Source organism: Pollachius pollachius, assembly GCF_949987615.1.
Source record: "Pollachius pollachius genome assembly, chromosome: 17".
NCBI classification, from domain to species: Eukaryota; Metazoa; Chordata; class Actinopteri; order Gadiformes; family Gadidae; genus Pollachius; species Pollachius pollachius.
This window is the reverse complement of record NC_136950.1, coordinates 2592775-2722774: the sequence shown is the minus strand read 5'-3', so window position 1 is coordinate 2722774 and position 130000 is coordinate 2592775. Positions and strand designations below refer to the sequence as shown.

The 130000-nt window shown below is 47.5% G+C and overlaps 6 protein-coding genes and 1 long non-coding RNA gene across 7 annotated transcripts in view; 4 read left to right on the top strand and 3 right to left on the bottom strand.

The window, feature by feature from the left end:
• The window catches only part of wasf3b (WASP family member 3b), a 17082-nt gene extending 11429 nt beyond the window's left edge, over window positions 1-5653 (bottom strand). The window contains exons 1-2 of the mRNA XM_079754821.1: window positions 5575-5653; window positions 187-384 (exon numbers count right to left, since the gene is read on the bottom strand). Coding sequence (XP_079610947.1) covers window positions 187-319 — 133 coding nt within the window. The 5' untranslated portion in view covers window positions 320-384; window positions 5575-5653. The remainder of the gene's footprint in view (window positions 1-186; window positions 385-5574) is intronic.
• A 1019-nt stretch (window positions 5654-6672) lies between these two features.
• cdk8 (cyclin dependent kinase 8) lies at window positions 6673-15598 on the bottom strand. Its single transcript, XM_079754329.1, has 13 exons — window positions 15220-15598; window positions 13566-13641; window positions 13158-13268; window positions 12217-12357; window positions 11730-11787; window positions 11501-11632; window positions 11054-11197; window positions 10515-10584; window positions 10276-10348; window positions 9524-9621; window positions 9236-9323; window positions 8607-8765; window positions 6673-7817 (listed from the first exon to the last, which is right to left on the bottom strand). The coding sequence occupies exons 1-13, from the start codon at window positions 15345-15347 to the stop codon at window positions 7692-7694; spliced, it is 1404 nt and encodes a 467-aa protein (XP_079610455.1). The 5' UTR covers window positions 15348-15598; the 3' UTR covers window positions 6673-7691.
• Window positions 15599-16287: 689 nt separating this feature from the next.
• Window positions 16288-21762, top strand: rnf6 (ring finger protein (C3H2C3 type) 6). The gene is made up of 4 exons (XM_079755230.1): window positions 16288-16348; window positions 17615-17769; window positions 17944-18069; window positions 18413-21762. Exons 2-4 carry the CDS (start codon window positions 17622-17624, stop codon window positions 20275-20277), a joined length of 2139 nt encoding a protein of 712 aa, XP_079611356.1. The 5' UTR covers window positions 16288-16348; window positions 17615-17621; the 3' UTR covers window positions 20278-21762.
• A 25531-nt stretch (window positions 21763-47293) lies between these two features.
• On the top strand, window positions 47294-82131 carry atp8a2 (ATPase phospholipid transporting 8A2; the record flags this gene model as incomplete). The annotated part of the gene is made up of 25 exons (XM_079754578.1): window positions 47294-47388; window positions 47658-47727; window positions 47937-48064; window positions 49114-49225; window positions 50266-50434; window positions 50802-50929; window positions 51059-51136; window positions 51627-51715; window positions 52434-52506; window positions 52675-52863; window positions 53249-53298; window positions 57392-57461; window positions 57540-57624; window positions 58182-58321; window positions 60402-60540; window positions 61374-61438; window positions 71553-71725; window positions 75704-75887; window positions 76791-76901; window positions 78132-78206; window positions 78453-78575; window positions 79531-79609; window positions 79702-79763; window positions 80588-80644; window positions 81976-82131. 25 exons carry the CDS (start codon window positions 47294-47296, stop codon window positions 82129-82131), a joined length of 2700 nt encoding a protein of 899 aa, XP_079610704.1.
• A 2641-nt stretch (window positions 82132-84772) lies between these two features.
• LOC307088583 lies at window positions 84773-89082 on the top strand. The gene is made up of 3 exons (XR_013812575.1): window positions 84773-84872; window positions 87652-87743; window positions 88110-89082. It is a non-coding gene; the product is annotated as an uncharacterized lncRNA (long non-coding RNA).
• A 2100-nt stretch (window positions 89083-91182) lies between these two features.
• shisa2b (shisa family member 2b) lies at window positions 91183-98353 on the bottom strand. The gene is made up of 2 exons (XM_079754375.1): window positions 97449-98353; window positions 91183-93473 (listed from the first exon to the last, which is right to left on the bottom strand). The coding sequence occupies exons 1-2, from the start codon at window positions 97747-97749 to the stop codon at window positions 92908-92910; spliced, it is 867 nt and encodes a 288-aa protein (XP_079610501.1). The 5' UTR covers window positions 97750-98353; the 3' UTR covers window positions 91183-92907.
• Window positions 98354-98760: 407 nt separating this feature from the next.
• On the top strand, window positions 98761-112419 carry spice1 (spindle and centriole associated protein 1). Its single transcript, XM_079754343.1, has 18 exons — window positions 98761-98903; window positions 99044-99132; window positions 99228-99275; window positions 99385-99525; window positions 99944-100046; window positions 102459-102577; window positions 103071-103153; window positions 104812-104957; window positions 105138-105242; window positions 105544-105845; window positions 106279-106410; window positions 107097-107229; window positions 108841-108960; window positions 109055-109557; window positions 110207-110390; window positions 110592-110664; window positions 111813-111849; window positions 112308-112419. Exons 2-18 carry the CDS (start codon window positions 99052-99054, stop codon window positions 112353-112355), a joined length of 2358 nt encoding a protein of 785 aa, XP_079610469.1. The 5' UTR covers window positions 98761-98903; window positions 99044-99051; the 3' UTR covers window positions 112356-112419.
• Window positions 112420-130000: the final 17581 nt, after the last annotated feature.

The following is a 130000-nucleotide window of genomic DNA, read 5'->3' as shown; positions in this document are numbered from 1 at the left end:
TGTGTTTGTGTGTGTGTGCTCACCTGGGTGTGTAAGTGTACCAAGGTGTGTGCGTGTGTGTGTGTGTGTGTGTGTTCGTGTACAAGGGTGTGTGTGTGTGTGTATGTTCGTTTACCAGTGTGTGTGTGTATGTGTATGTTCGTTTACCAGTGTGTGTGTGTGTGTGTGTGTGTGTGTGTGTCTTACTGAGGCTGCTGAGCTGGCGGATGATGGCGGACAGCGTGTTGTTCATCACACACTCCAGCTCGCTGCCGATGCCATCGGGCAGCTCCCCGCGGCAGAGGTGCCGCGGCTCGATGTTCCTCTTCACCAGCGGCATGCTGCCGACCCACACACGCCTGCACACGCCTACACACACAGGACCACACACACGCCTGGCTCCGTCTGCAGCGGGAAACACAGGAGCAGAGAGGGCTTAGTCATCCTGTTACAGGGGGATCGATGGAACCGCCCCGGCCCTGCCAGCCCCCTGGGCCGGGGGGGGGGGGAGGTCAGAGAGAAGGGTCCTCGCTCCCCCCTTGGGTTCAGTACCCCCAGGCCGCCGGGGGGACTCCAGCCAGGCACTAAAAAGTGTGCCTTTGTACATACGCTGTAAAGAGCCGTCTGGTGCATCCTGAGGCCCGTGGCAGGAAACACTCCTTACACACACACACACACACACACACACACTGCACTCCTCAGCAGTCTGTCCACACAGGAGGGGCTCTCTCTGAAGTCACACACTTTACAATGCTGGGGCCAACCTTTGACTCTCGGCAGACCACTAGATTGCCATCAAGACCTTCCACGGACCACCTCATATGCAAACGGTTAAAAAGAGATAAATACACACGCAGTGGGTGAGCAGAGAGGGCCCGAGCCCTTTCACACACAAGTACTGCTGCAGGAAGGCCGGTGGGAACAGTTGGGAGGGGGGGGGGGCGGTAAGCAACACTGCTTATATGCTCCCAGTGTGTTCATCTAGCAAACACAAACTATACCCAATATCAATGGAAAACATCACAATGGAATACACATGATGGAATTCAACAATCTGTTTTTAAAGGAATAACAACGGATACGACTTTTTTTACTGAACAATGTTGATAATGTAACTATTTTCTAAGATCTATATTATGAGTTGTATTGTCCTTGGGGGGGAGCAGGGTTAGGGCGGGGCCAGAACATGTGACTGAAGCCTTTGAGGCTGTTACCATGACTCTATACAGGGGGGCCCAGTAACCCAGGTGGTAGGATGGGTTTTCTAGGTTACTTCTCCGGCTCCTCCTAGCTGAGTGTTGGGGCACTTCAGCCCAACCGCTCCCAACGAGCTGGCTGTTGCCTGGCATAGTTGACCTCAATGCTGATGTTCGGATGAATACTTTGGGACGGCAAAACCTGAAAGGTGCAACATAAATCTACTCCATTTACCATTTACACTAAAGGACCTGACTCTATGTGTGCTTGAGGTCCGGGGTACAGGAGTCAAGGGGTCCGGCTGGCAGCAGACTGCAGAAACGTGGGAGATTATGAAGCTATTAGGACATGGCCTGCCAGCTAAGCCTAGGCCTGGTGGCTTTCACTTGACCAGCTGGCTCCAGAGACTCCCAGACTCCCAGATGTGGGTGAGAGCAGGGTGAGGGGAGACCAGCCTTCACTCAGTGGATGGGGTTCTGCTTGGAAAAGCCAACAGAATCAAGGAGAACATGCACAGATGAGATGCACGCATATACTGTTATATATTACAGGAATTGGGCTAGGTGGAGTTCGAAAGGGGAGTTTTCCACTTTCACTCTTTACCTATGTTTTACAAAGGGTCTCTGCCCAGTGAAGAAAGGGTTTTTGTCTGGTGAAAATTCAATGAATTTGAATCTAGGAACCTCCACATCACACCCACCTAAAGTGTTGTCTTTCTAAAACGAGACATCCTGTTTGGTACCAGGGGTCCCCGTCCAGTAAAACATTGAGTAAACATCGTGTGGAAGACAATACGTCTGGATGATCTGGACCACTGAACCCCTTTCACTTCCTAACTAATGAGAAAACCTGATTTCCTCAGAGAAGAATCCTCATCTTATCGGAGCCTCTTCCTACTTCCTGTTATGTGGTCCCCACCCCCCCGCTTCCTGCTCCTCCAGAGTCACAGCTCTGCTTCCTCTGCACACACGGGTCACAACAATTCACACAACACACACAATACACACACCCTATCCCTAACACCGCCAAGGAGCTGCCGCATGGACACCATTCAGAACCATACACACATACACACACACACACAGGAAAAGACACAACACACACACACACAAGCACAGGAGACACAACACACACACACACACACACACACACACACACACACACACACACACACACACACACACACACACAAAGAAATGCATCAGCGTTCATCAGTGTGGACCCTGTGTGGACCGTCAGTGTTCTCCCGGCCTACTAATGGCTGTAGGTTAAGCCTTACACAAGCCTGCTCCACTAGGGGCCCTTCTGAGGGGCCACCAGGGGCCCTTCTCAGGAGCCACAAGGGCGCTCCGGCTACAGTCCTTATGGGACCCCTCACAGACACACACACAGGCACCAACATATGCCCAAACACACATGTATGTGCACATGCAAACACATGCACATGCGTACACACTTACACATACACACAGACACGCACAGACACACCAACCAACACACATGAATGAACACACCAGTAAACACATCGCACACATACACGCTCTCTATCTCATATGGACACACACACACCTACATGCCGCCAATGCAAATAAGGACCCAGAAAAGGGGGTGACATCATGAGTGTCTGGTTTAAAGGTCTATCCAGACCCTAACAGAATGACCAGGCAGGATGTGTGGACGTGTCTGCTACCGCAGGATGGAACTAGGTGACGGATTCTGTTCTGCTCTCTCCCTGACTAGCATGACAATGACATCAGTGATGCACGATAATGAGCGGCCGGGGGCATGGGGGGCTGTTTGTGAGAAACAGGAGGGGCAGGGGCCAGAGAGAGACGAGGGGCAGGGGCCAGAGAGAGAGAGAGAGAGAGAGAGAGAGAGAGAGAGAGAGAGAGAAAGTGATTGAGGGAGGTGTGTGTGTGTGTGTGTGTGTGTGTGTGTGTGTGTGTGTGTGTGTGTGTGTGTGGGGGTGGGGATGAGGGGGCCGCCGTGGGTAGTCATTGAACGGTTCCCGGGACAAAGGAGCCCCGTTTGCACGGCAACAGAGCGAGTGCTCCAATGCATGCACCCACACACACACAGACACACACACACAGACACTCAGAGAGACACACACACACACACACACACACACACACACAAACACCCTGACCTCCCCGTACTCTTTCCAGGATCAGGGAACACTCCGCCATGAGAGACAGAGACAGAGATAGAGATAGTGACCTAGTCATTCTATGACTTAGTCCAGGCAGTTTGTTTGATGAACTCAACCCTTTCCCAACCACTACACATGACCTCATTTAAGGCTTCCTTGACGATGACTTTATACAAAACCCTATTTTGTGCCGTTCTTCTTTGTCATGTTGTATCTCACATTGGGACCTAGAGACAGGTAAGGATTTTGCTGTGCTTCGTCTTATAGACATTGTAACTGAGCTGGCTCTTCCCCACAACATTCAACATTCAGAGGGCTTCTGAGCAATGGAAAACGGACATAAGCATTGCCCCAGCAACCTGCCTCCCTCTCTTCTCCATCCTCTCCTCTGTCACACCCATGTGTTTCCACACATACAGGGCTACACTAACCCTCTCACTCAAACACACACACCATGCCATCTCAATCACTCACACACCTTCTAACACACACAAACACACACAAAAAAACACACATATGCGTGCACACACACACACACACACACCTGGTGGCTTCTCTCCCATTAGCAGCTTATAATCAGTCATAGCAGCAGGTCAGATGTCCTTTGAACTTCAGTGAGAAGACATCCTGGCAACAACTACACACACACACATACATACACACACACGCTCACACATACTCACACACACACGCTCACACACGCGCACACGCGCACACACACACGCTCACACACTCACCCTGGTACACACACACTCACACACACACACACACCCCCCCACACACACACACACACACACACACACACACACCCACATACATACACACACGCTCAGACACACAAACATACATACACACACGCTCAGACACACATACATACACACGCTCACACACACAAGATGTCTTTTTAGTAAGGATGTGGGAACTCCATTAAGGTCTGACAGGGGAGCCATGATTAATTGATGTGCCCAGGCCACACCCACATGCGTTTGTGTTCTGCTTTGCTGTGGCGCTATTGTAAATAATGCAACGCCAGATTACGTCAGGTTACACTGTCCTAAATATGACGCAAAGAAATACTCTGAATGTGACAATGCATCAAGGCGTCTCAGTGGTACTATGCAGAAGTAGGCCTAGCGTCTCTGGGTGGTGACCGGAACACCGGAGACGTCCTTAGAAAGGTATTGGTTCCGTTATTCAAGAATTGGCCATTGAGTAGGCAAGAATTATGGAATTATTATATTATCCCCAAAAAATATTTACCTGCATAAAGGTCATTTAAGTGTCTCATAATCGAGTTTACATACAATATTGTCAAATGTTCACTATTTTGTAATAAAATATTATGTTTTTCTCGATGTTCAGTTGACGTGATAGTCCGTCTGTCAGCAATTTCAATTGAATAATTTCTAGAATAAATGAAAACCCTTCGCTCAATTTCTACAAACCAAACTAGGAGCAGGCGGAGACGCAGGCACACACCCAATACACATGCACTGCCTAACACACGCACACAGAGTACACAAACTAAACACACACACAGAACACAAACCAAACACACACACACACACAAGTACACAAACCAAACACAAACACGCCGAACACACACCACACACACAGACTCCCACACAGATTACACAAAGCAAAGACACACACACACACACACACACACAGAACAAAAACCAAACACACACCCCACACACACACACACACACACACACACACACACACAACACAAACCCAACACGCAGACAGCCGTGAACCGATGGAGCGATCCATCAACCTTCCGCACCGTCGCTTCTACTCACTGATGCTGTGACCCACATTTGTTTATCAATCTCTGTTCCCACATCTCTTCTAAATCACGATCATCCCACTGACTAGGATCAGACACATGACCCGTTCATCCACACACCGTCTGCACAGTCCACATGTATGCTGCTATATTGCCAACCATATAGTGCTGAAGGGCAAAAGTTTCACATTATAGCTCAGAGTGGTCAGTACGTTGTGGGCTACCGGCTACTGATCCACCTCCATGTACTATCCTCGGCCGGGGGGTCTGACACGGGGTAGTCGGACCCTGGTGCGGGGACCACTCGGTAGCTAGCTTGTGCTTTACGGTCGACCCACAGTGTGGTGATTTCAATAAATAAAACAAAAAAGATAATAATACAAATTTGAAACAATGAATGAAATTAAACATGCGCGTTATTTTGTTAAGGTAAAAAGTATTGTTTTCCCCTCACCGGCACTTCAGATATCAGGAGAATCCAGCTGGTCCGCATGTCCCGTTAGTCCATCCTGTCGACCCCCGCAGACTGGCCACTCACTACGACCCAGGGGGGGCGGGACCCGTCCCCCACATCCACCAATCACGTCTCCGCACAAGGGATTTAACAAGTGATGGTCGCGCTCACCGACCAATGACTGTGCAGGTATTGCCTGAGTGGCGGCCACAGGAGGGGGGTTCTCCTCATCCCTCCACCGCGGTGTTAAGAATGGGCAGGGCGGGGTGATTCTGGGTGTGCTGCTGAAGAAGAGCTTATGGGGTTTACGCAACCGAGCGCTGCCCATTCACGACTTGCATTTGGAGCTTAAAAGTAAAACGCTGTGAGGAGGATGGAGGATTTGGCAAACGTTTTGCCTGCCTCAATTGGCACGAAGGGGTATCTGATATGTAAAGACGAAATTGAAATCGCCGTCTCCATACTCAACTAGAAGTCAGCCAATAGGCTTCAGTGAGAAGCAGAACGCCATCCTTCATCATTGAGCAATCGTTGCATCGCACGCATCGAGGGATGCAACGATTGCTTCTTGATGAAGGATGTCGTTCTGTTCTTGCAATAAGAGAACAGTAATCTCACATGATAGGGATACTATAGGACTGCTGACAAAGAGCTGGGTATCCGTGGCTATAAATGGAAAATATGCTGATATTCAGTCTGCAGAGAGCGCATGTAGGTTACGGTTTGGACAATATAGTCTTTTCCTATATTTATTTCCTCCTTTGATCGTTTAATATGAATTGCTGATAGACTGACCCTATAAAAACTAATTTGCCGAAAGCAGATCCTTAGATTATATTCTAATTATAATAAATAAGCGTTTTTGCAATACATATATGCGCCCATCAGTATTCCTAAACAGACACACACACACCTACAACTGGTACCTATATTCTGGCAATAACAACATTAAAAATACATTTGTATTAGAATTGCTGGTGTTTTAGTAAGCTCGGAAATGACAGAAAAAACACTGATTCGAGCATAAATATTCCATCAATCTTCCAAGTTACTACTTTTCTGTCAACACAGACCCTCAATTATCAACACCACGCATGTTTCCATATTTAATCAACATAACTGCATTGTGTATGCTCAGTACAATACACTAGAATGCGTCTGTCATCCCCGGCGTGATGTGTCGATTTCATTCCATGAAAACAAAACCATGGAAAAATATTAAATTATAAACTACTAAAATAATTGTTGAATTTTTCCATCCTTGACAGCCTCTTGTGGTGCTCCGCAGCCTCCCAGCTCAGCCTCCAGCTCAGGCTCTGTGCTCAGCCTCAAGCCTCCCAGCACGGCCTCCAAGCTCAGCCTCCCAGCATAGCTCAGTACTGGCCCTCTGATAAGGCCTTAAGGTGGCCACACACACACACCCACCCCCTGGTACACGGGGGGACACACACACACAAACACACACACACAGACAGACAGAGAGAAAGATGGTAGGACAGACCTACTTATAAACAGAAAGTAAGACTGTACTACAGATAGACTGTGCTATATAAACTGAAAGCAGGACTGACCTTTACAGGAGGCATGTCCTACTGATAGACTGACCTACATATCAACTAAAAGGTCAGACCTACAGAAAACAGGAGGACTGAGCTACGGACAGACGGACGGAGAGGGTCATCACTGGCTGCCACTAACAGCATTCAGTGTCTTCCCACTTTCATCCAGAGTCCGGGACGTCCCTCTTTATTTATTTATTTATTTATTACGTTTGTCAGGTTTGTCAAGTTTTCAGGCGAACCAAATCGACTGTAGTCCGCTAAAACACACCAGGCAGTACACTCTGGTGTCGCGCATGTGGCAATGATCCACTGGTCAGCAGACAAGGGGAGACGGGAGGAAGGCATCGTTTATGTTCTTCTCTTCGGTCACTCCTTGCTCCTCCTGCCAGGAGCTCTCCTGAGACGGGGTGGGGGGTGCGTGGTGTCGGGGAGGGTCTGGTTCGTTACCCCGGGGGGGGGGGGGGGGGACACCTCCACCTCACCATACATTCTCCTTGAGAGGGTTTAGGTGGGTGTGTGTCAGGTGGGTTGGGGGAAGAGGGGAGGATGGGGCTGTCAGTAGCGGTGGGTCTGGTGGGAGTACTGCGGCGGCTGCTGGGAGGTAGAGGAATATCCCATGCTGCTCTGGGGCAGTGATGTGCTTGGTCCTGGGTTCTGGTAGGCAGCGTGTGGATTTGAGCGCTGGGAGGAAGAAAACAAGTCAGAAAGAATAGATTGTACATACTGTTGATGTGTGTGTCGTTTCTGAACCGTGACTTATGCATAATAAGAAACTGTCCCTCCAGAAAAATGCAGCGTTTTTTTGGGATTGTTGCGGCCAAAAATCCTTGATTATGCGGCACGTTTTCTTAAACACTGCGATGAAATATGCGGCATATTTATGCATTTTTATGCACTGAAATTGCGGGAACTTGCGAAAATTGCGGGAACTTGCGGAAAAATGCGGGAACTTGCGAAAAATGCAGCTTTTCGATGACGTTCTAATTATGTCACTTCATAACGTTCCCATGGCAACAGGGAAATGGCTGCTTTTGTGTGAAGTAAACGCAACATTTTTCAACTTTCTGCTAAGATATATGTGACTTTTTTGCAACGAAAATGCGGGGATTATGAAATCATGCAAGCCCTGCATATTTTGCGCGAAAACCTGCAATTTATGCGGTGAAAGTGCGGCATATTTGAAAAAATGCAGCCCCCGCATGAATGTGCAGACTTTGGCTGATTACGCGATCGCATAATCGCGTTGTTCTGGAGGGACTGAAGAAAGCATACATAAATAAAAACGATTAACCTTGTGTTCTGATTCCTATACTGTTGAGCTTTTGTGAAACTAGGTCGTCAACTTCCTTGTATGCTTTGATGGTTCTCAGCCTAACTTTTGATGTGTGTGTGTGTGTGTGTGTGTGTGTGTGTGTGTGTGTGTGTGTGTGTGTGTGTGTGTGTGTGTGTGTGTGTGTGTGTGTGTGTTACCTGGTAGTCTGAGGTCATGATGAGACCACCTGAGGTCGTGGTGGGCGGCACCACTCGCACCTTCTTCAGAGGCGGGCCCTGGGTGTGGCTGTTGTCAGGGTTACCCGTATGCCCCGCCCCATTGGTGTGGTTGTTGCCCTGCTGCTGCTGCTGGTTTTTCTGTGCATGTATACGAGACCAGACACCACCTTCATCAACCATACACAGACCGTATATCCCTCTAGATCTATATACGGACACAACCTTCATCAACCATCTATATACGGACCCAACCTTCATCAACCAGACACAGACCATCTATATACACCCAACCTTCATCAACCAGACACAGACCATCTATACTTATAAACAGACAACCCTCATCAACCACACAGACCATCTATATCTATATACAGACAACTTCATCAGCCAACTATCTATCTATCTATCTATCTATCTATGATTTCACGGCAGGAGTTGAACGCCGTTTGGGTTATCTTATATTGTCTCACGGACAAGTTGTATAAATGTGGGTAACGGCGGAACAATCGCTCTTCAAAGCATGCCTGTTCACTGTTATCTCTAGCATGTGGAGTGCTAGCTGTGTACAGTCCCCTCACTAATGTCTGTAGAGGAGAGAAGGAACGCACATTTCTGACTTTGTCTGCCTTGTCCTCCGGCTCCTCCTCCGTCAGGAACTCCCTCTTGGGGTAGGGGATCTGGCAGCCTGCGAATACACTGAGGACCTGCCACAGTTAACAAGCTAGGCTGACTGTTTACATGGAAGGTGTTCAACTAGAATAACAAACAGGGTAATGGAAGGGATGTGAACCCAATCAGCTCTGTGTGGAGACCCGGAGGTTCTCTGGGTAGGGACATATTTGAATATGGGCTTAAAATAAATAATCAGGAAATTATGTGATGTGTGCGTGTCTCACTCGGAGGTGGGCAGGGGCTCCTCCAGGAAGTAGGGGTCCTGCATGGCCTGCTCAGAAGTGATCCTACGGATTGGGTCCATGGTCAGCAATTTCTGAAGCTTGAGGGCCAATATAAAAAAGGCAAGAAAAACATGATTCAGAAACAAGATGGGGGACAATGTCAAGCTACGACAAACATAAAACATACGGGGACAATGTCAAGCTACGACAAACATATTCATACGCCAAAGGGGCTCCTGGCATTAATAGTTAATTTCTAAATTCCGGCAACAAGCAGTCATAGAACACATAAAAAGTGTGACAAGGGATTATCAGAACTGGTCAAATATGCCATAATTAATTTAAACAAATTTTTCTTCATATTTGTTAAATCAATAAATCTAAATGATCGGTGAGAAAAATTAAATAAAATCTGGTGTCGGTTGCAGTACTTCGGCCCAAAGAAATAAACAATCGGATGGCTAAGTGGTGTGCCTACCTTCCTACCTGAGCACACTCTGCCCGTGTACTCCGGGCACGTGACTAGGGTCTTCCACATGGCTAGGTCGACCAATAGCTAGTGCTAGCAATCTAGCTATGTGTTTTGGGGAGTGGGTTTGGAGGGGGCCTGAAGGTGGGATGGTATTCATTTAAATACTTCTGATCGGATACTGTCAAAATCTAGCAGTCATGATGGCTTCTCCAAATGTGAACACCCCAGCTTTGATGGAATCTCCAGCACAGAACCCTAAAGAAGCAGAGCTGTCGCTTACCAAATGGAATGCTTTGCTGTCTGGTTTGACTTTGTGTTTCTCCATGTATTTTATAAGGCTACAATTTGTGTATCTGGGGAAAAAAAAAGAATCACAATAGATTTGTTTTCTGTTGTTCTTGGAGTTTAGCAACACAGACAAACATGGTAATGCTTGCTGAACTAACATGACATTTCTTCTTAATAAAAAGGACAAAACAACATATTCTTCTATTTGAAGAAGCAAGGGTCAGGACTCACGTGTTTCTCCTAAAGTCCTTCATCAGAGTAGAGTGCTCTGGCATTTTCTTGATGTCTTCCCAGTCCTTTTCTGTCCAACGACCAGAGAACAGGATTACACAGAGGCTCCTTACCACACAGTTCACGCCAATTAAAGATTAGAACTATATTTACAGTCTCAAGACAAATCTTTTTTTGGGACTTGGTCAAAGTCTTTATTTTAATAGGATTTTATTAACGTCACTTTTTTATTTATTCTGGAAGTGATGCATAAAAGAGAAGGAAATGCACTGGATAATACTTTATTTTTGAGTTAAACCCCCTCATACTCTGTAAGGCAGAGTTACAACTTCATACAGTAATCCCCAAAAGTCTGTTTAATCTTCAATCAGAAAAGGGGAAACACTCTAATCTCCCAATGGACACACTTGTGTAATTTCTACATGTAACTTGTGATGTAAATGCTTGTGAGGGTCCCAAGCCCCCTGACAGACCAAGCAGAGGGTACACACTCGGTTCCCTCGTCAGTACATATGCCCCCCTGCTTTGCGGGGTCTCACCGGCGGGGAAGCCCATGACGTTGAAGATGCGGTCCAACTGGTCGTGGTGGTACGGGTTGCTGGTCTTGATGTCCTCCTGCCGGCAGTGGAAGATAGGCTCGGACGTCAGGAGCTCAGCGAAGATGCAGCCGATGGCCCAGATGTCTGAGACAGACACACAAGCCGACAGGCAGGCAGGCAGGCAGGCAGGCAGACACAGACACACACAGACATACACACACACACACACAGAGTACAGATGACGTCTACTATTTAGCTAGATAGAGTGTCGGACTCCCAAGCGAAAAGTTCTTGGTTCGAAACCTGGCCGCAGCCTGCCTTTGGGCTTTAGACTGCCTTGCTCAATAATTACATGCATCTCAAAATAGTTCACTGTTGCAATTTTATATATAACTCTAGATAGAGATGTTGTGGAAAATAAAACACAAGTACATAGTAAATCCTCACCAATGGCTTTTGTGTAGTGCCGGGCCCCCAGCAGTAGTTCTGGAGCTCTGTACCAGAACGTGACCACCACAGGGTCCAGGTCAGCTAAAGGCTTTAGTGGTGAATTGAAAAGACGTGCAAAGCCCATGTCGGCTGTACACATGAACCAGAGAGACAAGGAGAAACATTAGTAAAGAACCAGCTTACGCAGAGGAAGCCCAAGAAGGTGATGAAGGCCAGCTGTACGCACCGATCTTCACCCGGCCCCGCTCTGGCCCCTCCCCCATCACCAAGATGTTGGCCGGTTTCTAGAGCACAGAAAGAGGACATTTATTTTTTTAACTCAATATCAGTGAGAGCATTAGCTAAACAATTTGTTTGGTACCGTTGGTGAAATACCAGACAACTCTGCGAGGGTTTAACCAAATATTCTGCTGCCCTCTATTGGACAAAATACGATTAAGCCATACCACGTCCACATTGAGCATCTAAACAAATATTGATCTGCATTAATCAAAACCCAATTTATTGTTGATTAAGAACTTGAAATGGGAACCATGTTTACAAAAGTAGAAGCAACTCATCAAAGGCCAACAATTCACTTTTCAAAGGAAATTCTATTCAATCACACCCAACATCCATGTTCCTGCACATGGATGGCAGGCCCAACCAAGAAACCATCAATTCCCATCTCGTGCCTCCCAGCACCTCCCTGTTCTCCTCCTCTTCCTGCCTACCAGATCTCTGTGGAGCACCCAGTTGGCGTGGAGGTAATGGATGCCGTCCAAGATCTGGTAGAGCAGGGACTTCACCATCCCCCTCGGTAACTGCAGGGGCTTCTTGTTGGCCTTCGACGCTCTGTGGAACTTGATTATGTGCTGTGGAAAGACAGGGAATACACCATTTAGCCCTTTAGTGTGTGATATGATCATGGTGGTTCCCCATGAATGAGGCTGAAACTGTTTTACAACAGCTTGTCAACGACTTGACCGCCTGCCGCTGTTGTTCTTTCTTTGCTTTGTGCGGGGAAACGGGTTAACCACATTCTGGAAGAATTTGAATTCGGTAGGTCTTCCATCATGTTAGTAATGAAATCCATTATCTGTCAGGCATTTTCAGTGGAGCTATTCCAGTGCTCCAATACAGAATGCACTCAGAGTCCTCAGCCCACAGAACGAGGCCTGGGGGCGCTCGGTATTTAGAGAAGACCGGACTTGTTGTAGCACCAGTTTGAATCTCCATCAACTGATCAGGGCACGATTGGCCTTCTCAGGATCAGGGGATGCCACAATCTTCTGGGACATTTGCCTTGAATAAAAACTATTACCGGGCAGCCAAGGGAGCATTATCCCTCTCCCCGTCTCCTCCTTCTCAGCCACATGTGTACTTGATGTTGTCTGGGGCGCTCCGTGTGTGGTGCGTTACGGCAGCGGCGACGTCCGGGCGCTCCTTGTGTGGTGCTTTACGGCGGTGGTGGCGTGCACTCCGTGTGTGGTGCGTTACGGCGGCGGCGTCCGGGCGCTCCGTGTGTGGTGCGTTACGGCGGCGTCTGGGCACTCCGTGTGTGGTGTGGTGTGTTGCGGCGGTGGTGTCCGGGAGCTCCGTGTGTGGTGTGTTACGACGGCGTCCGGGCGCTCCGTGTGTGGTGCGTTACGGCGGTGGCGGTGTCCGTGCTCACCCACAGGTCGTGCTCCGCGTAGTCGAACAGGAGCCACACCTTGCGGTCAGCGTGCGACAGGAACACCTTCTGCAGGGAGATGACGTTGGGATGCTTCAGCTCCCGAAGAAGCTGCCACCAACAAAACAAGAAGAACACTCAGACGTACTTCCCGTAAACAACAACATCCACAGCCGTGGCGGCCGAGCGGTGACGGCTGATGAAGATGTGAACTATTGAATGACTTCTGAAAATGGATTTCAGCATTTATTGTTGGAATCCCCATGTATTGCTACTGGTCATGACGCAAGCATTCTTCTCTCTAAAACATACATAACATTACGATAATTCAAACGTCAAAATATGTGAAGGGATTGAATTCAGTCGATCAGGATGGGAAATAAATGAAGAAAGGAGAAGCAGACTCACTGCTATCTCTCTGCAGGCCGACATCGAGATGCCAGTGCCTTCAATCTGCTTCAGGGCGTAATCCTTATCATCCTTCCTACAGAGAAAAGACAGACATAATGAACCAGAGAGAGGGAGAGAGAGTGGCAATAGAGGGAATAAGTGAAAGAAACAAAGAGACATTCAGGGTCATGTCATCTGGGGCCAGACCCCAGGGTCCGGCGAGGGCCTTCTGTTCAGGAAAATTCAAGGGGGGGGGGGGGGAAACGACAGAGTGTGGCCAGAGCTGCGTTAACACCGGATCTGGGAAACCAAGCTCACCTCCGAGGCTTCAAAACAACAGAGGGAGAGGAAGCAGGCCTGGTATGGCAGCTAGCCAGGGACAAACCTAACACATGGAGAGGCCGACCGTTGTACCAGTGCAGCATTTTCTCTCCATATCCCTCACCTGGATCCACTCCTGAACCCCTGGCCAAGGCCCTTCCTTGCCTCTTTTGCAACACACATTAGAACACAGAGCCTAATGACCAGCTGTTCCACACAGCAAACACAAACATCTCTGATATAAGTACAGCACTATTTAGTCTGGTTCTGGTTGGTGGAACGTCATGTTAATGATCCTTGTTGTGACTGGGTCAGTTAAGATATTCTGGTACCGCTTCCATGTGTGCAACAACTCAATAAGGTCTGGAGGAGGACTGGGATGGAGAAGAGGCTGTTGCTTGAATGCAATCAATGTTGTTTTAAACAGAAGAAAATATCAAAGTATGACAAAATATTCAGATTGAAAGACAAAACAAATATTTGCATATTCTTTAAATGTCTGAATAGTGCTTACAGGGAAGACTGTACAGACAGTAATACTGTACAGACAGTTAAATATTGTTGTTTCTCCTGCTGACAAATGTAAGTCACTTTGGAAAGAACTGTCTGCCAAATGCTCTACATGTAAATGTAAATAATGGCATGGTTTGGTTGGGATTACTCGCTTTTTCACACTTTCCTAACATTTTTCACATTAATTCTTAACCCTGTGCCTAGCTTATTATTTTTTTTGCCTATTCCCAACCTTTATTTGACTTTTTTTTTTTAAGTATTTAGCGAAGAAAATCAACGGCCGAATGACATCATGGGAAATATAATTTCGGACTAGAACGATCGGCCCGTAAACTCTTTTATAAATACATTGTGTTGTTTTCTGTCTTTTTGTGTAATCAGTTATTATACTATCAAATGTTTTGTGCATTGTAGGCTCATATTATAAGATCATATCATTATTATTATATTATTTATACCCATCAGTGTTGGAGTTTAGATGCAAACATTGTCTCTCAGAACCAATTTATGGTAACCACTATGTTGCATTACAATAGCCAACGATTGTACGATTGATCACTGAACCTCGAAATCCTAAACCCATGGTTGATGTTAAGTGTATTTCTGATACTTTCGTTAGTGGATAACAATAATGCACTGGACACACTCCTAAGCCTGTTCTCAATCAACAAGACAACGAAAACAACCATGAAACACGACAGATATATAAAAATGCAATCCAAATGAACTATGCATTGGATGTTTTCGAACATGGACCAAGGAGATGGTAAACCATGCCACAAGGCTATGGGAGCTCACGTAGGGTTAACCAGCACATAAGGCCTTGTCAATAACTCACCCATCCTTTCTCTTGGCTTTGTACACATGTCCGTAGGTGCCCCTTCCCACCTTACACCCTTCGTACTCGAACAGGTCCTCCACCCGTTCTCTCTCGCCGGTCAACTTCACTTTGAAGTCATAGTCCATGTTCACTATTGTTGATCTCCTTCTGGAGCCGCTCGGGAGGCACTAGGCTACTTAAAGAGCTCGGTCCCTCGGCTAGCTGCCTTCCCTGGCGAAGCTCCTTCTTTCAGCCCCGTCTCCACATCTAGTTTCCTATTGTGAGGAGATAATGTGTTTACCGTGAGGACGCTAGTGGCTTTAAGTGATTCAGGTGTGATCGATAATGACTATTGCTTTCTCTTCTCGCTGCGTTTCTCTCTCAGCCGGTCGGTAACGGCAGAGACGCGTCACGGTACTGCCGTAAAGTGTCGCGCAGTCTGCGCTGTTCTGAATAAAGTGTGGATGAAACTCGGGAATACTACTTTTAAGAATTAAATCGCAAATCCATAGTATGTTTACTTTCATTTGTAATAGGAGTTGGATAACGATGATGCTAGCAATTGCATCTTCGGAGAGAAAACGCCTCGTACGTCATGTGTGTCAAAATGCATTCATCAACACTGCGTTTTACAATGCAGATGCACTGTACTGTATTACATCCAACCTTACTCATTGGTTTCGATAAAACAAATGAAAAAGGCCGCGATAGGTTTTATGCCATATGCATTATAAACATGATATACTAAATTCCATGCAAGCATTCGCTCACTAAGTTGAATCAATCGTAAAGTTACGCTTAATAGAAAATGATATTCATTCCACTGTAGTGACATCAAGAGCAAGACACCACGTTTCATGCCAGCAGTTAAAAGTGGCTTCATATCCTTTACAAACAACCTACATTTCTCAAACAGACGAGGGATATTGAGGACTGAAACCTAAACCGTACGTTATTTTTTTCTTGTAGCTTTTCTGAAATGATAATATTACAAAACCCTACAGGAGAACGGCGAGTTAGTGAGAAGAGGTAGGAACCAGTGCACGATGTGGGGTGTTCCGCCCGGTCAATTATAGTGTGACACCACCGGTCCCATCTTGGTTTGACAGAGGAAGAGGAACCGTCCATATTACAGCTGCTTTGTCAGGTACCATTTCTCTACTATTCACCTTGTCATTCATATACAAAAGCCTCGGAGGATGCGTGTGTATCTATGGACCACCCTTGCTGCTAAATGAACACTATTGCGCCATCACTGTCAGGGGGTGTATTCACCAGCCTTAGGGTTAGCATGCTAACTAGCCAGCTAACCTGCTGGACTGACGCTCAGTAGACATAAGCTAACAGTTATTACATTGAGTTAGCTCACCTGCTAGCTTCCAGTTAGCGCTAGATGCGTTGCGCACGTTAAATAGCTGCACGCATATTGGACGGGCGCACAAACGCAATTCTGTCGGTGATGTTGCAACAGTTGCGATCACGTCATTAGTTTTCCGGACAGTACACATTGTAACGTTAAACCATTTTGAGGAAACTCTTCTTTGTTTCTCTTCTTTTGCCCTGTGCGTACATGGGAGCCGTCCGTCCCGCCATCATGCCCCTCCGTCATGGCCCCTCTGTCATGCCCCCTCTGTCATGCCCCCTCTATCCTGCCCCTCTATCCTGCCCGTCTGCCATGTCCCCTTCGTCATGCCCCTCAATCACGCCCCTCCTCTGCAACACAGTGTTTGGACCCTAGACATGTCTGTACGTTCTTCCAGATGCCGGGGATTGGTTTCTTGCTAGGATGACAACGCCACTTCGTTAGATTTCCCCCCCGGCATTTCTCAACATTGGCCTTGTGTGTGGGATCCAGGATTATCTGACTAAAGCTGTCCTTGGCCAAAAGAGGGACTTCCTATGTTTTGATCCTGTTTTTCACTGATTTACCTCACTGTCATTTATTTTATTTGAATGTTTCCTTTGATAATGACAATTGTACCTATAAAAGGTGATGTTGCTGATGTTTTACTCAAACACTTACTGGCATTGTCTGTGAGCATCCAATTGATCTGGTGACCCCGGTGCGTTAGTATCTTGACAGTTGATCTACCTTATTGTTGGTGATTGGACGTGTTGCCTTCATAAGCTATGAATGAACCCTCTTTCATTCAGTCCTTTAAACAGCAATACGAACAGCCATCATCATATCTGTCCTCAGCGAGCTCATGTCTGACCTGCAAGCTTGATATTAATGTATGTTTCTGTTTGATGACGATTAAGCTTGTGTTTCCGTTATCCACATAAGCCTAAAAGATGCTCTTAATGTGTGACACTAACCTTGAATAACAACGCTGGTGGCATAACAGATGTGCCTTCCTCCTGAGGCTGAACTTTGTCCTCCCCCTGTTCCCTTCTTTATTGCGTCCAACAGCGGTCGCATGGCGATGGACCCTGCCGGTGGGAGAGACGAGCGGCGGAGGCAGGCAGAGCGTCTTCGCCGGGAGGAGGCCTACTACCACTTCATTAACGAGCTGAACGAGGAGGAGTACCGGCTCATGAGAGACGGCAACCTGCTGGGCACCCCTGGTGAGTGGGAACCCGTGCACGGCGTTGACATGCCGCTTAACCCGCTGATCGACCTCACCTCTTGTGACCTCGATTCAAAAAGGACACTGCACAAAATATGTCCTAGTACATGAAAGCAGTGGCTACAGATTTGGGAGGGCATGACGGTGTAACCTCTGCGGCGTGTTGTTACAGGGGAGGTGACAGCAGAAGAGCTCCGGCAGCGCCTGGATGGGGCCAAGGAGCGTGTGTCCTCTCAGCCCCGCCCCGAGCAGCGTCTGCAGGCGTCCACAGACGCCGGGGACCAGGAGGGCAGCAGTGGTGAGGGGGAGGCGGGAGGAGCCCTTGGGTGGGGCACTAGGGGCAGGTGGTAGGGAGAAGGGGCCACGACTGAAGCAAACCAGTCTCCATCAACACTCTCGCTCTCTGGGTTGTCGTGGCAGTTGTGTTGTTATGGTCTGGTCCTCATTTCCCTGAATCTGACCAAAGAAAAAAATGTGAAAATAGTGTATTTGAATGCATATCTTTCAATCTGTTATTCAATATTTGCATTGAATAATCTTCTTAGAGTAGATAAGGCAGCAGTCCAAGATGGCAGTATACAGTTTATGGCTGTGATCGGTGATTGTAAACTGTCTAATTGCATTCTGTGTATTCTTTACAGGGGTCCCTGACCCGGGAGCCGAATCCTCCAACGGTGATTCATTGCTGGAGTGGCTGAACACGTTCAGGCGCACCGGCAATGCCACGCGCAGCGGGCAGAGCGGCAACCAGACCTGGCGCGCGGTCAGTCGCACCAACCCCAACAGCGGCGAGTTCCGCTTCAGCCTGGAGATCAACATCAACCACGAACAGCCGGAGCCCGGCGAGCACAGCGACGCCTCGCTTGCGACCGAGCTCCCGGCAGTGGCTCCTAACACAACCTCCACCGCAATACGTACAGCCTCGTATCTACCCCCAGTACCACGCCCCTCAACCTATGCCGCCCCTTACCCCACCCCCCGGCCCTCCATCAGCAGGAGGGCCCAGGCCAGGCGCACACGCAGTGCCAACTCCTCCCCCCGCTCTGCCCAAGACAGTGTTCCTCCAGCGCCCCCTCCCACCTCTGTGATGAGGAGGGGGGTGACCCTGCCTCCACCACCACTACCAACACCACCTCCCCCTTCCTTTACTCCACCCAGTGACCAAGCCGGCTCCTTGCGACACCACACCCTGAACGCGGCGCTGGAGCGTGGGCGTGACGAGGTGACGGCCTCCCTGGAGTGTCCACGTGTGTCGCCGCCTCGGCCTCCTGCCTCTCAATCCCCACCAGGGGGGCGTGACTCTCGCGGGAGCAGGACTCGATCCCGCGGTCGAATCCGGCGGGCCACCGGAGGGGTATCATCTCGGTCTTCAAGGAGAAGCCGGTCCCCCTTAAGCAGAACACCCATCGCCAGTTCCGCTCCCGACTCTGGCCTAGCCGGCAGTGGTTCTGATGGCCAAAGCCTCGAACCAGGCGCTGGAACTAGCTTGGTTTCCATGGAGACACAGGAGGCCGGGTTGGAGCCCGTCGCTCTAACCGAGGCCGCCAGAGAGGCAGGGGATCACGAAAGGGAGGCCCAGGCGGCCGCTGCAGGCGCTGCGAGTGTCCGCCGTCACCCCACCATCATGCTGGACCTGCAGGTCCGGAGGATCCGCCCCGGAGAGAATAGGGACCGGGACAGCATCGCCAGCAGGACGCGGTCCCGCGCCCGCGTGGCAGAGAACACGGTCACCTTCGAAAGCGACAGCGGCGGATTCCGGCGCACCATCTCGCGCTCAGAGCGGGCGGGGATACGCACCTACGTCAGCACCATCCGCATTCCTCTGCGACGCATCAGCGAGACGGGCCTGGGGGAGCCCAACTCCACCGCCCTGCGCTCCATCCTGCGCCAGATCATGACCGGCTTCGGAGAGCTCAGCTCCCTCATGGAGACGGAGGCCGATTCTGAGACAGTGGCCTCCAGCCATCTGGACGCCCCCACCGCTGGCGCAAACCCCACCACCGGCCCCGCCTATCGTTTGCATGGAAACGAGAGCACGGCCGGCCTCAGCGGCACCGGCGCCGTGGACGAGGGCGGGGGAACGCGGGCGGCGGGGGCCGAGGAGGACCAGGGCGGTCAGGGAAGGCAGGGTGGAGGGGTCATGAGCCCCACGGAGGGGCGCGCCACCAGCAGAGACACGAACAACCTGGTGGAGAACGGGACGCTGCCAATCCTGCGGCTGGCCCACTTCTTCCTGCTCAACGATGAGGAGGACGAGGATCACCCGCGGGGCCTCACCAAAGAGCAGATCGACAACCTGGCAACGCGCACCTACGGCCAGGCCAGCCTGGAGGGGGAGGCGGGGCGCGCCTGCAGCGTCTGCATCAATGAGTACGCCCAGGGCAACAAACTGCGCCGGTTGCCCTGCTCCCACGAGTTCCACATCCACTGCATCGACCGCTGGCTCTCGGAGAACAACACCTGTCCCATTTGCAGGCAGCCCATACTGGCGGCACATCATGAGTGACTGCTGTGATTCCTGCCCCTCACACCAACGGAGACACGCCAACGTCATTCTGGGTGTAGAGAACCTGCCCAAGCGGGCCGAGCATGTACATAGGCTTTCATGGTTTTTATTTTCCTTAACAAAAAAAGACTTCATCCTGTTCAAGCTGAGGAAGGTGAAACAGAAAGCGTGGAGGGAAAGCTTACAAATGCAGAGAATTAACAAAACTTTATTTTTTTAGACATCTTGGTGGTCAGCAGTGTTTGGTTTATTTTGAGTTGGATCATTTTCCTGCTAGGACCGGCTCTGGACTCCTTGGCCTCATGCTTCAGAGGATTGGCATCAACCGCTATTGCTAGCACTAAAGGATCTCAGAGGCTGCTGCTGACTCATCTCCACCCTCTGTTGTCCACGTGCGACATCCCTCCTTCACGAATGGACGGTGAACCATTCCCTTTCAGGCCTGACGAACATGTACTTCAGTGTAAATACCTCACTGATGCTCCAGATCCATGGATTCTGTTCTGCAGCAAGCTACGCACGCATATCTTTTTAAGATGTTGAGTTTGTTCTTTTGGAAATTACAACCGAAGTTGCAATCCTCCATTTGTAATGCTCTTGACATTCATTGCTACATTTCTGCTTGCAAATTGTCCTCTAAGTGGACAAGATAGGTGTGTGTGTGTGCGTGTGTGCGTGTGTGTGTGTGTGTGTGTGTGTGTTCGTCTTCCATCTTCAACTCTTTTTTTGGACCCTACCAATCAGCATGTAACAGACCCTTGGTAGGTGATGGTCAGGAAGCCAGTGTTCACACGAGGAGATTTGCAAAAGCAAAGTCAGTGTTGTGTTCAATGTACATCTGGAGGTCCTTGATTGCGTTTTTAATGGCCAGGATCAGTGACCAGGCCTGGTTAGCTTCTGATTTCTGTAGTATGTGTTATTCAAATTGGTTATCCCCCAACCAGTCTGTCCAGCCATTGGGTGCTGCGCTGCGTCTGGTTGGCCTAGAATTAGGACTGGGTTTGTCTTTTATTTCTCATTATTTCTACACTTGGAGAACATAATGGTGAACACCTGGATTTCCTTCAGCACCATGACCCAGACACTACCATCCCCATGGTTACCATGGGGTCACATCCACAGTTTCAGCAATTGAATCACAGTAAGCAGGAGCACTATTTTTCTGGTACCACTATACTATTAAACCACACAGCTGATGGTGGGGAACGTCCTTGGGTAAGTGTGTGTGTGTGTCTGTGCATGTCTACAGAGCTGAAGGAGTGGAGTACAGAATGTCCCAATAACGGTGGGTCTCATCGGATCTTAGAAAGCACCGCTTTGCTTTATTTATTTTTCTCGAATTTCCAACCAAGTTGGAGAAGGCTTTGTGTCTCCCCAGTACATAAGTGACTATTTATTCTGCTCCTATTTAATAAGATGAGAAAAGAAAAATGCTTTTGGAAATATGTATTATGTTACGTTGTGATGAGAATCAAAACAAAAATAAATATGTATTATGTTACTATGTAATAATAGACGAGGGTTTTCTTTGCTTTCCCCTAACAATGGAGTCAATTAGTTACTCCTGGTGATATTCAATATATGTCGGATATTCCCAACGACAATGACATAATTTAATATGAAAAATACCTTTATGGTATCGACTATTAGATTATTTTTCAAATAATTAGTCAATACAATCAGGATAACACGCGTCAACACAAAACAGCTTTGCAGACGTCAGGGGCGCGCGCACATCGTCATCCGGTCCGCGCACCCGGTGATGAACGGAGTTCTCGAGCTACCGGAGAGACTGTTGACAATGACAACCCTAACGGTCCCATTGAGAACATGATCCTCCGCCAGCCGCCACAGGCCTGTCCCAGAGCCGCAGTGCCCTGCTGTGTTTGTGGGCAGTGAGCATGCCCTCGCCCCGGCCCGGTCCTTTCAGCCTGACGTCGAAGCAACCTAAAGCAGGATGTATTTCAACCGCTCCAAGAAGATCCACAGCGAGGGAGGTAGGCGACGCCGCCGTGTTTCCGTCGATGTCGTCATGTCATCCCGATTTTTAATGTGTTTATTTCGCCGGACAGGCCCGTACCCTCTGCATATACCCTCTATACAGGCCGTCTGCTACGGCTTGTATTTGGGGATATTGACCCACTGTTGTCCGCGGTTCTCTATGTGTTGGAGATCAGAATACCGGATACCGTCCAGACTGCGGCACGACTGCTCATCTGCTGCTGAGCACAAAGTGTCGGTGTCCTGCTTCCAGGACGCGGAGTCACGCAGGCCGACGTTGTATCAGCAGCGTCCACCTTTTAATTCCGTCAATTAGCATTCAATTAACGTTATTAGCCGCTACGTTGTTGGGGCGAGGTGAGATGTGCCGCGAGGCTGCGAGTTACACCACACCGACTTAACGTGGCACGTGACCCGAGGGATCTTTATTTAAACCGCTTGAAGAATGAACCTGACCCCACGTGGGGCTCAGGTCCGGGGCTCAGGGTCTATACTAGGCTCGTCCATAGGGGCGCTTTTTGGTTAAAGGTCCCATGGCATGCTACTTTATGGATGCTTTTATATAGGTGTTACTGAGCCCGCAATACAGTACTTTGAGACGTTCAAGAAATTCAGCCTTGGTGCAGAATTACAGCCACTAAGAGCCAGTCCACAAACGTGTTGTTTTTAGAGGCGGGTCAAGGTGGAGGGTGGGGGTGTGGCCCTGAGCCGCTTGCGGCCACGGTACCATGCGCTCGTGTTTACAGTGGATGTAAGTAATATCGAGGCGCACACAGCTTTTGGCCGTGTTCTGTCAATATTCTAGAACACTCCGCGCGATCCGGCGGGAGTTATGGAGCTCTATATCTAAATAATATCATAGTATACATAGATATCTATATCATATAATATATATTATCACGGCCAAATGATGTGTGCGCCTCTAGACGATATTATGAATCTCAAACGACTGCGTCGGGTTCTCCGACATCTTTGGTTCCTCCATTCAATCTTAAGTAGACTGAACCGAGACAATGAGGAGAAAGGGATTGTTGCCTGCGATTGTTGACCGTGATTGTTTCCTTCCGGAGCCCCACTGCCCGCTGCCGAGATACCACCGCCTGGGCAGCGGGCAGCGGTGGTGGGCGGGGCGGTCGGTCCTCGGCGCTGCCCGATGCCAACGTGCGGGGCGGTGGTGCCTCGGCAGTGGGCAATGGGGCTCCGGCAATTACGGGCATCAATCCCTTTCTCCTCCATGTCGTTCATGTACTTCTGTGTGTCAAAGCCAAAGTTCCTTTCCCCCAATTCCTTCTCAACCATGGCTGAGATAACCCCCACTATGAGTCTCGTTGTGGAAATACCAGAGACGTCAGAGAACCCGACGTGTTACGTGCCATAACACCAACAGCAGAATGGTTAACCAAATAGCAAAGAAGTGTACAACACTTGTGTTACAGTTTGTTTATTCACACACACACACACACACACACACACACACACACACACACACACACACACACACACACACGGCGCTCGCACGGTCGTAGCTCATTGTCTCATTGGTGGGCAAAATTCTCTTGGCGAGCAAAGCATGGACCTTGTCTCGTATGTTTACTTGTCCCCATATGACAACATACGGGGAAAATGCCAAATCAGCGCGTCTGAGCTTTGTTTTTTCAAAGGCAGAGCAGGATACCTAGTGCTCGTTTTACACCCAATGCCATTTCTAGCTACTGGGGGACCATAGGCAGGCTAGGGGAACTCATATTAATGTTAACCTCATAAAGTGAAAACTTCATGCCATGGGAACTTTAAAGAAACAATACTATTTTAATACTTCAGTACTTATAATCTATTATTTTGAAAAATTACAAAAAAACACAACATAACTACATAGGCCCTATATTCTGCATCACCCAGGCGCCAAAATAAAGAACATCTCAATATATCTGTGTAGGGCTGGGCAATAATTCGATTACGATTATTAATCGTGATAAAACTCACGTCGATTACGATATGACGATTATTGCCTCACTGCCAAAGTAGTTTGATGTGATAGTCTCTCACAGATCTTTTTGATTTAAACACATTATTTTATGTAGCATAATATCTGGTTTTACAATGTTTACATTTTGCACTTACAGTTCATATTTTATACATTAAAGTTCAGTTCATGTGCCAGGGCCTTTGTTCATCCACTTTTTTTTTTTTTAAGATGTTTTCTGAAGCCCTGCCAAAGGAGTTTAATGTTAAAGAAGTCAGAGCTTTTATTTTTATTTACATTATTTTCAATAGGTTACAAGGCAAGCTACCTTATATTATTCTGTTGGTGGCAGATAAATCATGTTTGTGAAGTTAAATGTTTTTCATTAAATGTGATTAAATGTTCCCTTATCGCAAATATGGTAATAAACAAAAGTGTTTCTTCAGGCTTCAGCAGTATCAAATTATATATCGTGATTAATATCAATATCGATCAAAAAAATAATTGTGATAATAATTTTTGCAATATCGCCCAGCCCTATATCTGTGCCGTTTCTGTGTGAGTGTAGGACGACAGTGATGGGTGGTGGAATTGGCGGCGACATTGGCGTAAAAGAATTGGCGAAGTCAAAAGGCATTTGTGTTTCCCTTTACATAAATAAATACATTTTCACCATGAACTGATGCAGAAAAAGCACAAACTGGTGCATACAATTCCACCAGAGAGTGTATGATTCTCCAACCCGGATGTCATGTTTTGCGTGTTCCGAAATCAGGCCTGCCATATACCGACTCTCGTTGACAGGGCCATCACCAAGTGGCTGCTGGACGGCCTTTAGGAACTCCTGCTCCACAACCTATTCCACTCGTTTCGCTATTGTTCTAGGTTGACCCGCCCAACCTTTAGGCCCCCCAAGGCGTCCTGCTCGGGAAAGTTCTCCTGTCTACATGAGTACACGGCCACATGGCCAGACAGCTGCCCGGCTGGATCGGGGGATTGTCCTGATCCCCATGGAGCAGCATGGCTGAGAACGACTCGCACATAGGACACAATGCTGTGTGTGTGTGTGTGTGTGTGTGTGTGTGTGTGTGTGTGTGTGTGTGTGTGTGTGTGTGTGTGTGTGTGTGTGTGTGTGTGTGTGTGTGTGTGTGTGTGTGTGTGTGTGTGCGCCTGCCTGCCTGCCCCTCTCTAGCTGTTTCCAGAAATAGAAAGCATGGCAAATTGTCACAAGTGATATGAGCGCCAACTGGGTCACTATCATCAGGGTTAAGAATACAACCCGTTACTGTTACAAAATTGAACCATTACTATCATGCATTCACTCATTAACCACAAGTCTATTTTGCCCTTATGGCAGTGACATTTCCCTTTACATCCAGTCATTAAGTGCTGATCCTTAAAATAACACCATTCCCTGACTTGTTGGGCAGTGTGGCCAGATTTGGCCAGATTTCCCGCCCAATCTGGCCCAATCTGGCAACACTGTTGTTGGGTCCGAGGGCCTTCCACTCCAGAGCCATGTAAGGACCAGTGGAGGCTGAGGCCCAGAACCACACAGGGCCCCAGGCCACAAGATCCAACCTTTCCACTGAATGTATACAACACAAAATAACTAAGTCTCACACCTAGTCTTTGGTTGACAAGTTCAAATCTTATCAACTGACCGATCATCTACCACCCAAGGGCCCCCGTTGGAGACACCCCCTTTCCAATCCACTTCAGTGGTTTCTCCTAGCATTAAATACAGCCAAAATTATACCGGGAACTTGTAGTTCACCCATAGTTAAACAAGACCCATTGGCATCACCTGATAGTTTACTAGGCTACCAAGGTAAGCATAATTGGTTTTCTTTCCATTTAAAAACCAACATGCACTGTCACTTGTTTCTAAACAGGAGTGATAGAAAATAGTTTAATCTGGTTGTTGAAACATCTGAAGTACCTATAACCAGCTATAGGTACTTCATAAATAGCTAATCCCCCCTGTGGTTTGACCTCTTGATTCCTGCTCCAATTAGCCCACAGCAATGTTTCCCTTGCGCCCTCAGTGACGTTGAAATTGGTTGCAAGCACAAACAAACATACAAAAACGCATCACTTCATGGCAACTGCAAATTTATTCTGAAAATATGCTCAGAATTGTTATCATAATAAAAAAGTAAAGACGTAGTCAACATATAGGGTTGTCTAAACCCTTTTTTTCTGACTTAAGCATGTGTAAGTGCATTGTGTGTGTTTGTATAAGCCTCGTAGGCCTTTTCTGTTTGGGGAAGATGTAGTTGCCATGGCTGCCATGCTGTTGAGGATGCCATTTGGGAAATGGAAGGATAGAAACTGCAGCACTCATCTCTCTTCCACGTATTAATATAAACTGACCTCATGGGGGCACTCCTGTACTACGATTAAAGGCAAAAAGCACCGTTGGAGAGGTCTTTTTGCTGGTAGTGATCTGTACCTTGTTGGTACACATCCATGCTTTCTAAATCCATGCTTTCACTTCACAAACCCCAAGCATAAACACAATGCCAATTTCTGTTTACAAACCCTCTCACTGCATGGCTACGGAATCACTGGTGTTGTTTCTGTATGTTTGCGTGTGTTTGTTTGTCCTTTTGCAGGTGTGTCCCTGACCTGCTGTCGTGTGTGTGTGTACGTGTGTGTTATTCTCTCCTGTGACGGCCTCTCTCTCCGCGTCCCACAGAACAGTTAGTGTTGACTGCCATTAGGCAGGACTCCAGCGAGCTACCAGAGTCTGCTACCATGCGCGCCCGCCTCACAGACCGGTTTGATAAAAGTGAGTCTACTCCTCCGAACCCAGCCTGGATGGAGACCCCCCTTCTCCAGTGTGCTCTCCCCTCTCGAGCCGAAGGTGCATGTGGGTGCTCCCTGACCCATGACCTCAAGAGCTACAAGGCCAAGAGTTCTTGGCTTCGGTCCCACACAGATATATGTGTAGTTTCTTGGTCTGATGTTTAAAGAAGACAGAATGCGGAGCCTGTAGCTCTTCAGGGTGGGCGTGTGATGACTCATGCTGACCATGTGACCAATGTTTGCATGTGCTTGTAGAGAGCGAACGCTGGAGCTCTGATGTTGTAGCTATAGTGATTAATCCAGTCTGACGGATCACACGGGGCAGTCACCGAGATGTGAACACAGGCCTGCATGTGGACACAACATAGTGAACATGCATATGTGCACATTGCATGAATGGGTAGAGCATGGTTCCAGGCGCATTGCATGCATTTGCATTTCACTGTAAGTAGGGTGTTGGAAGAGGACGTAGGACCTGCCTGCTGCATGTTGACTGCCGTTACTTAGATTTCAGGTTGTGTGCAAGAGGGTGTGCACGCACAATGCAATCTTGCGGTTTCTAAGTGTGGATAAATTAAGATATTCGGCCAATAAATAGGCCTTTGAGGCACACAATTTTCTGTGTGTGTGAGATCATATACGTACGTACATTGTTTGTGTTTGTGTGTGTGTGATGATATACATACATACATACATTGTGTGAAATCCACCTGTAACACCATCATAAGGATTAGCCGCAGCAGGTGAAGTTGCAGAGCAGACACAGAGAGGATTAGCATCCTTGTGGCCCCCTGGCTTTTAAGAGGCTTTCATTCCACACTACTCCCTCCCTCCCTCCTCCTTCTCCCATCGTCGTGGCAACCAGACCCACTGAGCAGTTGCACCCTCCTCTAGGCCCACTGGGCGGTGGCGGCCTGCACCTTGGCGTAGTAGTGGTGGTGGTAGTGTTGGGGTCTGCTCTCCGTCTTCTTGGGAACACGGAGCTTGGAACCATGGTGCGGCATAAGGGTCGGACAGGCAGACGACATTCCGTAGGTAATGCTTTCCGCACCACCCGCTGGGCCCATCGAGCAATGAAAGTACACAGCCACACACGCACACAGCGGGGGGCAGGAGGGCAGGCCTCTGTCTTGAGATCAGATGTTGTTGGTTCATGCTCGGTTGTCCGTTGAAGTGCTAGAAAGATGTTACGTTTCACTGTAAGGGTGACATTAGTAACACTGTTTTGACAGCTTAGGGATAATGTAATTAAAAGAAAACAAAAGTCTCTCTGCTGCTTGGACAGCTGGACAAGTGACACAGTTCCCCATGAGGACATAACAGTTATTCTTCTACAGATTTGAGGTACATTTCCTAGCTAGTCCTTTCATGGTTACTTTCGAAGATATCCCATTTGAGGTCAAGCAATCTCAAAGAAAATGTCTTACATGCCCGTTAAAAACAATGCTGGCAGGTGGGTTAACAGGGCAAATAACCAAAGTGTTCGACAGAGGGAGAGAGAGAAGGAGGGAGAGAGGGAGAAAGAGAGGGAGAGAGGCAGTGCATCCCTGTTGGCAGCGGGCTCCAGCATAGCAGGGTGTCTGGTGAAATATGCTCTTGCCATACGGGGTAATGTGGATGAATTATGCAGCCTGTCTGGATCCATTATTCAGGATACTGGTCCACTCTGCTTTTTCGCCATGAGAATGGGGCACTGGGCCAGGAGGGCTTTGGGTTCGTCTCAAGACAAGAGGAGCTTGGGATTTGGGATGGATTCACTCCGAGATAGGTGATGGATGGAGTGGCTCACGTTATGTGTCTACGTCAGCAGAACCTTGTGCTTCTAGTTAGGTTGTTACGCTCTGATATGTGTGTTTCTCTGGGTTTTGAGGGCAGAATTAAATGTAGGGCAAAGGTTACTTGTGCTCACACATGACAGAGTTCAGAGACCATTCACTGTGGAGGAGCAAAAGGCGTATGTGTTGGAACCCCAATGCCTCCCATCGAGCCATCCCTGAGGAAGTTTCCTAACCCAGTGGTTCTCAAACTATGGTACGCGTACCACTGGTGGTAAGTGATGCGCTATCAACCGGTATGTAGAGGAATTAGAAAAACAAAACAAAACGTTAAATTAACAACAATACCATCAAAATACTACTACGAATGAAAATACATTTACCATGAGATCCTGTTCTCACATGCTGTGTGTTTATGTGTATGTGTTTCCGTGTCTCTGTTCTAGTGCTACCACTTTGTACAGCTGACAACAGCTAACAATAAATAATATTATTTGAAAGAATAAATGTGCGTCCTGCATGAGATGTGCGTAGCTGAATAGGGCCGCAGGCCTACGCTACTGTATGTTGTTATATTTTATAACATCTGCCATAACGGTGGTACTTGGGGAGACAAATATTTTCTGTGGTGGTACGCGGTATAAAAAGTTTGAGAACAACTGGCCTAACCCATCCATCCTAATTGGTAAAAAACCTAACCTAAAAACTCAAAGCCACAAGTGTCTGCTAATGGACTACGTAGTTAATAGTAATAGTAAATGTGGTGGTCATAGCTTCCCCCTGATCTTTTGGAAGCGCACTATGACTCTGGGCTGTGAGTTCTCAAAGAACTCCTCTCTGCTGATTCCGGGGGGCCAGGAGTAATGGCTCTTCCTTTGAATGCCCCCCCCCCAACTAGGCAGATGGGAGTGGATGCGTGGATGTGAGGTCAGAGCGGAAAGTTGGATCTAACTTTAGCCTTCTCCACTACTCCTCGCACACACACACCTGCTCACACACACATCAGAGATGAGATGAGGAACATTGAAGGAAGGCAGGAACGAAGCGAGTGCCAGGATAGGCTGCTGAGAAGATGGTATTGATCTGCACCTGAAGAGAAAAAAAATTAAGATAGAATGAGGGGAGTGCTTTAAAAAGAAAGAGGGAGTGAAGCTGAGGCAGTAGAGGTGAGTTAAATGACGAAGATGGCCAAGGGGGAAGGGGAAATAGAGAAAGGGATAAGGGATAAAAGGCAAAGCGCCTAATACCATTTAAAACTAGAAAATGCATTTCCTGCAGAAAATGTGGTGAGTGCTGTAGTGCAAAATGAGTTTGAAAATATTTTTTAATAAAGCCACATAGATTAAAGCCCATGTTTCAATTTGAAGACCCCTGTGATGAACGTGTAGATAAATAATGTAGGAACTCGATTTTTGTGAAAGAATTAATCATAAATGTGCATTTAAAAAGTTTTTGAAAGAAATTGTGAGTAAAATTACTTCCGCGTCTCAAAAATCGCTCTTATCGGACGTGACCGGAAGTGACGCAACGACAGGTAAACATCATCTCTTCGTAATGGAGTCAGACAGTGAAGAGATTGCAGTAGGGATTAATGACAGCTCTTACGATTGGCCATTGCCATACAACTATGAGCCGCCTAGGCGAGAGAGGGGTCAGGCAGAGGTCAGGGGAAGGGTCAATGGACAGAGGAGAGAGATAGAGTTGTGGTGTGAGGAGAATCGGTGGAGAATTGGGCAGGTGTCTTGGTGAGTGTCCACGGGCTATAGCTTATAGTGGCTAACGTTGTCTTCATGTTTATCACATTGCAGTATTTGTAAAAAATCATATTTAGCAATATTGCTGTAGACTTTGTTGTTTTTTATGCATCCATGTAGATTGTCGCCAGCAACATGTGTCTTAATTTTTTTATTTTAGATCCCAGATGTTAAATGTACTTACTGCGGAGGACGTGTCTGAAAGCAGTTAGTGTTCCGATTAGGACGGGAATATGCTGTTCATGTAAATATCGCCATTGTTACAAGGATATTTTATTGTCACATGCAAGTACTGGGTGTAAGGCATGCAGAGAAATTGCATCTAATCTCACTTACCTAAGCTTTAGGAAATAAGTAGTCTACATGTAATTTCTTACAAGGTCTTACACCAACTACTAGAGCTACAAGAAGGGAAGGAGAGTGAGTTTATCTTAACACATTCTGTTTACCAGGTGCTTGTGTGGTAGATGTGAGGCTATGCCCTCAGCAGTGGAGAGTGTGTGCTGTAGGGAGGTCGACGCCTATTGGTACCTTGTCCAAAACCTAGATCCCCCAGAAGATATTGCCTGCCTCACACTCCATCCAGGGTTTTAAGTCTCCTGTCTGAATCCTTTTGTGCTGCAGATAGCTTACATGAACTTCAGACAGGAGCACGGCCCTCTCCAAGCCAGCAGACCAGAGTAGGTTTTGAGGAAAAATAATTTTACTTTAATTTAAAGAACCAGCTTTTCTACACCAAAACAGTAAATCCTGTTAAGCAGGTTTTTAAACTCAGAGGTTTCCATTTACTTCCTATAAAAACAACTTTGGTGTTGTGTAGTACAGTAGAATATCAGCCAACAGGACATGCAATATTTACCATTGAAATTGTTTACTATGAAAACATGGTATGATCAAAATTAAATGATGTCCCCATCTCCGGCAGTCATTTCTGATACACAGCATACAGGCAGGTTGTCCGCTGGTCGTACAGAGTTCTAGGCAGGGACATCAGGAAAGCCATACCTTCATGTGTTGTTGCAGCAATAAGGAGGCAGTTTGCAGGAGAAGGACATAAAGGTTTCCAGTGGCCCTGTTTGGAAGACGATAAATAAATTCATAGTGAAACAAACTGTACTGGTAAAATGTATGAGATTAGATTTATTTGTCATTGCACAGGAAATTCAGTGCCATTGTATGCATTCTTTTTTTATTTATTTTTTTAGGCTAATAAACTAACTAAAGAGTACCGATACGTGTTTTTTCAAAATTTCTTTCTGAAACATACGTGAATATTTCTTTCACGTATGTTTTATTACATGTTAAAACGCAAGTGTCGTGCGAGATGGAGGCTGACTGCCTCATCCTTAGCAAACTCCTGGAGGGAAGTGGTGAGGGGGGGCGGGGCAGCAGAAGACAAGACAGCCCTGCTTTCTTGTAGGGCCTGTGGTGATCTAGAGTATTCCTCTACCAGACAGACCATAAGATTTGTTGTGTATCCTTGAGGAGAGTAATGTTAGGAACACATTTAGTAACATGGTTGACTTGCATAAAAAAAAGATAGATTCACAAAAGATATTGAGAAACTAAGTGAAACTACTAACCGTAAGATGGTTTCCCCTTGATGGGGCGGACTACCCAGCCACCTTTCCGAAACCGCGGGTAGGGAACGGCGTAGCGTACCTCACCCTCACTGGATCGAGCTACATCTCTGTTGCCATTACTGTTGAAATGTAGGGCCGCCAAGAGAAGTCTGTAGGAGACAAGTAGATAGAACATTAGGTCTCCAAAGTTAACCCAACGCAGTCTAATGCAACAGAAATACAATACATGAGATTAATGTTTTCAGTTCAAATGGGACTAAGACAAGGACTCAACTTTTGCGCACAATATGTAATGCTGTTATCAATAACATTTTGGTCTGCTATACAACACTACATTACTTTTTAGCCATATTCATTCCGTCACCATTTACCTGCTGTTAGTGCTGCACGTGCACAAAAGTACAAAAGTATAGCAATATCCTGAAATTAAAAAATGTCACAATACCTAATTTTATTAGTATTGACACTTTTAAGTGTCAATACTACCTAACACTACCTGCTGTACATCCCAAGAAAAGAGAAACCCGTGTGTTTGGGAGCAAAGTGCAGAATTAGGGAATGGTAGGCCTCCAGGGAGAATGTCTGATGCTGAGGTGACAATTGTCGAACATCTTTCACCAGTGCTTTCCTGGCAGATACACTCTCCAGTTTAGTGGCTGCTGGTGATCCTGCATGAAACATATTCTGTCATATAGTCTGTCGCATCTCAAAAGACAAAAGTAATTATTAGTACACATACTTTGTTCAGGACTGGCCAGTGGAGTCGATCTTCGTATCTCAAACCTTTCGGTTTGAGTCCCCACATCCACCATCTGAGGCTTTACCTGAACAGCTTAGATGAAAGAGATTCATGTTAATACTTCACCATTACACATTCATTGGTAACAACACATGCAGTATCTAATGCAACCCAGTACACAATATCCTTTCTAACATTATGAAGTTCATCAAATTGCAAAATAGTAACCATGGAGAAAATGAAAAATGTTGACATGTCATCCTTATTTGTGATTGTACACAGCTCCATTTGCGAGCCTAACCCACTCTCTTCGTCGAAATCCCTGGCGCAATTCCATCAGATCTCCTTGGTTCTAGCTTTCCGGTGTGAAGTGTTTTTCACACAACACCGTGTGTCTCGTCACTGAGGAGGCAGCGAAGTTGCTCCTCTTTGCCTGGACGAAACGTATCCAAGCACGGAAATGGTTGTCTTGTTTGGAAATCGGTGGACCCGATGGCCAGACAAGTTGGAGTTGTTGCATCCAAAACAAACAGAAGAATTAACCATTTCGACAACTCAAACCTACTCAACTACAACGATAACGACAAGGTCTTTTCTCTTACCAACCTCCGACATCTAAACCCACACTGACTGTGCGTTCACACCAAACGCGACGGAGCGACATGATCCCATACAAAGTCAACGTAGAGACGCGTACGGGCGAATTATTCGCTAGAGAAAACCGGCGACAAGTTTTGAGTTGTCGCGCCACACTTTCGCCCTGCACATGCGAGCGCGTTCACGAGGATTTGTGGTGCGACAAATTCGCTCGAGTTTAAATATTTCAACTTTGATGCGAAATTCGCGTGATGACAGCCAATCAGCGTTCAACAGCGTGGCCACTGAGTGACATGTGTAACGTAACAGCCAATCAGCATTCAACCGGCAAACTCGGTGCAGTGCAGTCCGGGGTGAACTGCAGCATGGAGGAGAAAGTGATTGTTGCCGTTTGCGACTCCCGGAGCTCTATATATAATAGTATATAATATAATTGTATATATTAAATCACGGCTAAAAGCTCTGTGCATCCGGATGGCCGTAGCGCGGGGAGCTCTCATAGGGATTGGGCTTCTCGGGGTTTGTTTACCTGCGTTGCTATGGTTTCTGGTCTTGTGTGTTCCAACGGTTTATTAGGTAGGCCTATCTGATAAATCTCAGTCTAATCAATACTTCATTCACTGCCTCTTCCGTGGTCATTACAATATTATGAATTGACTGCGTCGGGTCCTCCGACGTCTCTCTCTCTTCCACAAAAGGTAAAGACATGCAATGGTGGTTATCTCGGCCGTGGTTGAGAATGAATTGGCATGATGCACCTTTGGCGGCCAAAAATTGTGGCGCCTGACAAAACTTGCACAGCGACAGATTATGATTTGTGGCGGTACAAAACTTCGGGGACAACGCAAACGCACAGTGAGAATGGGTGCAGCAGCGCCAATGTTTCCCTGTCGTTACGTCATAGGCGCGTTCTCGAGGAAAGGGGCGGTTTTTGGGAGCCTACCTTAGAATAGGAACACTTTCTTCCGTGGGTGTTGTAAAACATTTGTATTCCTGTGTATTTATTTGTATTTATTGAATTAACATTTTCAAACAAGATTCTGTATGAAGTAAGTTATACAATTAATTTGAAAGTTGCTCTTTAAGATATAAAGAAACGTTAAATGGCTTAAATCAAGTGAAGGGATTTGAACAAAAGTTCAAAAGTAGCTGAAGGAAAAGCGCAAAGCATTGCTAAAAATGCAGAAATGTAAAATGAATTGAACTGAAGAATCTGAAAGGTCAAATGTATTGCACTGCTGGTGTGTGTGTGTGTGTGTGTGTGTGTGTGTGTGTGTGTGTGTGTGTGTGTATAAGAATAGCGAGCCGGTGCGTGATTAAAAGTAGCCCAATATAGCGGGAAAAGCAGCCCAATCTGGCAGCACTGCCTGAACGTCCTCCAGAAGTAGCCTAATCTGGCGGGAAAACCGCCCAATCTAGCAACACTGCTGAACGTCCTCACGCTCCAGCGTTAACGTAAATCAATGAGACCAACTGAAAACGAAGCCGGTATGAAACTCAAACTGTGGTTCTGAATAAAGTTTAAATAATATCGAAATTTCGTTTGGATATTAATTAAGTGTGTAGATTTGTTGAATGATTTGAACGAAGGTAAACGGTTGAAAAATGATTGAGTTACGAACAGTGGCGGCTTTACCTACTATTCATTCAGATTCATAGCCTACATCCTAACTTGCAGGGCCTGGACAAGATTACACTGCATTATACAGACCTTCTTTATGGCCATTGCTATTTGACCCATTGTTGTTATTCTGATAGAGACAAATCATGATCACTGTCCTATAGCGTCCATTTTTTGTGAGTCTCAGGCTACGTTTACATGATGACGGTCTGAACAGAAGACGCAAAAGTGGCGTCCGCGTTTAGACAAGCGTTTTCGGGAGGAAATCTGCGTGCATACAGTGACGCAAAAGTGTGTGGAATTCGATTGGGTATGCATGTTAGGCGGCTAGATGGTGCTGTGATACACTATCACACAACACCGCCATGTCTGAGCGCATGCGTAGAATCTTCCTTCTCTTATCTGCGCCGCGAAAACCAAAACATAATTACAGATCCTTCTCTGTTCAGTAATAATATCTGTACATAATCCTGTTCATTTCGTGGAAAGACTCCTGTAAATTTATTAGAGCTGCCAGAGCAGCTTGACGGTCCGACGCATGGAAATAATCCAACATGTTTGTTTATTTCCCTGTACTGGGGCATGAATGTGACGTAAACGCGTACGCGACGTGAGCAGATCTGAGCAGAGTTTTGCGTCTTGGAAGTGTAGACGGAAACGCTACGGCGGAGCGTATTTAAGTTTTACACTCTGGAAGGTGGTTTCAGATTTTTGCGTTTTTAAGCCCCAAAAACGCTGTCACCGTCTAAACGAAAGGCACTTCAGATAAAATATTTTGTTGTTTTTACCCGCAAGCGTCCTTGTGTAAACAGGGCCTCAATGTCTACTTCAAATGCAGTTAGAAATATGGGACAGTTGCTTCATTTTGTTTATATGCTACAGGCCGAAAGACTAAATTAATATGTAACTTACTTGCTCCTTTTAAGTATAACATTGCTTGGGGAGTCCAGTTTCTTCACTGAAAAGGGTGGAAAGTGCATACAACTCTCTGCTAGTTAGCGATCTATCTCTTCTCTACATGTAGTTGTGTTGCGCGAATGCTGCTGAGGGAGGTAGCCTATTTGACTGATTCGCCAAATCGTCCAATCATGTGGTGATAACAAAAAAGAAAAGCGATACCATCGGCCTGGGGCGCACACTGGTGCGACCTGAGGGTGAATTTTCTTGCGCCAATGAAAAGCTGTCTCTGCTAGACAGCAAAAAGTTAGCAAGCTTACATTGACTTCAACGTGGCCGGCGCCCCTGACTTGGGGCAGGGCTTTATTTCGAATGACCAATAACTAGCCTAGCCCAAATCATTGTTTCATCTCCAATCAATAGTTGGCAGATATATTCAAGTGAATATTTCACGGAGGGGCGGCGCCCTAGCGCCCTCTATTGACCCAACGCCACTGGTTACGAATGTCTCAAGGGGTAAGAGTGTCAGAATGGGCAAACGTCTTCAATGAAAACAGCTGAAAACGAAACCGGTGTGGCTACCGGATTGACTCGGCTGCCAGATCGACTCAGGGTCCTGCGCCTACAGATGACGTATCGTCACTTCACGTATCGACACAAGCCAACGGACAAAACCCGGAAGGGTTGTTTATAAACAGGGCTCAATCATGGACATAAAAGAAGGCTCAATCCGTTTTGGTTTTAATTTCATTAAACGCAGCCCGCTCTTTCGCACAAACAAAGCCATTGGAAACACGTCTAAAAGCACTGATGAATGCATATGTAACCCAGTTCCTGTTAGGGACTCTTATTCTGAAGGAGGAGAACAGAAGTCTCTGCGTGTGGGTCGCTGTTTTGACTTTGTGTTGGGAGCGCTGAAAATAAAGTGGATCGCCCCGTTCAGTGAATGGAGTTAACCGATTCTTCTTTTATATATAACCCAAGTATAGTCAACAATAATTTGTACATTAGATTATTATTCATAGATTAGAAAACAGAAGGAGATCATTAATACTTGGGAATAACATGGGAATGAATGAAACGCGCATGGCCATTTAAAAGACAGCGTTTACAGGAAGTGCGTCATTATTGCGCATCTAGGACCCCGAGTCGATCTGGCAGCCGAGTCAATCCGGTACCCACACCGGTATGAAACTAAAACTGTGATTCTGAAGAAAGTTTAAATGATATCGACATTCCGTTTAGATATTATTGAAGATACAAGTGTGTCGATTTGTTAAATGGTTTGAACGAAGATAAACGGTTGAAAATTGATTTAATTACGTCTTAAACAGTTGAAGTACCAGAGGACGGCTCTGCCGTCCTCCTATTGACTCCCATGTTAAAAAAAGATTGTATTTTAGAAGTAGAATATCTTATAAAGTCTAAGATATATAGATAAGATATAGATAAAAAATCTGAAGAGAAGCACGCGATTCCAAGCTATTCTTAACATTTTAAAATTTGAATGGAGTCTCCAGCTGAAAATTTGAGGAAGGAGATGGTCCCAAAGTTTGGAGAGAATAATAAAGAGGAAAGAAAGACATTTTGAATAAAACCTATTAAGAACAATAGTTGAGCGCTGCATGCAGCACTCACCTAATAAGGTTTCAGTTTAGAAGTCCCGTAGAGAGGAGGAGGGTTGAACAGTTGGATGGACTGACAGTTAGGTATTGGTCTCACTTTCCTAACCTAAACCTTGATGCAGTCCCGCAGCAATTTGCTCTCCCATACATTATGATGTCTGAGTCCCATAAACCGCGTGATGGAGAGTTACCGTCATGGTGCCGTGGGGGCCCCTTTAATAGACCAGGGAGAGAGAAACAGACGGAGTGAGACGCAGAATAGAGAGAGATATATCTGGCATTATCAGTTTGGCTCCCGTCAACTTTGCCCCCTCCAATCCTGTAAAGTTTTTTATCAGGACCATGTAGGTCCTAAACAGGGATACTTCTAATGGACGGAGAGGGGTTTGGTGCCTTTTCAAATGTTAAAGGGCTGTACGTAGACACGGAGAGCCCTATTTGTAGCCGGAAAGCCTGTCGGAGACCTTACGTGCGCATCCAATATTTTTTAACTATCCGTCGACGCCATGGACCTAAAATACATTTTTAGAGGGCCCTAGTTTGGAAAACGTTAAAAGAGAAATAAGCTAGATGGAAGGAAAAACATAAATAAATTAAGCCATTTCACTGAATGAAAATTAAATAAAACTATGCCATTTCACAGAATATACATAAATAATGAAACTAGCACCCAATGGAGCCTTCTGAGCTTGCCACTTGGTGGTCGAGGTACCTGCTTGCACTTTTTGTCACTTTTATTAAAATCGGATATCTAGTGTCAGTCATTTAGTGCCTTTGCCAAGGAACTTTAAAGTTAAAAGGACAAAGACTGCGAGGTGTTGTAAGATGTAGGGAAAGCCGTCTGGTCAGCAGGGGATTTTGATCTCTCTGATGTGAGTGTAACGCCACCGCAGAGTGTGCGCATTTCATATACAAAATCTCATTATATGAGCATTAGGGGTGTAACGGTACACAAAAGTCACGGTTCGGTATGTACATCGGTTTTTAAGTCACGGTACGGTTAATAGTTAAGGGGTATTTTTTAAAAAAACTGCTGGTTTCTCAACCCGTAGATAAGCAGCAATGAAAACACCAATAAACTTGGTTATGGCATTTGCATTTCTGAATTCCCAGACAGGGGTTGTTGAAATAGTGTTGTGAGCTGGGTTTGCACAGCTCATTTTTCTTTCCACAGCAACGGTGATAGTAACACTTGGATAGGCCTTTTCAAATGCGTGTGCATGTTAAAGTGCTGCACGTAGACACGATTTGTGTTCGAAGTCGTTCCCTATCACGGATATAGTGCACTATATAGGGTGATCACCATTTTGTAGTGGTGTTCGAATTCTCAGTGGTTAATTTCAAAACGGTCCGGGGGAAATCCGACTTTAAGTTTTAAATTCCGCATCGCAAAGCAAGCCTTTACATTCGCCGTATTAACGCGATGTACGCCACATTTACGCAGTCCACATCTGTAACCACACCGAAGTGCCTTGACGGTTCGATACAAATGCGTGTATCGTTACACCCCTAATATATCTTATAACTTGGCCTATACGAGTCATGTTATTTCCTCCAACACATAGATTCCAAACATTTATTTCTTAGTGGAGAAAGAACACGAAATTGAACATTTTGTAAATTGTTCTCAAAGTTTAAATAATTTATTAAATTCATACAATTAGGCTTTTTTTGCCACCTAGTTCATAATAGGCAACTAAACCACTGTAAATTAGGTCTTTGCACTACTTATGTGTTTATTTAAGTATTGGTTGACTTTTCTTGTGTTTCTCTTATACTAATTGTATTATTTTATATCATTGCATTGTTGAAGGGAGCGTGAGACTTAAGCATTTCATTGCTGGTGCTTTAATTGTTGTGATAATGAAAAATAAACCATCTTGAAAAACGGCCACATGCTTTGTTTAAAAATGATGCAGCTTAAAATAATGCATTAAAATTGACTACCGGTCCTCCAATTCTTTTTAGGAATATGCCGGTCTTTGGAACAAAAAAGGGGGGGGGACGTGTTTAACAAAATAGAGCACTAAAACACTTGTCTGAAAGTTATTTACTCGTCCTAGGACTTTTGTGATGGTTTAAATGCTGTAGAAAATTGGCCTTTGTCCGACACCTAGTTTTTTTAATTCATTATTCAACTAGACGTATTTGTTTCCTATTGTTTTAGTTCTCCATGAGGCCATGAATTATGTAGGTATATATGCTACTGAATTACATTAGGCCCACACAAACATAACAACAATGAATTAGCCTTTTACTTCGTGGAACAAATTGCATTACTTATGTATGCATTACTCTTCTCATACGTTTTATGGATGGCTTGCGATGGGCCAAGTGAAATATTTGCATATGGAAAAATGGGCATACCTTGTATGTGATGAGGTCTTGATAGTGTTATCTGGTCTCTGTATGCAGGCAGGCTGAGGGCACTGTCTTGAGACGGGGCTGCTGGCCCTTTAAATGCGCTCCCACTCTTTTCCCTCCGCTGCGTAGAAGGATCTCCATAGGGGGGTTTCTCTTGAGCAGAGCGGGCCGCCGTTGTCTAGACTACGGTCAGTGAATGAAAGCATCAATCTTAGGGTGATTAGGATTGATTCGCGCCGAATAAAAAAGCGTCTCGGAACAGCGAAATACCAGATAACACGGTGGAGTCCTGTGGGTCACTATCCTGCACAAAGCGTCGGGAGTAGCTAACCGGAGCGGCAGAGGAGTGGCGGACGGCGTGCTCCATCTGTCCTCACCCAGCCTCGCCGTACCAACTGGGTAAACTGTCACCACATCTCCAGTTGCAGCCGTCCCTCTTTCAGTAGGCCCACAACTCGCTGCTTAACGCGGGCGTGTGACGGTGCGCGTCAGCCGTCGCCGGCATCACCACGCGCAGTGCGCTGGTTCCTGAAGCGGTGCGGGCGGATAACGCTGCCGTCACACGGTACAAGGGGACGGGGACACCGACACACACACACACACACACACACACACACACACACACACACACACACACACCAATGTCTTAGACCTCGGCTTAATTCTTCTTGACTTGTGGAATATGCACATGCGGTACATTGTTGTCGCGATGTAGCATTTTTAGTAAAGTGAATATTGATATAAGTAAATTAGCGGCGGGTTACTCCGACACGAGTGTGTTGTTCGCCATTGTGCCCCCCTCAGCAAATTCATTCTATACAGGGTCCCGTGGGCGTTGGGCGAGGAGTGTGTGTGTGCATTGACGGCACCATGCTTGTCCGCTGAAAGACCGGGCTCTGTGTAGAAAGGGTCGGGCCAAACGCGTCATGAGTCCACTGCCAGCTTACATCAGCATACAGTAGCCTCTAGTAATGGGTGCTTTCACTTTTGAACGGTAAACCACGCCTCTTGTCGGTAAACCACGCCTCTTGTCCGTGTCTCTGCTCTGTCTCCCACTCACACTTACCAGCATCGCCTCTCTCTCATCAATCCAACGGTGCAGGACCCGCTTGCTCTTCCGCCGGGTACCGCAAGGCAGACGATGAGATGTCCGGTACTACTTCCCAGGCGGAGACCCTAGATGCCACGGCGCGGAGCATCCACCTCCACCAGCCCCAGCTCACCAAGTTCTGCGATAACCATGTCAGGTAGGTGGTGGGTAGACGAATTGACCGCAGTGTAGATTTCATGAAAGTGAATTTCGATGCGATACATTGTCCCTCCATGTGTTTAATGGGGAACCTTTTGCATGAAGCATGGAAGCACTTTGACATGTGAAGATTAATCTTCAGTTCTGAATGTCGCTATCTATTATTCTTATGTGTATTTCAAGAGAATACCTAAGGGATTTCCTAACAAAATATGAAGAGAAAGGAACAGATATATTTGGTTGCAGTGGTAGAGAATGTGGTTATACAACTTAGGTTCTGTTGATAATGCCTCTTAATAACTCACTGATTAGGTTTCCTTGTTTGCCCCATGTGTCAGCGAGGGTTTAAAGTTTGTCTTCAGGTTAAAGTGTGGCTGCAGACAGGAGACTCTGAACAAGTTAAAATTAGTTTAGCTTACATGTGAATACAAGGCATTATAGCTCATCATTTGGGCTTGACAATAATAAAAAGCAGCCATTATGGGTAAAGTAGCTACCATTAACTATGGCTGTGCAGACCACCGCGTTGGGTCTGCCTCGCTGGTTGACCCCCTGTTTATGAGCTCCACCGCTCAAACAATATGTTGCAGATACGGCAATCGGCAACATATTGATATCAATGTTGAATGGCCGACTGTGGGTTACTTTCTTTTCCTCAGTGACGAAACATTCCCCCTTGTTTAATATTCTCTAAATGGTATTTAAAGAGATTTATCTTATAAATGGCTCATTGTTTTGCAATCGCCAAGAAACAAGAGATCGGAGGTTGAATCCTAATCCAATTGTATCCACACTACTGACTTTGACGTCCCTCTGTTAAACAAGCACCGTAGTGTCCCTCTGTCTCCGCTGCCCTCCACGTAGGGACATACCGGGTTCATCTGGCTATCTCTTCCTGACTCGCCCACAGATAAGGAGAGATCAACTGACTGACTGAGGAATCTTTGATTCAGTCCCCATGCATCTGTTGATAAGGAAACTCGTGCTGGCTAGTGGCAGTCGAGGACACACACACAGTTTTGCTACAGAATTAAGAAATTGTCGATGCTAAATTGATCTGCCACCCCACTTGTGTATTGTCTGGCGCCACAGTGAACCTGTCTCCATTTTCTGTGGGCGGAAGGTTTTGCTTTTAACAAGAAAACAACGTCCGTTGATGGGCCATTAGCCCACGGAGGAGGTTTAGCTCTGAAAGGAACCTATTTTTAATGCTCTCATTTGATTAAGGAGGGGCTTTGTGTGTGTGTGTGTGTGTGTGTGTGTGTGTGTGTGTGTGTGTGTGTGTGTGTGTGTGTGTGTGTGTGTGTGTGTGTGTGTGTGTGTGATGTCGCAATGGTTCAATACCCTTAATGATTGGTCCAATATTAAAGGCTCCAAGCTTTTTCTTCCTTCAACTTCATGTGGAGGGTTTTTATGTCCCGCTAACATTTGTTCCACCCTTTGTCTATGCTTACATCTTCATTGCATGTATGTGTAAATATATGTTTGTGTGTGTGTGTGTGTGTGTGTGTGTGTGTGTGTGCAGTTAAATGAACAGTGAATTCACGACTTACTAAAAAACACAAATAAAATAATTGGAGATAGACTAATTAACCTGTCGTCGTTCTGATGGATAAAGTCTGCAGTTCCGCACATTGTTAACCTGATTCTGAAACCTGATTTCCCCCAGCCAGCGTTTAGAAGCAACATGGTGAATAAGGCCCATTAGGGTCACATTATGTATGTTGCTCACAGCTGTGGTCACAAGCAGCTTCACACCGACCACAATAAATAAAGCAGCCAGCTGTGTGTGCTCTAGTCAATGTCATTGTGTGAGTGTGGAAGGTTACCAGGATTACGCGTGTGTGTTGGAGCGTCTCCTCTGGTATCAAGTCCCTGTGATTGGATGGACGCAGTCTTATCTGTGGGATCATGTGTGTAGTATCAGTCTATCGGGTGTTTCCGGACTGCATGCGTGGGTAGGTGTCAGGCCAGGTCTGTTTCTGCTGTGGTGTTCGATGTCACACCAAAAAGTTGTGTTTCTGTGTGAGACGTTGAGGCAGCCTTTAGGGTTCTAACTCTGCAGCAACCGACGCTGAACTTGATCTCGGTGAACGTTGAGGCAACCACTGACACATAGATGGCCCTCCTGTTTTTAATTTGGCCTCTAAAAGCTCTTACCGTAGCTGTTGGGCAACATCAAGGCTAATCAATACATTTGTCTGATCAATAACTGCTGATTGATTGACAGGCTGAGTCTCCCAAGCCCTTTTCCCGCTTCTTTCCTGGGATGTTTGTCTCTATTTTTAGACTGCAGGGTTGTTGTTCTTGGAGAAGAGGTTTTCAGCTGTCTGTTTCCCATAATGGCTAATGGCCCCTTTCCATATAGAGCCAGATGCCTAATGGAGTTTCTCCAGAGCAGCATTTGTTGTGACCAACATGAAGGATGTTGTTTTAATTAGGTTTTTCACTGTTGCCCTGTGGTCAGCATATGTTTAAGGCTGTATCTTTAAATAGTTATCTTGTTTGAGTTTTAACATTGGCTTAATGGAGTACAGGCGATATTACCACATTTAAAACAACAAATATTTGTTGTTTTAAATTTGGTAATATCGCCTGTGTGATCTTCAACATGGCAGCCTATGACATGTACACTCTTTAAGTATCTATAAGTTTGGTCTTCGGCGTCACGACTGAGGGACACTGATGGCGAGACATGTTTTGATTTGTGGCTCATCTCGGGAATGGTTGTTGATGGCTGGGTTTGCTTAGAATTGTCATTAACGCCGCTGTGATGTGGATTAGGGCTGCCTGATATATTGTTTTCGTATTGAAATCATGATATGCGCATGTGTGATATACGTATCGCTGGACGTGCGTTAAATACTTTGCCCAAAAACAGGTACTTTGTCGAGAATACCTTGCATGTGCCACCATAAAGGCTCTGTATAAAAAGTGTATAAAGCTATATCAAATTCTAAATTTTTTTTTTGTAATATGGCAATACGTATTGCAGAAAGACAAAATATCGAAATTGGACACTTACAGTATAACACCACAGTGTGTGGTGCATTTCTTATGCAACATCGCTCATTATAACACTCACACATACACAATACACAAAAAAATCGAAGTCGCCATGTAGTCACTATAGGGTCCCTTACTTTAAATCAGGAAGGGGGCGTCACAATTTTTGTAAATCTCAGTCTTCAAACTCGAGCTGAAACAGGGTTTGCTTACACTTGAACGGAGTTGGCCTACGTGACTAAGTAGGGCCTGAATAGTTATGGTAGGTAAAGTAGGGCCTGGATAGTTAGGGTAGGTAAAGTAGGTAAAGTAGGGCCTGGATAGTTAGGGTAGGTAAAGTAGGGCTCTGAATAGTTTGGGTAGGTAAAGTGGGGCCTTGATAGTTAGGGTAGGTAAAGTAGGGCCCTGAATTGTTAGGGTAGGTAAAGTAGGGCCCTGAATAGTTAGGGTAGGTAAAGTAGGACCCTGAATAGTTAGGCTAGGTAAAGTAGGGCTCTGAATAGTTAGGGTAGGTAAAGTAGGAACCTGAATAGTTAGACAGAGTGAATGGTACCCTTCTCAAGATGCTCAGCCCCGCTGCTTAATGTCATGCATCTGAATCCACTATAAGTCACTTTGGAGAAAAGCACTTGGCCCGTGAATAAGCGGTCGATTGTAATGTGATCGTAACGTCTCCTCTGCCTCTCTGCTTTTAGCACAACCAAATATGGCGTCCTCACCTTCCTACCGCGCTTCCTCTACGAGCAGATCCGCCGTGCCGCCAACGCCTTCTTCCTGTTCATCGCACTCATGCAGGTAGGTCCAGGCCCGCCCAGGACCCCGCCCGACCACAGACCCCCTTGGCCCTTTGATTCTGCAGCCATAGATGATCAGGGCTAAGGGAGGGCTATGGGGGATGCCTTCTTGTCCGACTGAGGCCTTTATTTATCAATACAGAAAGCAAGCTGCTCCTTCCTCCTTCCCTGCCACTGGGTGCGGGAAAGATGGGAGATCTTCACTCTCACCTCACATAATGGAGCTGTCTAGAGCCAGGAGCCTTACGTTCACCCTGCTGTACACTACTGACACTAAGCTTGTCCTGAAGGGTAGTATTTCCCCAAGTTACTGTAAGGAGAACTCTTGTGGCTGGGTGGGTTTGGCTTCCTCACGCATGGGGCCCAAGGCTGCCTGCAGGGTTTCTTAAAGTAACGATTGAACAGCAGCCAACTACATACTTTCTAATCCCCTTCAGAGAAATGTGTCTGGAGATTGTATGTATGCCAAATATTTGCAGTGTGTGATTCGGGGGGTTGTGATTAGGGGGGGGGGGGGACGACACATTGCAGCTGCTGATTGGCCGGCCAGGCACTGGCTGTCAGCTTCCGGTTGAATTACTTTCTGGTTGTTGGCCACCTGGGGCGCGTTTCAAGTCCTTGTTGCAACATTCTCTTACCTGTTGCTTGTTCGTTTCATCCTTGAGTAAGATGTAGCAGTTAGTGGTTGGCAGGAGTGAAGGAGCAGTGTGGAGAGGATACAGCGGAGACTTCAGCATCACCAAGGGCAACGATAACTTGATGTTATGGGCCAATCACAACCCTATTCCACCTGCTGTTTAGGCGAAAGAATCATGACAGTAAAACAGTTTCCAAAGCACTTCCTCTGTTTGAAACTCTGTATACTTGTTCAGAACGTAGTGACTTGAGGCTGTTTCTGTGGCTTTCGGAGAGCTTCTAATCGCTATGAAACAAGACAGGCAAGAAGTCCTCCTCCTGTTACAGTGAGTTTATAGAGCTGTTTCTGTTTCCTTTCCTCAAAGCAAATCCCTGATGTGTCGCCGACTGGTCGGTACACCACTCTGGTGCCCCTCATCTTCATCCTCACTGTGGCCGGGATTAAAGAGATCATAGAGGACTACGTGAGTACCACAGCGCTCCCTACCTCTGGAGGACCCGGCCGCTAGTGGGGCTGTGTGATGCATGGTAGCTGGGGGGAGGTAGAGAGTCTCACAGCGCTCCCTACCTCTCGAGGACCAGGCCATGTGATGCATGGTAGCTGGGGGGAGGTAAAGGATGGCCTGCAGGGTGAACCAATGGCTTGAGAGGCCAAGGGATTATCCAAGTATCAATGACTTAATAACCCTCCGATGACTTCACCTCACCCCCCAAGAAGAAGCAGTTATAACGCATCATCGCCCTCCCCCTGTCGATAACACAGGTCATGGTTGTTAGACGATAGAACAAGAGGAATCAAACACAGACGCCGTTAGTTTAACCTCATGGAGTCGTGTTGAAACCTATCCCTGTTTGACATAATTGAGGAACAATAATAAGAGCCATCTCTCATCCCTCAATAGAAAAGGCACAAGGCAGACAACACGGTCAACAACAAGAAGACAACAGGTAATGTGTGTGTGTGTGCGTGCTTGTTTGTGTGTGACGGTTTTCCATGAGCTCCCGGCATCATGTGGCGTGTCTTTTGTCTGTCCTTCATCGCTGACTAAATGGCCCGATGTTTGTCACTCAACACGGCGATCAGCAGAACAATAGTCTGGTCTCCATGAATACTGTATGAGGAGCTTCTATAGGCTGACGGCCCTGTTGTCCTCCTCTCTTAGTTCTGCGAAACGGAGCCTGGCAGACTGTCATCTGGAAGCAGGTAACCACCGCTACGACGCCACCACCACGCTGACTCCTGTCCTCTCTGTCGGACTCCATCGGCTTTCCCTGCCTCAACCTTTACATGTTCCCTCTCTCTCTCTTCTCGGTCCCTCCTCTTCCGTCTCCTGTCGCTTTCTATCTCTCTGTCCACATGTGAACTCGGTTCATCTCCAGCATCTTGCCTCTTCCGTGTGTACATGTTCTGATGATTGGAAGCTATGCTGTGCTTAACTGACGCTTTATCTCTGTCTCTGTCCCTCTGACTCTGTCTCTCTCCCTCCCTGTCCTCTCTCATCTGTCCATCTCCCTCCTTCCCTCCACTCACCCCCTCTCCCTCGAAAACACCCCCTTTCTCCTACTCTCCCCATCTGCCACCTTGCCTTCACGCTGTTGCAATGCTGAACCCTGGCCACAAGGTGGCAGTAGGAGACATAGTGAAGGTGACCAATGGGCAGCACCTTCCAGCTGACATGGTCATCGTGTCCTCCAGGTCAGCATTGTGTGTGTGTGTGTGTGTGTGTGTTTGTGTGTGCTTGCCTGAGTCAGTACGTGTGTGGTGTTTTATTTTGTTTTTATGACATTGAATGCATTTGTTGAGTCTTGATTGTCATAAATGTTTCTTTGTGTTTTGTCTATCATAGCTGTTTTCAAGCATTATTAAAGCGTCCAGGTTTATTAGTACATGTGTTTCTTTGAAAGCATTTCTTGATGTTTTAAAGATGTCTCTAAATGTGTTAATGTATGGTGTTCTCTCCACAGTGAGCCTCAGGCCATGTGCTACACGGAGACCTCCAACCTGGACGGAGAGACCAACCTGAAGATCCGACAGGTGTGTGTGTGTGTGTGTGTGTGTGTGTGTCTGTGTGTGTGTGTGTGTGTGTGTGTGTGTGTGTGTGTGTGTGTGTGTGCTCAGAGGCCATCCTCCGGCTGGGCTCCAGGGTCGTAGTCTTCTGCTGTGGCATGCATACACTCAACATGTGTATTTAGGAGGAGTTTAAAATGTGGCTTGTTGTTTAAAGGTGTGTGTGTGTGTTCCAGGGTCTCCCGCTCACCGCTGGGCTCCAGTCCATAGAAGAGCTGATGTCTCTGTCCGGTCGACTGGAGTGTGAGGGGCCCAACAGACACCTGTACGACTTCACTGGCACCCTGCGGCTGGAGAACCTCAAGTAAGACCCGCACGGCGCCGTCCACTAGATGAACCGCTCCTGAACCGGTTCTGGCCAGCTTGGTGCATCAGGCCCACCCCCCACGGTCCCTCAAGGTGGGAGCATTGTAATGGGGGATGGGCCTTTAACAGACCCACCCATACTCCATGCGTCCCGGGAATAAACCCCAGCAGCAGGAGTAGCCAACTCTGTTTGGTTCCAGCTGGGAACAAAATCCCCGTTTTGTGAACCAATTCATCAATTCATCTCGTCTAAATGCTCAGAGCGGTTCCATTTGAGCAGGAGAACCGGATTAGAGGCTGTTTCGTGTTGCTGGACAGGGGGAACAGAGACCCCTCTGAAGTCATGGTGACCTCACTGCATTATTGGATGCCAGCAGCATACATTTAATAGCCAATGTTATTAAACGTTTTTCCACTGCCAAATATGCCCGTCTTATGCCCGCCTTTTTACCGGCATGGTCCATGCGTTTACACTGACCGAGATAAAATACTGGCTTGATTTCGCACCACAATTTACCCTCTCGGACCCTACACATATTGAGGATTTCATTTTAATTTAAACGCGGTTATACGACTTGGCGGTTCCAGGGGTGGGACTTTGGTAGAGGTGAGGACGTTGAAATCCACTAGCCGCCCACCATCATGGGAGAGAAGGTGACGCAGTTGCATTTAATAAAGACGTTTAAAGATGGTGTGATCTACGAGAAAGCAGCAGAGGAACTTTCCTTATGAGGCTTTCGTAGGGATAAAAAACATGTGTCAGCAAAAAAAAAAGCACTTTACAATTGTAAATTATAGCCTACACTGAGATGTCGTCTACTCATTCATATGCAAATTATTCTAAAGAGGTCTACTCTACGTGCGTAGCCCCACCTAGTCCAATGAACAAAGAAAGCCGGCTCCATGATGAAGGCGGATTATACCCCCTCGGTTTGACACAGGCAAGACAGTGAAATTGCAGGGTGTGCCAAACCGCGACCGTACCGGCTTGTCAGTGTAAATTGCCTATTGTATGTTGTGGTGAATGAGAGTGGTTGTGTCCCTCAGCCCAGCTCCGCTGGGGCCCGACCAGGTGCTGCTGCGGGGCGCCCAGCTCAGGAACACCCAGTGGGTGATGGGCATCATCGTCTACACGGGACACGACTCCAAACTCATGCAGGTCAGTTGAGACCGGCTGCTCTGAGGTTTTGCATACATTACGGTTAAAGGTCCCATGGCATGAAAATCTCACTTTATGAGGTTTTCTAATATTAATATGAGTTCCCCTAGCCTGCCTATCATCCCCAAGCGGCTAAAACCTGCGTTCGGTGTAAAACAAGCAATAGGTATCCTGCTCCCCATGGCGCGCTCATTTGGAATGTTGCCCCATATATCGTCATAAGGGGCCAAGTTACCCCCCCTTTCTCTGCCTTGCCCGCCCAGAGAATTTGGCCCGGTAATGAGACAATGAGCTACAATCGTGGGAGCGCCACGTGTGTGTGTGTGTGTTTGATTGCACACACTGTAACGCAAGTGTTGTACACTTCTTTCTTATTTGGATAACCGTTCTGTTGTTGGTGTTATGGCGCATAACGCGTCGGTTCTTTTTGTGGAAGTGGAAGAACCAGAGACGTCAGAGAACCAGACGCGGTCATTTGTGATTCTTAATATCGTCTGGAGGCGCACATAGCTTTTGGCCGTGATAATATATATTATATGATACAGATATCTATGTATTATTTGATGTTATTTAGATATAGAGCTCCAGGACTCCCGCCGGAGCACCCGGAGTGTTATATAGTGTTATGAATATTTACAGAACATGGCCAAAGGCTGTGTGTTCCTCGCCATTGCGATACATTCACTGAAAACAGTGTGCATGGTACCATGACCTGAATTTCAGGAACATCTTCAAATACTGTGTTAGGGGCCCACTAATATCTTTAATAAAGCATCCATAATGTAGCATGCCATGGGACCTTTAAGGGAAAGTTCTGTCTGTGTTATTAAATGGTAATAGAATCAGCCCAAATAAATAGTTGCATTTGACAAATAAAGAAAATGAAAGCTAAATTAAATTAGTGTCTGTCTCATCTTCTGCTTTACATTCCTATTTCCCTCTCTTTCATTGACCTTTCTCTTTCATGCGGTGTCTCTGTTGCTCTGTCTCTCTCTGTGTCTCTCTCTTTCTCTTGCTCCCCTCCATGTCTCTGGTTCCAGAACTCAACCAAGGCCCCCCTGAAGCGCTCCAACGTGGAGCGGGTGACCAACGTTCAGATCCTGGTTCTGTTCTGCATCCTGCTGGTCATGGCTCTGGTCAGCTCGGTGGGCGCGGCCATCTGGAACCGCACGCACACCGAGGAGAACTGCTGGTACCTGTCCCGCGTAGGTGAGGACACACACACAGACAGACAGACGTTACGTTCACCCTGCTGTACACTACTGACACTAAGCTTGTCCTGTAGGGTAGTACTTCCCCAAGTTACTGTAAAGAGAACTCTTGTGGCTGGGTGGTGTTTTACTTTATCATGCAGTCATTTAGCAGACCACTTTATTAACCTCGGCTGAGAACAAGCAAAGCATGCAATCAAAATTGGGGAGCAACAAGGAATAGAGTTGAGCACACCTGTTGTGTATGTGTGTGTGTGAAAAATAAGGGTGTAACCCCTGCTTGATTTCACAGGTTCACTCAAACGAGCTCACAAAGGACGACGCGTGTTGTTCTGCTCATTCATCGTGTGTGTGTGTGTGTTCAGGGGACATCTCCACCAACTTTGCCTACAATCTGCTGACCTTCATCATCCTATACAACAACCTGATCCCCATCAGCCTGCTGGTCACTCTGGAGGTGGTCAAGTTCACACAGGCCCTCTTCATCAACTGGGTACGCTGCTGCTATGTGTGTGTGTATGTACATCTGCGAGCACGCGTGTTTGTGTAGTTTATGGTTCTTTAAAACACGACGACAATATAAGAATGGGTTAGGGTTACATTCAGAGGACTTTGTGCCTAGGATGAGGAGATGTACTACAGCGAGACGGACACGCCCGCCATGGCCCGAACCTCCAATCTGAACGAAGAACTCGGTCAGGTGAGAGATGGCTCCTCCCACTTTTGGCTTTCAGAAGAAACAAAGGTTTAGGCTCCTCCCTCCTCAGGTGTCGGTACCGCATTAAGAGTTTGTTGTTTGCTTAAATACATGTTTAACAAACCAAGGACCGTGGTCAAAGACCTGCGTGTTCAAAGACCCCCATGGGAGCGGCAGTAGCTCAGGAGGTAGAGCTGGTTGGCTGGTAACCTGAAGGTCGCTAGTCCTTCAGGTTAGGTTAAGTCTTTGGATGAATGTAAGTAAGCTTTGGATAAAAGCATCAGCAAAATCCCCAAGACCCGCGTGGTCAGAGACCCCAGAACACGCAGGGTTTTTCCATGCCTCCTCTCATTTACTAATGAGCTTGTGTCCAGTATTGGCTTTCAATGAAAACAAGTCCATTCATTTGGTGTCGTTTTTTTGTGTCTCGTCACCCTCTGCTTGTCTTGGTCCAGCTCCCATTTCTCTCCTTATCTCCCCTCGTCTCTCGCAGGTGAAGTATCTCTTTTCAGACAAGACCGGAACTCTGACCTGCAACGTCATGAACTTCAAGAAGTGCACCATTGCCGGGATTACATATGGGTCAGTCTCCTCTCCCCTTTGTGGAGTGATTAAAGGTTGTTCTTCCAAAAGCCGCCTGTAGCGGGCGCCACTGTCCCTTAAACCCTTTGTCAGAAAAACTAGAAGCCTAAAGCCTCGTTTATAGTCTCCTTGTGTGACCTGGGAAGCGTCCACACCACGGAACGCATACAGGGTGACCATGAAGGTCCTGACGTGCAAGACGACTATAAATTCGGCTTTAATTCTGCTCTTTTTTTCTATTCAGTTCCTTTAAAGTAAATACACCTCCTGCTTTATAATAATATAAATAATCCATTTATATAATAGCTATCAAATTGCCTATTATTTTGACCGATCCTATAGTAGACCTGTTGCATGATTTAACGATCCATCGAGTAGATGTGTCCTCTGCTTTGCTTGGATGTGATCAGAGCTAATCAACTTATATCCTGATTGATTTATTCTGCCCTAAACCCTCCACGCCTCAGACACTTCCCTGATCTAGAATGTGATCGTTCAATGGAGGACTTCAGGTCAGTGTGCCCTGCTCTCCTCCTCTATTCTCACCTGTTCACTGCTACACATCAACTATCAACTGTTTTGCTCCGAGTTTGGAGCTCTGCTAATGTGCTCGTTCAACCCCCGATGTCAGTAGTGCTTTTCTGGACATATGAAGAGTCCTCGTGGTAACTGGTAGATATTATGCTGTTATATTTTATGATCTTCTCTCTTCTCCCAGCCAACTTCCAGCCAGTAGCAATAACTCAACGGAGTTTGACGACCCCGCCCTGATCCAAAACATTGAGAACCACGTAGGTCCTTGGGATTGTCCCTTTTAGGGGATTTTTATTCAATTTCAGTTTTACAAATCAGTCAACTGATTGGTGTGTGTGTGTGTGTGTGTGTGTGTCTGTGTGTGTGTGTGTGTGTGTGTGTGTGTGTGTGTGTGTGTGTGTCTGTGCGTGCGTGCGTGCGTCCAGCCCACCTCCTCTCAGATCTGTGAGTTCCTGACCATGATGTCTGTGTGCCACACGGTGGTCCCAGAGCGGGACCAGGAGGCCCTCATCTACCAGGCCTCCTCTCCCGACGAGGGGGCGCTGGTCAAGGGGGCCAAGGGCCTGGGCTTCGTGTTCACGGCCCGCACCCCTGACTCCGTCATCATCGACGCAGTGCGTTATGTTTGTGATGTGCTTTCATCTCGGGGACTGACTTTCACGGCCACACTTTGGTCTTTTCACCCGCCAGTAGAGAAATGTTCTGGCTAAACCATTGTTTAATAAATGGTCAAATCCATCCTATATTGGCTGCTGTTGGGAGTTAGTTTTGGTCAATTAGTTCTGTGTATATTGGATCTGTTTCTATGTCTTTATCTGTGACCCTGTTTGTGACCGTGTGCGTGTTTTCATGTAGTTCATGTCTTTCTAAAGGTCCAATATTTCTGCATGATCGATGTACATCCATGTTTCTTTTTGTTCACCACTGTTGGTGGCGTGTGTGGACGTAAACCGTGTTCGTGTTCAGCTTTACTGAGAGGTCTTCTTCTGTTCTCCACAGAGAGGGAAGGCGCAGACCTACGAGCTCCTCAATGTGCTGGAGTTTTCCAGGTAACCTGACCTACATTTTAAATATGTGCCAGACAGGAGCGTCGCTAGCAATTGAAAACATTCGGGGCTGTAGCCCAGAAGTTGAGTCCTTTTAAAACGGGGGTTTCTCCCCCGAGAAAATTTAAAAAACGGGCTGATGAACATGCAATTGTAACGTAGTTTGAGAAGGAGAGGAAAGATCAATCGTCATTTCTGACTCACGTCGGGGCAGACCTACTGAGTAGTTTAATGTTTACGTTAAGGATAGGAAAGTGCACCACATACACCAGCAGCCAAAATGAGACATTAGATAAACACTGTCATGTGCCTACTGATGTCAAGTGGACCGGGTTGAGTTCACTGCGGGTCTCCTGAATCTGTGCAAACTAAAGCAGCACTAAACAGCAATATCGACGTGATGCGCTATGCAGAGAATCAAATTTGCAACATTTTGCAACAGATACAATATTGCATCTGTCAGTCCTCAAATTTGCTGAGCAAAACTCCAATAATTGTTCTTCATAGTCAACTTATATAGTACATCCATGAAATCAGCCGTTCAAAGCCAGTCTGCATGAATCGAATGACAACTGGATGGCAGGGGATGCGGACAAGGAATACACCGCAGGGGGGAACATGAGAGCCCCAGCTCGCCGCATACTAGTAGCCTGAGTGCTTAAAGCGTGGAACAAGCTGGATACGGAGGGGGTGAAAAACTACTTAAAAGTGTGTGTTTTGTGTGTCACATGTCAATCTGTTCGAGCCTGCACGAGAGTTCACTGTTGTCATTAGCTGTTACGTCTTTCTGACCAATCGCAGTTCAAGGCCCACCTGGGCTGTAACACTTCGGGAGGGGCCGCTCAGTTACTCCCCTCTTGACAAAATCAACTTGGTTGCGACGTTGACAGTTTGTGAGATATGCGTGTGTTGAGTGAGTGAGAGGTTGCGACCGCACAGCTCAGGCTGCCGGACTCATACTGGTTTAAATAATACATTTGATAGTATTTCCCACCTTTGCTGAGCAAGAGTTTTCTTCAAAAGTTCAGTGATTGAAATAAATAAAAGCCCACGCTATTGAAGTTTTACGGTACCACTGTCATGCACCTACCCGATGTCAAGTGGACCGGGTTGAATTCACTGCGGGTCTCTCTTCTTATATCCATCTTACCAAAGATATTTTATTACTGTCCTTCTCAACACTCTCTGATCTCACTAAAAGGCTAGCAGCACGAAACAGAAATATCGATGAGATGCACTATGCATAGAGAAGAAAGAATATCAACGTCGAATTGGCAACAAATTATTCTAAATCAAGCATTTTTACATGATCTTTATAATAGTGATTTGTACCGCATCTGGGAGTGTTTTAAAACTACTTTCATACAGTTCATTGACAAACATGCCCCCCTGAGAAGATATAGAGTCGAAAAGACAACCCATGGTTTAATGAAAACATAGCAAATCTTATTAGACAGGGAGATAGTGCTTGGTCCATGGCTAAACGATGCAATGATCCCAGGTCCTGGAATAACTACAGGGCATTCCGAAATAAGTGTACAAAGTTAGTTAAAACTGCTAAAAGCGACCATTATTTAAATATATAAAATGAAAATCTAAATGACCCTTGTAAATTTTGGAAGTTGGTGAAATCCAAAGAGGGGACTGTAGAAACACCAGCTCTCCCTGATGTGTTAAAAATAAATAAATCTGAGATTAAAGGCAAAGACAATATAATCAATGCATTTAATTATCATTTTACTAAGGCAGCAGCAATAGTTACATCCCATCTTCCAGTACCTGAAAGACCTGTAATGCCTCAAAGTGTAATATCTTCAAGTTGCTTTAATTGTATACCAACTACCATAGGGGTTCACAGACCCATGTACCATAATGTATTTATATTTAACAATGAAATGATATTCAACCATACACTTCATTACACATCTTAACAGTTCAAATGTTGATTATGAACTTCACTGTTGCAAAATGCAAAATACTATAATAATTAAACATAGTGCAAATAACATTTCCCCCCCTTACAAACAGTCATATTCCTGCATCCCAATCAGGCAATGAAGTGTTGAATTTCCAGGTGCTCGTGTTGCCCGGGGTTCAAAATGTTTGGGGACCCAGGAAGTGAGTGAGGCTGTCAGTGTCTGTTTATGTCATGCAAAATGTATGGGTTAACGGCAGAGAGTGAGCTATGGAGCAGATTGGCTGGTACTTAACCGATTACGAGGATGTTTACATGCAAGTAAAAGAAAGGTTTTGTCGTTTGTGATCGCTATGTCTCATGACGAGACGCGGTTGCCAGCACCGCGCGTCAGACTCAACAATACCAGATGTGTGAATGCGTGTGTGCGTGTTGATCAGTTACGTGTTGCTGGTAGTGTCAGATGTACGTGAAAAAGAGGGGCTACCTTTTCACACTCCTACACAATCAGGATTTAGGCAATGTCACAGCACAATCACAGCCACTACTTTAGTCACTAATGACATAATTACTGCTTTAGATAATAAGAAATTCTGTGCTGCTCTCTTTGTTGACCTGTCTAAAGCTTTCGATTGTGTAGATCATGCCCTCCTGGTACATCTTCAAGCATATTGTGTTCAATGACAAAACAGTGAAGTGGGTTTTAGATTATCTGTCTGGGAGAACCCAGTGTGTATCTGTAGATACTAAGAATTCTGCTTTGGTGGAGTTGAAGACAGATGTGCCACAAGGATCAGTATTAAGTATTATCTTATTCACCATTTATATTAATGACCTATGTGTTGGGCTAGACCCAGCAATGGTACACCTCTATGCTGATGACACTGCTCTTTATACGGTGGCTTCGTCGGCTTCCTTAGTTAACATTTAGACTAGTTTTAAATACTAAAAAGACAAAAATGCATGAATTTTACGCATTGCCACTCATCTCTAACTAATATTGAAATCTCAAATGATGATGGCACCCTGTAAGAAAGGGTAGAAACTTACAAATAATTAGGGATCTGGCTTGATGAGAACTTGAACTATGAAACACGCATCGATAATCTTAAAAAGCTTAGACCAAAGTAAAGGTGAACTGAAAAAGTGTTTCTCTTTTGTGGCAGGTTAAGGCTGGTCCAAAGTACCTTTCTACCTATTTTAGACTATGGTGATATATTGTATATACATGCTCCCATTTCTTTCTTCTTTTTTTTTAAGTTGGATGAAGTGTATCATGCAGCGTTACATTTTGTGACAGATGCAAAAGCAAGAACACACCACTGCAAATTATATGAAATGGTCAAATGGACCTCACTGTCACTCTGGAGGAAAAAACATGTTCTCATTTGTATTGCTAAAGCATTGGTTGGTAAACTTCCACCCTACATTTGTAGTCTGTTAACACGCCACACCAGTGCTTGTAGCACTAGGTCAGTAAACATCCCAGCTGTGCGTACAGAATTAGGTAAGACTTCCTTCAGCTCATATGCGCCATACGCATGGGATGATAATAGATCTGAAGTCATTGCCCTCATAGATGTTTTTAAAAATCTCTTAAAAACAACTTTAATAGAACAGTGTCACTGTTCCTAGCTTTTAATCTGTCTAATTAACACTTTTAAATGTATTCTTGCTTGTGGTCTATGTCTTCTCTTTACCTAAGCTGTACTTGTCTTCTTGTATTCTTGCTTTTGCTTTTTATTTGCTTATGCTTTGCTTGTCTGTCTGTCTGTCTGTCTGTCTGTGGTCTCTGTCATCTCTGTACTGTAACTTTACTTGTCGGCTATCTTGGCCAGGACTCCCTGGAAGATGAGATATTATATCTTAATGGGACCTTTCTGGATAAATAAAGGTCAAAAAAATAATAATTAGGTAAGATAAGTAATATTTACAATAAATAAATTCTAAGTAGACAAAACTGTATATATAAAATAAAATAAATCAATTGAAATGTGCAATATGAGGAACATTATTCACAATATGTGCAAAATGCAGTAACCTGAAGTAATGAAAAGTGTACATTTGAAGGGCATTTCAATGTATAAATAGGTGTGCATACCCACACCTGTTCATTGCTCAGCAGCCATGCTTGACGTCTACCGTGTCTGAGACCTTCTGCTCGTCTGTTTGTCCCCACAGTAACCGCAAGCGCATGTCAGTGGTCGTGAGGACCCCCAGCGGGAAGCTCCGCCTCTACTGCAAAGGAGCCGTACGTGTGCCCGACTAGAACACCCGCCTCATACCCTCAGGGTACCTCTGTTCTCGTTGATCATTGTTGTTTCTCCAGGATAACGTGATCTTCGAGCGGCTGACCGAAGCATCACAGTACAAGGAGCTGACTGTGGCCCACCTGGAACAGTTTGCTACTGAAGGTAGGAGGGAGCAAGAGACTAGGAAGGAAGGAAGCTAGAATAGTACCGTAGACATACAAGCTTCTGCCTCCCCCGCAACATTTCTTCAATACTGCATACAATATTGCATACATTTTTAATGGCCTAGGATATTTTATAGTACATGATGCCTTGTTTATTTGGATGAAATTGATTTGTGTCAAAAGTCCTGTTATTAAAATACTAAAATGATTACGATCATGCCTGATACCTGGAACCAAATGGTCGGTCGGGTTAGTTAACTGTTGTTTCCCAGCCAGGTCCCCCTGTGAGGACCAGTTACACTGAAGGCCCTTTCTAGGGTCAAGAGGACTCTGAGCTGGGCTTACTGCTGCCTAACCCTGTTCTCCATGCAGACAGCTAGTCTCGTCTCAATGAAACACCCAAGTCCTGTACAGCGTTGCCAGATTTGGCCAGATTTCTTGCCCAATCTGGCCCAATGCAACACTGGTCCTGTATGTTCCCCTTGGAGAAGAAAAGAAGAGATCAGGTTTTTCTAAAAGTGTTTTCTGAGTCGTTCTCCTCCTCCTCCTCTCCAGGCCTGAGGACCCTGTGTTTTGCCTATGTGGACCTGGAGGTGTCTGCGTACCAGGAGTGGCTGAAGGAGTACACACGCATCAGCACCGTGCTTAAGGACCGCGCCCAGAAGCTGGAGGAGTGCTACGAGCTGCTGGAGAAGGTAGGAGCGGCCAGGGGGACCCGGACACAGGGCTCTGGGTTTAGTGGAACCTAGTGGAACCCAGACACAGGGCTCTGGGTTTAGTGGAACCTAGTGGAACCCAGACACAGGGCTCTGGGTTTAGTGGAACCTAGTGGAACCCAGACACAGGGCTCTGGGTTTAGTGGAACCTAGTGGAACCCAGACACAGGGCTCTGGGTTTAGTGGAACCTAGTGGAACCCAGACACAGGGCTCGGGGTTTAGTGGAACCTAGTGGAACCCAGACACAGGGCTCTGGGTTTAGTGGAACCTAGTGGAACCCAGACACAGGGCTCTGGGTTTAGTGGAACCTAGTGGAACCCAGACACAGGGCTCTGGGTTTAGTGGAACCCAGACACAGGGCTCTGGGTTTAGTGGAACCTAGTGGAACCCAGACACAGGGCTCTGGGTTTAGTGGAACCTAGTGGAACCCAGACACAGGGCTCTGGGTTTAGTGGAACCTAGTGGAACCCAGACTGGGGCTCTGGGTTTAGTGGAACCTAGTGGAACCCAGACACAGGGCTCTGGGTTTAGTGGAACCTAGTGGAACCCAGACACAGGGCTCTGGGTTTAGTGGAACCTAGTGGAACCCAGACACAGGGCTCTGGGTTTAGTGGAACCTAGTGGAACCCAGACTGGGGCTCTGGGTTTAGTGGAACCCAGACTGGGGCTCTGGGTTTAGTGGAACCCAGACTGGGGCTCTGGGATTAGTGGAACCTATTGGAACCCAGACTGGGGCTCTGGGTTTAGTGGAACCTAGTGGACCCAAGACTGGAGCTGTGGGTTTGAAGCCCACTGTCTACAGTCTGTCCCCTACCCCTCATAACGACATGTACCAACATGGAAGACATTTAATGTAGGTCGCTCTGGGAGAAATCTGCAAGAAATCTGGTAAACTGACCTAATGGAAGCCTTTTCCTCTGCGGTTATAGTCTGTGAAATTCCCTTTTTCCTTCTCATCTGCCTCATCGAGGTAAGCCCTACTCCCTCTAGAGTGCTTAGAAGTGGAGTGAGTTCAAAGATGTGGCTTTAGCAAATCCAAAGCAGTTCATGACACGTTAAAAAGCTCCCTCCTAAGTGGCTAAGGTGATTATTAACCTGGTTTTGGGGCTTCCGTCATGTTCCACATCCAGCCAGCAGGGGGCGGAGTGTCCCAGCCGCCGCTCTGGAAGCCCCACACTGTGCTGCTCTTAATAGTCATCTGGGGGGGAAACTACACAAAGGACTAAGGGCTCTGTCCCACAGTGGGGATGAGTGTGGAATGCCACTGTTGTTTTGTACACACCGGTAGCAGAGCTCAAGTAAACAAAGAGAGAGAGAGGTAGGAAAGGAACCAGAGGGGGGGTTTCAGAGGGGCTCATGAATCCACAGCAATAGCGGGCACATGAAGGATTGAGTTAGAGAATAGTGTCTTTAGTTCAATGTGTGGAGAAGTTTAGTGTGAGTATAGGACTAGGAAAAAAATCTGAGGGGGGGGCTGCAGACTGTTAAACCACAGGGCTAATTACCGGCACTAGCCTGCCAAGGTCCTCATAAAACGTGGCGTCAACAGTACCGCACTGTTACCTTGTGTATCAGTGTGTTTGTGTGTGTATGTAAATGCGTCCATCTGTAGCTTTGTGTGTCTGCTGGTGTTCCTGGGAGCCTAATGGGGGTTACATGTGTGTTTTTAAAATGCCAAACAAATTGAAGGAAGTGCATGGGAGGGGGGCACTAGACACAGAGGCCCCAGCATCGCTGTGATTAAAAACGGTATCAGCTGAGTTCATGGCTGTGACTCTGGGCCTGCGTCTTAGATTAGCAGACACACACATGATGTTATCTGATTCACCTTAATAAGGTTCTGCCTTGTTAGGGAGTTGTTGTCTCTTCAGTGAATGTTTAAATCAATAGGTTTAATTCATTTTGAAGTCTTCAACTTGTTGTTGAAGTCCCTTACTTTTCGCAATCAAGGCAATCTCTTAGTGTGTGTGTGTGTGTGTGTGTGTGTGTGTGTGTGTGTGTGTGTGTGTGTGTCCTGTCTCTCTCTCCCACTCTGTCTCTGTGCCCCTTGACCCCCAGAACCTGCTGCTGCTGGGGGCCACGGCCATCGAGGACCGGCTGCAGGCCGGGGTCCCGGAGACCATCGCCACCCTGATGAGGGCCGACATCAAGATCTGGGTGCTGACCGGAGACAAGCAGGAGACGGCCATCAACATAGGTGAGGACTGAGGGCCATAGGGGAGGACTGAGGGACATAGAGGAGGGAGGACTGAGGGCCATAGGGGAGGACTGAGGGCCATAGGGGAGGACTGAGGGCCATAGGGGAGGGCTGAGAGCCATAGGGGAGGACTGAGGGACATAGTGGAGGAGGACTTGATATGTGCAGAAGACTAAAGCTACATTACTTGCTCAACATCTGGTAGTAATGGAGGAAAACAAAGTTGACAGGAATAGGATGTAGCGGGACGTTAGATGTTTTCAAACCCAACATCAGTGAATAGGTTCCCTTCTTACGGTCTTTATTTGTTTTAGTACATCGTGTTCCCAGAAACTATATCTGTGTTGGTTCGATTTAGTAAATATCAATAATTCACTAGATATTTATCATCGGAAGGGTTGAATTGAGAAGGAGTAATGTGTGAATCTGTGAAACAGGGGGATGAATATAGAACAGTGAGGGGGGGGGGGGTAGAATAACCCAGGAAGCACTAATATGGACACAGGAAGCAGAACGCTGTTCACACTCACTTATAGCTGCACGTTGCCGTGGGAAACTGCCCCTAAAGCGCTTGTGTAATGTCACTCATGCCTGGGGCCCGGCTACCTTTTTATCACGTGTGTTTTGATAATTTTTTCGCTAAACCATGAGTGACTCCAATCCTGGTCCTAAGCCACACACACACACACACACACACACACACACACACACACACACACACACACACACACACACACACACACACACACACACACACACACACACACACACACACACACACACACACACACACACACACACACACGTTCTGACGGCAGCTCTTTGTGTATCAGGTTACTCCTGTCGCCTGGTGACACATGGCATGTCCCTCATCATCGTCAATGAGGACTCTCTGGATGTGAGTACACACACACACACACACACTGTACAATACAGTAAGGAGAGGGAAGTGTGTGAGAAAGGGGTTTTCTTGGTGGGGAATGACTTAAGTGGGGGGGGGGGGTTGGTCTGCAGGAGGTTACCGTGGGAACCAGGGTGTGGTGCTCTCCCCAGATTGGTGGGTGGGACTCTTTGTCTGTGCACAGGTGGAGGTAATTACAGTGTCTGGTGTCCTATAGGAGAAAGGGATGAAAGGAGATGGAAACTACTGCCACTATCAATTCTTTCTTTCTTTCTTTCTTTCTTTCTTTCTTTCTTTCTTTCTTTCTTTCTTTCTTTCTTTCTTTCTTTCTTTTAAATGTTGTACAAGTTGTGCCTCATGTGTCAGTCTTAAGTATATAATATACAATATTTGTCGTAGGGGATGGGTTAACCTAGCGATTGTAAGTGCTTGGCACTTGGTTCTGTGAACATCCCTCCTGTACCGACAGAGATATATTGTTTAACCTTCTTCTGACAAATGTTCTTATTGTAATTTCCTTTGGATAAAAGCAGCTGATAATCCTTTAAATGTAAATGTAAATATAAAGAACACACATCCATTTGATTCAAACTATCGGCCTAAATGTAAACTGAACAATATGTCTGACTCTGTCTCCTGGTTTAGTCGATGCTGTGTGTGAGAGTAAGTGAGTTAGGGGCTCTGCCTACTTCACACATCCCTGCTCCTCTAAGTGGATTGATTACTGTCATGTGAGAACACACACACACACAAACATGCACAACCCCTCAAAGGCATGCACACGCATTGCTTGCTCTGTTTTACATGGCTTATTTATCTAGGAGTAAAAGGCGAATCTTGTTTATGAAATGTGAGTGCAGCTACGAGGCCCATGTTAATCTACCAAGGCACGTATGTATTTGTGTGTGTCTGTGTGTGCGCACGTGTGTGTGTGTGTGTCTGCGTGTGTGTGTGTGTGTGTGTGTGTGTGTATGTGTGTGTCACCACAGCTGATTGACACCCGACCTGAACCCTACGTTAGATTAGCCTGCCATTCATTTGTTTTACCAAAATGCCTGCAAAGCTTCGACTGTTGGAAAAAGGCTGGTTGTTCTCTATATAAATTAACAATAACAATGTTGAAGCTTGAATTAAATTTGAGTAATTGGACCACAGAAAGAAAATGGACGTAAAGAGGAAAAATCCTGATTAATGGAATGTTCTAGGCTGATTGCTATGTAGAACCAAGCTAAAGCTGTTGGAGAAGAGATGGAGCTTCAGCCGCTAAACACCCCTTATAGTACAGGCTAGAGTCATGCAGTCATTCACTGTGTATAGGACAGGCTAGAGTCATTCAGTCATTCACCTATAGTATGTGCTAGAGTCATGCAGTCATTCACCTGTAGGACAGGCTAGTGTCATGCAGTCATTCACTGTATAGGACAGGCTAGAGTCATGCAGTCATTCTCCTGTAGGACAGGCTAGATTCATGCGGTCATTCATGGCCAACCGGTTCACTGGTTCTCGGGTCATACTGACCCGAGACCCCCGGTTGGTAACCGGCAGCATGTCGATTTTAAGTCAGACATTGTGTAGCAACACTCAGGGTTTGAACATTAAACACTGGGTTAACTTGGTTAGTGGGTTGGAATCCTGACCAGTATGGTGGGGCCCAGTCTAATGGGTATCTATGGTTCTGAAGAGACAGACTCAAGCATTCACATTGCTCTTTTCTTACTGTTGATACTTTTTGAAAAATAAGAACTTGACAAAATATGACAACATGATTATTGTGATCGGATTCAAAATGTCAGAGTTGGAGGGAGTTTAAAACGACGTTTTTCCGATTAAATGTATGAAATGTAAAGAGTGGGTGTGGAGCTTTGGGCGGGTAGGCTGGGGCTTGGCCCAGATGAAAGCAAAGCCGCCTTTACGAGTGAAACTTATCTTACGTCCAACTTAAAATACCTTCCCTAGATATAACACAGATCGTATGCATGTGTGCATGCGAGGTGGATGTCCTGATGAGCTATTGAAGGACCTGGATCGTGTTTCCTTATCAACTTCTCACCTCCAGATCAACCGTTGAACCGTTTCCATTCATCTCCTCATTTCCAATCCTTTGAGTGGAAACCTGTCCTTCTTGTCAGTTCTCGCTCACTCCTTCTCTCTCTCATATGCATGCTTCTTCTGTTGTCCCTCTCTCGCCTCCATCATGTCCTCCCCACCCCACACCCTCCACGTCTGTCAGCACCCTTCCTATGCACAGGAAGAGAAGTGAGCCGGCGTGTATATTTATATCCGTTAAGTGTGTGTGTGTGTGTGTGTGTGTGTGTGCGTGTGCGTGTGCGTGTGCGTGTGCGTGTGCGCGTGCGCGTGCGTGCGTGCGTGCGTGCGTGCACATTCCTATACACAGTAGAAGGAGATGGGGGTGTTAGGGGCACCGAAGATGACGCACAGATAGAGAACGAAACAGACGGCACATAGATGGAAACACTCAGTCACACACTCAGAGAGTCACACACTCAGAGAGATGGAGAGGCAGGGAGAGACATAGATGGAGAGGAAGAAACCGAGAGGAAGACAGAGAAAAGGATTCAGATGGTTGAAGAGATTCATAGAGTGGCACGGAGAGAGGGACGAGGAGCAGGTCTATAGTGGCACGGAGAGAGGGACGAGGAGCAGGTCTATAGTGGCACGGAGAGAGGGACCAGGAGCAGGTCTATAGTGGCACGGAGAGAGGGACGAGGAGCAGGTCTATAGTGGCAGGGAGAGAGGGACGAGGAGCAGGTCTATAGTGGCAGGGAGAGAGGGACGAGGAGCAGGTCTATAGTGGCAGGGAGAGAGGGACGAGGAGCAGGTCTATAGTGGCAGGGAGAGAGGGACGAGGAGCAGGTCTATAGTGGCAGGGAGAGAGGGATGAGGAGCAGGTCTATAGTGGCAGGGAGAGAGGGACGAGGAGCAGGTCTATAGTGGCAGGGAGAGAGGGACGAGGAGCAGGTCTATAGTGGCAGGGAGAGAGGGACGAGGAGCAGGTCTATAGTGGCAGGGAGAGAGGGATGAGGAGCAGGTCTATAGTGGCAGGGAGAGAGGGACGAGGAGCAGGTCTATAGTGGCAGGGAGAGAGGGACGAGGAGCAGGTCTATAGTGGCAGGGAGAGAGGGACGAGGAGCAGGTCTGCAGTGTCAGGGCTCTGGGCGCTTTAAGGGGTAATCTGATCCTTTGGGCGCCCCTCCTCGTCAAAACAATGAGCGTGAGCATTGGCTCCTGGGTAAACGACCTGGGACGCTGTGACGGTTACATGCTCCATATGTCCTCTTCAGACCACATGCCAGAAACAGACAGACAGACACCACACAGACAGACACCACAGAGACCGACAGACACCACAGAGACCGACAGACACCACAGAGACCGACACCATAGAGACCGACACCAGAGAGACAGACACCAGAGAGACAGACACCACAGAGACAGACACCACACAGACAGACAGACACCACACAGACAGACAGACACCACACAGACAGACAGACACCACACAGACAGACAGACACCACAGAGACAGACACCACAGAGACAGACACCACAGAGACAGACACCACACAGACAGACACCACACAGACAGACACCACACAGACAGACACCACACAGACAGACACCACACAGACAGACACCACAGAGACAGACACCACACAGACAGACAGACGGACACCACACACACATGCACACACATATTGACACGGACAGTAACACACCCACACACACACACACTCTGACACCAACACACACTGAGTCAGTCACATACTAATATAATTATTTACTTTAGAAATAAATTAGAATGTGTTAAGTGAAGTCAGAGCAATGTGGCTGCATGGGGAGTTCTGTGCTGCTGTGTCAGGCTGTCCACCAGCCTGCAGCTCGGCCTCCCCTCCTTACCTTCTACCCATCTTTAACTCAAAAGCTCACACTGGCACATGAAACACGTATATCAACAGGCTCCAACCAGCGGAAATCAATATGGTCGGCCTCCTCCATCATAGAGGGCCACAAACACACACAGACAGACAGAGTATGTTGAAACATGATATTTTTCTCTTTCTGGCCATGATAGACCAACGCACATGTAGGTCAGGGCAATCGACTTGATAGTCATCTGTCTTTTCCCACAAGCCCCCTGTGTTGTCGTTCCAATGCCTGCATCACAGCACTTAAGCAAACATCCTCCCTCCTGTGTTCATAAATCATCCACTCGCACGTGCACAGAATTACAGCCACTACGAGCCAGTCCCACAATGAGCTTTCCACAAACGTGCCGTTTTTTAGAGGAGGGTCAAGGTGGAGGGTGGGGGTGTGGCCCTGAGCAGCTTGTGGCCACGGTACCATGTGCTCTGTTTACAGTGGATGTATCGCAATGGCGAGGTGCACACAGCTTTTGGCCGTGTTCTGTAAATAATCTCTGTGTGCTCCGGTGCGAGTCCTGGAGCTCTATATCTAAATAATATCATATTATACATAGATATCTATATCATATAATATATATTATCACGGCCAAAAGCTGTGTGCGCCTCCAGACGATATTATGAATCTCAAACGACTGTGTCGGGTTCTCCAATGTCTCTGGTTCTTCCACATCAATCGGAATTTTCATGCCATGAGACCTTTAACAACATTGACGTGTTTGGAAATGATCATAAAAAATCATATACATGCTCATTGGTTGTATAAAAAGCAGACTGGTCCATCTGCTTTTTAAAACCATAAGCACGTGGTAAGACTACACATACAGTGTGTGTGAGAGCGATAACAGAGGGGATGTGGATGTTTGCACAGATGTGCAGGCTGATAATTACACAGCGTAGGACATCTGAGTGGTGATAGAATCTGCACTTCAGATATGAACACGTCTCCATCTGTGATGATACATGTACAGAAGCCTCCGCTATCGCTCTTGTTCTCTCTCTCTCTCGTTTGTTTTCTCTCTCCCTCTTTGTCTCTCCTTTCTCTCCTTCACTACCTCTCTCCCTGGCTCTCTTCTCTACTATTTATCTTTTAAATGCCCTTAATCTTTTACTCTTTCTCTGATTTGTTCTGCCTAACCCCTTCCTCTTCCTCCCTTCTTCCTCCTCATCTCCTTCCTTCCTTCTAGTCTTATGCCCTTGTACCTTGCCAGCCCCCCTCCACCCGTGTGCGTGTGTGTGTGTGTGTGTGTGTGTGTGTGTGTGTGTGTGTGTGTGTGTGTGTGTGTGTGTGTGTGTGTGTGTGTGTGTGTGGGATGAGAGAAAGTGAGCTGTGAGATCTCACCTACCTCCCCCGCCCAACACCATCACCCCCAACCTCACCCAATGTTTCTGTCTGTGTGTGTGCAAAGATTTTACTACATACACATGAAACTGTATTCATGGGATCGTCTTAAGTTTGTATTCTTATGTCAGACTTTCCCAGCTCAGAAGCAAACAAAAAATAACATTTTTGTTGGAACCAGAAATGTCTACGAGTGAGATTCTGACAAATGGCAAAAACAATCCTTGATTGCGTCAGTGTTTTTTTTCTTTCTAAATGTGGTCTCTAATACCGTGAGATTTCTTAGTTCTATGTCCCCTGACTAGGTTCTATTTGTGTTCATGCGTGGCTGTCTTATGTCAGGACACATCCAGCATTCAGCGTTGGCTTTCATCTGAAGACCAACTGGAGCTTGTGGTGGCTAACTTCCTGCGCTAACTAGTGGTTACCTTCCTTTAGCTCAGGTTTCGGATTTGGCTGACTTAAGCAAAGGTTATTACCCTCCCTAGGTTCCCCTAAGTTAGCTAAGATTCATAATTCCACAATGATCAGTGCTGTGCTCCGATCAGTGCTCAGCTACGGAGCCATGTTTGGTCGTTATAGGGAGTGTTTGTGCTCCTCTTGAGTTTAGTTTGGGTTAGGTTATTAAACAGGTCAATACCTTGCGGTCTATAACTGTATCATTGTATGGGGCCACAGAGGAGGGCCGTCATGGAGACCTTTTAAACCCAGAGACCTCACACCCAGTGTTAGCGTAATGCCGGTCTAGCTTTCTCCCTGTTTATTAACATGGTTTGCAGGCCAGGCCATGTGGAGTGTCTTTCCTCTGTCCTGGGATGAGGACAGAATAAACAGTGTTTTACTAGCGTCGGTGGCTTTCCTACTCAGCGCCTTTCACCTCATCCAGGCCCCCGGTGCCCACGGCCAGTGTTTCCAGATTGGCCCAGATTTCCTGGCCAATCTGGCAACCCTGGCTGCAGCCTATTTGGTGGGCAATCTGGCCAAATCTGGCAACACTGGCCACGGCAACATGTATGTACCAGAGCTTATTTTTTTCTCACACGCATACGCGCACATACGCTCACACATGGCCTAGTGTTGGTTTCCCCCGCCCTAACTACGCTGTAATCACTCTGAAATCCGTTCATTCTGTTTTTGTTTTCCTTCTTCCTCCTGTTTTGGAAAAGGTGAATGCAAACGGCATTCCAGAGTCAGAGCAGAACTCACACACGCCCCGTGCCACACAACAAGAGGACCTTCTCTTTCTTTTTTTAAGGGGGAAGGGGGGCGGGGTGGGGTATGGCATGTATGCAACACTGTCAACAGTAAAGAGTGTGCATTGTTCCTGTGTGTGTGTGTGTGTGTCTGCGTCTCTGGACTCGCTGCATACTTCGTTGGGTCATCTGGAGAGGGTCACGGGTCGTTTGAGGTCGACTGCCCCCCGATAATGAAGCATGTCACTTCAGAGGGCTGTGGAGGGAGATACTATTTTTAGTTGTGTCGGGCGGGTATTGTTCTGTCTTTGTAGGATGCATTCCTTGTCCAAACGTCTGGTATCGTGTAGCTCTACAGTATCGCTATCAACACAGCCTCTCACTGGGGGAACTCCCCCAATGCTGGAGTGGGATTAAAGTGTTTACCATTTAGATTACTCATTTGGACATAATTTAAATCACTTATATTTTGCCATATGGTCTGTATGACCGTTACCTAGGTAACTCACTGCCATCCCAATGGGAGTCCCTCTCCTCTGGGATTATTTATTTTCCTTCATGGGAGTTCGTCGTGGAGAGTTGAGGATTGGCGGGAGAGGCCAAGTTAAACTGCAATACACTATGGGGGAAGTGGACATGTCTGCAAGTCTGCAAACAAGACTGCAATACAGTTAAAGGAATCTACACAGCAAAGAAGGCTGTCAATTGGCATGGCCTGAGTATCAGACTGTCGTGGCAATGCAAATGCCAACGATCTTAATAGCTCTAAATCAGAGAGCGGAAGGGAGGTATCTCTAGGTACTGGGACAATGTATACAATTCCTTTTAATGTGAATGGTAATTATATAAACAAAGTTAATATCATTTGTATACAATTGTATATTATAGTTATGATTGATATTTCCACGACAGAGTTTGTTCATGGTTTGTACACGTTCTTCTATCCAGGGCTGGAACAGAGCTGCTGCTGCTGAAGATCCCATACACATTAAGAATAGAGCCATTAAGAGTAGATTACTAGACAGGAACAATGCAGTAGTACTTCTCTTCATCTTTACTAGCGTTGACTATAAAGCACCGGACCTAATCGTCGTCTCTTTAACATTGAGCACGTCTGTGAATTATAATGAAATTGCAGTTGATCAAATTGTTTGTGTGTGCAGGCGTACAGGCATGCATGTGTGTGCTTGTGCGTGTATGTGTGGGTGTGTGGCCCTCAGTAGTTTACAGCGGCCTGTGTTGCCACATGGTTTCCATTACATCTCTACCATGTTTGTTTTCCCTATTAATCCCCTCTTCCTCTTTTATCAACAAGTACATCACAACTGCCCCAAACGACTGGCCCATGAAACACACATGCACGTGCGCACACACACACACACACAGACCATTAAATGATGGGCTTTCTACCATGCCCTTTTACATTCTCAGAGTCATTTTTCAGTTAGCATTCCCTCTCTTTTCTTTTTGTTTTCCCCATGGTTATACATTTAAAGAAGCTGCATGTGTGCCTGTCTTGGCGTTGTACTAGATAACACATGCATCTGTGTCTGTCTTGGCGATATACTAGCTAACGCATGCATGTGTTTCTATACCATGTAAGCTGCAGACCACGTATATCACCCACAACCCACACAAAAATTATTTTAAAAATATTATTACTTAACCTAATTTACGTGTATTTCCTGCTCTAAGAGGGACTCAACCTTAAAGTTAAAGTTTGCAATTAGAAAGTATCAAACTGAAGAAGTCCAAACCCTCGCTTCAGGGCTTGCTCCAAAGTCCTCCTCAAAGACACAGCAGTAGCTGGCTAACTTCAGCACTGTGTCCAGCCTTGAAGGGTCCGGTCCCGGGCAGTGAGGACCCAGGCAGAGCGGCAGGTAGGGGGGAGCTAGGAGGACCCACAGGAAGCCCACAGATACTGCATTGTATGATCTTTTGTAAGAACATTCAATTCATTCACTTTTGTCGGGATATGAGGAGAATTTCAACAGATAAATTAAAAAGGCTTCTCTAATAAATGGCCTATCCTAGCTTAAAGTGTAGGTCAGGTTGTGATTTGGGCCCCTGACCCCAGATGCATTCTTCACGTGAACGCTGTAACCAACAACTGGGCTTGATGTCTTCCAGCTGCTCCCTGTGCTTCTGACCTTTGCAACAAATTGGCTTGTGTTTACAAGGTGTGTGTGTGTGTGTGTGTGTGTGTGTGTGTGTGTGTGTGTGTGTGTGTGTGTGTGTGCGCTGATATAAGCCACACTCGGTTACTGCGCATAGGTAGGCTGTTACCCTGAACCAATTAAAGATATGTTTTGTTATATTTTGTGTCATGTAAGTGCACCCGTCAGTATGTTTTGTACTGCTTGGAACAACCCACTACATTATTTTTATGAAAAATCAGAAATCAGCTCATTGTGTGCTGTGGTGTTTGCATTGAGGGCTAGTAATGTGACATAATTATAAGTACTTTGACTGTGAACCAGCTTTTGTTTTTGACTCCCACTATGGAGTGTTGATGGGAGACACACTGGTGGAGGGAGTACAGTAATGTACAAACCTGATGAAGGTGAAGGGTAAAGATAAACATAACATAACAATCATATACATCTTCACTGTAAAGAACTGTTTTGATAGCTTTCAAGACTTGTAGAAAGTGATGAAAGTAAGGCCATAACAGCGCAGCCAGACCCACATAACAAGGAAAGGCAAAATGGAGATGAGATTTAACACAACAGTTTATCCAAATCACCTCAGCTCGATTACAATTATGGCAGATCATTAGGAACACAGTAGAGAAGAAGACCCAGTAGAAAATAACCACATTTAAGGAAATATATCAATAAATATGGCGTTACATTTTAATTACCGAGTGCTATCAAAAAGCTAAGTGACCGGAACAAGCCAACTCATTATTGAAGTATATGAGTGACAATTCAGTTCAGCCAGCCTATATGGTGGTATTTAGAGCCTTCAGAGTGGTGTTCAGAGCCTTAAGAGTGGTGTTCAGAGCCTTTAGAGTGGTGTTTAGAGCCTTCAGAGTGGTGTTCAGAGCCTTCAGAGTAGTGTTCAGAGCCTTCAGAGTGGTGTTCAGAGCCTCTATGGTGTTCAGAGCCTTCAGAGTGGTGTTCAGAGCCTCCATGATGGTGGAGGTGTTCAGAGCCTCCATGGTGGTGGAGGTGTTCAGAGCCTCCATGGTGGTGGAGGTGTTCAGAGCCTCCATGGTGGTGGAGTTCAGAGCCTTTTGGATGTGCAGATTGTCCGTCTGGGCCATTGTACTACACTGTGTAAATCAGCAGCCTTCAGAGTAAAGCTGATTGGGCCAGGGGCCCTCACTCTGGTATCCAGGGGAGTGAACTGTGCAGGTAGAACTTATAGCGACGGCCAGGTCCTGGACTTACCAGTACAATGATTTTAAAATATACATTTTACTAACTAACTATATCTTAATAATTATAAAGCCTCTCCGATGGAGGTTTTCTGGTTCAGGGTCGGGGTGGGGTGGGCGGCGCCCTAGCTCCCTCTATGGGCCCTCTATGGGCCCTCTATGGGCCGGCTGCCACTGAGTTTTAGCAGTAGTAATGGAGTTTGATCAAAACATAATCTCACCTTTCTCCTGCGTTGGGTTGTGTCCCTCGTAGGCGACCCGGGCCACCCTGACGGCCCACTGCACGGCGCTGGGCGACTCGCTGCGCAAGGAGAACGAGCTGGCGCTCATCATCGACGGGCAGACGCTGAAGTACGCACTCTCCTTCGAGCTGCGCCAGGCCTTCCTAGACCTGGCCCTGTCCTGCAAGGCCGTCATCTGCTGCCGGTAGGAGGCACACCCCCATACAGGGGGGTGGGAGACACGTCACACACATATGGTGGGGGGGGGTATGTGACACGTCTCACACGGGGGGAGGGGGGGGGGGGGGGGGGGTGAGACACATCGCACACATATGGTGGGGGTGTGTGTGCAGGTAGGAGGCACAGGGGGGGGAGACACGCCCCACTCACGGGGGGAGGGGGGGGGGGGGGGGCACTGATTGGCCAGAGAGTGACGCCACAGGACGAGCAGTGTGTAGCCCTGTCTGTTAATGTGTCGCATGGATAAATACGTCACTGCAGTTTCGCGCATGCATGCTATGACGACCCGCCCACGTTGAAGAGGTACTATTCTAGATGGAAACACAACGTGCCTGGAACAAAACCAATTCGTGCCACGATAAGTCGTGGCGAGTTGAGCTGGTACTGTCGGTGGTAAAGAGGCATCTGAGGAGTCGAGTAGTCTGATGGAATCGGGGACTAACTTGATGCAGGGCCCTTTGATTTGAATGAGGGACCTGGACCTGACCTGATGGGAGATGGTGATGCGACACACACAACACACAGACGCAGAGAGAGAGAGGGAGAGAGAGCCACTCTTATAGAGTGACTGTGTTTGAGTATAGGTGACAAACATACACTCTGTCATTAAGCCACTTCCTTTTGGATGTATTTCAGAACACGGCGTCGCACCACTACGCACCTTAACCCTTTCCTCTAAGACTCTCAATGAGTAAGTTTCATTACAAATGTATCGCACATTATCACCACCTTTCCGGGAAATCTGCATAACAAAATGCTAATTTCCATCCACCACTGTTATGAGAACACTTGTTGGTTCATGGAGAGGCAGAAGGTGGGGCTCATTCTCCGTCAGGTCATTCCAACCTGCTGAAGGACAGTCGTCATTTAAAGAGCGCCAGTCGACCCCAACGCTAAGGAAGCGGGGAGAAAGAACATGGAGACGTTATAGGCTGGGATGTTACTGAAAACATTATCAAACCACTGTCAAAAGGATGCACTACAGGGACGTCCAGGGTACCTGAAGCGACCAGCGAGCTGCAATAAGACTTAAGTCATGGTATATGTGTCCATCATCATTTATTCCCATGGGTCTGCTGAATCTGTTTCCATGGCACCTTCTTTTTACCCTTACAGTTTCATAATGCGCACATGCACCTATTGTTAATCTCTGCACACACACACACACGCATGGAAGACCCTCTTCATGTAAGTGCATGTGCACGTGTGTTAGTGCGCGCCGCTGGGCCGCTGGGCCCGTGCCACTGGCCCCAGGTCAGTACACGAGGAGGAGGATGAAAGGCTGGCCTGCTGCTAAGGGGGGGTCCGTTCCATGCCTCTAGCTGCATGGAAATGTCAAAGTCATGACTCACCCACCATGTTTCTCCCCCTGACCCTGCCACACACACAAAAGTATGAGTGAGTGAGCACAACGTTATATACGTTTCAATTCATGCAGAGTGGTCTCCCTTCATAGAAGTTTACCATGCTTGACCTTATTTGGGCATCTTTCCACTCCATGCCAGCTGTGATGTTTAACAAAAGACTTTCCACTCACCCCCTTTTCGCGTGTGTGTGTGTGTGTGTGTGTGTGTGTGTGTGTGTGTGTGTGTGTGTGTGTGTGTGTGTGTGTGTGTGTGTGTGTGTGTGTGTGTGTGTGTGTGTGTGTGTGTGTGTGAAAAAGTAGGGGAGTAATTGACTCTGTCGTGCATAAAAGCCATATCCGGACGCAGGTCTCTCTGAGGCCTCTCTCTCTCTGTTCCTGGCTCGCTCTCTCTCCCTGTAACAGCATGCTGGTGTTTAATGAGCTATGGGAGCTTAGTGTTGCCCTTAATATTCAAACGCAACTGAGGTGTGTGTGTGTGTGTGTGTGTGTAGCTGCTCAATGTGCTCTTACTAATGCACTCCTCTTCATGTTTGACTAATGTTAGTGTGTGTGTGTGTTTGTGCAACGGAGGACTCTGCAGCTCTGTGTTGGGTCTCACTGTGAAGAGCTGTCATCTCCCCAGCTTTAAACGGAGAACGAGGCGGGCGAGAGACACCGAGGGAGAGGGAGGGACAGTCAACAAGAGAGAGGAAGGTTTGGGGAGAGACGGAAGGAGAGAGGCGGGGGAGTGATGGAGAAGGAGGGTGATGACGAGAGGGATCCAGGGACAGAGAAGAGAGGAAGAGTGAAGGAGAGAGAGCGACGATGACAGATTTGTGGTCAGAGACAGACAGACGTGTTCAGTCAGACATGCAACAGGCGCACACACACACACACACACCTAGGTACAACACAAATGTCATGGGGCTCATCCAGTCCTTCAACACGAGACGGAGCAGCCAAGTCTCTCTGAGGGCTTCCCCCTGCAAGGTGTGTGTGTGTGTGTAGGTGTGTGTGTGTGTGTGTGGAGACCACCCAGCCGTGTGGTCTCAGCTTGACCGAGGTCTTCACATATCCAGCAGACAGACCTGCTTTATGGCCTGTGGGCCCGGTGCCAGCCAGAGTGGTGTGCATGATGCGTGTGTGGCTGTATACCTACGGTATGTGTGTGCGTTTCTGGTACGTGTACACAATTCTGCTGAATCATGAAACGGTAGATAATTTGATTTTGGGACCGTGCTACTCCAAAGGTACAGACGGTGTGTCTGTGTGGCTCCTGACCTGTGCTCCTCTGAATCACACAGCTGAACATCAGCTCATACTGAGCGCTTTTATCACAGGGAGCGTCCAAGCTTGAAGGCCGCTCTGCATGCAGGGAGGACACACCCACCTCTGAACCCTCAGACATCACTCCTCAGGGGCTGTTGAACCTCTGCTTAACACACACACACATACATACACACACACACACACACACACACACACACACACACACACACACACACACACACACACACACACACACACACACACACACACACACACACACTAGCCATGAGGAAGTGTTTGGAGTTGCTTTCATCCTCAGTAGATAGTATCGTTGTGCAATACTGACGTGGATACATTGCTTTTCCCCAGCTTTGTTTTTTCAGACCATGAGGGGAGACATTTCAGTTTTATATAACTTTGACTACAACACACAACACAACTGACATAACACAACCGCGCACAAAACCACAAACCTGACACAACACCAGCAAACTGAAGAAACACGACAAACTGGCCTACTTTGACCAGTGTCCCCCAAGGGGTGTAACAAAGCCTCCTTGAGTTCCTCATTGTCACTGCACACACACACGCACACACGCACACACACACACACGGTTGACTGATACAGGTCAAGAGGGTGGAGTACCACAGAGACAAGCATATACACAGACAATGGCTGCCACACACGGGCATGCATAGACACCTACCATAGGCAATAGACACGCCTGCACAGTTCACACACATGCAATCTTACATGCTAAGACACTAAATCACACACAATGTACCACACACAGGCAAACCTTATGTAAGTCATCCACACAGTCACCTCTGGGGACCTTCATACACACATGTAGTGACATATACTTGTATACCTAACAGTCAAACACGGCACACACAGGCAGATGTATACACAAACACAGGCTCCACAGTGTCCTTAGCCAAGCCCTTAATCATCTAGCTGAACGGTGTTCACATCACAACAGTGTGGAGGTCTTCTTGTGTGTTTGTGTACATTTAGACTTTGGCAACCATCATCAAACCCCCAGCTCTTCCCTTCCAACAGCCCTGCTGTTTTGCTCTGCTGTCTTTTATCATTGGTCACTCTTTCTCCCCCATTTTTCTTTCTTTCTTTTGCTTTTATCACTATTTTCTTCCTGTCTTTTCTCTTTCCCTACCCTTTCTCCCTTTCTCTGTCTCTTCCCTCCTCCCTTTCCCCTTCTATCTCCCTCTCCCCCCTTGTCTCTCTCTCTCTCTCCCTCTCCTCCCCCCCCCCCCTCTCAGTGAGGGGATCACAGTAGGAGACACTAACCCCTGCTCCCTCCCCTCCAGGGTGTCTCCTCTGCAGAAGTCTGAGATCGTGGACATGGTGAAGAAGCACGTGAAGGCCATCACGCTGGCCATCGGCGACGGGGCCAACGACGTAGGCATGATCCAGACGGCCCACGTGGGTGTGGGCATCAGCGGCAACGAGGGCATGCAGGCCTGCAACTCCTCTGACTACTCCATAGCGCAGGTGGGCCCTGCTCAGCGGGGGTGGTGGACCGATGGAGGGCCCTCGGGTTCAGGCAGGGGCAGACGTGCGGAGAGGAGGAGGAGGACAGGCTGGAATCGGGTTGACCAGAGCTCCGTCTCGCAAGCTTGTAAACAGCCTTTGGGAGAAAGTCCTCAAATATTGTTGGGGCAATTAGACCCTGGATATCCTGAGGCAGCCTTTTGATTGGCTGACAGAGAACTCAGAAGCACCGGCCTCCAGAAAAACAACTACATTATATATAAGTAGAGACAACTCTAACTAATGTAATTCCATTGGTTGAGAGTATCATCACGCATACAGCTTTAGTACTTTGCCAGAAACTGAAGGTAAAAGTCTGGCTGTGTGAGATTGATTTCACGCAGGAGGTTGTTATACGTGGATGTGGCATCAGTGTTGGAAAAACCAAGCACTCACACAGTCTCACATGCTCGCCGTTGTGTGATGGCAGGAGCACTGTAAACGCACACCAAGCCTCAGCATTCATTCATATTGTTGCCGTCGCTCTGAGCACTGAGTTAAGCTAACACACATGTGGCGTCCCATGGAGAGAGCGGCGGCCAGCGAGCCGCTCCACAGCTCATAGTTGGTAGCAGCACTCTGCTAATTATTTACATGTTTTCTCGTGGGAAAGGAAGGCGAGAAGGAGGGGTAGGGGAAGGGTTGAGTTATTCAAGGCACTAACTGGAACCCGGTAGTCTGCACTTTCAGTTTGGCCTCTCGCTTAATCTATCTTTCCATCTTAAACTGTGTTGATCCCTCTTTCCCCTCCCTCCCTCCCTGCCTCCCTCTCCCTCCCACCCTCTCTCCCTCCCTGCCTCCCTCCCTCTCTTTATGTCTAACATCGCCGCCCTATGTCTTATCGTGCTCTTGGCTGATTGGCAGTTCTCCTACCTGGAGAAGCTACTATTGGTGCACGGGGCCTGGAGCTACAACCGTGTCACCAAGTGCATCCTGTACTGCTTCTATAAGAACGTGGTCCTCTACATTATAGAGGTAGGCAACACACACACACACTCTTACATTATAGAGGTTGGCAACACACACACTCTCATACGTTAACAGAGACATTTTGCAGCTGTTTGTCGACATGGTTGACAATGATGGATGAGGTTCCCCACTGGTGTCTGCTTTCTGTCTTACACACACACACACACACACACACACACACACACACACACACACACACACACACACACACACACACACACACACACACACATACTTATGAAGGGGACATTTGTCAGCTGTGCCCATCCTGTGTATGTCCCTCTCCCCGCCCACCTCTCCATCCCCCTCTGTCTGACGTTGATGATGTCAGCAGGTGCAGAACCTCATGAGACCCCAGCCCCTCTGGCTTCAGTGTGTGTGTGTGTGTGTGTCTAATGGTCCAGTCATGTGACGGGTTCCCCCAGCCTAACACCACCCGAGGTCAAAGGTAAAGGGCAGCCTCTCGTCCACTTAGTCGAGATTGCCTTTGTGTGTGTGTGTGTGTGTTTATCATTTTACCATAGGAATGTGTGTGTGCACTCTGAAAGCTCTAGAGATTCCTCCCTCGTCTATCTGACCCTGGATCAGCTGGCAGCTCCTGTCTCATGCGTCTGTTTGCCTGCGTGAGTGAAAGTGGCCCCCGGGGGTCAGTCTCCTCTAACACGCCCCTGCTTTGCTCCTGAGCCTCGCAACCCAAAGCTACTCAGACCCCTGATTTGGACAACCTGCCAGGCATCCTTGAGCAAGATGTCTGGTCTCTCCCTGGCATAGATTGAACTCACCCTGCTGTAGGGAAGACCACTAATATTACACTAATATAATAGTCAAATCACTAATATTAATCATCTTATCTTTAATAAATAAGTTTTGTGGCTGCTTATATTCAAAGTATCTTACCAAAGTGCACACATTCTTGGTATGGGAATTGAACTCCTAACCCTCGTCAATGTTAAGCAAAGCGCCACACAATTTATTACTGGACCAAGGATAAACTGAGTACAGAATCATAAAAGTAGTACTTCTATTTATTCTTATCAGTCAGTGGCCTCGCCCTCGCTCTGAACCATTCCTACCAGTTCTTCTGGCTCAGACTCTTCTGGAACGTTCCAACAATCGGTTGTGTGGGATGGGTCCCCTCGACCGCGCTCTGCTGATCTCCGTCCCCAAGGCAGTTTCTCTCCTCTATTGTCCTCCACCCCTCTCTCAACCCCTCTCTCAACCCTCTCTCCTCCCCAGCTCTGGTTCGCCTTTGTCAATGGCTTCTCGGGGCAGATCCTTTTTGAGCGATGGTGTATAGGACTCTATAATGTGGTGAGTATAACTGACGTCTCTCTCCCACTCCGTCTCTGTCTCTCTGTCATATATATACCTGTGTATATAGAGATAGACATAGATAGATATATCTACAGATGTGTGTGTGTGTGTGCGTGTGTGTCTCCACACGCAGTGGGTTGTCTCTGTTAAAGTGTGTGTGTCTACATGCAGTGGGTTGTCTCTGTTAAAGTGTGTGTGTCCACATGCAGTGGGTTGTCTATGTTAAAGTGTGTGTGTCCACAGATCTTCACGGCCCTGCCCCCATTCACCCTGGGCATTGTGGACCGGCCCTGTAGCCAGCAGAACATGCTGCGCTTCCCCCAGCTCTACCGCATCACCCAGAACGCAGAGGGCTTCAACACCAAGGTGAGCACACTCACACACACGCACACATGCAAATGCACACACAGAAGCACACACAGAAACACAGAAGCACACACACAAAGAAAGGAGCACACACACACACAGACACAGAAAACGTTTTTACACTGCCAAATATGCCCGTCTTATGCACGCCTTTTTCCCGGCCTGCTCCACGCGTTTACACTGACCAAGGTAATATACCGGCCTCAGTTCGCACCCCTCTGTCCGTAGCCCCGCCTTCTCCAGTGAACCCGCTCTGTGACAACGGGGGATATTACCCCCTCGGTTTTACACAGGCAAGACAATGAAATCGCTAGGCATGCCAAGCCGCCACCGAACCGGCTTGGCAGTGTAAAAATGCCTACAGACCAAACAAACCCACGCACATGCACGCACACACACACACACACACACACACGCACACGCACACACTTATAACCACGCACACACATATAGAATGACATTCACAATAATCCCAGCCCTGACCACAGGCCCCACTATGGCCCACCGGGTGCTGGTCCTTAGACTCTGGATTTGACTTGTCATGCCTGTTGAGTTACGTGTATGGGTTTCGATGACTGCCTGTGAGAGATGGTCGAGTGGGCAAACAAGGCTCAGGTTGTTTACATGGCAACTCATAGGGTTAGGGTTAGCCCTATGAGATTCATAAGGCTTGAATAAGGATGCCTTTCATTTTGGAGGGCCCAGGTGTCTGTGTGTGTGTGTGTGTGTGTGTGTGTGTGTGTGTGTGTGTGTGTGTGTGTGTGTGTGTGTGTGTGTGTGTGTGTGTGTGTGTGTGTGTGTGTGTGTGTGTGTGTGTGTGTGTGTGTGTGCTCAGAAGGATAGCTGTTGATGGGATGGTGGTTAAAACTGTGGTTTCTGTTTTGATTTTGACTGTTGATGGCCTCAGCTTGCAATTAACCAAACGTTCCTCTCCTCGTTTGTCTGTCTATCTCAGGTGTTTTGGGGTCACTGTATAAATGCCCTGATTCACTCAATCATTCTCTTCTGGTTCCCGCTCAAAATGTTAGAGCATGGTAAGTGTTGTTAAACTTTTTTCATTAGACTCCATTGTATCGTACAGTCTAGTTTATATTCCTGGATCTGACGCTAATGTCCGGCCCTCTAGACTCCCCCTTCAGCGACGGCCACGGGAACGACTACCTGTTTGTGGGGAACATGGTGTACACGGTGAGACACACACAAACACACACACACAAAAACACACACACACACACACACACACACACATACACAAACAGGCAGAAACAGACTGAGACACACACAAAGACAGACACAGACACACACAGAAACAGACAGAGACAGACCCACAAACACACAGAGACAGACAGAGACAGACCAACACACACACAGAGACAGATACACAGGCAGACACACAGACAGAGACAGGGAGACACACACATACACAGAAAGAGACAGACAGAGACAGACACACACACACTCGAGGGCAGTAACACACACAGTGTGTGTGTCTCTTACTCTGTGTGTGTTACTCCCATTGAGTTTGTTCTGGTATACATTGGGTCTGCCTGTTTGTTGACGTTGGCGTGTGCAGTGTGTAGACTGTCTGCCTCAGGGTACTTCAGGCGGGCCCGCGGGTCTCTAGTCGTTGAGTCGCCTCTGTCCCGCCTGCATTCGGCAGGCTTCATGAACCCAATCTGGTCAATCGGTTACTAGGCAACACTCTTGGTCCAATCAGAATACACAAACAGTATTGTGTTTATGTGCTGCTGATATGTGCTTGTGTATTCAATCCTGTCTTTCTGTTTACATAAATGTGGGAATGTTTGTGTGTTTTAAATGTGTGTTTGTAATCATAGGAGGTCCAGCAGCTTATTGAGTTTACAGGACACAATTATCTTAAAATGACCTGTTTCTGTATTTCTCCTTTAACAATCATTCTCCCTCCATCTCTCTCTCTGTTATGTGTGTGTGTGTGTGTGTGTGTGTGTGTGTGTGTGTGTGTGTGTGTGTGTGTGTGTGTGTGTGTGTAGTACGTGGTAGTTACAGTCTGTTTGAAGGCTGGGATTGAGACCACAGCCTGGACCAGGGTAAGATTCACCACACTCATTCACACCCTTTGATGGTCACTGTAATGTCTAGGTAGGGTGCTTATCAGATATTGCTTATCAGAGGCTATCAATAGCCATTCTGACCTGATTTCCAGGACACCAATTTCAGAGTTTTAAATAGGAGCTCTTTTTATGGAAGAGGTCAATATGTGGAACTCAAGAGACAATACCAACAATGTGCCCTTGAACCCTTGGCATTAATACCACCAGCATGTCATGGATTGTACTGCCTGATATTAATACTGCAGACAACAGCTGACGGCCGTCAGAGAAGCGCTGGCTACGAAAACCCTGGGAGACAAATAATTCCCAGGGAAGTATGAACTTTATTTCCAGCTGTCCAAGCAGAAGAGCGATGGGCCGCCCCGACAGATGGTTAGGTGGGATCTCCCGGGATTCCTGGCTAGCCCTCTGCCCAATGAAATAGCAGAAACAACACCGACCCCCCCTTAGACCATGTGGCATACCAGCTACCACTGTTTTAGTACACTAGCGGTCTGAGGCTGGCTGAGGGGGGGGCTGGACGCTGGGGGGTTGGTGTTGACACCCCTGTCCGCTCAGCTGTCCACACACAGTGGCCTTGGTGGTGAGGAGGCATGAGCGGGTCCTGCAGGAATTCACACCGGCTCCCCTTTCTGACGCTGGGCTCACAGATACAGATTGTGGGGGACAGTGTGTGTGTGGGGGTGGGGGGGTTGATTGTGTCACAGGGACAAGGTTGTCTATATTTGGACTTTTTTATATTTGACCTCTATCTCTTTCTCCATCTCTCTGTCTCTCTCTCTCTCTCTCTCTCTCTCTCTCTCTCTTTTGGCCCCTCTGTCTTTCTCTTCCCTCTCTCCCTCTCTTTATCCCTCTCTGTCTCTCTGTCTGTCTCTATATGTCTCTCTCTCTCTCTCTCTGTCTCTCTCCCTCTCTGTATCCCGCCCTGATTCTCTGTCTCGCTCTCTCTGTCTCTCTCTCTGTCTCTCCCATTCTGTCTCTGGCTCTCTCTTCCATCTCTCCCTCTCTGTATCCCTCTCTGTCTCTCTCTGTCTCCCTCTATCCCTCTGTCTCACCCTTTCTCTCTTTCTGTCTCTCCCTTTCTGTCTCTCTCTCTCTTCCCTCTCTCCCTCTCTGTCTCTGTTTGTCCCTGTGTCTCCCTCTATCCCTCTCTGTCTCTCTGTATCTCCCTCTCTGTCTCTCTGTGTCTCCCTCTCTCCCTCTCTGTCTCTCTCTGTGTCTCCCTCTCTGTCGCTCTGTGTGTCTCTCCCTCTCTGTCTCTCTGTGTGTCTCCCTCTCTGTCTCTCTGTGTGTGATCCTGTCTCTAGTTTTCTCACCTGGCCGTGTGGGGCAGCATGATCCTGTGGCTGGTCTTCTTCGCCGTCTACTCCACCTTTTGGCCGGCCATCCCCATCGCCCCCGACATGCGAGGCCAGGCAAGTCTCGCTCCAGAAACCACCTGTCCATCAATCTCCTCACTTTAGACCTGAATCCTACCCCCTCACTAACACGTATCCCCTGTCCAGTTCATGGAGAACCCCCCCTCACCCAAGCTTGTCTTGGTGCCTGCAGGACTCTGCACTTGGGTGTTCCATGTCGGTGTCACCCCCGGGGGGAGATTTATGCCCCACCAGCCCCTCTCTTAGTCTCTTCAGGGGCAGTCCCGCACCTGCCGTGCCGGTCACTTGAGCCCCAGGCTTTCTACGGCCTTCTGTGGAGGTGTTGAGTCAAGGAGAGGGACTGCTGTTGGTTTCCTGGGCAGAGGTCGGGGGTGGGTGTAGGGGGAGGATGGGGAGGAAGGATGGGATAAACAGGTCAGAGGCGTGTGTGTGTGTCTGTGTGCACGTGTGCGCACGCTATGGTAGTGATGAGGAAATGGGGGGAAAAAAAAACTTGCACACGCACATACACACACACAATACCAGCCCATTCATTGAATTAGTGTCAGGAGCAGGAATGTGGTGGAATAAGTGCAGCTGTTGGTCCACCAGGGAGCGGAGACATCCTCATCAGACCGCCCCACCTCCGGCCACAGCACCCACCCTGAGCTCCTGCTTCCACTCCGTCTGTATCTCTATTTTCATCTGGCCATGGGGGACAGAATGGAAAAAACTGCAGCGGGCCAGATCTGGAGTTGTGTGTGTGTGTTTTGCATAGATAAAGGACCCACTGGTGTGTGAAATGAAAGCAACATGTCTGGTTATGTCTGTGCTTGTTTGTACAGGGAGCAGAGAAGTCTTGATTTGAGGCTGGGATAAGTGTTGATTTATATTTGTGTCCCGCTCTGATGTGTATGCAGTCTCTGTGAACTGAACTGAGTTCCTGTTTGTGTCACACAGCGAGAGAGAGATGTTTATTTGACGTCTTGATTCATCGTTCCACCGATGTGTTTCCAGCTGTCACACCAAGAATTTGTAAATGGTTTCTCCGATTTAGTTTTCGGGTGGATTCCCGCGGCGTGCCTGGGGTCAGCTGTCCTGATGGCCTGCTGTCCTTCCGCCCAAGGGTACCTCCATCTTTGGCTCCACGCCAGCTCCTCCCAACCCGACTCTGATAGGATATCAGAGTTGATTTGAAAAAGCTTTAGGATGTCTGAGTCAATGACCTCCTCCTAGTCTGGGCGTGGCGGGCCGCTGTGGAGCCTCTGTAGCCCAGGGAGGAGTGTGACTGTTGAGGAGCCCGGATGCAGGACATGGTTACCCGAGGGGAGGAGGACGGCAGGAGTGGGGAGCTCTTGAGGATGACTGGCAGCCACGTTGACGGAGTAAGACTGTATAGTTGGATTAACCCACAGAGACATGCTGGGTCAGGGGTCAGGGGTCAGGGCGCTGACTCACAGCTTGGGGCCGGGGGCGTCTTGGCTGAGGGTCCTGAATGGATCGTCTTTGTTTCGGGCCCCTTGGGAGGACTCGACGTAGAGACGGTTATACGGTCTGTGACTCTCCATGTTGGAAAACTTTGGTAAAGGTTCTTTACCTTTTCTGGTCTTTCCATAAGAGGCTTTGGATTCACGTTTTGGAATAATTTTTTCAGGCAGTTTGTATTAGCTGGGTGTGGATTCCCATGGAAATGGGATGATGTGCTTCCTACATTGTTGGTTTGGCTTAAGGAAATACAAGCGCTTTATGTTGGCCTCAGCCTTGCTCCTGTGGTTAATCATATAGGATGACGATGCAATCATACAGATGTCTTGAATCTTGTTTTTGAATTGATGGAATGTTGACAACTGATAGGTATTTGAATGACTGCAAAGAAAACGAACCAGCAAGTAATCTAGCCCAAACCAGAGACTTACTTGAACGGCTGATTCATATGGGTGATAATCAACAAATCCAAAAATAACCCTCTCATAAAGGACCTGGAGGAAGGGTTAGGTCGGGGGTGTGTGTGTGTGTGTGTGTGTGTGTGTGTGTGTGTGTGTGTGTGTGTGTGTTTGTGTGTGTGTGTGCTGGGTCTGGTGTGTGTGTGTGCGTGTTGGGTCCAGTGTGTGTGCAGGCGGGCATGGTGATGCGATGCTGGTACTTCTGGCTGGGTCTGATTTGTGTGTGTGTGTGTGTGCGCAGGCGGGCATGGTGATGCGGTGCTGGTACTTCTGGCTGGGTCTGGTCCTGGTTCCGGCGGCCTGTTTACTGAAGGACTTCGCTTGGAACGCGTGAGTAACAGCCCACCCTGCCACGCAGCCAACCATAGAAGAAGACGCTCACTGATGCTAAGGTGGCCTGCAGGCCAGCGTCTGCTGAGGGCTTGGAGTGCTGGGTTATCATGAATGGTGGACGGGATCAGATTGTCTCTCCTCCAGGACGGCACGAGGAAGCACGTTCATTCTGCCTTGGCACTTTCTCAATCCCCTGCCAAGCATTGGAGCCTTATTCTTCTACACTTGTTTATAAGTTCAATGAAACATTTAGAAATTGGTCTGAATACAAGAATTTTGTCCAGTTTCCAAAATGTATATGCAGTTTCTAAACATTTGTAACAGTTTGTAGCAGAAACAGTTACAAACCGTTAGAAACTGTTACAAACTGTTTCTGCCTGCCAAGCGTTGTCATTAGTCTTCATCAGTGGTCATCAGCGTGGGGGTGTGTTGAGGTTTGTGTTAAGGGTGTGTTTGTGTGTGCAGCGGGAGGCGCACGGTGAGGAAGTCCCTCCTGGAGGAGGTGCAGGAGCTGGAGGCGCGGGCTGTGGACCCTGGGGCCGCCGTGCTGCGGGACGCCAGCGGGCGCAGGTATGTCTATCACCCCATTGCATCATGGGAGGGCGCAGGCATGCCTACCCACGCACTGCATCATGGGAGGTTTCCATCCCCTTCTCGCAGGCAATTCATATGTCTTTTATGATATATTTATTTGATTTAACCATTATACTAAAACTATGCAATAAGTGACGAAGATCAAATTTGAGAAGAATACCTAATCAAAGAAAAAAAAAGAAAGAAATGAGAGCCTCATTTTGTTTGTGTAATCAGATAATTGATCAGTTGGCCCCTCTGGGTCTCTTGTTAACATGTGAGTTCATCACAGGAGCTGCATTAATGTTCAGGTGATTCTGTGGAAAGTGGTTCCGTTCCTCGGTTGTTTGTGTGCGGTTGAACTGACCCTTGTACTGATACTATAACCACACCACTTGTGCCCCTGCACGCGTCCCCCGCAGGGACACAGTCAAGTCTGAGCTCCCCTGGGGCCCGGCCTCGGAACTCACAGAGGTAGCACCTGGGGTGACCCCTGATCTCTCAGGCTTTGGAGTGTCCCTTGTTTGGTTTCCTTTCCCCCTCCCGCTCACATTCTGGGTGGGGGGCTGGTGTTGCTCCTTTACTTTTATTAATTACATTTAATTTTTTTTATTTAATTTTATTTAATAAAAGAATGTAAGCCTGACTTGCTTTCTCTTCTCTTTACTCTTTAATATTCATTTGATCGTATCCTTCCCTTTTTCTCCTGAATGGCTTGTTCTTCCATCTTGTTTGCTTGTTTGCTGGATTTCCACAGGTGGATGAATCGGCTGTCCTGTGCAGACCTGGTGTGTAGCCTGTGTTAGCATGTAGCTAAACGTCTCTCTAGAACCCGGTTAGCCTCCCTGTGACGTGGGCCCTAGCCTCCCTGTGACGTGGGCCCTGGCTTCCCTTGTGATGTCTGTGGAGCTAGCATTAAGTAGGGTACTACACTTTGAACTACAGCGTGAGAGAAAGGGAGGGATGGGGGTCCTATCGAGTATCAAATTGTGGGTTGAGTTCTTATAAATAAAAGGGTTATAAATATCACGCTAATGTGGGTTAAATTGAGAAGACTGGTCTGGACACGCAGAAGTGAGCTCCATGCTGGTCACATGAACTCCACACTGATAGGTTGCTTCTCACAGAAGACGAATGAAGGCAAGGGAGCCGTTTGGGGAGGGCTCGCTTAACGGGGCCTTAAAGAAATCATGGATCAGTCGGCAGACAGCTGCTTAGTGTGAGGCGGACGTGCCAAGTGTGTGTCCGGATCCTAAAAGTGGCGGGGGCAGGGGATCCTGTCCTGGGCTGACCCTTGACCAGGGGGTGCGGGTGGGGGAGAAGCCATAGACCCAGAGGTCCTCTTTCCTTCGGAAAGCTTGAGAAATGGCGGGCAGAAGGCTGGCCAGTGCTGGCGCTCTGGGAGAACACATCTGTGTTTGCACTTCCTTCGCGGCTGGGAAAGAGGTTGAGGAAGGTGGAGTAGGTGGAGGACGGGGGGGTCCTCTGGGGAGGAGGTTCAAATTCATCCTCGGAGCGCCCCGAGTCGGACCGGAGCACTGCCAAGACGGAGCGCAGCGGGGGGGGACGCAGACCCCTCCATCTGGTCCTGTTCATCTTTCTCATGCTCGGCTTCCTATGGTTCACTGTCCACCCTCTCTTTTGGCCGCGCTCTGCGCTCCACAAACATCAGGGCTGTTCACCGCTTCTCTGTCTTTAGTTCCCGTCTCCCAGCGCTCCCATATTGAGAGCGTTTCCTTCTCTGGCTCCTTCCAACGCTCCACCGTGGGGAGTCTTCTGTACATACCTCCAGCCTGATAATGTCGGAGCCGTTTCCCTTGTTTCAAGGAAAGTCCCCCAGTGTTGTGGACGCCTCATTGACCCCGCTAGTGAGGCTCGGCTGAAGGGGTGAAGGTCAGAACCCCCTGGCATTGCTCTCCCTGCCGGCCTCTACTAGTGCTCACACGTCACGGCTCAGCTACGCAATTAGCACCAGTGAGCTTCATGAGAGTGGAAAGGGGAAGGCCAGGGGAAGAGCTCCGAGTTTTGTTTGTGTACCCCATTTTCGTGTGTGTGTGTGTGTGTGTGTGTGTGTGTGTGTGTGTGCGTGTGTGTGTGTGTGTGTGTGCGCTCTGGATGGAAGTCAGTTATTTTGGAGCAGAGGGGATGTGTGGTCTGAGGAACAGAACGTCCAGTCTTCTCCTGGAGCGAGGAGGAGCAGAGAGAGAGAGAGAGAGGAGGAGGAGCAGAGGGGAACTGGGGGGGGGGGGGTCTGGGTGTGAGGTGGATGAGGGAGTCCGTTCTTTATAAGACTCCCCCAGTTACCTTGAAGCTAGCCTGGGAGAAAGTGTACTCTATTGGATCTACGTGATAGTGCCCTGCTTCACAGCTCTAGGTCTAGATCTACGATAATGGGGCCCTGCAGGAGCGGGTCTCGGCCCGGCGGCTCTCTTCAGGCTTTGTGTGCTCGTTCCTTTTTCTTCCTGTCCTCCATGCTCGCTGCTTTACTGTCAATAAAGAAAATGAGACCAAACACGTTTCATAACCTAATTGGTGTAGGTCAGAGAGCAGTGGTCTTTCGTGTGTGTGTGTGTGTGTGTGTGTGTGTGTGTGTGTGTGTGTGTGTGTGTGTGTGTGTGTGTGTGCGTGTGTGCGTGTGTGCGTGCGTGCGTGCGTGCGTGCGTGCGTGCGTGCGTGCGTGCGTGTGGGTGTGTGTGTGTGTTGAAGACAGGCCTCTGTCAATCCATCTCTCTGATTGACAGGTGGAGTGATTGATCTCTGCTGTTTTCCTCCCCAGTCTAAACGAACGGGCCCATCTACTGACAAGAGTCTTTAGGAAGACGCCCTCCAGCGTGGGCCGTTCCAACTCGGTGCAGCAGACCGTGACACGTGAGTGTGCCTTCTCCCATTACGTGTGTGTGTTGTTTTCTACTAGTAGGATTTGCTTACTTGCAGAATGAGACATCCCCCCAAACCAGCTCATGCTGCATCAAGAGATCATTGTCTTTAGCGATCGCTTCAGCTAAACGTTCTTCCTCATGCTTCAACCAACCCAAGTATTCCTTGCTACTAAGCTAGCAAGCTAACTTAATGGCTGTAATTATTCAGAACCGATACTCACAAATATTTGTACCAGTATTTGACAAATACATTATTTGAATCCTGAATCTTGTATTAAACAACTGTTTGAAGTGATACCTTTCTCGCGCTCGCTTGCTCTCTCTCTCTCTCTCTCTCTCTCTCTCTCTCTCCCAGACGGCTATGCATTCTCTCAGGAGGAGCACGGAGTGGTGTCCCAGACGCAGGTGGTGCGCTCCTACGACACCACCCGCCAGCGCCCCAGCGTCTAGCCCCTCCCGCCCCAAACCTCCCCCACCCTCCACCTCTTCATCATCCAGAACCACCGCGTGGGATCGCCGTAGCAACAGTTGCCAGGGCGACAGTAGAGGAGACAGCAGACTCGTTGGATCCGTTGGCCCCCTGTCTTCCAGTGGGTCGGTGCCAGGTCCGCTGCTGTTGCCTCGCTTGGACTATGACCCGTCAACCCCCCCTCCCGTGCCCCTTGGCTCCCCCTTGCCGCCAAGGTCAGTGGCCAGGCTCTGTGGACTGTCTCAGAGACCTCCAGGGCTGACTGTAGAGAACGAGAGCGACCCACTGGACGGGAGCGGTCAGCCTCCAGAACCTCCCCTCCTCCCACCCACCAGACTGGAGCGGTCAGCCTCCGGACCCCCACCCACCCACCCACCGGACGTGAGCGTTAGCCTCCGGACCCTCCCCTGTATCCGCGTAGCCCACCGGCCGGCGTCGGACTCTGCTTCAGTGTGCAACGTCAGTGTGGGCGTTCCTAATGTTCTCGGTATCTGCCTGTGCATGTGTGTGTCTGCACGCGTTGTGTTCCTCCTGTGCGTCAGTAAGTGCGTGTGCTCATCTGAGTGTGTATGTAGCAGTGCATTGAATGACATTGTATGAATGATGACTATTGGGGATGTGTGTGTGTGTGTGTGTGTGTGTGTGTGTGTGTGTGTGTGTGTGTGTGTGTGTGTGCGTGTGTGAACGTGCTTCCTTAGAGCTAGCTTTGACTACCTTTTCTCTCTCTCTCGCTCGCTGGGCTTGAAGGCGGGAGCAGGGGAATAAGCAGGAGAGAGGAGGTAGTCTTAGCCAGTCTGTCATCACATGCCCATGAAGGAGGCAAGGGACCTAAAGTAAACAACACACACATACACTCGCACAGAAGCCAATAAGGAATTCCACACAGAGGGATGGAGGAACCCCCCCCCCCACACACACACACACACACACACACACACACACACACACACACACACACACACACACACACACACACACAGTCATCTTGTTGCGCTGTGTAAAATCCTCCTCTTCCTTTATTTATCTCTTTTAATTGATTCCTGCACGGCTGTGCACCAGGTCTGGCCTGGGGAGAACGCCGCGGGCCTTTGGGGGCAACAGCCTGCTTTCAAACATCCATCTTTTGAACATCCATCCTTTAGTCCAACTGGAGTTTCTCTTTTTTTATGAAATAAAGTCGTATAAATAAAGACATGTTTTTTTCTTCTATTTTAATTAATGGCTGTATTTGTTTTAATGTATTTTTTACTCAATTGTGGAGATATACTAGAGGGAATATTTTACTTGAACTTAGTGCTACTTAGGAATATGAATAATCCTATAATAACTGAGATGTTGAATCCTGTGAGTTGCATACTTGTGTCTGTCGTCCGTCTGTCGTCTACTGGACGCCGCGGCTCCACAGTGCAGGATTGTTCCACTGCAAGATGCACAGGGGTGAGGCATGTCCACCCCAACCTAACCATTAAACCTAATCAATCCATCTGCCGCTGTGTTTCGTCTTTGCCTCTCAGCCATCACTGTAGCCATGTTGTTAGCGCAACACAAGTCATCAATTGACAATCAAACTTTATCCATGTTCTGCTTTTTATGGAAACCTGGAATACAAAGGACTTGACAAGGGATCCAACAGGAAACGAGATGAGTTCAAAGTGGCAGTAGAAAATATGGACCTTCATGGAGACACACCCATATACATAGGGTGTAGAAAACAGCCACGTTCAGAACTCTTAGCAATTACACAAAAAAAAACATTGGTTCGGTCTGGGGGTGTGGGGGGCTCCGTACCGTCTGGGGCCCCCGGCTCCCAGCAGTCCCACCCAGCTGATCCCCAGTCCCACCCAGTTGATTTCCAGTCCCCCCCAGCTGATCCCCAGTCCCACCCAGTTGATTTCCAGTCCCACCCAGTTGATTTCCAGTCCCCCCCAGTTGATCCCCAGTCCCACCCAGTTGATCCCCCAGTCCCCCCACTCCCACCCAGCTGATCCCACACAGTTGATCCCCCAGTCCCACCCAGCTGATCCCCCAGTCCACCCAGTAGATCCCCAGTCCCACCCAGCTGATCCCCCAGTACCCCCAGTTGATCCCCAGTCCCCCTCACCTCCCTGGGTGTCATCCCTGGTCTGCAGGGCCCGTCGGAGCAGGGCAGGCCTGGTGCAGCCATCAGCGTCCCACTGGTTTCCGATGCCCCCCCCACCCCCCTCTCTGTTGCCCCCTCCAAAGCGCTGCGCGCCAGCTTGTTGTTTTGGAGGCGTCTTGTAAGTTGATGCGTTCCCATTGTTGGTGTAATTAGGCCTTCAGTCAGCATGTACGAGGTTGTGTGTGTGTGTTTGTATGTGTTCAGAAGAGGGTTAAGCATGGACTTGCAGCCTGCTCTCAACTCCAGGTCTCCAGGTCTGTGCCTCTGGTCTCCAGGTCTGTGTCTCTGTTCTCTAGGTCTGTGTCTCTGGTCTCCAGGTCAGTGTCTCTGGTCTCCAGGTCTGTGTCTCTGGTCTCCAGGTCTGTGTCTCTGTTCTCTAGGTCCGTGTCTCTGGTCTCCAGGTCTGTGTCTCTGTTCTCTAGGTCTGTGTCTCTGGTCTCCAGGTCAGTGTCTCTGGTCTCCAGGTCTGTGTCTCTGGTCTCCAGGTCTGTGTCTCTGTTCTCTAGGTCTGTGTCTCTGGTCTCCAGGTCTGCGTCTCTGGTCTCCAGGTCTGTGTCTCTGGTCTTCAGGTCTCCAGGTCTGTGTCTCTGTTCTCCAGGTCTGTGTCTCTGGTCTCCAGGTCTCCAAGTCTGTGTCTCTGGTCTCCAAGTCTGTGTCTCTGTTCTCCAGGTCTGTGTCTCTGGTCTCCAGGTCTGTGTCTCTGGTCTCCAGGTCTGTGTCTCTGGTCTCACCGTGAAACAGGAGGTCAATAAGTGAAGTGGACCCGCACATCAAATAAAAACTCTTCTGTAATGTTTTATACTTCTTTATTGTTTCAGGATTCATATGAAAAATGGCAATAAAATACCTGGGATCCCTCGAGGACAGAATCACATTTTGACCTCAAATAATTCTCCATTTTATATTTGTTTGACAAAGAAATGTATATTACAATTTGCTGGCTGTTAAAAGGAAGGAGAAGGCACAACGGACATATTTATTTCTGAGCTGTAAGCCATCATACTGTAAGTGTAATGGCCCGGTACATTCCTGAAGCTCAGTTACCAGCAGACCGCCACAGATGCAACGGTAAAACCACCACAAAATGCTCCCAAACATTCAAAAAAGACACAAGATTAACAGGCCGATACCTAGGCATCTTTCAGTGTCGTTTTTAAGATAATCGCTGATTTAAGCTGGAAATGACTGATCCAAAATGGCCTCCGGTACCATGCCAGCGATCAGTCCTTTCCCACAAGCCCCTCGCATGAGGAACAACTGAAGGGAGACAGTTGGCAAATGTTGAACGGCATAATTCAATTTGCAATCTTCCGAGGGCTGTCAGTCAGATACACAGGAAAATGCTCTTTCTTTCCATTCATGTGTTGCTTGCTCTATCGCTGTCTCTCTCTCTCTCTCTCTCTCTCTCTCTCTCTGTCTCTCTCTCTCTCTCTCTCTCCACACTCTCTCCCCAAACACTCTCACACCTCAAATGTACATTTACTGCCAGCCTTATGAGAGTATGTTTTCATTCCATGGTTTCTCTTAAGTGTAAGTGTCTGTGTGTGTGTGTGTGTGTGTGCATTCATGATTGGGGTAGCAGTAGTTAAGGTGAGGTGTGTGTGTGTGTGTGTGTGTGTGTGTGTGTGTGTGTGTGTGTGTGTGTGTGTGTAGAAGGAGGCAGTTCTGTCACACTCTCCTGCCCTGTTCACTTCATTAGTTAGAACGGCTCCACAGGGAGAGGAGACGGACTTTACCATCACACCAGCTGTGTTACTCATTCACACTCGCACGCACGCACACACACACACACACACACACACACACAAGTTGTTCCACACTCACATGTACAGTACACACAAACACACACCCTGATACATCGCACCTAGAGCCCATCCAATAGAGTGTGATGCATTCCCCATTCATTCATAACGCAGATGTGCGCGTAGGACACACAGTGTGTGTGTGATCTCTCTCTCTCCCCCCGTATCCCCTCATTGTACGGCGGGCCCACCATTAGTCATCTCTGTGTCTACACACATTGGCTCACATATTTCATCTTTCCATTTTCTGTCTTTCTCCCGCACTACACATTTATACACACACAAACTCACAAACAAGCGTTCCAACGCAGAGACGCATACATGCGCACGCATACACAAAACCACACACATACACACATTCACACACACAGGGTCTGTACTGGGTTTAAGGGGGTAATAAGATGTGTAGTGTTACCCATCTGCGCTGCCCAGCAGGCCATAGCAGTGTCTTTGTGTATTAGACAGCCACATTATACACGCATCCTGCACCACAAGCACTGGGCACACACACACACACACACACACACACACACACACACACATACACACACACACACACCAAAACACACACACACACACACACAGCGTTTTCAGAGTCCTTCATGTGAGCCTGACTGCACACTACTCCTGTCCGCCCCCCCTACAGGCCGGGCCTCGTCCTCCACCTCCTCCACAACCACAAGGTCTCTGGCCTGGCCGGGGCGTCCCGTGTAGAGGCTCACTGAGTCCGAGGTGGCCCCGCTCACACCGTCACCGCAGGGTGCTTGAGCTGCTCGCCTGCCATGCTCGCCACGCTGGTGGGTGCGGGGAAGGGGGACTGCAGCTGGCGGTAGACCCCCTGGTGGCTGGGGTCCATGTAGGCGGTGCCCGGGGACATGGCGTGGTGGGCATAGCCGATGTACTGCGGGTGGAGGAACTGTCCCTGGTGGGGCATGATCTGGGTGGCCTGCTGGCAGTTGAGCACCGAGAAGTTGGTGGGCATGTTGACGAAGACGCTGCCGTCCCCCGGGACGCAGCAGGACGCCTGGGCGTGCATCATCTGCTGGGGGGCAGGCCGGGGGGCCGCCGCTGGGGCAGAGGAGCTGGAGGAGGTGGCGGTGCTGGACTGGCGGGAGGAGGAGCCCCTGGAGGTGCCCACGCTGGCCATCATGGGGATGGTCTCCAGGAGACGGCCCCCGCCCCCTGCCCCCCCCGACAGCTCCTGCTTGGGGCGGAGACAGCGGCAGCAGCACACGGCGACCACGGAGCCCACCAGCACAAAGGCCACGAACACAGAGCCAACAATGAGGAAGGGCACGTAGATGGGCACTGTGGGGGGAGGGGGGGAGAGAGAGTGAGAGTGAGGGGGGTTTGAGCATTAGAATGATGGAATTCAACCCCAAATGTTTATTTCGCCACATGAGGCAGCGGTAAGATTCACAGAGAGCTTCATGTTCCACAACAGGAGCACATCGACGCTCTCGTTTTGCTTCCTTGTATGTTGGGTTTCTTTTGGACTTGGAACGCCCTCTCGCACGCCCCCGCCCCACCAGGCGATGGGCCGCGTCATGTTTCTGAATAAGTGTGTGTGTGGGGGGGGGGGGGGGTACGAGAGAGAGAGAGAGAGAGAGAGAGAGAGAGAGAGAGAGGAGAACAAAGAGAGGTGAGCTGAGATCGACTCCCTTGAGCCGGGGTCTCTCATTAGCAGTTATTAACTTTGTTTTCATCTACTCTAATCCCGCTTCCAGCTGGGAAGCTTTTCACACACACACACACACACACACACACACACACACACACACACACACACACACACACACACACACACACACAAATACGCACACCCATTGTGTGTGTGTTGTTCTTCTTAAGCCCCACTGCCAACACAAATATCGACCCCTTTATTTGCCTTATTACTGTACCTTAACATGCTAGTGTTCAGAGTGACGTTTATTCATGTTCAGATAAGGGGATTTCTGTTCCCTAGACTGCATAAAGGCTCTCTCTCTCTCTCTCTCGCCCTCTCTCTCCCTCTCTTTTTCACCTGTCTGAAACACTCCAGAGTGAACAGAGTGAGCTTGTTCCAACCACAGTCATGTGTGCAGATTCATTCTGCTACTCTCCTCACATCTCTCCTCGCATTAATGATGGTCTCGTTCTTCTGAAGAACTTTAAAGCTGAGAAGAACACATCAGCTCGATTTTAGCCTCCGCCATAAAGAAAGCAGGCATGCCTGTTTCAGAGGTGCTTTCAGAGTCTTGAATATGGGTTGAAGTTCACACTGTGAACGTTCTGGAAGGTTTTTTGTTGGCAGCGAGCGGGTGAGAGGCGTGATGAGGTCATCATCGAGGTGTTACCACACTCTGTAACTTAAGGCAGAAAAACAGAGAAAAGACAAAGACACACACACCCACCCAGCCTGCAGGGACACAATAAAAGCACATGTTATATTAGAAGTGATTTGTTCAGATTTATTGTTCCTGAGGAGTAGCTATGTTTCCAGTGGGAGTGCACCGCGGCGGCGCTAACGTAACACTACACCCTCAGAGAGGTGGCAACTGGCCCGCTGCCTCCCCTCACACCCGCTTTGATATCGGCCCAGCGCGGGGTCTCCTGAGACCCCCCCTGCGGCGCACATCAAATGTAGCCCATAATCCCCCCTGCCACTGGAGCCAGGACCCCTGTGCTGAGCGCTGGAGTTCATCTGGTCTAGGGGACGGGGGACGGGGGACGGGGGACGGGGGGCGTGACCCAGTTGGTTTTCCAAGGAAGGCGGTTCAGTAAGCGGAGGAGAGCGGTGATGCCCTGGCCCCCAGCTCCCGCCACAGGGGAGCTGTTGACCCTGGGGGTTTCAATAGGAGAGTTCAGGTAGAAGTTACGGACTGCTCTCTGCTCCCTGCTCTCTGCTCTCTGCTCTCCTCTCTGCTCCCTGCTCTCTGCTCTCTGCTCTCCTCTCTGCTCCCTGCTGAACTCTTTCTCCTCTCTCTTCTCTCTTCTCTCTCCCCTCTCCCCTCTCTCCTCTCTCATCTCTCCTCTCTGCTCTCTGCTCCCTGGTCCTATAAAGGCAGTGTAACGCCTCCTCTTGGTGTAGACATAGGAGAATGTTTGTCCAAAAAGACGACCTGTCCGTCTTTCTGTCCATCTATCAATCTGACTTTCTGTCCCTCTGTCCGTCTGTCAGCATGTCCTCCACATAGATGTAGAGGTCTGTATGGAGGGAGAAGTGGCTGTATTGTTCTCCGTCACTCCTCTCCACCTGTTGCTGCCAGACTGAGCTGTGGCAGCTGTATGGACCTAACACACACACACACACACACAAACACACACACACACACACACACGCACACACACACACACACACACACACACACACACACACACACACACACACACAGCCCTCGTTGTGGGGACCCCTCCCCACACACACACACAGTTAGCCCCTGTTGTGGGGACCTCTGTCCACACACACACACACAGACAGCCCTCGTTGTGGGGACCTCTGTCCACACACACACACACAGTCAGCCCTCGTTTTGGCAACCTCTCTCCACACACACAGTCAGCCCTCGTTGTGGAGACCTCTCCCCCCACACACACACAGTCAGCCCTCGTTGTGGAGACCTCTCCCCCCACACACACACAGTCAGCCCTCGTTGTGGGGACCTCTCCCCACATTCACACAGTCAGCCCTCATTGCGGGGACCTGTGCCCACACACACACACACACACAGTCAGCCCTCGTTGTGGGGACCTCTCTACACACACAGTCAGCCCTCGTGATGGTCTCCCCCCACACACAGACAGTCAGCACTCATTGTGGGGACCTCTCTCCACACACACAGTCAGCCCTCGTTATGGGGACCTCTCCCCACACACATAGTCAGCCCTCGTTATGGGGAACACTCTCCCCAGGGCCTGTTCTCCTGTTCCTTCCTTCACATGTTTCTTTTCATCTGGCACGTTGATAATTTGTTGGGTCTAGCCCCGCCCTCCGCTGCCTTCACTCTGTCATTAATTGGCCACCAAGTGGAAGGAAAACCAATGAGGGGCATCAAATTGGGGGCCTTCATGACAAAATACCCTCCTTATTCTCTGGGACCAACGGAGCCAAAACAGAGCTGGTTTTAAGCTCTTTCGGCTGAAGTCCACAGTTTGGTAATCTATACCGCTCTTCCTCGGGTGAGGAGGGACGATGGTTTGAACAATTGACCAATTATTGGTTTTGGAAGGAAGTCTTTAAAGACACAATAACTTCTGGGGGCCGGCAGAGGACCTGTCGGGTCCTATGAGGTCTTTCTAAATCTGTCCTACAATGTGACACTCATTAGATACATTTGAGGCCTCTTCAAGGATTTATAGGCCCAATAATCTAGCCAGCAAAACCACAATGGTATAAACCAGGTCATCCATAATCCACTGCAATGGAGTCTAAATAAGTACCTAGAGCAGCAGACACATTGCACCGGAAACCAAACCGCCGAGAATGTAAATAGGCCAACTACAGAAGACTGAGACTCAAAGGTTTGCCTTTTACGGAACCAGACGCCACTCACACAGAGCCTGCGTGAGGTTTTCGTTGAAAGCTGGTCTTAGGGTCAATCCCCTGGAAGGCAGAGGGGATTACAGTAGCCTCCTTTACTGGATGGGGACGGGGACCCACAAGTCTAGGAAATGATAGGCCTACATAACGCCTTTTGCTTTACGCACAGAGCGCTGTCGGCGCCGTCCCGAGTCGGTGGATCCGGTCAGGTCCAACCTGATCCTCGTGGGGACAGGGCGGTGCGCTCCACGAGGTCCGCATGTGTTCAGCTAGAACAAACACAGTTTTTTTTAACTTCGCACGGCACAATTTGCCATTTGTGAGTGATTGGGGCAGTTAAGTTTCTGAGGGGTGTCTCCTGTCTCCTGTGCAGCTGTCGCTCGCCGGACAAACGAGAGAGCAGAATAAAACTCCTAGAAAGACAACCCTTACATCACACTTATCGCATTCAATTCCTTTTTTGTGTTTCGTAAATTCAATAAAATCTATAATCCCTTTTTCTTGTTTACCAAATTATAGAAAGGTCCAACAATTGGATGACCCAACTATTGAATTTAATGTTGCATAACGCATTAGGGTAAATCCCTTAAGCAGACGTGTATCAGAGGCTCACTTGGCACATCGTGTGCGTAATACAGTTTGAGCAAAGCTTTTCTGATGACATTTGGACTTTTATCTCCTTCCATAAGGACTCTAAACACGCTACACGTTCCCCGTCGCCCTCCACCACCGCCGTCCCCACAGAGCCCCTGGTGCCGCGTTACCTGCCCCGCCGTCGCTCCTTTCCGCGCCCCCGCCGCCGGGCTCCGGCTCCGGCCGGTCGTTGTCGCACGTGCCCTGGTCCAGTCGCGCGTCCGTGCTCGCGCAGCAGTAGCGCAGCTCGCACTTCCCGCAGCAGATGATGGCGTCCTCGCTGTCGATCTTCTCGGGGCACTGGAAGCCGTCCCTCCAGGCGCCCTGCGCGTCGTGCCAGCCGTGGCAGTACTCCCCGCTGGCCTGCACATCCAGGACCACCAGCAGCAGGGTCACCGCCGCGGAGACGGACATGGGGACAGCGCCCCGCATCCCGGCGCGCTCCTCCTGACCGCACACACGCACACAGCTGGTGGAAACTCTTCTCTATGTCCGCCCAGAGCAGTGACGGGACGGACGGGCGGCGGGACGCAGGGGACGGGACGGGGTCGATGAATGGATGGAGTCAGACCGCCTGGAAGCGCTCATTTGTGAGGCGAGTTCCCCCTGCGTAATTCGATCGTCTTAATCCAATTTCCGAACGACTCCTTCCGCCTAACAAAATAAATATCCAGATGTATGCATACCGATCCAGAAAACACATGGAGCAGAGTTCTCCAGTAGATGAACTAGGGAGGAGAACGCAGAGCGCGTAGTAAATCCACTATGGTCCGTCCCGTCGGTGGGGGTCTGCTGAGAGCTTCTCCTTCCTCCAGAGGTTCAGCCGAGCAGTGGCGATGCTCTCCCAAGTCAGCCCTCCTGTCCCCGGAGCTCCGAGTCTACTGCGCTCAGATCCCTTTCTAAACTTTAACGGCCTTGTCGGCATTGCGGGAGCAAAACAGAATCAGCAGACGATGCCTTTGCGGATCTGGTCTAAAAGTGAGTTTGTGGCGCCAGCTTCGCCGTGCGTCAAAGAGCCGTGTGACATGTCCTACCTCCTGCACCTCGCCATAATGAGGAGCCTAGGTGCCACTCAGTCCATCTAGGGTGGGCAGGGCGATGGCTCGAACACAGAGGATCGACAGCCCCCCGTTTTAAATCTCGCGAGGCTCTCGTAATCCTGAGAGATAAACAATAATTAGCATTTCTCCTCCAGGGGAAAACAAACCGGTCTGTACGACCTCTGCCGCCCCTACGAGACCACTCCACCGTCCAGGGGAATTTCTTAAAAAATACAAATAAACTACTTTAAACCCTATGGCGCCATCGAGTGGTGAGGATATGCATTGCATACTTTCGTTTGTTTTCCCACAATGCCCTCTGTCAGGAGGCGTCCTTAGTAACAACCTATGGCGACCGCGCAGGAAGTGGCGCGCAGATCAACTGTTGAATGAGTATATCCTGACGTTGTTATCCGTCCTGTGAAGCGCCTGACCTCCTCTTCTATTATCAATGCATTATATTTACAGTTGTCATCGCACAACACAGAGGAGCGGCACAGGACGGCTCGGTGCTCATCACGCCTTTCCATCGGGACTGACCGTGAGGTAAACTATGGAGTGCTTTCTAGCTATGTGATGTTGTGGCGCATCATATCGAGCTTGCTGTGGCGGAAAACACGTCAACTTTTATGAAGATTTAATTTGTGCAGAGGAGTTTAAGAAGGGCGATATCCCTCTGTCATTAGATATCGTCATGAAGTCTGGACGCCTGCAGCCCAGCCACGGGAAGAGGTCTGCCCGGCCCAAGAAGGCCGCCGCGCGTAGGGATTGGGTTGTGAGTGTTAGTTACAGCATCAGAACCACTTACACTAACTACTTACACATGGGGATGATAGTGAACCTGCCTGTCCTTTATCGTTGTTGTTGCAGAGCACCGTCAACGACCTCTCTGTGCACAAGTCGACGCCAGCCGAACTGGTGAGAAGATGCACGGACAGTGTTTATTACTAGTTCACTCCACGCACATACTTATACCTAGCCCTGTGTGTGTGTGTGTGTGTGTGTGTGTGTGTTTTTATGTGTCTAGGTCAACCGCCATGAGATCCACAAGTCCCACAACGCTGCGGTGGCCAAGTGGGAGCTGAAGGAGAAGAGTGTCAGGAGGTGCCACAGGGTCCTGGGGACCCCCTCCCCCATGGACCAGGCCAGCCTCAGCATCATCCGGGAGGTGGGGGGTCTCCTGGCTCACACCATATCACGTTTGGTCATGAAACAAAGCATGGGCTCATTTTTTATCATTATTTTGTTTATTATAAATGGAATGCATTTAAGAGCTTTATAGTGTGTGGCTCACATTCACTCATTCATACACCCATTTAAACACCCATCCACCCATTCGTACATACACCCATTCATACACACATTCAGTAAGCGTGAGGGTCTTAATCAGGGACACCCTGACCCTCAGCCAGGGGGGGACGGGGAGACCCCCGCTCTACCTGCTGAGCCGCGGTCTCTAGTCTGAGCTGGTTTGGGTTCACCATGTCAGCAGGTCTTTACCTTGGGGACTGACAGTATGATAAACATGTTGTTCATGTCCATGTGGTGAGGTATGTCTGAGGTGTCATCAGTGTTCTGTTCTGCAGGTGTTCTCTGACCAGCTCTTGCTCCAGGATGTGTTGGCTCGCTCAGACAGAGCAATGGCTGTGGTCAAGGACCTGTTCGGAGATGCCCCGCGCAGACAGACAGGTAGATACTGATTGTATCCAGACAGACAGACAGAGAGGTAGATACTGACTGTATCCAGACAGACAGACAGACAGACAGACAGACAGACAGACAGACAGACAGACAGACAGACAGACAGACAGACAGACACTGACTGGATCCACACAGATAGACAGACAGGTAGACACTGACTGTATCCACACAGATACAGACAGATACTGACTGTATCCACACAGACAGATAGACAGACAGACAGGTAGATACTGACTGTATTCACACAGACAGACAGACACACCGGTATATACTGACTGTATAACTCAGAAAGACAGATATAGAGGTATATACAGACTGTATAACAAAGACAGACAGACAGATACTGACTCTGTATCCACACAGACTGACAGACACACAGGTATATACTGACTGTATAACTCAGAAAGACAGACACAGAGGTATATACTGACTGTATAACACAGACAGACATGTAAATGCTCACTGTATCCACATAGACAGTTAGATACTGATTGTTTCCACACAGACAGACAGATAGACAGATACTGACTGTAGCCACACAGACAGACAGACAGACAGACACAGGTATATACTAGCTGTATAACACAAAATGACAGACAGACACACAGGTATACTGACTGCATAACACACACACAGGTAGACACTGTCTGTATCCACACAGACAAAGACAGATACTGACTGTATCCACACAGACAGGTATATACTGACTGTATCCACACAGCCAGACAGACACACAGGTATATACTGACTGTAAAACTCAGACAGATAGACACAGAGGCATATACTGACTGTATAACACAGACAGGTAGATACTGACTGTATCCACATAGACAGACACGGGTATATACTAGCTGTATAACACAAAAAGATAGACAGACACACAGGTATACTGATTGTATAATAAAGACAGACACTTCCAGACACCACCTCCTCTGCCGCCTATATCAAAAATGGACTCCTAAAAATATTAACAGGCTTGTCATTTGTTAATAAACTCCTCCTATTTCCCTTTTCTGGTGACCATCATTCAGAATATTGTGTCTGTTTACCCACCTTTATCTGTAATAGCACCAGTGCTACAGTGCAGTTTCATTGAAACTTTGCACAGTGAACAAACCACGTTATTAGTGTGTTTTCACTGGACCTTAAGGCGTGTTTCCAGTGAGAACATTCACACCAGCACTGCATACAGCCGCTGTATATCTGCCAGGACAGCTCCAAACCTTAATTACCACCCATGGTATGGGGGGGGGCTGGGGCTTTCTATAGAGTGGCGAAGTCTATACTCTATAGACTTCCTATAGAGTACCGGAGTCCCATTTGCTCCGGTAAAGCCCATGGGACCTGTGAGATCGAAAAATATGGGTGGGTTTCAATGGAGAGAAAATAATTATCTTCTGGTCCCAGTCTTTATATGCCCCGGATTACACATATGTTGTTTGTGGATTTCAATGATATTTTTCATGTCAATAGTTTGACCGTTTATTGTGCAATTGTTCCGTTAAAGGCTGTACAGAAAACACAATGAGAAAGGCTACACGTCTCGTATGTGACGTCACGCTCCTTGCGACTGCCGTGGACAAGACAGACAATCTCCCCATCGGCATAACTGAAACTCTCCACATGCCCCGACTTATAATGGTTTTCACCTCTTCTGATGCTTTTATCCTCCCCTTGGAAAAATGCTGTGAAGTGGAGCAGAGAGATCGACGTGAGCTCCAAGTGCGGGTGGTGACGTATATCATTCGCGTCGAGAGCAGCGAAGAGCTGTACTTCACAAAGCGGCCTCACACAAAACCTAACATTATCAAACGTCGTGAAATTTTTTAGTTTTCTTTGCTTGAAAAATTATCATTTTAATCCACAAACAACATATGTGTAATCCAGGGCATATAAAGACTGGGCCCAGAATATAGTTACTTTCTCTCCATTGAAACCCATTCATATTTTTCGAAGTCCCATGGGTTCTACCGGAAGGGGCGTGACTTCGTCACTGTATAGGGGTTTGGCATGTCCCATTGAAATGAGAAGACCTGTTTTTTAATGAGGTGGCTCTGGAAAGGAGCATGGTGCTGCAGCCCCTTTAGAAGATGTTTGGGTCCAACCCTCATGCTTTATTTAGGTATTATTATATTATTTGTTTTTACCTGGCCCTGATGCAACCTAACCCTGCTGCAGATATAGAAGTGTGTCTCACCAGTTTGTCCTATATATGATAAAGATATAGAAGTGTGTTCTCATTAGTGTGTCCTGTATATGATGCAGTTATAGAAGTGTGTTCTCACCAGTGTGTCCTGTATATGAGGACATATAGAAGTGTCTTCTCACCAGTGTGTCCTGTATATGAGGACGTATAGAAGTGTGTTCTCACCAGTGTGTCCTCTATATGACCGCTTGCAGGACACCCCAAGGTGACGATGGCTCCGGACTGTGATTCTGACTCTGAGCTGCCGGTGGTCCGGAGAGCCGACCCCCCCACCCAGCTGTCTCTCCTCAGCCACTCAACAATGAATCAGCAGGTGTGTGTGTGTGTGTCTGTGTGTGTGTCTGTGTCTGTGTGTGTGTGTGTTCTAGGGAGGAGGGGGGCTTGTTATCCCCATGGTGATGACCCTCTGCATCGCTGTGATACTCTTTTGGTATCATCGTAGTGTGTGAGCGTCCAATTGGTGTGACGGCAGAACGTACTAAAACAGTCTCACAAGGAGAACGTTAGGGTAGGGGAATGCTCACCAACTGGTTGGTGGAGACTTGAGAAAACATAGAATCTTAGTCCCGGTGGCTCTAAATGATGTTCCTATTTCAGTATGGTGATATAACGCCTTATATTACTATGGTGAGGATTGAATAAGACATATTACCACATGATGAACAGAAAACGATCTTCCCCTTTAACATACCTTTTACAACTATACTGAAGTATGCTTTGTCTCCATGTATTTCTCTGTGATTTGTTTAGTATTGCGTTCACCAGATGAAGTAGAGCTTTTTGTTTTTGCTCCATTCCATCTGCAGGCTCTTAATGATCTGGAAGAGTCTGAGGGAGAGCACCGCGAAGAGAAGCCGCCTCCCGCTGCCATCGCTGGTCCAAGACCCAGGTGATGAGTCAGAGGTCTTCCTCAACCAGGGGGTCTGTGTTGAGGGGTAGTCATTGTGTGGTCTTACACTGGGTATTAGGGTGGTGTCAAAGACTGACCGCTGGTCTGAGGGTGGTGTTAAAGACTGACCCCTAGTCTGAGGGTCTATGGGTGGTGTTAAAGGTCCCATGGCATTCTACTTTATGGATGCTTTAATATAGGTATTAGTGGGCCCCTAACACAGTATTTAAAGACGTTCCCGAAATTCAGCCGTGGTGCAGAATTACAGCCACTACGAGCCAGTCGCACATTGAGCTTTCCCCATACGCGCCGTTTCGGTGTCTGTAGCTTTAATGGAAATGAGGAGGAGAGAGGCGGTTCAAGAAGGAGGCTGGGGGTGTGGCCCTGAGCAGCTTTTGGCCACGGTACCATGCGCTCTGTTTACAGTGAATGTATCGCAATGGCGAGGCGCACACAGCCTTTGGCTGTGTTCTGTAAATATTCTAGAACAATCCGGGTGGTCTGGCGGGACTCCTGGAGCTCTATATCTAAATAATATCATATTATGCATAAATATCTGCATGATATAATACATATTATCATGGCCAAAAGCTGTGTGCGCCTCCAGACGATATAATGAATCTCGAACGATTGCGTCGGATTCTCTGACGTCTCTGGTTCTTCCACTTCCACTTCCACATCAATCTGAAGTAGACTGAACAACGACATGGAGGAGAAAGGCATTGTAGCCCGCGATTGTCTCCCGCCGGAGCCCCGCTGCCCACTGACGAGATACCACCGCCTCGGAAGCGGGCAGCTTGCCTCGCGGCGATGGTGCCTCGCTGTTCATGTACTTCAGGGAGTCAAAGACAAAGTTCCTTTCCCCCCAATTCCTTCTCATCCATTGGCTGAGATAACCCCCACTACGAGTCTCATTGTGGAAATACCAGAGACATCAGAGAACCCGATGTTTTATGCGCCATAATAACAACAGAGGAACGGTTATCCAAATAACAAAGAAGTTTACAACAGTCGTAGCTCATTGGCTCATTGGCGAGCCAAATTCTCTCAGCGGGCAAAGCAGAGAAGGAGTCGGAGGGAACATTTCCATGTATGACCAAATCGGCGCGCCTAAGCTTTTTTTTTTTCAAAGGAAGAGCAGGATACCTAGTTCTCATTTTACACCTAACGCCATTTCTAGCTACTGGGGGACCATAGTCAGGCTAGGGGAACTCATATTAATGTTAGAAAACCTCATAAAGTGAAATTTTCATGCTATGGGATCTTTAAAGACTGACCCCTGATCTGAGGGTGGTGTTAAAGACAGACCCCTGGTCTGAGGGTGGTGTTATAGACTGAACGCTGGTCTGAGGGTGGTGTTAAAGACTGACCCCTGATGTTAAAGACTGACCGCTGGTCTGAGGGTGGTGTTAAAGACTGACCCCTGATGTTAAAGACTGACCGCTGGTCTGAGGGTGGTGTTAAAGACTGACCCCTGATGTTAAAGACTGATTGCTGGTCTGAGGGTGGTGTTATAGACTGCCCGCTGGTCTGAGGGTGGTGTTAAAGCCTGACCGCCTGTCTGAGGGTGGTGTTAAAGACTGACTGCTGGTCTGAGGGTGGTGTTGAAGCCTGACCCCTGGTCTGAGGTTGGTGTTTCCTCTGTACACGTTCTGCAGGTCTGACCTGTGCCGGATGAGAACCAGGAAGGGACCGGGTGGAGGGACCCCAGGTCCAAAGGCCAAGCCCAGCTCCAGTTCCAGAGGGTTGGGAGCCAGCGGGCAGACCCCCCCCGGGGCCCCAGCAACAGCTCCAGACCCAGCAGGTCAGTCTGTATGAAGACCAAAGGCTCATTGGTCACAACATGTGGGCCCCAAGAGCGTAGAAACACAGCAAGGATGTTGTGTTTGGTGCGTACTGGTTCATGCTGGTTTATTCTGGTTCTTGCAATAGCAAAACTCTTCGGAGAGTAGACTTTGTCAAACTGTTCTGTCTTCCACTGAAGCCCTCAACACCACGGTAGCAGTGCAGCAACTGTGCACCCGAACCAGCCAATCAGAGGCAGGGCAGGAGGCGGGGCCTGGCGTCCAGGACTCGCTGAACTCATCAGGTATTGGAGCAGGAAACTGGCTCTGTGGAAGCAAACAGCATTAATAATAAAGAACATGAACATACGGTATGTAGGGAAGAGGAACACTGTTGTATTGCTACAGTAAATGAGAATCCCCAAACAGACAAATATTTATTATTATAATAAAATACTCTCTGTTGGGCTGTAATAAAATGTGAATATATGTTCAGTAGGAAGTGAGAAATGATTCCTTTAAACCTGCATAAGCTCATCTTAAGTGAAACGAAGAGGAGAGCCCAGCGTTGAAGACCTTAGATCCTCATGTCTTCCTGTCTCCAAGGACGGCCCGGTGCTGCCCCCTGCAGGCAGAGGAAGACCCGCACCGCGCCGCGCGCCCCTGAAACCCCCGGGCTGCCGGACTGGTCCGCTGTCTCCCTGAGCGGGACCCGGTCCAGCCTGGACCTGCTGCAGGGCATGCTGGGCCGGGTGGAGGAGGACCTGGACTCCATGGGCCCCGAGGAGCCAGAGAGGGAGAGCCAGCCCTCCTCTGGGGCCGGACCGCCGCCCAGGACCCAGGGCCTCACGGGCTTCTCTGTGGCGCTGGTCTCCACCCTGGGCCGCGTGGTGCAGCTCCTCAGACAGGTGAGGCTGCTGCCGTGGGGGGGGCCGACCCTTACATCTCCACGAGGCCTGGTGGTCTCCCAGGTCCCCCAGCCTCTCCACGCCCTGACCAGAGGAGCACTTTGGTGCCCTGCATTGATAAGGTCACAAGGCCTCAGTCTGTTGTTCATCAGTAAAGAGGTCGCCTTTTACCATGTCTTCAAACTCCGTATTGATGAAATAAAACCAGACAAGGCATGTCAGCATGCCCATATCTTGTTAAGGAATTACGTACATTTTATTGTTTGAAAGTCAGATGGACCAAAAAATCCAAAAGAATCCCTTTGCCCTTCTATATGTAACGTTTGGTTTGAACATTCTAACATATTGTATGATTCTGTACGATTCTGGGAGTAAGGAATTAATTCAGCTCTGTCTGTCCGTCTGTCTGTCTGTCTCTCTCTCTCTCCTACAGAGGGAGGAGGAGGCACAGAGGGAGGTGGGTGAGAGGAGGCGTCTGGAGGAGGTGGTGCTGGATCAGAGGGGGCTGATAGATGCCCTCAGCGCAGAGAGCATGGCCCTGAGAGAGGAGAGCGCCGCCCTGCAGGTGAGGAACAGCTTGACACCCCCCTCACACACACACGCACACACACACACACACACACACACACACTGTCCAGACATCTCCCTAGGCAAACCAAACAGAAACACATTGTGTGTTTAGCCTTCAGGTTCCAATACATGGTCAGTTTATATCTATGTGCCAAATGCTGTGTACCTTTTTTATTAACTAAGACAGTACTCCAACTGTTGAGTGAGGGATCTGGTGAACATCATAATGATGTGACTCTTGTCTGCAACAAAACCTACAGGAATCGGTTTTGGTCCTGGTGAACTCATCACACATGTTCTGGATCCCCTGTACTTTAGAGCAGTGGTTCCTACTGTTATCTACAGGTGTAGCGCTAAAATGTAATCAATATGTTTCATGGACCACCTCAAATACAAAAGGTAAAAAATAGAGAAATACACATGCAGTGGGATGAGCGAGCGACTGCAGGAGGCCGGTGGGAGAGAAGGGGAAGGGAGGGAAGAGAAAGTCTGCAACGCTGCTCATGCTCCCAGTGGGTTTATTGAACACTAATGAACACAAAGCGTCAATGGGAAAATGACAATGGAAACGTGAGATGGAACGTACAAAGGAGCTTTATCTTTAAATCATAACAAGCCATAATACTGCATTTACTGAAACATTTGAAACAACAACACTACAACATTTATTTTCTTGACCAGGTGTGTCTCCGTCAGCGGACCTCTGAGCTGGAGCGGCGGCTGGACACGGTGGTGCAGGCACTGGGAGGACTGGACCTACTGGGAGGACTCCTGGGTGCTCCTAATGACTCTCTCCCACTTTCCCATAGCCCAGGTCTGAGGGCCCAGAGTGAACTTGAATGTGTCAAATAGAGATGTAAAGGATGTAAAGGATGAATGAAGCCGTGGTTTTTAAATCTCTGCCGTCCAATTAAACGCTTCTGTCTTCGTCAGTCCATCAACAGGAAACCTGGAGAATGTAGTTTCTGTGGGTTTCAATTCGTGTTCTTACTTCACTCTCGGCACCCAGAGGTTTAAAGACAACCCAAGGCTGTCAATAATCCACCACCACTAGCTGCTTGTCTCTAGTGATCAGCTGGTGAATAGTAGTCAAGTGTCTTCCTGGTCTGCAGTTGGTGGTAATCCCGTGGTCATCAACGTATTAGCGCTGTGTGTTGCGTGTGTGTTGTGTTAGCGGTGTGTGTCTTGTGTTAGCGGTGGGCTATGTGCTGTTTTAGAAGTGGGCTGTGTGTTGTGTTAGCAGTGGGTTGTGTGTTGTGTTAGTGGTGGGCTGTGTGTTGTGTTAGCGGTGGGCTGTGTGTTGTGTTAGCGGTGGGCTGTGTGTTGTGTTAGCGGTGGGCTGTGTGTTGTGTTAGCAGTGGGTTGTGTTAGCGGTTGTGTGATGTGTTAGCGGTGGGCTGTGTGTTGTGTTAGCGGTGGGCTGTGTGTCTTGTGTTAGTGGTGGGCTGTGTGTTGTGTTAGAGGTGGGCTGTGTGTTGTGTTAGCGGTGGGCTGTGTGTTGTGTTAGCGCTGGGCTGTGTGTTGTGTTAGCGCTGGGCTGTGTGTTGTGTTGGCGGTGGGCTGTGTGTTGTGTTAGCGATGTGTGTGTCTTGTGTTAGCGGTGGGCTGTGTGTTGTGTTAGCGGTGCGCTGTGTGTCTTGTGTTAGCGGTGCGCTGTGTGTGTTGTGTTAGCGGTGGGCTGTGTGTTGTGTTAGCGGTGTGTGTGTCTTGTGTTAGCGGTGGGCTGTGTGTGTTGTGTTAGCGGTGGGCTGTGTGTCTTGTGTTAGTGGTGGGCTGTGTCATGTGTTAGCGGTGCGCTGTGTGTCTTGTGTTAGCGGTGCGCTGTGTGTCTTGTGTTAGCGGTGCGCTGTGTGTCTTCTGTTAGCGGTGCGCTGTGTGTGTTGTGTTAGCGGTGCGCTGTGTGTCTTGTGTTAGCGGTGCGCTGTGTGTCTTGTGTTAACGGTGCGCTGTGTGTCTTGTGTTAGCGGTGGGCTTTGTGTCTTGTGTTAGTGGTGGGCTGTGTTAGCGATGCGTTGTGTGTCTTGTGTTAATGGTGCGCTATGTGTCTTGTGATAGCGGTGCGCTGTGTGTCTTGTGTTAGCGGTGCGCTGTGTGTCTTGTATTAGCGGTGGGCTGTGTGTCTTGTGTTAGCGGTGCGCTGTGTGTCTTGTGTTAGTGGTGTGCTGTGTGTCTTGTGTTAGCGGTGCGCTGTGTGTCTTGTGTTAGCGGTGGGCTGTGTGTCTTGTGTTAGCGGTGCGCTGTGTGTCTTGTGTTAGCGGTGGGCTGTGTGTCTTGTGTTAGCGGTGCACTGTGTGTCTTGTGTTAGCAGTGGGCTGTGTGTGTTGTTTTATCGGTGGGCTGTGTGTTGTGTTGGCGGAGGGCTGTGTGTTGTGTTGGCGGAGGGCTGTGTGTCTTGTGTTAGCGGTGGGCTGTGTGTTGTGTTCAGATTATGGGAGTGACTCGCTGTATGTCGGCTTCGAGCCCCGCCTGACCCATGGGCCCGCCTCCTCTGCTGTCCTGCTCTCCCCTCCCCAGCAGAGAGACCACCTGCCCCACGGCCCCCCAGGTGAGCTGCTGACAGAGGGGGCTCACTCACGCTCCTACACACAAGCTAAACGCTAACTGATCACGCTAAACGCGTCCTCGCTTCTGTTCTCCAGAGCGCGGCCCCAGTCCACGCTACGACCGCCCCCGGCACGGCGCCCGGGGTCACCGGGAGGTCGCCAGCCTCTCCTCCCCCCTCCCCCCGGCCCCCGTGACCTCTGACCCCGAGGGACGGCCCACCCTCTCAGAGGAGGCCCTGGTGGCGGAGATCACGCGGCTGAGCCAGCAGAACCAGCGCATCAAGGAGCAGCTCACCCAGGCCAGGGCTCTGGGGTCGGCCCTCAGCCGCTCCCCAGAATCCATCGCCGCCACAGCCTCCTCCTCCTCCTCCTGCTCCTCCTCCTCCACCCAGGCCAGGGCTCTTGGGTCGGCCCTCAGCCGCTCCCCAGACCCCGCCGCCACTGCCTCCTCCTCCTGCTGCTCCTCCCAGGCCAGGGGCTTCTGGTCCTCTGGCAGCACGGGGCGGGGGGCCCGGGGCAGGAGGGCTGAGTCTGCTGGCCCACAGAGGGAGACCCAGCAGGACCCCCTGATGGGAGGAGGACCGCTGCAGTCTCCGGAGGTACAGTAGACCCAGCAGGTTCTCCGGAGGTACAGTAGACCCAGCAGGTTCTCCGGAGGTACACTAGACCCAGCAGGTCTCCGGAGGTACACTAGACGCAGCAGGTCTCCGGAGGTACAGTAGACCCAGCAGGTTCTCCTTCTTTTCAGTAACGGGGTAATCTTACTAATTACTGTTGCCGTCGTTACAACACTGTAACCGTTACTGCACGTTAAATGCGGTGCGTTACTATGAAGTGATTGGAAAAAAATAAGTGTATACGAACGCACCTCTGGCTCCACACACAAACTGCTAGTGAGGAGACCGTTCGGGTTAACAACGAGATAGCTAATTATGATTTGCTAAGGCAGAGTCATGTTTCACGATGTGAGCCAATCGGAGCCAGTGTTTTTACACACAAGCGAGGACATGCGACACACACACACACACACACACACACACACACACACACACACACACACACACACACACACACACACACACACACACCAACGATGAAGCAGCAGAAATGGCGAGTCCAGAGCAATCCGATGAAGTTGGCATTATCAAGGTGGAGATATAAGCACTACTTCAAATTCATTGAGGTCAAATGCAAGAATGTGCATGTACCTAGCCCACCTGCCCTCCTCCCCTCCTGTCTCCTGTGCAGTCTGCAGGCTCGTGTGCGTCCAGCGGGGGCAGTGTGGAGCGGCGCCTCCTGGAGCTCAACAGGCAGAGTGCGGCGGCGAGGGGCCGACTGCTGGAACTCATAGAGCAGCAAAAGCAGAGTGCGTCCCCCGACTCCCCCTCCATCTCCCCCATCCCACCCTCTGCCCTCAGCCCCCTCTCAGAAGGTACATCAGAATACACGTTGGATACCACATAGATATTTATCTATTTTTACCTATTAATCTTTCTTGTTTCTTTCTTTGTTTGATCATCCATTGAACTGCTGTAACCCCCTATCCCAGGACCAGTTTGAAACTAGTTTTACACCAAACCGATTGAATGTTACATACACAAGTCGCAATATTGTAATTTACTTTGACCCCCAGGAGGAAGGACCCCAGAGTCGTCCATCTCACTGCCTGACCAGCAGAGATCCCAGGGCCGCGCTGGGAACCAGCTGTGAGTGGTGATTAAAGATCCCTCTGTTTTGTTTAAAGATCCCATATCATGCTTTTTTAGAGTTAATAATTGAATTAAGGGGTACTACCAGAATATGGTCACATGCCTGTATGTTAGAAATACCCCTTATTATTCACACACTGTTCATTTCTGCAAAAATCTATTTCAGCTTCTTTCAAAATGTTTCTGTTTAGTATCATGACGCTTTAAGGCCCCCCTCCAGAGTAGCCCGGTCTGCTGTGATTGGTCTGCACAGCAGACTTGTGATTGGTTGTTGCGTGTAGCAGGGAGGCGGGGTTTCTGCACTTCAGCACCGCCCACTGCACATTCTGACGTCTGACAGCACACTGTTACGGAAGTAAAGTTTGAGCGCAGATGAGCTGTTTCACACACTTACTGAAGGGCGTTCTCGGTGGGCTGAATACTCCCCCTGGCCCGGACTTAACACTCTAGAGCAAAGGGAAAAGTCAAAAAGCATGATATCACTGCTTTAAATAATAGCAGCACAGAGGGAGTGGTGTTATCTGAATATCATCCATGGTGTTCTAGTGAATACCAGCTGTGATGGTCGTAGGTACGAGTCCAGAGGGGCTGACCCAGCAGGGAGAAGGAGTATGTTGATGCTGATCCCCTAGCTCCCCGCGTTCTCCCTCCCTGTGTGTTCCTGGACCACGTTCATCGTTGAGCTCCAATGTCTTGTGGACGTATGCTTATCTTTGTGGTGCCAAGTTCGTTAGTTAACCTAAGATGGAGGGTGGTTATCTGGACACGGGTAAAGAATGATGCATGTATATAAGTCACTAAGTGTTGCCATTGTCAGTCAACACTGAAATCCTTCTGCATCCTATTGAGCGCTTAGTAAGGACCGCCTCTTTGTGGGGTTATCACTCCTGATTGGATCGAGTGTGAATGGGATACTAGAAAATGGGTTTTCTGTTAACATGGGGCCCATGTTACTGACCCAACACTTATATATCAACATATGGAATATATAACTATTTAAAACTTATTTTAACCAATAATATCGCTTACAGTACCTTCAACCATTTTCCTCCACGTGTGTGTGTGTGTGTGTGTGTGTGTGTGTGTGTGCGTGTGTGTGTGTGTGTGTGTGTGTGTGTGTGTGTGTGTGTGTGTGAGTGTGACAGACTTGCAGCAGTGAGCCAGGACAGCAGCAGGCCCAAGGTACCAAAATATACTAATGTTGAACCTAAAGGTTTGTTCTAAAATGTTGAATCCAGAGTGAGAGCAGGTCAGTTCCAGACACCGCGGTGTCTCCCCTCAGCCTTATGGTCCTCGGGGTGGTGCTCCTCTCTCAGGCCGGCGGCTGGGAGGAGAGCAAGCTGGCTCTGTGTTGTGTTGCAGACTGACTCTCATAAGTCTGTGTACCTCTCTCAGGAGGGGGGCTTGGAGAGGACAGGCAGGTTGGCTCTGTGTCGTGTTGCAGACAGACTCTAATAAGGACTGTGTTCAGTGTTGCCAGATTGGGTGGGAAATCTGGCCCCATCTGGCAACACTGTCTGTGTTCCTCTCAGGAGGAGGACCGTGGGAGGAGAGGCGTGCTTGTGTTGTGTTGCTCGTTGTTGTGTGGCTCTGTGTTGTGTTGCAGACTGACTCTCATAAGGACTGTGTTCCCCTCTCAGGAGGGGGGCGGTGACGGCTGGTTCGCCTTGTCCTCTCACCTGCACTAGAGGAGGAGCCGTGATGTTGTCCAGGGACTTCTAGGTGTTTAAGTGCTATATGCTGTGATTCCTCATCCATCGCTCTATGCAGTTTCTCTCTGTATTTTAAAACCAATAAATATATAAGAGGTTGCTTTCAAAAGCTAAATGTGTGTTGAGTTTTAATTGAGCTTCCAGTTTACTGACATTAGTTTACTGATGTCAGTCTAAAGTCCTGTTGGGAAAACAAAGGTTTGCTGTGAGCTATAACGACAATAATCAAACTATTTAAAACTTATTTTAACCAATAATATCGCTTACAGTACCTTCAACCATTTTCCTGTGTGTGTGTGCGTGTGTGTGTGTGTGCGCGTATGCGTGCGTGCGTGCGGGGGGCATAACCTATGGTCATTTCGTTGTAGCGGCCCTGTATTTAGTAAGAATCCATGTCTCCGGTGCTGCCTGAACGTGGTTGAGCTCGGGTCCTGGGAGCCGTGGAATCCGTTCTTGAGTCGAGGTATTCCGGCAACGTCAAGCTCCAAACTGGACCTGGTCAGACTTCGTTTAGCTCTGTGTTTAGTTTTTCTTTTGCAAGTGTGGCTATTCAGGGTAAATATAATTCTTGAGTTTCAGTGGAAGAAAGGTATAGCCTAAAACCTTATACAGAGAAAACTGCATTCATGTGTGCAACCCTTAACACATGCCCTTAAGCCCTCATACTCTGCCATAGCAGCATCAAAGTTGCTGTTTCTCATGAAGGCCAAAGCGTCTGGCAGCCCCAGTTCTGCCATGAAGGGGTTTCTCCAAACATCTGGACACGAGAGACGATCTGAAGCGTTTGTTTTTCATCGGCGCTGCTCCTATAAATATTGGGGGGGGGGGTGGTTGAACGAAATATTGTCAACACATCCATCAGGGGGCAGCATTGAGTGGTTAAAAAAACACGTTGCATAAGTGAGACCTAACCAGGGGTCTAAAATAATGGAGGTAGACCTAACTTAGATGGTAATGTACTTGGAGACACTGCTGGGTCTTATCAAAGAAGAATGCCTTATTGATAAAGCAAAACGGACGGAATTGATGTTCACAATCACAAAGTAATGCATCTGGGCTGATAACTGGTCTGTGCGTCAAAGTAAAAAGACGTGTTTAAACTGCCTCTTGTCTTATTAAAAAGACGTGTTTAAAAAACACTGCCTTGTGTCTAAGTAAAAAGACATGTTCCAACTGACTTATGTGTCTCAGTATAAAGACGTGTTTAAACTGCCTTGTGTGTCTCAGTATAAAGACGTGTTTAAACTGCCTTGCGTGTCATAATTCCAGAGCTGCCAAAGTGTCTCCGTGTGTTCGTACATCATTGTCTGGTTCAGATTGCTGAACTCATGTCTTTCTAGTTGTGTCCAAACCGGTTGTGCATCTAATCATTCTGGTGTGTTCTTTAGTGAGTCTTCCGCTGGAGACCGTAATGTACCTGAGGTGTAAGATGAAGACTAGATGAGCAAAGGACCGTGGTATACAGCTATAATATAAATTCAATTCAATTGTATTTGCATAGCCCTTGATCACGGTACAGTCTCAAAGGGCTTAACAGGCCATGTGTGTTTGACCCCCCTGACCCTAGCTTGCAAGAGGGCATGAAAAAACTCCCTTTATTTGCAAAGAATATGAAAGATATCTTGAGGAGGAACACAGAGTGGGGGATCCCTCCTTCCAGGGATGGTCAGCAGTACAATGGGTGCCATAATGGACAGACATATATACTGGCAAAACATGTTAAATCGGTGATGGGGTGCTGGCCGGTTAACCATATGGAGAGTCCAGGCGACACACCGTTAGAACTGACAGAATAATGAATTACAAGGGAAAAGTGCATACTGGAAATGTAGACCGGTGCTAATTTAGTAACAGCACAAACACACATTGATATCCTTTGTATAGAGCACACGGTGAGTGTGGGGGGATGATGACTGGTGGCTGTGTTGAGCTGTCTCCACCGGCTCCTCGGTCTTAACGTCCACTGGCTTGGATAAGTGCTCACTAAATGACCAACTGGTTCTAACTAGAGTCCAAACCCTGGGCCTCTTAGCAACCTGATGTCAACTCCTCATCAGCCCCTGAATCAGTTGGTCAGCTGACCCCCCTTCAGAGACCATGTGACTCCTGAGGGGAGGTGGAGCTGCACTCTGAGGGCCCTCCTCAGGTGGTGTTTGCTTTGGTCCTCAGAGGAGGTGGGGTCTCTGTGGGTGGAGGAGAGCACTTGAGTGGAGTGTGTGAGTGAGGGAGGTTGGTGAGGGGGGGAGACAATGGCCAGCAGGGGCATCAGGAGGAGTAAATATTGCAGATAATAACGGGCCGGAGGTAGAAAGGGGCTGGGGACAGCGGCGCTAAACGCGGGGTCAGGGGTCGTCACGGAGGAGCAAGGGGAGGGGGCGGGGCCTATTGTCCCCTGGCCAGGCTGAGTGGCAGAGAGGGTGAATGGGGATTAACCCCAGCCCAGTGGTTTTCAATGCTCCACCCCTACCCCTCACCCCACCTCCCCCAACCCTCACCCCACCTCCACCACCCCTCACCCCACCTCCCTCGACCCTCACCCCACCTCACCCCTCACCCCACCTCCCTCAACCCTCACCCCTCACCCAGAAGAAGGGAAGAGAGAAGAGAGTTTGTGTGTGTGTGATAGAGAGTGTGTGTGTGTGTGTGTGTGTGTGTGTGTGTGTGTGTGTGTGTGTGTGTGTGTGTGTGAGGGCTCTGATCTGTAGAGTGGAGGGCCGGTGTTGTTTCTGGGTGACTTCAGCCCCTCTCCCTCTGTGAGCCGGGGTGAAGTGGGGGCACATTTAAATGAGTAGAGGGAACACTCTGGAGCCCCTCCCCCAACACACACACACACACACACAGACACACACACACACACATACACATACATAAAAACACACACACACGCACGTACGTACGTACACGCGCACATACACACACGCACACACACACACACACACACACACACACACACACACACACACACACACCCTCAGCCCCTCAGCCCCTCAGCCCCTCCCCCTGTGTCGGCGGTGGCCCGCGGCTGCAGCCGGAGTCAACTAAGTGGACTTGACTGGCTGAGGGAGAGGCAGAGGGAGTGAGGCCGGACGTGTTAGTGGGAATGGAGCCCCGATCCACCACGTGTTGCTACTCCAAGAGGAGACACAGAAAACATGTTTGGATTGAATTTTATTCGATTCCCTAACAGATTTGATCATGTGTTGTTTATTATTAATCTATGTGTGTTTCTGCTCGTGCCTGATTGTGTAACGATTTGTTTGTCCGTTTCTGGCACACTTGTGTATATGTGCATGCCTGTGTCTCATTGGGCCTGATTGTTGCGGGTAATTGTTTTTGTGTGTTTCACTTTAGTGGACCTCAAGACGTTATTTATTACATTTTTTGTTTGAAAGCACAGTTACATTCCTCTGATCCTGTGCACGATGACTCCACCAGAGGGCGCTATTCCTGTGCTGGAGTCCAGATATTCTCAACGTAAATGACTTGGACTCCTGGACCGGTTGTGCTTATAACGAGCAGTCATGACTTCAAAACTTCAGAGAACTCAAACCGCGTTCGCGTTCTCACGTAGTAGCCCTCGTCAGACTCGACAATTTACGACTGGATCAACTCTCTTTCCTCGATCGCTATGAAAATAATCAGTTCATTCCGTCCGAGGTGTGAACTGTTTAGATGCAGCACACATTTGTCGTTTTACTCACATTTCAAACACAGGGGGAGGAAGAGAAAAATAAAGACCAACTCCATATGGCTCCATATCTCGACACGCATAATGCACATGTGTGCCTGCGTGTCTGTGTGTGTGTTTCTGTGTGTGCGTATGTGTGTGCGTGGTGCGTGCCCACGTGTGCGTGGGCGTGCGTGGTGCAGCTGTGTGGAAGCTGTGTGATGTGAAGCAGGCCGTTGTTTGCTGTGAAAATATTATTGCAAGTGTTTATTATTGCTCCAGCGTCAAACAGTGGGAGGCTTGTGTGTGTGTGTGTGTGTGTGTGTGTGTGTGTGTTGCACAAGACCAGCGACGTACGTATCCAAACTGTGTGTGTGTGTGTTTGAGAGAGTCTCTCTCTCTCCCCCCCCCCCCCCCCCCCCCCCAGCCTGCAGCCCTGGTGAACCCTGGGTAATGGCAAGGCCTATTGGGGTTGATTAGTTCCGGCTGGGTCTCAGATAGAGTTCTGACAGGCAGGAGAAACGGACTCTCAGCATGCCCCCCCCCCCCCCCCCCCCCACACACACACACACACACACACAAACACACACACACACACACACACACACACACACACACACACCCCTGTCTCAGACACAATGAGAAGACCAGGGAAGGGATTTTTAAACAACTGCAGCTCTCCTCTACTGCATTACCCACCCCTCCACACACACACACACACACACACACACACCCACCCACCCACACACACACACACACACACACACACACACACACACACACACACACACACACACACACACACAAAACAACCTCCAAAAAAACACAAGCACACACACAAAACACACACAAACTGATGTGGTTAATCTCATCGAGGGCCATTATTACTATGAGAAAACACAGAAGTACAGACACACACTTGTATTACTACAGACCAGCTCACACAAAGGGGCGGTTCCTTAGAGGAGGCAACAGAGGCAACGCCTCCTCGTAATTTAAAATAATTTAAAAAAAATGATTTACGTGATGATGAAATTATTATTATTATTATTAGGCTGACCGACGTTACTCTGAGTATGTTACGTCCAGGCAGTGGCGGTTCTAGAAAAATTTTGCTAGGGGGCCAAGGAGGGGCCAGTGTTTAACCAGAGGGGCACATTAAATGCAAAAAATTATATCTAAAGATTATAAACTTTGTTTTACTTTAAAATCATCCAACATTTAATTTGTACAAAAGTTTATTACTTCACCGGTCTGTATTTTACTGTCAAACTATCTTAAATTGATGGAGCTTATGCCCTAAATCATCAAAATCATATCAACATTTGGTTTGTACAACTGTGCAAGAGAGGTAGGGCAATTAAAAAGGGAAAATAAAAAATACAGTACAGAGTACAAATACAGTGTGTCAATGTGAAAAAAAACTCAAGGGTACAACGAAGTGCAAAACAATGTGCCATTTCCTATTTATTTTAACAGTTTCAGTGTGGAGAAACTGTGTTCATCCCTTTTAGAAAAATTCCCTGTTCTACTGTTCTTTCCTCATTTCATGATAGCTGCTAGAAAAAGAAAGAAAAAAAAAAAACGTAGGGGCATGCATTACATTTCGTTGCTTAACCATCCCTCCCTACTTAACACGGGCAGAAAGCCTACTACTCTTCTATATAGAGAGGGATAGAGGGATGGAGAGAGAGAGAGGGATGGAGAGAGAGAGTGTGATAGAGGAATAGAGGGATGGAGAGAGAGAGAGGGATGGAGAGAGAGTGGGATAGAGGGATAGAGGGATGGAGAGAGAGAGAGGGATGGAGAGAGAGGGATGGAGAGAGAGTGTAATAAAGGGATAGAGGGATGGAGAGAGAGAGTGTGATAGAGGTATTGAGGGATTGAGAGAGAGTGATAGGGATAGAGGGATGGAGAGAGAGAGGGATGGAGAGAGAGAGTGTGATAGAGGGATTGAGGGATGGAGAGAGTGTGATAGAGGGATGGAGAGAGAGAGTGTGATAGAGGGATTGAGGGATGAGAGAGAGAGGGATGGTGAGAGAGAGTGTGATAGAGAGAGATTGTGTGATAGAGAGAGATCGGGTGATATAGAGAGAATGTGCTAGAGAGAGAGCGATTGGGAGTGATAGAGAGTATGTGTGTGTAATAGAGAATGTGTGTGATAGAGAGAGTGTGTATGATAGAGAGAGTGTGTGATAGACAGAGAGAGTTAGTTTGATAGAGGGAGAGCGATAGAGAGAGAGTTTGTGTGTGTGATAGAGAGTCTGTGTGATAGAAAGAGTTCCTGTCAAACTATCTTAATTTGATGGAGCTTGTGCCCTAAATCATCAAAATCATATATACATTTGTTTTGTACAAGCTTGCAAGAGAGGTAGGGTCATAAAAAATGAAAAATAAAAAATACAGGGTATAAATATAGCGTGGCAATGTGAAAAAAAATCCAGGGTACAACAAAGTGCAAAACAATGTGCCATTTCCTATTTATTTTATCAGTTTCAGTGTGCAGAAACTGTGTTCTTCGCTTTTAGAAAAATTCCCTGTTCTACTGTTCTTTCCTCATTTCATGATAGCTACTAGAAAAATAAAAAAAACGTACGGGCATGCATTTCAATTCGTTGCATAACCATCCCTCCCTACTTATCACAGGCAAATAGCCTACTACTCTTTGCGCAAATGTATTTGTTATCCTAATGTAACAGCCAAAACGGATGAAAATACGTGGTTAACATCACAACATTGTGTAGCCTAGACCTAGCAAGTATACTGACATTTGGATATTTGCTTCTGCTTTGATGAGTTTGCTTAGATATGATTACGTTTCTATATATATCGAGACCAGACATTTAAAAACTTAATTTCATTATCAGTGTGAGGAATTACAGAAAAACGGTTATGTGCAAGAACAACAAGTCACTTACGAAATGAAATCGTTTGGCTTGCCTTCGACCCTTGCAACAGGAGAAATTGTGGCTCCTATCTCCAAGAGTAGTCGCTGAGCTCTCATTTACCGAGCAGCAGCATCACAGTGTTTGGGTGCGCCCCTCTAATTTACCCGTGTAGAACGTTGCGTCGCATTACTTCCATAAATCAGTAATTTCGTCAGCACGGGGGGGCCACAAGGGGGGCCAGGGACATGTCTACAGGGGCACAGGCCCCCGTAGGCCCCCGTGTAGAACCGCCATTGCTTCCGGGGTAGCCACTGAAGGGAGACAAAGAAGGCCAAAACTCACTTTTGCCGCCTTTGAGAACTAAAAAATAACCAATCCTAATTCTGTTTCACTGTTGCGAGGTAAATCATCCATAACATGTTAAACATAGGAAGGGCGGTCAGCCGCATCTACTCCTTGCAACCAATCACAAATAAGCTATTTTTTTTTTACTAATGTTCTAAGCAAATGAGCCATCTAGTCAGTTGCCGCCTTGGCATGCATTACATTTAAGCAGCACACACCATGATTTAACTTTACTTTATGAAGTTGAACTTTTTCTGCAGGTTTGATTACAATTTAAGAAGCATTGCACTCTGCTGAGACAATGTTAAGCGTCTAGTTTGTTTTAGTTATTATCCTTCCTAATGCGCCTCCACACGACGCGTAATGTGAGTATGTTTTTTTAAAAGTTGTGTAGGCCTACGCTTTAGAAAAGACATGCAAGTGCGGATGCACTGCGCGCGTTCATGAATGCGGGTTCATATTTGCCTCCCTGGTGAGCTCGGCAAGGAACCGCTACTGATAAAGACACTTCTTACACTATTCACACAGATTCCTTCTTCATGTTCTAGAGTAGGCCTACAACTGAAGAACAACTGGGCTTTGAAATGCATATTCGTCTCAATAGGCCTACTATCAAGCTATGTTCTTTTTTAACATTTCACCATTTTCTACCTTCAACAAAACATTTGAACTTTTAGCACTAATTCCTTGTTCTTTAAAATGACGAAATTGAGAAATAATGGTTAAATACAGACCTAGATAGATGATTGTCCTCCATAATAGTGATGAGCGTGGAACACACTGGGCCAGCTGTTTGCCATCTGAAACGTTTGGGGAGACTCTGACAAATTCGGAAACAAATCTGTCTGGTGTGTTCAGCTGTGTTGGAAGCTTTTTTTTTTTTTGGTTTATTTTTATTTCACATATACAAGTTTTTAAAAAAAACACGCAGTGCTAAAACAAAGTACATGTGATAATGCGGCAGAAACCTGTACAGGCTTATATGGAAACCACACCCAAAATACATTTTCATATTAGAATACAAAACACACGCACATAAGCACGCACACGCACACACACACCCACACACACACACACACACACAAAAACACACCCAAATAGATATGTATAAATATCAATCAAAATATAAGGATAAATATATATGGTTTAGACTTAAACAAGGAGAGAGTCATGTTTAATATTCAAACCAAAAAAAAAATTCAAAACTAATTTTGATAGCATAGAATTCTGTAGTCTCTTCTTGTACACAGACAATGTTTTCATTCCATATTAAGACTCCACGATATTTGACGCAAAACTGACTGCAGGAAGATTTAAATAGAGGGAGATGAAGATTATTCAGCTTGTCTGGTACTATGAATATGGAATTTTGAGTTTTGAACAATATAACATCCTAAAGTATAAGTTAAATCAGTAAACTTATATTTGACCTTAAAAACAAATGTGCAGATTTGGAGAATCTATAGAATATCAAAAATAGGCAATAACTTCAATTTATAAAAAAGTGGCGCACTTGGCTCTTATTAAGCTCTTATTTTTCTAAGGATCCCAAGTGATTTAGTAACATTATTGAAGACAAGACCAACTTGCTCTCTCCAGGAGAGTTTATCATCAATAATAACACCCAGAAATAATGTTGATGAAACTTTAACTATTTCTTTGTCATTTATATAAATTAATTTGGTCATTGTCTTGACCCTTTTTACTAGCAAATAACATGAAATTGGACTTTTGACATTTAGAGATAATTAATTTGTTTAGAACCAGATTGAAAACTGAATAAGATTATGAATAAGCTCCTCTATTAAACTTTTTAGGTCTTTATAAGAGAGAACAAGGCTGGTTTAATCTGCAAAAAGCAAAGGGAATATAGATTCAGAAACCTGGGCCATATCATTTATATAAATGAGAAATAATAAAGGTCCTAATATGGATCCTTGAGGTACACCATGTTGTATGCAGTTTCTTGTAGAATCATGACCGTTAATATGAACATACTTTCTTCTGTTTTTAACATAGTTAAAAAGCCACTTATGGACAGTGCCAGAAAGAGCATTTCTAAATATTTTTTAAAAGCAAAAGGTCATGATTAACCTTATCGAATGCCTTTGAAAGATCAAAAAATATACCTACTGCAAACGCATTCTTATCTAAAGCTGTATGTATTCTATCAATTAATTCTAAATGGGCCATATAAGTTGCATGATTTTTTCGAAATCCGTATTTATCTTTATAGAGAACATTGTATTTATTAAAGTGCTCAAGGATTCTTTTATATACCAGTTTCTCAAAGATTTTTGAGAAGTATGGCAAGAGTGAAATTGGATGGTAGTTTGTAAGGGACCATGGATCCCCTGCTTTAAATAAGGATATAACCTTGAACGAATATTATCATGACCCGGAGCTGTATCTTTGAGTTTGGATATAATATCATTTACCTCTTTAACATCAGGAACATTCTATTATTAAACTGTGGAAAGGAGCCCTTGATATAATCGAATGGATCATTCTTTGTATCAATTATCCTTTTGCAAAGAGATGTACCAATGCTTGAGAAGAAATCATTGAACTTGCATGCTATATGAAACGGATCAGTTAAGGAGGAACTTCCATCTTTAAAAGATGAGGAATAATTTAAGGAGACCTTTTTACTTTTGAAGTAGTTGCTTAATAATCTTCCATGTTTCTTTAATATTATTAATATTAATATTATATTATGGGAGAACGCGGTTGAGAGGAAAGTAACCTGGGCTGAGCTGTGGAAAGCCGAGCCTCACCGCATAAAATTCCTCATCCAGGCAGTATATGATGTGCTTCCAAGCCCATCAAACCTGCACGCATGGGGCTTGGCCGAGACAGCAGCATGCCCGTTGTGTTCCAAGCAAAACTCTGAAACACATCCTCAGCTGCTGCACCAGGGCACTTGGAGATGGACGGTACCGCTGGAGGCATGATCGAGTTCTTAAGACCATCGCTGAAGTCATCAGCGAAGGACTTGTGTGGGCAGAGCGGTTCTGACCCTCCAAGAAAACTATCGCCTTTATCAGATCTGGGGAGCAGTATTGCTCCCCAGAACATGTGCAGGAATTCTAACCTCTGCAAAAGACTGGCAGCTGTTGGTGGATCTTGAGCATCAGCTGAAGTTCCCCAGCCACATTGCAGTCACCACCCTGTAACCAGACATTGTTCTTGTTTCTGAGTCCAGCAAGCAAGTAGTGCTGCAGGAGCTGACCGTCCCATGGGAAGACCGCCTGGAAGAAGCCTTTGAGAGGAAGCTCTCCAAGTACGCGGGACTGGTCAGCATCAGTCAGCAGGCTGGTTGGAGATCAAGGTGTCTCCCGGTGGAGGTTGGATGCAGGGGTTTTGCAGCCCGTTCCCTGACCAGTGCCTTCTGTAGTTTGGGCATCGAGGGAGAGAGAAGGAGGAGAGCCATCCGCAGTACCACCGATGCGGCAGAGAGGGCCTCAAGATGGCTGTGGCTCAAAAGAGGAGAGCCATGGAGTCATGGTAGCCAGCTAATCGTCTGGACACAAGCTGGGGTCTGATCAGCCCCGGCTGGGTCACCTGGAGGAGGGCGTATTATGTTGAAAGACCCGAAACGTCTGATGATTCCAGGCACATCACTGATGATGTGTCCAGAGGCATCAGTAGATGTATGTACACAGCAATATTACTTTCGGATTTAGCAAACTGATCAATATAGGACCTTTCATTGGAAGTTCTAAGGAGGGGATGGTATTTGTTTTTGTATTCATTATAAGTTGCTAAATTTAAGGGAGTTGGTGATGAAATATATTTTCTATAGAGTTTGTTCTTGATAATTGAGGACTTTTTCAGGCCAGAAGAAAACCAGGGATTATTCAATTCTTTCCTAGTGTCAACAGACACCAGGCAAACATTTTGCAAAGGCAGAGTTAAATAGTTCATTAAATGTTTGATAAGCTGAGTTTGCATTACTCTCCATGTAAACCCTTTCAAAGGAAACCTGCTCGAACATAGCTGTAAATTTAAATTTATTTTTTTAATTGAAATTTCTGTAAGTGATTGAAGATTTGTCATTTACCTGAAGACCGTCTAAAACAAAAAAAAAAGTCGGTTTACTAATAGTGGGAAAAAAGTAACTTGCATACAATTGGTTCAAAAAAATCTTCTGTTGGAGAGGGTGTTTCACTTTTATAAAGGTTAATATTGAAATGACCAAGAATGTGACACATTTTTTTTTCCTTGTTGATAAGCTCCAGACTATTTGTGAGGCTATTATCGAAACAAATAATATCAGTGTCAGGTGATCGGTAAATACCACCTATAATCACATTTTTGTTATTATTGGAAGACAAGATTTCAATAAATACAGATTCAACCTCCACTTCATCACACTTTAAAGAAACGTCAAGTCGATTAACAAATTAAAAATTTTGATGGACAAAGACGGACACTCCCCCAGACCTGATTTGTCTGACAAAATGGGTTATATGATGGCCGTTCATAAATTCTTGTTTCTTTTTTTTGTCACTTAGGTCTTTATTGACAGTTTTTCACAGTAACATGCCAGTTGTAACAACATTTTATCAACATCGAGAAATAGAAGATGGCAAGAGAAATAAAAGAAAAAAAACAAGGGAAGAAAATAAATGAAAATAAATAAATAAATAACTGCCTGGGAAGTACCTTCTTATTCTTATATCCTGAGGTTGGAATTATCTATTAGTTACTGTTCCATTCCAATGTCTTTTTTGAGTCCTGTAAAGTGTCCACTTTTCCTATTTACAGTCGAATTGTGCTTCTTGAAGTCTCAGTTTGTGTGTCAGTTTCTCCATTACAGTTATCTCTTCAACAATAATAAGCCACAGATTTTTTGTTGGTGGTGTTTCTTTACACCAATGTCTGGTTTCTTGCTCGCTAGCAATATTTAGATTAAATATACATCACCCGAATAATATTCTCTTTTTGAAATTTACATAGATAGAGCACCAAAGTACTTTTGGGGACCTCATATCCTATTATTTGCTTTAATACCTCCCATTTCCCAAAATACAGTTATTTTCTGACAATTCCAAAAAACATGTGAATGGTCAACCTCATAAGACCCACATTCCCACCAACATTTTTGACGTTTGTGAAGCTGCTTACCCTCACTTTTGGTGTTATAAAGAAACAAATCACATTCTTTCATGAGAATTCCCTGTGATGTGCCCTCCACATATCATGCCAATCTTCATCTGAAATTCGTACATTGAGTTATTTTTCCCATTTCATCTTGATATATTCAGTTGAATGTTTGTCGTTAGTATTCAAACCTTTATACATTGCCAAAATTATTCTTACGTTACTTTCTTGATATGCTTTTATTATGATTTGGGTGGCACCGTTCACCTCCTTGGAAGAATCTGCTTCAACTTCCTTTTTGAAATAGTCCCTTAGTTGAAGGTATCTATAGAATTCATGAGCTCCCAATTCGTATTTTCTTCTCATGTTTTCAAAACTCTCCAGCCTCCCTTCTTTTACCAAAACACACCAAGTTGTTATTCCCTTTGTTAACCAAAGGTCTAATCCTTGATCATTCATTGCAGGAAATGCTTGTTTCTTAAATTCATTTGTAAGCCATGTTTCAGTTAGGACAATAACAGAAAACTCATGATTTAGAGATGATAAATAGTGTACCAATTGATCATAATTACAAGGAAGACTGCAAACATTTAAGTGCAATACTGAGAATAGCTTACATTCAGCTGGAAATGCTTCAATAAGATGGTTAAAACAGATTTCGTTGTAATATTCACATGAATATCCTAAGTTATTCGACAGAAATTTACTATCACGGTCAAAATCGAAATAATAATGATTTTTCAAATGGATTGAATAGCATACTATCATTAATTGATGGACTATGGTTAATGTTAAGATTGTCAGACATAAATACCATAATTCTTCTTTGTTTTTTCGTTACATTAAAATAAATTTGCTTGAGTTAATTCAAATTTTCAGTGTTTGTGTTAAAACAACGATGAGTGATCAGCTTATCATATCTCAGATACACAGTGTCTCAGATACACAGTGCAGGAATCAGTTTTTTTTGTTTGTTTCAGTTGGACAGATTCAGAGTAGTCTTCATTAACAAAGATGTTTGTACCTTTGAGGAGCTTAACCTTCTCCAGTACAGCAAGCTTGTCCTTGTTTCTGAGAAACTTTACAACTATCGGCCTTGGTTTTTCTCCTTGGCCATGTGGCTTCCCAGAGCGGTGAGCACGCTCAGTCTCCATTTGCTTGTGGTGTGTTGTTTTTCCTCAATGTTTGCCCATTTCTCATGCTCAGATTCTGCAATTCCTTCTGGTTTGTTTTGGTTTAAGCTGGCTGTATTAATGTCACTGAGTAGCTCCTTACAATTTTTAGATAAGTTGTCAGATAGGGATTTTAACTCATCCACATCCTTCTGGGTGTATCTTAGACTGGATTTGAGGTCACACACCTCCTTAGAGACGTTGTCTAGTCTTTTATTGAAGGAGACAATGAGCATTTGCACAAAGCCTTTGAATGTACTCTCCTGTTGTTGAAGTAAGTCCTTATAAAAGGACTTCTGTTGTTCCAGGATATCACGTACCTGTGCAGAGGTGATGATATCCTCATCACTTCTCCCCTTTGAGGCCATGATACAGGAAAGGGAGCTGCTGCCGAAAGCCTGGGCCTAAAAAGCCTGGGCCTATCCTGGCCTGGTGGAGATGGTGGAGCCTGGGCCTATCCTGGCCTGGTGGAGATGGTGGAGCCTGGGTAAAGCCTGGGCCTATCCTGGCCTGGTGGAGATGGTGGGGCCTGGGCCTAGCCTGGCCTCTTGGAGATGGTGGAGCCTGGGTAAAGCCTGGGCCTATCCTGGCCTGGTGGAGATGGTGGGGCCTGGGCCTAGCCTGGCCTGGTGGAGATGGTGGAGCCTGGGTAAAGCCTGGGCCTATCCTGGCCTAGTGGAGATGGTGGGGCCTGGGCCTAGCCTGGCCTGTTGGAGATGGTGGAGCCTGGGCTTTTGGAACCGCGCAGACGGTGTCTGGTCCGATTCAACTTGCAAAGTCTGTTTCTGAGGAATAGAGCCTCTGATTGGTGCTGTAGACATTAGAGCAGCTCTAAGGTCAGCCTGCCTTGGACACCATGCTGTAGACATTAGAGCCGCTCTGGGGTCAGCCTGCCTTGGACACCATGCTGTAGACATTAGAGCCGCTCTGGGGTCAGCCTGCCTTGGACACCATGCTGTAGACATTAGAGCCGCTCTGGGGTCAGCCTGCCTTGGACACCATGCTGTAGACATTAGAGCAGCTCTAAGGTCAATCTGCCTTGGACACCATGCTGTAGACCAGGGGTGCCCAATACGTCGATCACGATCGACCGGTCGATCGCAAAGGTAGCGTGGGTAGATCGCATGGCATTGAAGGAAAACAAAAATCATCATTAAAAAATAGACGTCAGCCTATCATCATGAAATTTGCGCATGCGCAAACAACGGCACTGAGTGCGGGAAAATTTAAAAAAAGCTTGCGAGTTGCCTAGTTAGCCTCCAATTTTTAGCCCTCGTTTTTTCTCTTAATCTTAAGAAAGGGTATAAAAATGAGTGGGGGAGCTGGACCGAGTAAGAAGCCAAAAACGTATCACTTTCATACGGAATGGGAGGAGGAGTTTTTTTTCACTATGTCATTTTCGAAGTGCATTTGCCTCATCTGCCAGTCTACCATTGCAATACCGAGGAAGGGAAATGTGGAGCGGCATTTTCGGACTGCTCATAAAAACTATGACACCAACTTCCCGCCGAAAAGCGAGCTGAGGATGAGATAGGTGAAGGAACTAAAATGCCAGTTGTCCGGACAGCAGTCACTTTTCTCACAGCTAACTTCAAAAGCCAAAGCCGCCACCGAAGCATCGTTCCGGGTGAGCCACTTAATCGTTAAGAACAAGAAGTCCTTCCAAGACTGAGAGATGGTAAAAGAGGCATTCGTTGAAGCAGCTGACTCATTGTTCCGAGACTTTAAAAACAAGGCAGAAATATTATCTTCGATAAAAGCTCTCCAGCTGTCAAGAAGTACAGTTACACGGCGCAGTGAAGCCATGGCCGAGGATTTGACGCAGCAACTTTGGAAGGACATCGCAGATTGCGAGTGCTTCTCACTGCAGTTGGACGAATCTACGGACGTGAGTGACACAGCCCAGTTGTGCATTTTTATTCGGATGGTGTTTACTGACATGACTGCAAAAGAGGAGCTGTTAACACTACTGCCCATGAAAGAACACACGCGAGGAGAGGATATATTTCAGTCTTTCAATAACTTTATAAAGAAAACCCAGCTCCCAGTGCACAAATTGGTGTCCATCACCACGGATGGAGCACCCGCAATGGTTGGCTGCGTGAATGGATTTATTGCCAAGTGCAGGGAGGACGATGCTTTCCCGGACTTCCTGAATTACCACTGCATAATACACCAACAAGCGTTATGCGCTAAAATGCTCAACATGAAAGAGATCATGGATGTGGCAATGAAGATCGCCTGTTCTATTCGCGCCAGATCTCTTCAAAGACGACTATTCCGTGCACATCTGGAGCAGGCTGACTGCGACCACTCTGAGTTGTTGCTACACACTGACGTGAGATGGCTTAGTCGAGGGAAATTCCTGCAAAGATTTCGAGAGCTCTGTCCGGAGATTAAGGAGTTTTTCCGTGTAGCTGGACATGCAGAATACAAGCAACTAAATGACGGTCAGTGGCTGTTAAACTTGGCATTTTTAACTGATCTGACAAACCTATGGAATGACCTTAATCTAGAGCTGCAGGGAAAAGACAAAACAGTGATTAATATGATCAGCTCAGTTAATGCATTCAAACGAAAGATGCAACATCTGTCCTCAAAGCTGCGGCGCCATGATTTGGCAAATGTCCAGAACCTGGCGTCAGAGCTGGAGATGCAAGGGAAAGCCTGTGTGCAACTTGACAGTGCACGCTACACAGAGCAGATTGACAAATGTCTGTCAGAGTTTGACAAACGCTTTCAAGACTTTTCTTTGCCCGAGCCAGTCGCTACATTCATGTGCTATCCTTTTCGGGAAGATGCTGAGGTTGATTCACTCACATCAAAAATTTCAACACTGTTTCACCTGAACTCTTCTGGAGTGGAAGATGAGATTTTGACATTACAAGCAGACATTCAGCTGAAGTCCAGAGCTCATGGAGTGTTCTGGAACATACTCACAGAGGAAAAGTACCCCAATATGAGGAAATGTGCTACCTCCTTGACTGCTTTATTTGGCTCCACTTATTTATGTGAGTCAGCCTTTTCCCACATGAAGATCATTAAGTCCAAGTACCGTTCCACCATAACTGATGATCATTTGGAAGTTTGCTTGAGGCTGGCTGTCAGCAGCTACTGTCCGGACTATGCATCCCTGGCTGATTCCATTCAGTGCAAGTCATCAGAATAAGGTAATGACAAAAATTGTACATGGTTAATTGTGTTGTGTTGTACAATATGGGCTCATGCTGTTATGCAAGGGACATCAACATACATTGTACATATAGAGAATTCTCAATATATTCATGAATAAATATGTTTAGCATTTTTGTAGTAGGTAGATCATTTTGACTTGGTCATTTTATAAGTAGCTTGCATGCTGAAAAAGTGTGAGCACCCCTGCTGTAGACATTAGAGCCGCTCTGGGGTCAGCCTGCCTTGGACACCATGCTGTAGACATTAGAGCCGCTCTGGGGTCAGCCTGCCTTGGACACGCTGCCAGCACTCAGCCAGCATTCTTCCCGTCAGCCGCGGAGCGCCCGCACCTGTGGCACATGCTACCCCTAGGACTGCATTCCACAGCATTCAGCTTCCCGAGCTCGCACGCACACACACGCTCGCAAACACACACAAACACACACACACACACAAACATACACACACACACACACACACACACACATACACACAGTCACACATACACACACGCGCACACACCCCTCCCCGTCTTTCAGTCTCCATTCTCTTTATTTTCTTCTCTGACCTCCCCAGATCTCCTTTTCTCTCTCTCCTCCTCTCTCTCTCACCCCCCCCCCCCCCCCCTCTCTCTCTGGCTGTGTCCCTCCCCCCCTCTCTCCACACATAATTGATTAAGGGCCGTTTTCATAAATCAATTTGGGACGCACATCAGTCAGTCTTGAATAGAAGACCCCCCCCCCCCCCGAGCGGTGGTATTAATCTACCTCAGCATACCCTGCCATTCTCATTTAGAGACACACACACACACACACACACACACACACACACACACTCCAACTCTCACTTACACACACACACACACACACGCATACACACACACACACACACACACACACACACACACACACACACACACACATACAAACACTCACCCTGTAACTCTCACTTACACCCAAACACACACACACACAGGCACCCTGCTGTTATCACTTAAATACACACAAACACATCCCATGCTTTAACACTGTTTTGCAATACAATGATGAATACATATAAGTAGTCACTAGAGAGGCGTAGGCACATTCACACTTTACAACTACAGATCTGAAACAAGCATTCTGTTCTTGGTGTGTGTTTGTGTGTGTGTATGAGTGTGTGTGCGTGTGTGTGTGTGTGTGTTTGTGTTTGTGTTTGTGTGTGTGTTTTTGAGTGTGTGTGTGTGTTTGTGTGTGTACGATATTACCATCTTATCTTACTACTATATAA

Excerpts from the sequence above, each read along its gene's own strand:
- shisa2b (XM_079754375.1), bottom strand. The coding sequence starts at position 97,749 with ATGCGGGGCGCTGTCCCCATGTCCGTCTCCGCGGCGGTGACCCTGCTG. Across the intron at positions 93,474-97,448 it reads AAGGAGCGACGGCGGGGCAG|TGCCCATCTACGTGCCCTTC; the intron begins GTAACGCGGCAC and ends CTCCCCCCACAG.
- cdk8 (XM_079754329.1), bottom strand. The coding sequence starts at position 15,347 with ATGGACTATGACTTCAAAGTGAAGTTGACCGGCGAGAGAGAACGGGTG. Across the intron at positions 13,269-13,565 it reads CGGCCTGCAGAGAGATAGCA|CTTCTTCGGGAGCTGAAGCA; the intron begins GTGAGTCTGCTT and ends TGTTGGTGGCAG. Across the intron at positions 11,788-12,216 it reads GGGTGCTCCACAGAGATCTG|AAACCGGCCAACATCTTGGT; the intron begins GTAGGCAGGAAG and ends TCTGTGCTCTAG.
- rnf6 (XM_079755230.1), top strand. The coding sequence starts at position 17,622 with ATGGCGATGGACCCTGCCGGTGGGAGAGACGAGCGGCGGAGGCAGGCA. Across the intron at positions 17,770-17,943 it reads CAACCTGCTGGGCACCCCTG|GGGAGGTGACAGCAGAAGAG; the intron begins GTGAGTGGGAAC and ends GTGTTGTTACAG. Across the intron at positions 18,070-18,412 it reads GGACCAGGAGGGCAGCAGTG|GGGTCCCTGACCCGGGAGCC; the intron begins GTGAGGGGGAGG and ends TATTCTTTACAG.
- spice1 (XM_079754343.1), top strand. The coding sequence starts at position 99,052 with ATGAAGTCTGGACGCCTGCAGCCCAGCCACGGGAAGAGGTCTGCCCGG. Across the intron at positions 100,047-102,458 it reads TGCCCCGCGCAGACAGACAG|GACACCCCAAGGTGACGATG; the intron begins GTAGATACTGAT and ends GACCGCTTGCAG. Across the intron at positions 110,391-110,591 it reads CCTCAGCCCCCTCTCAGAAG|GAGGAAGGACCCCAGAGTCG; the intron begins GTACATCAGAAT and ends TTTGACCCCCAG.